The sequence below is a fragment of the Pelophylax lessonae genome (genome assembly GCF_965119305.1).
Source record: "Pelophylax lessonae genome assembly, chromosome: 3".
Classification (NCBI taxonomy): Eukaryota; Metazoa; Chordata; class Amphibia; order Anura; family Ranidae; genus Pelophylax; species Pelophylax lessonae.
This window is the reverse complement of record NC_138770.1, coordinates 576,552,252-576,679,288: the sequence shown is the minus strand read 5'-3', so window position 1 is coordinate 576,679,288 and position 127,037 is coordinate 576,552,252. Positions and strand designations below refer to the sequence as shown.

At 43.3% G+C, this 127,037-nt stretch overlaps 1 protein-coding gene across 1 annotated transcript; it reads right to left on the bottom strand.

The window, feature by feature from the left end:
• Positions 1 to 10,081: 10,081 nt before the first annotated feature.
• Positions 10,082 to 74,307, bottom strand: B3GNT2 (UDP-GlcNAc:betaGal beta-1,3-N-acetylglucosaminyltransferase 2). The gene is made up of 2 exons (XM_082252355.1): positions 74,055 to 74,307; positions 10,082 to 11,669 (listed from the first exon to the last, which is right to left on the bottom strand). Exon 2 carries the CDS (start codon positions 11,658 to 11,660, stop codon positions 10,467 to 10,469), a length of 1,194 nt encoding a protein of 397 aa, XP_082108481.1. The 5' UTR covers positions 11,661 to 11,669; positions 74,055 to 74,307; the 3' UTR covers positions 10,082 to 10,466.
• Positions 74,308 to 127,037: the final 52,730 nt, after the last annotated feature.

Here is a 127,037-nt window from a genome sequence, read left to right as displayed (position 1 = left end):
AAAGCCTTGTATTCCAGAGAAGCAATGTAAACTTTGCATAGGTTTTATTTTGCAATATAGGGTGGTGCAGTGAAGGGAGAGAGCAAGAAAGGAAGGAAGATGAGGGGAAAGGAGGAAGATGAGGGGGGGGGAAAGGAAAAAATGAAAAAATAAATAAATAAATTAGAAATGAACTATTGAGCACTGTAGTCAGAATATACATTTTGACATTGCTGGGAAAACTAATAATAATTTGTTTTTATTGACTATGTTCAAACTTAAAATTACAGCCAATTAAAAAAAATAAAATCATGCTTCGTTAAATATTCGACAGAAAAGCATTGTGTACAAATAATGTGCTACATAGACAATTTATAAAACAGTTTGTTTTTTACATTTCAATAAATAGAAATATGGGCACTTGGAAATTGATAAATCATGTCAACTTTATTACAACATTAAATATAAATTTTAAAACAACTCAAAATTTAAACTAGAAAGAAAAAAAAAAAAAACACCTGGCACCCTCCCCACCCCAGCAACTACTGTACTACCTTATGTGGGTGATGACTTATCAGTGCCCCCCGCAGTCAATGGGGCAGTACGTAGATTTGAAATACCTCCTTTTCACCACCTTCTGTCTGCAGGGCTTCTGAGACTGATCAGAGTGGTTCTGATTGGTCAGCGCCAGCACAGAGAATCCGCTCTGATCCATCCTGGAAGCCCTGCAGAAAGGGGGAGAAGAGAGGCAATTTAAATCCCCAACTGTAGAATCAGCTGTGTGAGTACTTAAGCCTCGTACACACGATCAGATTATCGGACAAATTTTTGTCCCTTTTTTGTTGCATGCTAGTCTCATAACGAAAGTGAAGAGGTTACTTTCATACGAAAATTCTCATACGACAGACCTCAACGTTCAGAAGTGATTTGCTTGGTATGTATTCTTTCATTTCCAAGCATGCTTAGTCCTGCTTTTACAATCTTTTTTTGGACGTAAACCATACGAAAAAAAAAATCTGACGTTTTGTTCACGATAATTTTATAGCCTGCACATCCATTTTTTGTCGTACAAAAATTCTTAAATTGAATCTCGAAAGCACTATACCAACGATCCGAAAATGGGCAGATCATTTGTATAAAATTTTACTTCCGATTTTCTTATTGTGTGTACGGACCTTTACAGTTCACCACACACAGAAGTACAGCCAAGATCGGGGGGGGGGGGGGGGGGGGCCTTATAGGATGTTTGTTCACCTTTTCAATTCTTATGAAGAGGTGTACTAACCCTTTAAATAACAGATGTACCTGTACTTTCCCCCCTGCTGTCCATGCCACTGAACCTGCTTTGGTTAAAAAGGAAACATCTGTTGAAGTTTCTACAGAGGTCAACCCTTCTTGGAGTGTTGATCTACGTATCCAAAGCTGTGCTCAATGGTTTATTCGCTGATCCATACATCCCTATTGTAGTGGTGTTTGGTTGGCAAAAGGCACAATTAAGGAAAACAGGGGAAACCAACTCTCCAGTAAGTGCAGGCTTCTGAAGAAATTTCAGCAGATGCTTCTTCATCAAAGTGTTGGTCCACGGCATAAATAGGGAGAATTTACTTCACAGGTGCAGGTTATTTAAAATTAATTTTCTGTGACCGTCGACTTCATATGACATTCCAGACCTGTTAGTACCACTGCCTGGTCCACAATACAGTGTAAATTTCCTGTGATGAGTGCATGAGACAATACTTCACTTCCCAGCCTCGGCAGACTTCCAAAATATGTAAAACACAGACAGCATGAGGGAGCCAAAAGCTGGGGGATAGAAAGCTTGTTGGCATCACACATCACATGACCAGCATACCAGGAATTTTTTTATTTATTTTTTGGCAATGCCAGGATGGATCACAGCATGCAGCAGGCAGGGCTGTCCCCGCACACTAGAAACATGACACGAGTAGTGTTTATACACATTTCAGTTACACAGTGTGCATTAAACCAGCTTTAATGTATGTTGTAAACATTTCAAACAGGTCCCGCTATAATAATTATGGGGAGTGGGCGGCATCAGCAATAATCCTAAATCCTTCAAGTTTCAGAATTGGTTCATTACAAAAACATCCAGCAAACAAAACAAGGAAAAAAAAAAAATGATATATATAAATTTTCTCTATAAATCACCCAACTTGTAGCCAACCTAATGTCATAAAAATTGACCAGTTTAAACATTGCTTTTAATGACCAAATCTGGTAGTTAAATGATCTCAGCAGTAGCGTCTGGGGCTCCATGAGCCAGCGGACAGACCACACCATACAACCCCCCCCCCTCCCCGGACCACACCAGGCCTCAGAGCACCAGGACAGGACAGGACAGGACCACTCACCCTGCCTGGACATCGGCAGCGGCTTCTGCATCTCCTCCCTGCCCAATGGCATGGCTTCTCCTTTCAGCCAATTGGGAAACGGGACTCAGAATCCACTTCCATATTGGCCAGGAGGAGGATCCATGTGACAATAGCGAATTTTCATTTGCTATTGTCACACAACTGGGTGTGCGCCCCAAGCCCACCCTTTTTTTTTTTTAGCCTGTGAAAGCCTAAAAAAAAAAAAAAAAAAAAAATCCCCATTGAACTCCATGCGTACAGCGCCCCGCATGTAGATTAGGGGGCAGACGCATGGATGGGGGGAGCGACGCCCCTGCGCCCGATATACACCAGCCGCCACTGGATCTTAGTAGTTGTAATAAAACATTACACAAAAATACTCCCAAGAAATGAAAACTGCTACACAAAAAACAGATATTGTTTGGAAGATGTGAAATTCAGGGTATAAATTGACTGACTTGTCTCAACGGATGAAGAAACCGTAACTACCCCCCCCCCCCCCCATACTGTAGTATTTTTTTTATAGCTTATATTCCTATAAAAAACTTAAAGGGCAGAAAAAAAAAAAAGAAGAATGGTGGACAATTAAAAAAGGTCCTTTCTGACAACATGGATGCAATTTGTCTGGCTAGGAAAAAAAAAAAAAAAAAAAAAAACGCAACCGAAGAGGGGATACAAAGCAAAATTAAGGTTGGACTTTAAAATCAAAAATAGATTCTCTATTCGCTCTAATCTCTGCCCAACTCTGCTTTTGGGACTCTAGTTTGTTTTCCATATGACGCCATAGTGATAGCAAAGGACCAATGAAAAATTAGAGCTGCTCTGTAGAGCAACCAATCGGGCTTGATCCTTCAAGTAAAGGAATCCTATTCAGTTTTTTTCTAAAAATTGCATAGCAATGTCTGCAGCTCCTCACAAACAAAATGGTTTACATTTTCATGAACATTAAACGTTTTTAAATGGTTGACTCCTCTAAATGTAGGACACTGGCACATTTTAAAAACCTGTCCTTAAAAGGTATTATCACTTTTCTTTTTTTAAAAGAGGATTCATATACCAATAGAGCCAAATACACCTGTCCTTGTACCAAAACTGACATTTGGACACAGTCTGCACATTTGAGGCCAGCCTTTTGATCTTTAAAAGTGTGCCAATGGAGTAGTTTACTTAGCATAGCATTGTATGAAAAAGGAAATAAAAGCAGTTCATAATAAAGCAACCTTGGAATGCCGCTTTTGACTAGAGCACACAGGAAAGTATTCATTCACTTGAGACTCGTAAGGCTCCTTTTACACGGTCCGCTCCGTCGGCGGACTCTGTGCTGCTCAGCAGGGGATCGATAATCAGTGTGACAGCTCCCTCTCCACTCTGTGTGTAGAGAGGGAGGTGTCAGAGCCTCGCTGCTCTCTATGGGGGAATCAGATGAGAGCGGACCGCCTGTCCGCTCTCATCCGATCCCCTGGACGGATGGAAAATAGGGTTTCCATCCGTCTGGATTTCACGGACAGGATCGGATGCGGATGGCAACGGATGTCAGCAAACATGTCTCCGCTGACATCCGCTGCCCCATAGGGATGCATGGAGGATCCGATCAGATCCGCCTAAAAAAAAAAAAAAAAAAACTGACAGGCAGATCTGATCGGATTGTTCGTGTGAAAGAGGCCTAAGGTTCAACTCACTGAACTGTAACACATGCTTTATTTGCAATGATCAGTTCTTATGCCCAGAAATGAGAGCTGAAAATACAAATTATGACAAATTCTAGTTATATATTTGACAATTGAGCTTATAGTCTGTGCAACCTTATAAATGGAATATTAGCATAATGCAGCTAGCATTGTCCGGTTAAGTGACATTAACACTTACAATATAGGGCCAAATTAATAGCAGCATTATGACCTTACTGCGGCCCAAAAATATAGAAGTAGATTGGTTCCCATTACTGCAATGTGGAAAGCTGGTGCAGTATCCCATGATCAGGTTTTGAGCGCCTACAGCAGCTGGGAGGGACCATTGTTGGGAAGTATTAACTCCTTGTGTCTAGTATTGACAAAACAGCTTCTCTTTAAAGGCTACCATGCATGTAGGATATATATTATTCTCCAAGTCAGGGATTTCAAAACCTTAAAAAGGGCAAGGATGGAAAATCTGTCTAGCCCAAAGACAAGATGAAATTGTCTAAATGTAAGGTCAGTATGGCATGAGACTACATGGGGTTTTGTATGAAAGTAGAACTGCTCTTTAATACAGCTACAATGTGCTATGATCTGTTCACTAGTAGACCTACCTAAATTCTAAACTTCTTGATACAGTATAGACCTGCAATTAAGCACTATAAGTGGTAGAATGCCTTCAAAACCAAACCTGCTGCTGTAATCCACTATCAGCCAGCCGGTCATGTGGTCTATGCCAAAAGAGGATTATTGCAGAACAGTAAAAGTTGGTTTGGCTAGCCCTGTCTGAACGTCAGAACTTCCCTGAGCCCCTTTCAGCAGAGATCACACGTCTAGCTATCGGGGCCTGCTCAGTTATAGGTTCTTGAAAACAATACATTTTCACGACTTTCAGCCACATTCTTACAATATTAAGAAGCAGTTTTTACAGTACAACTCAGATTTGATGAAAGAACTTTAGGCTAGAGACAGATAGGTAGAGAAGACCGACTACCCAACCTTAGAAAAAAGGGAAAGCTACCATTGCAGACTGTATCCTTCAGGGCACTCAAACTTTTTTTGCTTCACTGCTTGGCAAGTAGAGGACATGACAAAAACATATCATATCCTGATGATACCAGACATCCATATACTTGCTCAGTCATTAACTTGCCAAGTAGTAAAGAAAGGAACTGGAAAGTGCACCTCCAAAAACCAGTCAGCAATGGGGACTGCTCAATTTTTGCAAACAGGTTTATTTACAAGTGGTAACACACAACCTAAAAGATCGTGAATGCAAACCATGGATAGAAAGAAAAAACAAAAAATGGTGGTCCATGCAAAACTTGCCCATATACAGGACTAGATGAATTCATGCTCAGTTCAGGAGCCTGTATACTAATGCTTCTGCAGACATGAACAGTAACGGTTCCAAATGCAAGCACAGTCTATACCAGGCTTTAGGGATCTTTCCAGCTCTGGTCACATAAGACTAACCAAGTCTCCTTCATGTTGCAGAAATTACATGGTCTGACATTTTAGGACTTGGATACTGCGGTCTTTATTTAAATTAATGCATGCAGACATTATATAACAGTCTCTCAAATCAGCCATTTATAGCTTTTGACTATGGAGTAGACAGACATTGCTGGCTGAGAGTCGTCAGAAGAAAAGCTAACTGGACTGGTTAGAAAACGGTGTCCAATTACTATGGTTTGCCCCCTAATATGCAATGGCTGTATGCTAATGTAGCAGTACAAAAGGTGCGGTTATCTCAGCCCTGGTAGTCTGTACCTTGGTTCCTGAAGGAAATTTGTGGCGGTCAAGTTAGTAAAATAGGGATTGACAGACTATTTTGTTTTTCAAAAGGTAAATTACAAGGCTGCCATATTAACTGCTGACCTGTTGCCAAAAACTCCAATGATGTGTCACTTAGCGCAGTGGTCCTCAACCCTGGCTTACAGGGCCCACTAACGGGCCAGATTTGCAAGATAACTGAAATACATCCCAGGTGATATAATTTGCTGCTCAGTGATTGCAGTACTCTAGTCTGCATCTCCCCAAGGTAATACTTAAATCTGGCCTGTTAGTGGGCCCTGAGGACCGGATTTGAGGACCACTGACTTAGCGCACCAAGAAGTTCTAATGCTAGAGTCATGTGCATCATAAGTCCCAGTTCATTTAAAGCTGAACTTTGGGGTGAAACTGGAAAGCACTCCAACTACTGTACAACAATTATGTAAATAGAGAATGGGACAGACACATAATGCCAATACTTTGGACAGAATAGACCTCATAACACTCCAAATGGAATCTCTGAATATTCAAAAGTGTATAGTTATTATATGGAGACCTCACCCTTTCAGACTTGGCTCTTCTGAAAACTGTAATCCCATAAACTGGAAGCATAAATAGCTTTTGTGAAGTGTAAATCCCAGTAAAACTTCAGATTTTGGTGTAGAACAGAACAATTTTAATAGTTATTAAAACAGGTGATTAGGTTACACTGCTCACAACGTGGAAACAAAGTTTTATTACAGAGCTAAAATACTGAAAAAAGTCACTATTTTAACTCTTGGTAAACACAAGGGATATTGAACAATGGATGGCTTATATTGAACACATTAACATTAGTCTTCTGGGTACTGAGGCAAAGCGCTATTGCCCTCTACCTTCCTTCAAAAGCAGGTATACACATCACTAGGTTATATACTGATATGATTTGAAATCTCTCATTTTGACAGGTACAATTAAAAACAAGGCCACTGTTGAAGAAACTGGGTCACGTGATCATGCCACAAGTGTGAATTTTTTTACCCTTTTCCTACACTCCTTATGGAGCATGCACTTTGCAAACCAAGGTTCAAAGAAACCCTTCAATTTCACCCCCCCCCCCCCAAATATCTTCAAAAAAATATTCCTTAATGTATATGGTGCTGCATTTCAGATAATATATAGCAGTCTTCAACTCTGTACAAAGATGCTAGTTATGTTTTTAAAGCAGCATGTCGCACCCCATACAAAGAAAAGACACAAATGAACAACTCCTCTGATATAATCCAGCGTCATAAAGTGACTAGAACATGTCTAAACAAGAAAAAAAGGAACACATTGCAGATTTTCTTTACCAAGATACACATTTTTACACCAAAGAGTCTCTGCTCCAAACTCCATCTATTTCCAACTAACGAGTCTCAAACAAGTCCTTCCAGGTAACCTTCATGCTCACCTATGATAGAGTTAAAGTGATTGGAAAGAATAAAAGGTTATGCAATAAAAAAAAAAAAAAAAATGACAAACATGTTCTACTTTCCTGCTCTGTGTATTGGTTTTGCACAGAGCAACTCAGATTTCTCCTCTTCTTGGGTCCCCGTCGGTGCTCAGGTCCCCTCCCTCCTGCTCAATGCCCCCCATAGCAAGCTGCTTGCTGTGGGAGCACTTGTGTTTTTTCTCGCTCCTGAGCTGGCTCTCTGTGGCCATAAGATACAGAGCGTGGCTCCTGCCTCACTGGTTGTGATTGATCGCATTGAAAGAAGAATGTCAACGTGTCCAAAAGAATGGGGGGGGGGGGGGGGTCAGCGAGGAAAGAAATTAAGTTCTACTAAGAGGGAGCTGTTGGTATATTCATATGAAAAAAACAAAACAAAAGCCTAACCAAGCTCAACCTCAGGTATACACTCTGCATGTTGTATCCCTAGATCTGACACATGTATAGAAATATAGAAATCTGGTTTATTAAGCAAATCTATCTAGACAATACAAAGCCCACTATTTATCTCAAAAAGGCATAATTGGCAAATCCATAAATGGTTGTGTGTATTTTTAATAAATTGGCCAATTATACTTTTAGGTCGATAGTGAGATTTGTATTGTCTAGCTAGTTTTGCTTAATAAAGCAGATTTCTATATTTCTATACATACGTGTCAGATCACTGGGTCCTGTTACACTCATCTATGGATACAACATACAAAGTGTATAATTGAGGTTGAGCTCAGTTAGGCTTCTTTTTTCTGTGATTGACAGCATGGCTGCTGCATCTCAGCCAATCACTAGTGAGACACCTGGGAAATATTGTTCGGGTCTCAGGAACATTGCTGGAACAAGATCGGGCTTGGTTAAGTATTCGATGGGCTGATTGGGGAGCTGCACACTGAAGGTTTTTTTTAACCTTTATGTAAAGAATGCATGGAGGTAAAAAAAAACCTTCAGCCTTTACAACCACTTTAAGATAGAAAATCAAATCAGTGGGGAGAAGGAGTTGTGGTAACAGCACATGGGAAATGTTTGTCAAGAAGCAACATGCAGTTGCCGCATGGTATAAATTAGCTGGTAGATCGGAATATGAACAGAAAGGCACAAACCTTTTTCATTGATCGCCCCCCATGGGTGAAAAAAGGACCTGTGGTTTGAAGCCTTGGTCCATGGATTGTCATAACTCCATAGTTAACGGTCTGTTGCCATGGCAAGGCAAGAATGGTGTTGCCATTAGTGTTTTCTACACAGTTTATTTGAACAAAAAACACTAGCCAAATGTAGCTCAGGCATCAATGATACCTTGACACAGGGAGACACAACATTGTAAAGATGTTTGGGTAGATGGCTCCTCTAAACAGACTGCCATTCTCTGGCCATTTCAAAATGCTGGTTGCCTGCCTGTCATAACAGTGAAATATAAATATTCCACTGGTTGCTTTAATTTACTGCCTTCTTGAACAGCTGTTGACCTATTGATGTAAAGGTTGGTCACAAGAGATGCTTAAAACAAACCGTTCACACTCACAATGATAACCAGCAACCATAACAAGACTGTTAGAAAAAAAAATTGCTAGACTGTGACCAGTACCTACCAGCAAGCAAAAAGGACCCTTTTACTAACGAATGCATGCATATTTCTAAGAGTCCCTCTGATTATTTCATGGCAAGATAAACATGGCTGAGGAGAATATTACACCGAACATTACCTATCACACTCCTATTATTTTGGATACCATGGTACAACTGTCTGGATTTCATTTAGTAATTGATCTTTGAGAAAACCACTGATCATAATCAACTCCTTTCATATTAGAACTTTATTAGAACTTTTACCCCCCTAAGGGTAAGATCTACTGTCTGCAATCAAACATACAGGGTAGACAGAACAGTCAGCAATAAGGAGACTAAACACATATCAATTAAAGAGGTGTCTAAAATTTGACAAGATGGGATTTTCAAGTATACTTTTAGAACAAGAAACGAGATAAAGCTAGGAAAGTTGAGCATATACCAAAGAGAACACCTTATGTCTGCCAGTATCATACATTTTTTAAGTAAATATATGTAATACATTCCAATGAAATGCCTGTATCTAGGAGAATGCCAATTGCAAACAGACATTGGGCAGTTCAGTTGGGGCAAACTTTGTCCCAGTCAACACAACACACTACATTTCTTGGCACTTGAAAGAAGGGTTCCTATCTTTGCCTGACTATTCTGAATGCCCAGGTAAGGATAAGGAACCTGTTCTTCACAATGATGGTGGCTCCATACAGTGCTCTCTCACTTTTTGATATGCCAGTCTGCATATGTGGTATATTTGATAGAAAGCCCACATAGCTTAAAATATGTTGGTGTAAGAACAAAAGGGCGAGAGCTAGAACCTTGCAGCATTCAAGCCAAGATGGGCCTCCTTTGAAGCTGTCCACGTGATTCTGTTAAAAGGACAATTGATTATATTCTCAAACCCCATAGGAGGTGGGGAGTGCAAACAGCTCCTAAAGAAAGGAATAGGTTTCTAGAGACTCTTTGTACACCAAGAAGATAATTTGTATCTTTGTATGAATTGAATGGTCACTAACAATTTTATATTTTTTTTCATGGGCTTTGAGGATTGTTTGTTGGGCTATGCATCATTTATCTTTGTAAGGGTCATTTGTGGTCTAGATGTTATGATGCTTGTGTCCTCATTTCCCACCTGATCCCTATATGTACAGTATACTGCTTCCTTTTATAATTGGCTTGATAAAGATCACGGACTGCTCAAAACGGTCACCTAGCGACCTTGTATGCTGGGAAACAAAAAAAACACAAACTTTGTAATTCTACATATATCTATGGCTTGCACACTTCTCTTGCATGGAAAATTAGGCAACTTGACAAACTAGTGTTCCCATTTAAATTGAAGTACTATCCAAATAAATACAAATGTGTGCGTATTTAAAAGCTTCTGGAAATCCTGTCTATACATGTATTTTTTAAACTATACCTTAAGACTAATTGCGTCAGAAAAAAAAAAAAACCCTAACGAAAAACCATAAACATTAACATACTTCAGGCTAAGCAAAGACTCTGGTTACATAAAGCAGACAAAGTCTTTGGAAACAATTCTGTGTGACAAAGACATGTACTCCTAGCACAAGCTCCCACAACATTAACAGTGCAAAAATGAGAAATCCTTCGGCAAGGCCTAACGCCTGCACTCCTCTAACAGTTTAAACTAGAGTCTTGTAACTGTGTCCAAATCTTAATCATTTCTTGAGGCTTCCTGGGATGGACTAAAATTAAGTTAGAATAGGAGCAAATGTTATTCCTATGTTTCTCCTCTATATCAAACGTCTTGAACCCTTTGTGTTTCTCTGGAGCTAGCCCAAGTTTTTCAAGGCACATTCCAGTATATACATCATCTATAGGATAAAGGAGGACCCTAGACGTGGCATTGTATAGTCTTAACGCCAGATTGCCAGAGTAGAGGAAGCCTCCACCACCAGCATAGGGTGGGTAGGAGCCTTCATAAAGGCTCTCAGGAATGTAGTACTTCAGCTTCTTGTCCCTATGGGGTCCAGCATCTTTGATCACATCCCCGATAAATAAATCTTTGGCTTTTTCTGCCGATAAAGTCTTCAAGTAATCCAGGATCTGATGGGTATTTACAAAAACATCATCATCTCCTTTAAAAATGAACTGGACATCTGCGCAGGAATGGCTTACCCACTTCAGGAAGAGAACTTCTTTAAGAGTCAAGTTAAAGAAAGTATCCCTATAGTTCCAAAGGAGGATATCATTGTACATATCACTTTCATATTTAATCAGACCTGAAAGATCTGGATGATTGTCCTCCGTTGGAGTCTGTCCAAGAAGGAACACCCGTACAACAGTCATGTTGTTTAATTTTATCTCTTTCCCCCAAGATTCCCGTATGGCTTGTCTTCTATCAAACTGTGGCGTCAGGGACTTTATGGCCAGTAGCAAAAAGGGCTTATCTTTACACTTATCCGGCTGGTCCAAAACGAGGGAAGAATTCTTACATCTTAAATAAAAAAGGAAATCCTTAAATCGGTCTGGTAGGCTGTCAAAGTCTTTTATTTCAGATGGTATATTTGTGTCCATTTCACAGGAGTTCAGCAGACTTGCATTGAAAGCCACCATCTCTTCCACTGTAACATTGTTAAGCATGTTGAGTATTGGATTGTACAATCTGTCCAGCTTTTGCTGCTCCCTATTCCAATAAGCATTGCTTGCTGTATATTTCTTCCAGAACTGGCCACGTGGCAAGAGAACCTGTCCTTTTCCACTTTTGTCTTGGCTGTCGCTTTTTGAAACTTCGACAATGACATAGATAAAGAAGTTTACCATCATTAAGATCCCCACCAATTTTAATCTTCTCCTTCCAACACTCATTTCTCATACCTGCCAATAAAAAAGATAAATAGGTTAAAAATATATATACTTTTTTTTTTTTTTTTTTTTAAAAAAAAAGGACATTTTGTGGTGTCCATTTACAGATAGATGAAAATCTACAATGGTTGGGTTGTGACCGCTTCCATGAAAGGAAGAGGGAAATCTAAATATAGATCTAAAGGAGGAGCTCTAGTCCCCTATGTGAAAAATGTGAGCAACTAGAAAAACAAAATATAAAATTATATATATTTTTTTTTTTAACTTTAAAACAGCCACCACTCACCTGTCCCATGATCCAGCGACAGACTTTTTTTCCCCCTGTATTCTCTCCCCCCCCCCTCCAGCATCTTTACTATGGGCACCTGGCTGTGATAGCTTGTGGCTTCACAACCGGGTGTCCACTGCACATACGTGAGCAGCTCTGCACACTGTGAATGCTCTTTCAGTCCTGTCACGTGTCCCAGAAGCCTGCAGAAGGGAAAAAAAAGCAAAGGGGGGGGTTGAGGAGGAGAGCTTACGCTTCCGATTGCCTGGCGGTCGGTGCGGTAGTGAGAGCAGGTACCTGTCAAGTATCGGGTAACCCCCCCCCCTCCACCAACCCAAAGCTCCATTTTGCAAACAGGAGCAGAAGCCTTAAAGCAGAACTTTCCCTTTTGGGTGGAGTTCACATCAAAGTCTATAAAGCAAAAAACATTTCATGTTATCAGTAAGATAGACTACAAGGCTGTATCAGTAAAAGCCATTAAGAATCCATTTGAGTGCCAAGGGCTAAAAGGGCAAAAGAACACAGTCCTTTCAGATATAAATGCAGCTATGTATTACTAAAAAAAAAAAAAAAAAAAGAAGAGAAATACCACTGAATAAAGGGGAAATTCTGTTATGCAACAACCAACGACTGCATTTGACTAGACTAGTCACTATGAGTCAATGCTTACTGTAAGATACTGAATATTTTAATTTGTAATTAGCTATTAAAAGCTATAACTGACACAAGAATGACCGAAAGCACAATTGTGCAACTCCTAAAACAGGTGGAGAAAAAAAAAAAGAAGAAAAAGAAAAAGAAGAAGGAAGAGAGATTTTGTTCAATAATGATCTATAAACTCCTATATACTGACCATGGTCACTGAAGTTGAGAGGATATAGGGGGATACTTTTGGGACCCCCTGACTTTCACATCTCTACCTCAAAGTGATCCAGGATTTTATGGCTCTTAGTACAGATGTATAGAGGTTTCTAAAACACAATCTTTCGTCTGTCCGTATGGTTACTCGCATAAATCACTTGGTAGCCAAACATCGCTGAGCATCCCTTGTGGTTATGGGTCCCATAGTAAGTTGCATGGTCTGCTATGGCTTTACAGTAGTTTCACCACTGGAGAGCAATAAAACATTCTAATGTTAAAAAGGACAGCTTTACTACAAGTTGCCATTTAATAAACTTTTCCACCTCCCACACAATTGCAGCCCACCTAGAATAGTACGAAGGTTGGCTCCTCTTCATAATTCACATGTGAATTGTAGTCCCATTCATTTTTTAGGGGAAGCTGTGCTCATGGCTGTCCAGCAGTACCTGTACAACTTTCTCAGATGCACCCCCATCACTACCTTTCCAGCACTTTACCCATCTTTGTACAGAACAAGTCACTGCCCCCATTGGAGGCCTTCTGCACACTGGGAATCAAAAAACACTGCTTTTCGGGGCATTTCACCATTTGCGCATTCAGGAGAGGAACATTTTTAGCAGAAAGCATACCTAATTAGCCTGCATGCTAGGCAGGTTTAGCGCTTGACCATTAATTTCAATTGGCAAATTAAACTAATATTCTGACCAATGGGATGAACTATTCCCAAACAATTGACACGTCTTAACGTGTTTGCAAAATGCGGCTGTAGGCGTGTTTTTTTTTTTTTTTTAAAAACACGCTGCTCTTCTCCTGCCAGGAGAAAAGACATTTCGGAAGAGCTGGGTAAAAACTCAGTGAGCATGAGGCCGTAGTACACCTTTCTCATCCAAAATGGCCCTGGTGCCCACAGAGGACACATCGTTAAAGGAGAAGTTCACCTTCTGCAACATGTTATGTTATATGTTCCACCTGTATTTTGGGTGCAACATGTAACATGTTCCAGCAGCTGCAGTCTCTCCCCTCCCCAGTGACAAGGAGCAGGCACCTTCTGTCATGGTTTGAAAAGAACGTGGCCGTGCGGGTCATTCATTCATAGTGCTCCGTGAAATGGAAACTACAAGCACCATCAGCCTTTGCAGCTGTCGGCTTGTAGTTTCAATTAACTACCATGGTGCTATTGAGCTATGATCATTCAATCTCTATTCCTGTCAGTGTGTACCTGTCTTCCCATACCAGGTACGAGCAAACCTACACAGACAAATCTGCGTGTTTCCAGCAGATCACAGATAAAATGATATACAGGCTCCAAGTAAAAATAAATGCACGTAAAAATAAATGCACATTTTTATCTGCAAAACAATGTGCATTTTTTTTTTTTTTTTTAAAAAGGTAAATCCTTTAAAATCTACATACATCTTCTAGTGCCTCTCACTAATGAGAGCACGTGTTCAATGCTGAGGTTTTTAACCCGTTCCCACCCAGCCCTGGCTTCTTTTTACTAGGGTATGTATGCCCGGAGGGCGGGAAGGACTGGCAATCAGGTGACCACTGATGGGTGTCACAGTGGTCACATGATTGAGAGCAGGTCCCACTGGCTACTGATTAGTTTGGACCAAAAGTCATCTTGCTCAGACTCTAAAGGCCCGTACACACGATCCAAAAAAAATCGGAAGGAAAATTGTCTGACGAACGATCTGCTGATTTTCGGATTGTTAGTATAGTGCTTTCTACAGCCAATTACAAATTTTCGGACGACAAAAACTGGATGTGCAGGCTATAAAATTTTTATTGTACGTCGACACAACGTCCGATTTTCGTTTAATTAGTACAGTTTCCATCTGAAAAAAAATCATAAGAGCAAGACTAGAAATGTTCAGAAACGAAAGAACACATACAAAACAATTCAACACATGACATCACTTCTGAAGTTGAATTCGGTCGTACGGGAATTTTGGTATGAAAGTAACCTCTTCACTTTCGACATGAGACTAGCATGCAACAAAAAACGGACGACAGATCGTTCGATAATCTGATCGTGTGGCTTGATACGAGGCTTTAGATTGAAGAGCACAGGGAGCCCACTCTTCGCACAAGCATCGCCCGCCTAGTGATGTGGGCAATAAAGCCCGGGCCAATCTGATGCCCCTAGAAAGGGCCACCATTGCAGCAGCAGCTCCACTTTATTTACAGAGTGACCCGGTTGGCCGAGACCTGTTCCACTTCTGGCCTGGTTGCTAGGATTGCCTGGCGACTAGCAACCAGTGATGTCATGGTCTTGAGGAGGAAAGCGAGGCCGAGGCCCCAGCATTCAGAGCAGAGGAGAATCTTCCCTCCTCCTCCTCCACGCCTAGGGAGCTTCAGCCACTTCTCCTGCCTCACTGACAGGAGGGACTCATTCTCCCTCTGCACAACGTCTGGATTCCCCAACTCGGCCTTATCTCTTTTCTGACTGCAGTTTAACCACTTCCCGCCCGTCCTATAGCAGAATGATGGCCAGTAAGTGGTTAAGTTATCCTGACTGAGCGTCATATGACGTCCAGCAGGATAAGCCGTGGGGCGCACAGAGCAGCGATCGGTGGTGCGGTGTGTCACTGACACACCGCATCTCCGATCTTGGTAAAGAGCCTATGACGTAGGCTCTTTACCATGTGACCAGCTGTGTCCAATCCCAGCTGGTCACATAGTAAATAGGAAGTGCCGTTGATGGGCTGTCCTCAGTTCATGCCTGACAGGCGCGAGTAGAGGAGAGCCGATCAGCAGCTCTCCTGACGGGGGGGGGGTCTGTGCTGGGAATCAGAGGATTGATTACCAGTGCAGACCCTTGGGGGATGCCACTAGAGCCACCAGGGATGCCAATCCAGTTCCCTCCTCATCAGTGCTGCCCATCATTGCCATCCATCAGTGCCGCCCACCAGTGCCCATCATTGCTCATCAGTGCCGCCCCATCAGTGCAGGAAAAAACGTATTTACAAAAATGTTCTTTAAACTTTTCGGTCTTTTGTTTAGCAAAAAAGAAAAAAAATCTTGCAGTGATCAAATACCACCAAAAGAAAGCTCTATTTGTGGGAAATAAAAAAAAGGACATCAATTTGGTTTAGGTACAGTGTTGCATGATCACGCAATTGTCATTCAAAATGCAGCAGCGCTAAAAGCTGAAAATTGGCCTGGGCAGGAAGGGGGTAAAAGTGCCCTGTATTGGAGTGGTTAATATCCCCTCTCTTTATTCTTTATCAACTCCATCTCATTCCCGGATCCCTCCGTCTTCCTTCCTGTAAGTTGCATTCACTTACAGTCCTGCTACCCTTTGCTTCACTCCCCCTCCCTCTACACATCTCTTCTCCTTCCCAAGTACGGATACAGTCCTGCAGTAAATCAGCTGCGCGGTCATGCAACACTGTACCCAAATTACATTTTTTTTCAAACAAATAGAGCTTTCTTTTGGTGGTTTTCAATCACCACTGGGGTTTTTTATTTTTTGCTGAACAAAAAAAAAAAAAAAAAAAAAAAAAAAAAAAAAAAAAAAAAGTTTAGTTTGTTATAAAATTTTGGAAACCGGTAATTTTTCTCCTTCAGTGCCGGGTCACACTTGTGCGTTGCGGGAAGGCTGTGAATTTGCAGCCTGTTCCCGCATCGCAAACGCACATCTGGCAGTTCACACTGCCATATGCGATACGCTGGGGGTGTCAATGAAATGTTGACACCCCCAGTTTGATCGCATATCGCAGTGCGATCTGACAGTTCGCACAGGATCGGATCGCACAAGTGTGAACCACTGTGCGATCCGATCCTGATGCGGCTGAAAAAATGCCTCATGTGAGACTTTTGTGCGGGTGCAGTGCGAATTTAGCCATACAAAGTGTATGTAATGAAGGATGCATGTAATGAAGGAGCAGTGCGCTCCGATATTACATGCGATCGCCGCACATGCGGAAGTGTGAACCGGCACTCATTGATGTGTGCTGATGAGGTGGCACTGGTGGGCACTGATAAAGGCAGCACTCATGGGCAATGATGGGGCACTGGTAGGCACAGATGCCCCTCCCCTCTGCGGGACCGATGTCCCTCTGACAGCAGCCAGCGGCCAGCGATCGTTTATTTTTTTTTCTCCTCACACTGATAGTGTGAGAAAAAAAAAAAACAAAAACAGCACAGCTGATCGCCAGCTGCTGTTTACTTCACATGATCAGCGGTCATTGGCTGACAGCTGATCACGTGGTAAGGGGGCAGGACCGCCCCCTTACTCCAATCAGGCGAATCTAGAGGACTCCCTGATCACAGAGCGAGCTGGGCCGCTCTGCAGAGAGCGCGCAGGCCGCTTGTACACGGGAGGACATCAATGTACGCCCTTCCGGCAATTTAGGTCCGCGCTGTAGCCGTCATTCAGCTACAGCGTGGGCACAAGGTAGTTAAATTCTAATGTGCTAGTGTGCACTGCATACTAGCATTATAAAAAAGAAAGCCAGCAAACGGAGCTCCCTAGCGCTTCTATTTGTGCCCAGTCTTCAAACGCTTAGCTGATTAAATGGCCAGGCCATGGTGACATCACTCCCATGCATGCACACGGGAGTCACATCACAGCAGCCCACAGAGTGGACTGTAAATATGGAGCTGCGCATGCACAAGCTCAGATCACATTACCACTGACAGGCAAAGGGGGTGGATGAAGGAATCCCCCGCCAGGACATTGAATTCTAACAGCAGAACCCTGCGCTGTCAGAATACACTGATCAGGGGCTGCACTGAAACAAGTTGCATTCAGCAGGCTATACTGCCCACTGAATGTGGCAGGTTGGGGCAGTAAAGCCATGGCTTAACCGCCCGCTTCTCTCCCCCCCCCCCCCAAACACACACACATTACCCAATCACAAGTGTAAGCAAGGCCTTAGGACTATCTCACACAGGCAGGTAGGGAGAGGTAAATGCAAGTGGTTGAGCCATGGTTTTACCACCCTCAAACACCCAGCTGAATAGGCAATCTCTCAGGGCTGTACACATGGCAAAACTAATGGCAAGAGACCATGAATGGGCCTGGACCACAACTGCACTGCAGCCACAAGTAATGTACAGGGCTGCAGCACAGAGGGTCAGCATTTTTAGGATTAAAACACAGTGAGGAGGTGATTATGCCTCCTCACTGCCTCTCAAACACAAGCAATGATAGCTGAACATCTGAAAAAACTGTTAGAATTATTTGAGCCCCCCTTTCTCCCTCAGAACGCTCTAGAGCCCTTTAGTTCCATGTACACCTCAGAACGCTGCTCCCCTCCTTCATTCCACGGACATAGATGCCAATCACACTGACCCCACTGACACAGGGACATTTTTTCCTTTTGGTGACACCACCGACATTTTTTCCTTTTGGTGACACCACTGACACACGGACATTTTTATTTGCCACGGATCACCCCATACTGTGTTTGTGCACTGATTTTAAACTCCTTTCACTGTGGTGTACCATAGCGATTGCTATTTCAGCACGTCATATACATTACACCACAACTAGCCCCATCCCCTCTTTCACCCAGTGGGGAAGGGTTTGGGGGCAGTTTGCCATCTTTGCCAGGGCACTGAATGACCTTGTCCCAGCAATGGTCAGGAGCAGTGAATGAATTAGAGCATGTGTCTTGTGGGGCATGAGCTGGCAGCATAGGAGGAGGTCACACCCTTAGATCTCAGCCAGGGTTCATTCTGTTACCTTTAGTCCTGCACTAGTTTGGTGGGGGGGGGGGGGGGGGTGACATCCTGAGCTTTGGAGGGGTTCAGACCCTTCGATCTCAGGGGTTCATGTTAGGACTTGTAGGCCTTCACTTTTGGGACTGTGGCTCCCCCAAAAGTGAAGAACTACAGGTCCTAGTATGAACCCCTCAGCTCAGCATGCGTCACCCCTGCCCCCTCCCCCCCCCCCAACTAGTGAAGGACTACAGATTAAGACATTAACCCAGGAGATCCAAGGGGTCACATCCTTGGATCTCAGCGGTTCATACTGGGACTTGTAGTCCTTAGGGATGTGACCCCACATAAGGAGAAGGACTACAGGTCCCAACATGATCCTCGCAGAGCTCAGGATGTGTCACACACATGCCCGCTACGCCCAACTAGTGGACTACAGGTCCCACAGTCCCAGCTTAAAACCCCTCAGCTGAGGATGTGTCCACCTGGCCCTTCAATTCAATGGTTCAATGGGCCACTTGACTGGACTTGCCCCCCAGGCCTAAGGCTGCCAGCCCTCCCCTGCCCCGTCTCCACACACCTGTCAAAATAGGATCTGCACCTCCTGCTGCTGAAGGCCGTGGGAGAGGAGGGGCTCTCCCTATATACGACTCTCCCTGCAGCAGCTGAAAGCTGGCGGGAGGGAGGAGGAGGAAGAGGAGAAGACTGCTTTAAGCTGCTGCAAGGAGAGCCAAATAAGATCAGTTCCTCTAACTGCCCCTCTGCCACACAAATAACCCCCTCCTGTCCAGGACCCCTTGCTGAACTGATGGAGCCCAGTCCAATACAGCAGGCCCAGTGGTACCCCCTAATCGACAGCCCTGAAATCAGGTATAGTAAAAAATAAACATAAAACAAAAAGGATTGAATGTACAATTCACCAAACACCAATAATAGGACTTTATCAGCTTCAAATCAGTGAGAGGACCAAGCTAGGCCAGGGCAGGGCACAATGTGAAACATGCAAGGAATTCATGACATCAGTACAAGATCAGTTTGTTTTAAGTCAGAACACAGCAAGAAAGAGCTAGCACAATGTCATGAAAACAATGCAAGGAGCAAACTAACCAATGCAGCACATAATCACGATCCAAGACCCCTTTCTCACACACATACATATGCATACTAATTAAGAAAGGAGCCAATTAACCTACAAGCATGGTCTTTGAAGTGTGGGAGGAAACCCATGCAGATAATGTCCTGGTTGGGACTCGCACTGAGGACCCTAGCTGGTGCTAACCAATGCTGAACAACTTTGCAGTGTTTATAGTACAACCAATTCAAATCCTGCCTCAACCAGAATCTAAAGAAAACAAGTACTAAGAGAAATATGAAGGCTACCACAGAGAACCCTTCTAAAAATGAAAAATTGCATGGCTCTTATGCAGACATATTACCAATCAAGATCAAGTATATAGAGGTCCAAGGAGGTTGTCACCTTGCCACTGCAGCAGATAACTGAACACCCATCTAAACACCAAAGCATGAAAATGAATGGTATTTCAGCCTATCGGTCCATAGATTTGGCTGCATTCGTTTTTCCACACCTCATCCACCCCCCCCCCTTTTTTTTAGTCCTGCTATTACCACACTTTGCATTGCTAGACTCACAACCACGTTGGAGCAGCATGGTCACCCTAGGAAAGGTGTTGGCATTACATAACCCCCAGTCTTCTTCACCACCTGATCAGGGAATGCTTTTCATTTCAGAAAATGCAAAGCATTCAGATTTGTGATCGTGCCGATCAACTGACCTCCTGCGCTCCTAATGCAGCAGGGCAGCTGTGCCCGGCACGGGACTCGGAAAAAAGTGGCAGTCATTGGAGTAGCAAAGTCTGCTTGGAGTGATTTCCAGCTTCCAAGCTGGACCAATGTAGCTGCATAAAATATCCATACCTGGAAGTACTCTAAATATTCCTCAGAAAAAGGAAAATTAAATTTTTTTTTTTTTTTTTAAAAATACAGAAAAATACTGTCACTGCTGCTCATATGCCTACATCATTTTTATCTTGTGCAGCAAATTCAAAAAAAAAAAAAAAAAAAAAAAAAAAAAAAAAAAAAAAAAAAAAAAAGGGAAGAAGAGAGTTACTAAACATTTACAAAAATGATAAAATGATCTGCCATTGTGTAAGAGGGAAGGAAGAGAAAAAAAAAATAGATTAATGGGTGATGGCCCGTTTCAATGTAACCCTAATACTTGCCTGTGCTTAGCAAAGCAACAGCTTCACTCCCTCCCTTCCCAGCAGTTGATGTTCTTTCCCCTCCACACCCCCAACTGCTCCATGGGATAGTAGGCAGTAAGTTTCTTAAATAACACATAATAAAAACCCAAGACTCAATAATATGGATTAAATTGGCCGCGGCCGATTATTATTGGTTTAAATAAATAGTAATAATTTAAATAACTTCTTAAAAAACATTTAAAACAGCCTAGCCATTACAGCTCAGGCTATATCAATAAAAATAAGCAGATTAATTTCATTAAAACCCCTCTCAGAAAACTTCAAACACCACTTGTCCCCCTTTGCATAGTTACAAAGGTGACTTACCACATAACAGCCGCGACATAAGGGGAGGGGGGGTTGGGGGAACGCACAGCTTGCTGTCCTCTGAGGCGAATGAGCCCCTTGAGGACCGTACACACCTTATATAGGCTCTACCTAAACTTCTAGAATTCTCTAGCAGAGAGGATGTGTCTACTACAGGTGAACCTATCACCTGTCAGTACACACTGGTCCCACCTCTTTCAGGCTATCCCTAGGCAGAATCCTGCTTCAAAAACTGAGGGAAAAAACTGAGGGAAAAAACTGAGGGAAAAAACTGAGGGAAAAAACTGAGGGAAAAAACTGAGGGAAAAAACTGAGGGAAAAAACTGAGGGAAAAAACTGAGGGAAAAAACTGAGGGAAAAAACTGAGGGAAAAAACTGAGGGAAAAAACTGAGGGAAAAAACTGAGGGAAAAAACTGAGGGAAAAAACTGAGGGAAAAAACTGAGGGAAAAAACTGACTAGGAAATGTACCCCTATTGTCCCGCCACTTATCCCATGAGGAAAAAGGGGCATATAAAATGCCCTTTCCTTTCATTCCTATCCAAAATGGCCTGTTCAGCTATTCTCTATGTTCATTTTCAGCATGCATAACAGATAGAGATCTCAGCTATTGTATTGGAGGATTTATAATTATAACATGCATATCTCAAGGAAATTGGCGTTCTAGGATTTGTGATACCTTTCGCTATACTTCTAACCGTAGCAGTCTCTTCCTGAAGAAGCAGGCATTGTCGCGTGAAACGAGTAAAAAGACATCAACCTGCTGGAGCCCCCAAGCAATTATCATATTCAGGGCAATTCTATTCATAAAGTGTTCTATTGTATGCTGTAACATGATTGTGTGCATTTTGTAGCATGCCAAAATGTATTTTATCCCCATTTTCTCCCGGTGTTTTATTAAAGATCAACCATTTTATGTGAAATGGTTTAATAAAATGTTCAACTTTTAAATTCATTTTTTGGAGTGGTACCTGTAAAATCCTACTTGGCTCTTTACATTAGGGGTTTTTCGTTGTAAATGTTACACAAAGGTTTACGTAAAAAACAAATAGTCTGGTGACCGGGTATTTTGGCCTACAAATCCTCACCACTACTGATATTACAGTACTGGGGTATTCCATCCAGGCCAATTCTTGTACTACCAGCGGAAGGTTGAGGCAACACATTATGACCGTAAAGTTTTCCGTATTCTGTAATTTCAGTACCTCAGCACACTAAGTAGGCTTTTCATTATAACTAATGAGTAAACCAGAGAAATCAGAGGTCGGTTACAACAATGCCACCTGGATGAAGGCCTTACATTGGAGGAACTGTGGAGAAGACAGAGGAAGACTATCCATACCAAAAAAAAGGACCTACACTTAGCTTTGCATGAATGTCCAAGATGCTAAAATAACTCACTCGAAAGAGCCGACAATGTAGCGGACTTATACAGGGACCTTGAAGTCACCCACTTCCACTACTCTAGCCATTAGGGGCAGAGGAGAGCGTTCCCTCCAGCCAGTTGCTAACTTACAAGGGGACTGAGATTAATGGTCATCTGACCACTCAAAATAATAATAATAGAAGGCATTTACAATGAGATGTCTTACAAACTAAGCAGAATAAATCATTGGGAGGCAAAGCTTAACCACTTGCCGACCGCCGCCCGACTATATACGGCGGCGGTCAGCCCCTTCCAGGCAAAGTGACGTACCGGTACGTCACTAGCCTGGGAGCCAATAGGGGGCGAGCGCGCCGCCGGAGGTGCGCTGCCACCCCTTCTCTAGGAAGCCCGTGCGTGTGACCGGCGGACCCGATGTCCGCCGGTCACTCGCGATCGTCGGCTGTGAAGGGAGAAAGGCAGGCGGCTAATGTAAACAAAGCCGCCTGTCATTCTCCCCTGTGTAAAAGCACAGATCACTCGGTCCTGCTATGTAGGATCGTTGATCTGTGCTGTTACACACACAGCCACATCCAATGACAGTTAGAAACACGCCCCTAGGGACACACTTAACCCCTCCCTCTCCAATAAAGTTAACCCCTTCCTTCCCAGTGTCATTTTTACAGTAACAGTGCATATGTATAGCACTGATTACTGTAGTAATGACACTGGTACCCCCAAAAGTGTCAAAAATGTCAGTCAAGGGTCCGATCTGTCCGCCGCAATATCGTAGTCCCACAAAAAAAAAAAAAAAAAAAAAAAAAAAAAATCGCAGATCGCCATTACTCGTTAAAAAAAAAAAAAAAAAAAAAAAGACAAAAATCTTTCCCTTAGTTAGTAAACGCAAAAACTTTTGTGCAAACCAATCAAAATACGCTTATTGCAATTTTTTTTACCAAACATGGGTAGCAGAAAACAAATTGGCCAAAAATTTTAAAAAAAATTTTGATTTTTACATTTTTTTTGGGGGGAACTTCATAAGAAAATGTGAAAAATATTGTTATTTTTGCAAAATTGTCGCTCTTTTTTTGATTATAGTACATGATTAAAAAAAAAAAAAAAACGCACAGGTGATCAAATACCACCAAAAGAAAACTGTTTGTGGGAAAAAAAGGACGTCAAATTCGTTTAGATACAGTGTCGCATGACCGCGCAATTGTCCGTTAAAGTCACACAGTGCCAAATCGCAAAATACCCCCTGGTCAGGAAGGGGGTAAAATCTTTCGGGGCTTAAGTGGTTAAAAATTGGGTTATTTTAGCTTTTGCTTCTACTTTATTGCTGGTTTATCTGCTGGTAAAACAAAGATTAAGGAATATAACTGTGCTGGGTTGAAGTTTCCTTCAACAGTTACCAAGACTGTAAAGCAGGTTTTGTACTTGGCCATGGCTGCAATTTTCTGGCCTAAACAGATACCGCTTATACAACTTCATGAGCAAAAACAGGCACTTGACACAGACAGGCACAGATATGCTGACTGGCTAGAACAGCCTTTTTTTAACTGCGGTTCCCCCAGAGATTGCTAGGGGGCTCCCTGAGCTATGGCCAATTGACTGAACAAATGACGGTCTGGTTACTGCGTAGTTTCAGGTTTAGTGCCAGCAGCAGCAGGGCCAGTGGTATGACAATGATCTTTTTGGTTTTCAGTAAGAGTGCCATTGTCACCACCACTGTACACATTGCACATTCTCCTCACCAATCACCAGTATAAGGGACATTCTTCCCATTGTCTTCCAATAAATTGATTTTAGCAAGGGCTCCACAAGATCCATTTTTTTCCCTCTAGGGCAGGTTGTCAAACTCATATTTCTTTGCGGGCTGCATCAGCGTTATGGTTGCCCTCAAAGGACCAGTTGCATTTGTAAACTTAGGGTGGATGAAAATCAACGATTATATATTTTTTTAAGATAATAAAAAGCTTTTGGAGTACAAATCTATCTTAAAAGATAGTTTTCCATTTAGGATACATTAATACATTTTGTTTATTCAGCATGAAATTGAGCTTAGTTATGTAGCATGAGGCTGTATACTCTGATATTTAAATTTTTTGGGTAAACTCCTTGAAAGACTCCAAGCTCTGCAAGCTAACGAAGATAACATGCACTGCATTGATGCATTCACACAATTTCACAGTAACCATGAGATAAAACAAAGTTCAGAAATATTCCTTTAGAGCCCATTCAGACTAGCGCGACTTGTCAGGCGACCAAGTCGCCCCTCGAAGTCGGATTGCGCTAGTCTGAATGGGCTGTTATCCCATTGTTTTGCAAATCTATGTACACTACAAACTGTATGATTCAATCCACTCTGACATCGCTCTTTTACTAACCTCACAGCTTTTTAATATAAATAGGAAACCTTCATTTTGTTTGCAAATATTAAAGATTCTAACTTGCAGCAAGAGTGAGTCCTTACATTTAAAGAGCACCAGTCGTCATTTCAGATCCATTATGGCAGTGCCCGTTAGCAGGCATCCACTCACCTGCTGCCTCCACGTCCCTCACCTTGTGTCACTGCCGCATCACCAGCCATCCAAATGAAGTGAATGGGACCATTGGTGAGTAAACAGCAGGTCAGAGGAGGAGCCACTGCGGGACAGATGACCGTTGCCATTTAAAAATTATGACTGAAATCGAGTGGATTTAAATCAAGCCTTTTTACTAGTGATTTAAATCAGGTTTTAAATCGTGATTTAAATTGATTTGATTTAAATCAAATCCACCCTGGTAGGACTATATAGAATGTATCTACTATTGAGCATATAAATAATTGCCTCTGCATTTGATTATTGCGGTTTTAGTAAAAACTTAATGGAGAAATACAGCCAAAGCTCATTGTAGGTCACGAGTGCAGTTTGTTCTGCACTTTTGTAACCTATTTTCAGCAGTTGGCTGACGTTGGATTCCAGTCCAGGCTGGGGTAGGAATACGATGATATGGTTGAGATACGCCCACAACCCTGAACTGGTCAAAGGCTCTCAACGAGCCGCTGAGAGCCTGAGCCAGCCGCTCCCACCCCCTCCACAAGCTGCGGAGAGACTGAAACAGCCGCTCCCACCCCATCCACATCCCAGCACTCCAGTGAGCGTGCGACTAAAAGTCACCAGCTTTCTGCTCATGGAGCTCAAAGAACCAAGCGAATAGCGGTGTTCGATTCTCAGTCTCCGAGCCGGCGGGGGACTGATACAGCATTGAAACAATGCTGCATTCACCTAGGCAAATAGGATTCTTGGAAAAAATAAAAAATCCTGAACTTCTCTCAAGATTCAACCACTGGACCTCCAGAAGATTTACCCCCCTTCATGACCAGGCCATTTTTGCGATACGGCACAGAGTTAGTTTAACGGGAAGAAGAAGAAAGAAGAAGAAGGAAGAAGGGTATGGATCGGTGCCCCTGTTTAGTTTAAACAAAGGACCCATGCCTTATGTACTGACAGAATGGAAATCTGCTTTGGTACACAGGAAGAACAGTAGTCTGCCTATGTAAACAAGGCATCGGCGGGTGCTGGCGAACAGAGTCCGCAGTACCCACCAATCAGCTCCCACTGTGTCCAATTAAAGCTGCAGTGCCCCAGAACTGGAAGTGCAGGTTCACATACTAGGTACATTATTCTGCGCAGTAGAGCCACCATATATGCAAGTTATATGGTCGGCAAGCGGGTAAGGGCAGGGGCAGACCAGCAGAGTTCACTCAGACTTCTGTACCAGATGAAGAAAGTCTGAAAAGGAGTGTTCCACACAGCTGGTATCATCCGCAAGTAACTTTATTGGAGACTGTGCAGACAGAATATGGTTCTGCCATGGTATTTGGTCTGAGCAGTCTCAGATAGTCTTTGTGGAAGAAATCAGCAGTGTGCAACCCTCCTTTTCAACTTACATAGAATTGTATTCAAATAATTTTAAGCCAGTACAGAAGTGGTTAAGGTGGTGGTAGGGGGGAGCAGTACAACTATGGGTCCTATCACAAAGGCTTTCCGGCCGGCAGACTCCGTTTTGCTCAGCGGGGATCGATCCGCTGATCCCAGCTGAGCAGGCAGATGACAGCTTCGTCTCCACTTACTTTGTAGAGCCAGACCTGTCAGATCCTCTATGGGAGATCGGATTAGAACGGACCGCCTGTCCGTTTTCATCCGATCCTCTAGACGGATGGAAAATAGAGTTTCCACCCGTCTGGATTTCACGAACAAGATCGAATCGGGTAGCAGCGGGTGTCAGCTTAGAGGTCACCACTGATATCCGCTGCTCCATAGGGGTGCATGGAGCATCCGATGAGGTCTGCCTGAAAAAAAAAAAAAAACTGACAGGCGGACCTGATCGGAAAGCCCGTGTGAAAGGACACTTTGACCCAACCCATTTTTGCCATCCTCTGACGGGAAATGTAACTAGATCTTCTACATCTTCTTTGGCTATAGCAGCCAGTAAAACTTCCAGCTTTTTAGCAGAAGTGATTTGGACAGCTATAAAGCATGCTGTAACATGCTGACCCCCCACCTATGTCCCAGGCTTAGCAATCCCTCCAGGGTGGCCAGAACCATCATGGCAGGTGCCAGGAAGGAGACGGGGAAGATCAATGAATATCCTTTCACTGATCTCCTCTGAAGTATGAACCAGGAAGAGCTCAAATCTGAGCATTTTGGAGGTTCCACAGGTGTCAAACCCCAGGTGCTCTAGGGTTTGGAAGAAGCTGATCAAGTACAGCCTGTTCTCCATTAGCGTCAACAGTGTGCAGAGGTGAAAGACCTAAAAGGCTCCTTATGCCTCTTTAAAGGCAGCCTGTTACAAGGGGTATGTCCAGAGCAGGTAACAGCAGTAAAATTCAAATAAAATAAGTGTTTTTTTTTTTGTTTTGTTAGGTACTAATTGACCTAATTAGGTATGAATTAATTGAAGGTTAGCATATGGGTGCATCAAGAGAATAAAGGCCAACACCTGTACCCAATATTCCAGTTTAACGCTGCAGACATATTGGCTTTAAATGCCTCTGAGTAACTCCAATGGTGCAATATTTCAACTAGAATTTTCCAGAGTTTCCAAATGCAGTGCTCACTACATAGCTAATGACACCATCACAGTCCTTATAAGGTTTGTTTCCCTTAAGAAAAAAAAAAAAAAAAAAAAAAAAAAAAACACTTGAATTTCTATAAGAGAGTTTTACAGTAGTTTTGTGGGAGGGAGTGGGGAGAAAAAAAAATTCTGCAGGTTCGGCTGCATGAACAGAGTGGAATAGACATTAAATCTGGAGGAAGGCCAGAGTAAAAACTTTCCATGATAAATGAGATCAGGTAATGGAAGCGTGTACAGGTCATGCAGTGAGAGTCAGAGTTTTGACAGGGCTATTTACAAGCAGGTGGTATCCAAATCACTGATTCTAATCAGTTATGGTAACTCCCTTTAACCACAATTTAGCAGCTTGCAAAGTCTAGTTTTATTTTGCCTTAGCATGCCACCATTAGGTTATATGAACACGTTTATTAGGTTTCCAAAATGGAACTTACATAAAAACAAAATGGCCCATAAAAAGGATGTCCTCAATAGCTCAATACAACATTAAAATACACCTATAGGAGCAGTTTTTCCTGCCAAATGTTTTGTATTTGGGTCTATCAAACCTGAGATTTAGCCATCCCTGCCACGCAACACACCAGCCTGGTGACCCAACATTTCTCTACTGTACTTCTACAACGTAGCTAGGTCACCTTCTTGCCCAAAACCTGTGATTGGACAACAAAGAAGCAATACAGCTAGGCCACCTCCCTGTCCCAAACTGGTGAATGACTAATAAAGAAACACCACTGTGTCACATCCCTGCCCCAACATGTGTGGGTAATAGAGAAGCAACATAGAAGGTCCCCTTGCTGCGCAAGCTTGTGACTGGACAATGACGGAGCAGCAACAAAACGGCTTTCTGTACCAGTTAGTATTTTCCTTGTTGGCATATATAAATGGAGGACACCTGAATCAGCCATAGCACTGCCTCTTCTCTCTGGATATTTCTATCATTTGCATTTTAAAAGGATTTTTAAATAAATACAAAAACTAAGCGGTGATTGAGTACCACCAAAAGAAAGCCTATAAAAAAAAAAAAAAAATTAAGTAAGAATTTGAGTACAGCGTTGCATGATTGAGCAATTGCCAAAGTGCAACAGCGCTTAAGGCTGAAAATTGGCCTGGGTAGGAAGGGGTGAAAGTGCCCAGTATTGAAGTGGTTAATAGAACTTCAACCTAAATGAAAACACAACCAGCAATAAAAAAGGAGCTTCTATGTTTGCTATAAAGTTAATTACAAAAACGAATTCTGTATTTAATCTTTATGGTTCCTGGATCTGGGAAAGCTGATAACATTCAAATCAGCGGTCCTATTACTTCCCTAACCCGATAGCGTAACGTACCTATTTATTACGGAAGTGCACAGAATAATTTTAACACGAGCTTTAGCTACAAAGGAGACTCCTATCTCAGATGTTTGCACATGCTACATATGGCTGCTATTTACATGGCTTTACCGGAGGAGCCAAGGTTTGTGTCTCCCTCTAAAAAGGCAAAGTTCACTTTTGTAAAAAAAAAAAAAAAAAAAAAAAAAAAAAAAAATTCACATCTTTTTGCATGTAAAAAGCCTGTAAAAGCATTACACCTGCAATCTTTGGTGTCTCCTGCAGTCAGTGTAGCCATCTGCCCATACCTCATATGGACAGGCAGATGCAGTTACTGAATAGCAGGAAAAATAACTACTAGAGCTCTTCCCACACCCTGGTTGTTAATTGAGAACTACAAGCCATAGGCTGCAACAGTTGATGGTAGTTGTAGTTTTCTTACTCACAGAATGACGCAGCTGGGAGGGAGAAGCTCCACACGGCCATGCTTTTTAAAAACTGACAGCAAGTGCTGGGAGAAGATCCCCTGCCAACTGTAAAATGGGGGCTAAATTCTTGATGCTCTACAATTGCCCATGTTTGCTAGGGAAGCAGTGACAATGGCATTATTTCAGATATCAATAGAAAAACATTCAGAGCAGATACACAAAATAAAAATAGAAATGCCAGCTACACACTAAAAGGACAAAAACACAACCCTTCAATAACATAAAACAGAATTCAGTGCAGCGCAAAAAAAATCCAATCAATAAAATAACTTTATATAATATAGTATGTTGTGGAGCTGAAGATGTCAGCCACAGTGGGAAAAGCGCTCTCCCACATCATGGGGATAGATCTTCCATCGATCAAGCCACAATAGTAATACCAATAGCTCCGGATTGCAGGTATATGCAAATTAAAAAAAAAAAAAAAAAAAAAAAGATCTAGTGCTCTCTGCATGAAACACTATTTAGGAAGATAAAAACTCACTTACAATTACAAAATTGAGTACTTAAGTAAGCCAAGTGTGTTTTTACACATGTAGTGGTAAACAGACAGTCAAGCTATAAAGATGGCTGTGGGTGATGTCCTACATAGCTCCTCCACCCCCATACAAGTTACGCCCATAGGCAGGACTTCATCAGCGGGATTGGAGCCATGTAGGAGTGGTTTTGGAGTGATTGATCCTCCAAAACAAAACCTGACAATAGAGGTCCAGCACGTCTGACGTCACATCCGGTTTGCGGTAATTACAGTGTGGAACGTGGAAGGAAGGAACAGCCTCCTAGCGATCAGCTTAGCGGCTCCCTTGCCCGTCATTTACATTGCCTGTGTGACACCAGAAAATGTGAGTTGTTTTCTTCGGTTTATTTTTATTCAATAAATACATACTGCACCATGAGTTTTTCCTCCCTGTTATTTTCTGAGCCACTTGGAATCTGAGCCACTCACACAGGAGTTTTGAGCAATCCATTTAGAGGAAAAATTACCCCTGAATCTTCACCTAGAAGGGGGGGTGTTGCTGAAAGACCTTTAAAAAGTTCTACCTGCACCATAGGTCTTTTGAGGCCTGGGTGCATCTGGCAAGTGACCTCAGCTCACTGGGTGAAGGATCAGACACCCATTGCGTAACTTTGGCACCCCAGTAACAGAAGAAGCACGTTAAGAAAAAAACGCACAAGAAATTATCATGTGTTTTTTTGGGGAATATTCACAATATATTTTTTATGGACTTTTGGCAATTTTACATTTGTGTAATTTTTATATGGTGTGTCACTTTTTGATCTGTTATATCTATATTGCATGAAGCATATTTATCCATTGTAGCACACTTATTCACTACACGTGGATTGTGTAGGATATAGAGCACCAGCACTTTACTTCTACATTATATCTTTACATTTGTTTATAATTTGCACCAGCACCGATTTTTTTTATAGGTAATTCATTTGTGCACAGATATCAAGCACTTTTTTGGTGGTTTTTTATTTTATACTATTTATTGAGGTTATGTTTTAGAGCTATTGCTTATTAGGTGTTAGCGCCTCATGTTTCCTTGAAAACCTGACAATAGACTTTTTCCTCTTTGTTGGGATTTTATGCGTGTGGCAGGTCTGCAGGTTGTATTAGCTCTAAAACGAAAAACAAAAAGAAGTTTAGCTCTTTGACTGCACAGAAACCGTATCAAAATGAGAGATCTGATCACCTGTATGACTCAAGGTGATTACATGCTCAAACATGGGCTTCAATATATTGGCAGGATGTCTATGGCCTTGCATGTGCAACTAGAGCAGTGATGGCGAACCTTGGCACCCCATATGTTTTGGAACTGCATTTCCCATGATGCTCTACTACACTGAAAAGTGCATGAGAATCATGGGAAATGTAGTTCCAAAACATCTGGGGTGCCAAGGTTCGCCATCACTGAACTAGAGCATATAAACATCAAGAAGGGCCTCAGTGTGTCTAGGCATTTCAGGGTTTGTCACCATACGGACCTTTAGTTTTGGGGTATAGAGAAGGTCAACAGGCAGTAGAGGGGTGGCAACTTTATATGCTATTTAAGCCGTAGAGAGTAATTTTGGATTTATGAAACTAAAGTCTTAACCCCTGCTGGCTTGAATGTGGACTTTGATCTTAATTGTTTTATTTCTGATAGTTTCTCATTTTTTAATACTTGTGATTTATATTTTGTGAAATGATGGCCGCTGTGTGAATGTATTTTATTTTATATTATCTTATGTATTTTTTCCCTCCAATGATACCAGTATGTTGGAGGAGTTATTGCCCCTTAATATATTAGTGCATTGCCCCCTTATATCATTATGGGCCATTGCTGCATTTTTATCATAGAGGGCTCCATACGTGATTGCTAAAATATATATAAACAGGAATTTGATCAATCTTATTGCACTCTTGTAAACATGAGGGTTTATTTGGTTTGTATATAATATGGCTTGGTTTTAAATGTCTTAATATAGGATGGAGTGCTCCTTTAATGTGGTCAGCAATGTAGCCGCCTATCTTGGGATTGTTCCCTTAATGTGGCACGTTGCTGAGCCGGCCTCGCTTTTTTTTTTTTTTTTTTTTAAAAAAAGGTAAAAAGCTGGCCTCTCTGAGAGACAGATCCGATAGCGTCTGGTTGCTATGGCAAGTGCCATTTAGGAGTGGGTTGTCCGTGTGGCTCCCATCCCACCGAAGTCCCGTCTACAGACGTAACGCGTACGGGAGAGGAGCTATGACGTGGTCATCTTAATGGTTTGACGGTCTCTTTACCACTACATTTTTACACATACCCTTCAATTAGGTTGTTTTTATCTTAATAATGTTTCATGCAGAGAGCACTAGATCTTTCCTTTTTTTTATTTACATATTCCTGCTATCCAGAGCTATTGGTATTTCTATTGTGGCTTGATCGATGGATGATCTATCCCCATGATGTGGGAGAGCGCTTGCTAAACATACAGGTGGAGTCAAGGTGGTAAGAGGCTGCAGTTGTCTGTGGTGGACAGGCTGAACTCACCCTTCATGCGTGTCTATATGGGACACCCCTTTTCCCACTGTGACTGACATCCTTATCTCCACGACATACTAAATTATATGGACTTATTTTAATTAATTCACTTTTTTTTACGCTGCACTGAACTCGGTTCTATATTATTTCAGATATGTAGGGTTATTCTACATCACAGAAAGCTAACATGCATAAGGATTGGCTGCAATGCATGACCGGGGGGTTAGTTGGACAAACAAAACAGAGTCACACAACAACCAAATTACCTGAAGCAAGCTGAGCAAGAAATACTGGAACGTCACAACATGTTGCACAATACAAAAAAATGTTTTACTATACAACAAATTTTGGTCCTTCTAGTTTAAAACATCTAATAGAAATTCCTTCTAGGTAAAATACTTAAGATATAAGGGTGGTAAACATCAACATTTTTTAAAAAGAATGTTTTTCCATATAGTAGTTTTGGTCTTTCTAGTTTCAAAAGAGCAGCATTTAATGACCTATTTCTTTTCCTTTAGAAAAATGAGCATGGTATAGCATACAACAGTTTTAAGAGATCTGGCTTTTTTTCTCTCGGTACAGCTGTGGAAATTTTTAGTTAAGCAAAAACCTAAGTTGACAGCAAAACTCCTACATTTAATACAAAGATATGTAGATTTGAGATTTCCATACACTTTAACCACTTCTGGACCGGAAGATTTTCCCCCTTAATGACCGGGCCATTTTTTGCGATTTGGCACTGTATTATTTTAATGGACAATTGCACAGTCATGCAACGCCGTATCCAAATAAAATTGATCTCCTTTTTTTACCCACAAATAGAGCTTTCTTTTGGTGCTATTTGATCACCTGTGTGATTTTTATTTTTTGCGCTATAAAGATAAAAAAAAGGACAATTCTGAATTAAAAAGAAAAAAAAAAAAATTTATATATATATATATATACCCCCACTTTCTGCTATATAAAACATTACAAAAAGAAAATGTAAAAGCCTAAAATTTGTTTTTACATTTTAGGCCAATTAGTTTTCTACTACAAATTTTTGGTAAGAAAAAAAAAAATTGCAATAAGATTAACAATAAAAGATTTGTCATTTTTATTGTTTTTTTTTCACAAGTAATGGCACCTCTCCCACCACCTATAAAAGTGATCAGTGAGAAGAAAGACAGAAAGACAGAAAGACAGAAAGACAGAAAGACAGAAAGACAGAAAGACAGAAAGACAGAAAGACAGAAAGACAGAAAGACAGAAAGACAGAAAGACAGAAAGACAGAAAGACAGAAAGACAGAAAGACAGAAAGACAGAAAGACAGAAAGACAGAAAGACAGAAAGACAGAAAGACAGAAAGACAGAAAGAAGTTATACCGGGGTTATGGCTAACTTCAAAAACATGATGCATATTTACAATTATGTGGTCGGCAAGTGGTTAACAGGGAAGGCAGCAGCATGGATTCCTTGACTATGCTTTATCAGATGTTCGGCCTCCTGCAGATGATTCTGAGGTATGAGCAATTGGCTGAGCAAAGAAAGAGGAGAAGGGCATCCAAGCACTATTGGGTACATCCAATTTTATCTCAGATATTCTAAAGGGCACTTTCCTGCCCTCTATCTTGATTTACGTTCCTACCCTCAGAAGTGGCAAGCCATCTTCAAGCAACAAACAGGAAGTGCATAGAAGGAAGTGACTGCAGGACACTCTATACTCTCCTCTATCATTACATGGCACTGTGGGACATCCTATACTCGCCTCTATCATTACAGGGCATTGTGGGACATCCTATAAACTCCTCTATCATTACAGGGCATTGTGGGACATCCTATACTCTCCTCTATCATTACATGGCATTGTGGGACATCCTATACTCTCCCCTATCATTACATGGCATTGTGGGATATGCTATACTCTCCCCTATCATTACAGGGCATTGTGGGATATCCTATACTCTCCTCTATCATTACAGGGCATTGTGGGATATGCTATACTCTCCCCTATCATTACAGGGCATTGTGGGATATCCTATACTCTCCTCTATCATTACAGGGAATTGTGGGACATCCTATACTCTCCTCTATCATTACAGGGCATTGTGGGATATCCTATACTCTCCTCTATCATTACATGGCATTGTGGGACATCCTATACTCTCCCCTATCATTACATGGCATTGTGGGATATGCTATACTCTCCCCTATCATTACAGGGCATTGTGGGATATCCTATACTCTCCTCTGTCATTACAGGGCATTGTGGGACATCCTATACTCTCCTCTATCATTACATGGCATTGTGGGATATGCTATACTCTCCCCTATCATTACAGGGCATTGTGGGATATCCTATACTCTCCTCTATCATTACAGGGCATTGTGGGACATCCTATACTCTCCTCTATCATTACAGGGCATTGTGGGATATCCTATACTCTCCTCTATCATTACATGGCATTGTGGGACATCCTATACTCTCCTCTATCATTACAGGGCATTGTGGGATATCCTATACTCTCCTCTATCATTACAGGGCATTGTGGGACATCCTATACTCTCCTCTATCATTACAGGGCATTGTGGGATATCCTATACTCTCCTCTATCATTACAGGGCATTGTGGGACATCCTATACTCTCCTCTATCATTACAGGGCATTGTGGGACATCCTATACTCTCCTCTATCATTACAGGGCATTGTGGGACATCCTATACTCTCCTCTATCATTACATGGCATTGTGGGACATCCTATACTCTCCTCTATCATTACAGGGCATTGTGGGATATGCTATACTCTCCCCTATCATTACAGGGCATTGTGGGATATGCTATACTCTCCCCTATCATTACAGGGCATTGTGCGACATCCTTTTTCTCCGGCAGGATTTTAAAATGTATTTTAATGCGCCGCAAACGTCTGCCAGTGCATTTTCAGAGTGTTACTATAGACTTATATGGGAAACATTGAAAGGCTTCAAACTCCTCCAGAATTGACATGAGGTTTCAATTCAAGCGAAGCCAATGCGTCATGTTGCGATAATATGAACAGCACTGTGTGCGGTCCACTGTCATTTGAAAAAAAAAAAAAAAAAAAAATCCCTCAAATGCCTTCTCTCAATGCCAGTGTGAACTTGGCCTTATTGTCAGAACATCTTAAAGATTGGGATGTCACAGGAAGGTTTGGGAGGGGACTATACTTCGTCTGCAACAGTTTACAACCTCTCTTTCTCCAATGAGAGATGGGCTGGTTTGCCTGAGGTGAAAATTGCTATCCCAATTGTGTAGGTTTCTACGAAGCTGTTCGGAAGGGAAAAAAAAAAAACAAAAAAAAAAACAAACAAAAAGGCTTTTAGCCCCGGTTCACATTTGTGTGATTGCTGAGATCGCATGCAATTCGGAGCGCACTGCTCCTAAATTACATGTGATCTCATGTGCGGTGCGAATTTCAGCCACACACTTTGTATGGCTGAATTCGCACCGCATCCACACTAAACTCGCACATGAGGCTTTTTTTTTTTTTTTATTCGCAGCAGAAACACTGCTCACTGGTTCACACTAGTGCGATTCGATTCTGTGCAAACTTGCAGATAGCGTATTGCATATGGCAGTGTGAACTGCCAGAGGTGCGAATGCGATGTGGGATTACGCTGCATATTCGCAGCGTTCCCACATCGTACAAATGTGAACCGGCAGACATTTTTGGTCTTTTGGCAGGAAATGAAGGCTGTCTTAAGCCCCATTGGGAGAGCATTTTGTAGTTCGAATTGCCAAAAAACGCTTAACATCCAAAATGTCATGGTTTGCTTAACGAGTTCTGGACCGCCTACGCAAATATACTGCGGCAAGGGAGCCAATCACGTACATGTACATGATTTTGTGCACGTGATCTAGGGGCGCACATGCTGTAACTGGACACAGCGGGAGCCAATCAGCGGGTCCGGTAGCTGCAATGGCCACCGATTGGAGTTAGACCCCGTTCACACAGGGGCGACGCTACTTGCTGGGGGCGACATGCACGGACTTCATATCATTGAAGTCAATGCAGGTCCCCCCAAAGTAGTACAGGACCCTTTTTCTAAGTCGGAGCGACTTGTGTTGCTCCTATTAGAACGGGTCCTCTGCTAATCAATGGCAGGCGACCCACCGCGACTTGTCAGGCGACCAAGTCGCCTGACAAGTCGCGCTAGTGTGAATGGGGACTAAAGGAAGAAAGACAGTCTGCCTATGTAAACAAGGCAGACCGCTGTTCTGTCCAGGAGTAAAAGATTTTGTGCTTCTGCCCAGCTGAAATAAAGATCTCTTTTCCTCTAGTGCATCCTCTCTCCCCACCCAAACCACCATTAGAAAACCCCCCTTGATCACCCCTGGTGTTAACCCCTTCCCTGCCAGTGTCATTTATACAGTAACAGTGCTTTTTTTTTTTTTAAAAAGCACTGAGCACTGTATTGGTGTCACTGGTCGACAAAAGGAGCGTCACATTTGTCAGCCGCAAATTCGCAGTCCTGCTAAAAATCACTGATCGCAGCCATTACTAGTAAAAACAATAAAAAGTCAATAAAGCTATCAGATTGTAGGCGCTATAACTTTTCCACAAACCAATCAATATATACACTTATTAGGAATACATAGTGGCCTAAATTGAAGAAATTAAATAAAAAAAAAGGAAGATTTGACTTACCATTTCTCTGATGTTCATTGACTGACACAGCTCCTGATCTTAACCATTGGGTTATACTGCCCCTTACAGGAGGAGGACACTAGGCAGAAAAAAAGTCTGGCTAAGCCTATGGGCAGTCCCAGGGGGTATACTCCCTCTCTCTGCTATAGGTACTCAAGTTTTGTTACAAGCAGTGTCAGAAGAATTACAACTCCACAGAGGGGTGGGAGCTGTGTTAATAAAATGAACATCCGAGAAATGGTTTTTTACGGCAAGTCAAAAATCCCATTTTCCCTTTCGTTCATTGACGGACACAGCTCCTAATTTTCTTAAACATTGGGACATCCCAAAGCAGTGTTAAACAGGGGTGGAAACAGCGAAAAAGAAATTCAAGGCCAAAACTATATTATATATATATATATATATATATATATATATATATATATATATATATATATATATATATATATATCAACCAGGTAAACAGGAGCTCAACCAAAACAACTGGAGCTCACCTAAAAAACAAAAAACACAATACACCCTCAAAGAGGACCAGGTGCTCTAAACAAACAGCATGCAAAACCTTGCAGGCAAAGGAAGCATCCGCAGATACCAACACATCCACTTATAAAAACTTTGTGAAAGTGTGCACCGACGACCAGGTGGGCGCCTTGCAAACCTGCGTCACTGACGCCTGATGACGGAAAGCCCAGGAAGCACTGAGCGCCCGAGTAGAATGCACCTTGACACGGAAAGACGGAACCTGACCCTTGATGGAATAGGCCTAAATCACCATCTGTCTGATCCATCTGGATATGGTCAGAGGAAGCGAACAACCCTCTCTGAGGCCCATCCATAAGCACAAATAGGGAGTCTTACTTCCCAAGAGACTCAGTAGCTGCCAGGTACACCCGAATTGCCCGGACCACATCCAAGACATGCAAAGCAATTTCCTTTGGATGTTTTGGCCTGGGGCACAGGGAAGGCAACATAATGTGAACCACCCAAAAAAAAAAAAAAAGGTGGACAGGATAACGCCACCAATTCCGACACCCTGCGTGCAGAAGCGATAGCCACCAAGAAAGCCACCTTCCGGGACATAGTAAGCAGGAGAATGTCCTGAAGATTCTCAAAAGGAGGCTTCTGAAGGACAGTGCATCAAATTGAGGTCCCAAGGCGGCAACGGAGACTGCACTGGAAGGGCCTAATGCCTAACTCACTGAAGAAAAGTACGCACCAGGGAGTGCGTGGCCAAGGGCCATGGAAAGAAGACCACTAGTACGATACCCGACTCTTGATGGCACTCAAGGCCAGTTTCTGCTCAACCCCCCGTTGAAGAAAGGCCAAGATCCGAGCCACAGAGAAAGAGCAAGGGTGAACCCAAAGAGATTCACACCACCCAATGTAGGTCTTCCACGCCCAATGGTAGATCTTCCTAGAAGTAGATTTCCTAGCTTTTAACAATGTTGGAATCACTGACACAGACAAACCTCTATCCAAGCCGTCAAAGCCAGCAACTGTAAAGCAGGGTGGAAGATCGGTCCTTGGGACAGCAGATCCTCCCTGAAAGGAAGCCTCCAAGGAACATCGGCATACCAAGCCCGGCGAGGCCAGTCCAGAGCCACTAAGATGACCGGAATTCCTTCTGCCTGTGTAGAAGTTTGGCAGAAGCTTGAGAGGAGGCAAGGCACAAAAATCAGATGATACTGTCCCCACAGGGCCACCAGCGCATCTGTTGCATCTGCCAGAGGAACCCGTGACTATGCCACAAACCTCTGCACCTTTCTGCTGAGCCAAGACGCCAACAGATCAACTTCGGGGATGCCCCACTGGAGACACATCTGATGAAACCTCTCTGGATGAAGGAACCACTGCCCTTGGACCAACGCCTGCCGACTGAGATAATCTGCCTGCCAGTTTTCCACCCCAGGAATATACACGGCGGAGAGGGGTGGAACAAACCTTTCTGCTCACCTTAGAATGCTGGCTACCTGCAGAGCCGCCACAACACTTCTTGTGCCTCCCTGGTGATTGACATAAGCCACAGCATTATCCTACTGAATGCGCATTGAGCATCCCTGAAGAAGAAGATCAGTCCAATGTTCCAAGCACATTTGATTGCTCGGAATTCCAAGACATTGAGCGGCAGTATGGACTCCTTCAGTGTCCAGAGCCCTTGAGCAGAAGTTTTGCAGAGGACGCCTCCCCAGCCAGACAGGCTGGCATCAGTGGTGACCACTGTCCAATACAAGGGTAGGAAAGATTTGCCCAGCCAAAGCAACCATATCAGGGACTCCTTCCATCCCCGGCTCAACCGGATCAGACTGCGGTGTCTTGTCCCATTTGGCCAGAATCTCCCTTTGCAGGGACCTCGTATGGAACTGTGCAAACAGAACCGACGCGAAAGTAGACACCATCAGGCCCATCACCCGCATGCAAGTCTGGAGGGATGATCATCTGCTGGACAGCAGGAAATTAATTGTGGTCTGCAATTTCTGGAGCTTGTACAGAGGAAGGAGCACACTGGCTAAAGTCAAGTCCTGAGTCAAGACTCAGATAGTCCAGCTTGGGGGACGAAAACAGAGCAGACTTCTGAAGAGCAGGAGGAGACTCCACTCATAGAAGGAAGTCGTCCAAGTAGCCCAGTACCGCGATCCCTTATTGGCGTAACAAAGCTAGCACCAGGGCTTACACTTTCGTGAAGACCCGAGGATCAGAGGCAAGACCAAAAGGGTAACACCACAAACCGATAACGCTCCTCTCCCACGGCAAAGCAGAAGAAGTGCTGGTGGCCGGCGCATATTGGAATGTGAAGGTAAGCATCCCTGATGTCGATAGAGGCAAGAAAATCCCCCTGATGCAGGGATGCCACCACCGTGTGAATGAACTCCCTTCTGCACCTCCCGCACAAAACAGTTCAGCGCCTTGAGGTCCAGGATTGGCTTCCTTGCTGGGAACTGTAAACAGGTTTAAGTAAAAACCCTGAAAACGTTCCAAAGTCGGAACCAGGACGATCCCCCCCTTGAAGTAACAGGTCTTGTACCACCCCCAACAGATCCTGTAGCGGTCCAAGGACAGGCGCAAGTTGGAAGGAAAGAATCTTGCCGGAGGGACAGGAGCGAAAACCGGATTTTTTAGCTGGACCAGATAACTTTGTATGCGACCTCCCTTGTATGCGACCTCCCGAGGAGTTTATCTCGCAAACCAGCCCCCACTCAGTGGGGCTAGATCACAGGCGATCTAGCGCAGAGCTCAGGTCTGCGCACGCTCGCTGGCCAGACTGGGGTGACGACTGAATCTAGATTATCCAGCCCATTGCCCTGTCCGGCAGTTGATTATAGATCCCACAGGAAAAAGCCAGGAGAAAAATTCTATTTAAAAAGAAACAATTGCCAGGACTAGAAAAGCCAGCAAGGAACTAGGTCAAGAATTTTGGCCCAAATAGATTTCAATGGGTGTGGGCATTTTTCCCTAGCAACTAGCTTTCCAATGGCCAAAAATAACTTATAATAAAAATGCTCAAGCCTGAGACACCCAAAAAAAAAAAAAAAAAAAAAAAGTCTGTAAAATGACCAATGACGCTCAGTTTAAATGTGAACGTAGCCTTACGCAACACCGGCATAAGTGGATCACAAGCCAGTAGAAAATCACATGCCAGGCAATTTCACCCAATAAAAATATACCCATATCAAACATTGGAATACCTACTCTAAGCAAAGGTCAGTCCTGTTATAACCTGCAACTATTTAATAGTTTACGTATATTAATACGTAAACTATTAAATAAAAAAAAATAAAAAAATTCCAGATTGTAAGAAAAAAATGGTCACACCTTCAATAAGGTTTTCAACTTCACAGAAAGTATGCAGCTCAAGGTGCCTACACACATAGGATTTCCATTTCAATGTTGCCTGTGCACACCCCCAGGGGAATATTAAATGTGAATCTTCAGCATCCGGTAAAAATTCAGATCTTCGAAAACCTCTCCACATCCCTTAGTTCAAAGCATTCACCGCTCATCAAAAGTTAGGCAAAGGGAATATACTTTGAGATTTCTGTGCCCAAACCTATACACACACACACACACACACACACACACACACTATCTCACAAAAGTTAGTACACCACCTCACATTTTTTGTAAATATTTTATTATATATCTTTTCATTCCACAACACTGAAGAAATTACACTTTGTTACAATGTTAAGTAGGGAGTGTACAGCTTGTATAACCGTGTAGATTTGCTGTCCCCTGAAAATAACTCAACACAGCCATTAATGTCTAAACTGCTGGCAACAGAAGTGAATACACCCCTAAGTGAAAACGTTCAAATTGGGCCCAATTAGCCATTTACCCACCCCGTGTCATGTGACTTGTTAGTGTTACAAGGTCTCAGGTGTGTTAATCGCTCTCACTCTCTCATACTGGTCACTGGAAGTTCAACATGGCACCTCATGGCAAAAAACTGAGGATCTGGAAAAAAAAAAAACAGTTGTTGCTCTACATAAAGATAGCCGCCCTAGACCAATGTTTCTCAACTCCGGTCCTCAGGGCACACTAACAGGCCAGGTTTGCAAGAAAACTGAAATACATCGCAGGTGATCTCATTTGCTGCAGTATTCTAGTCGGCATCGCCCCAAGGTAATACTAAAATCTGGCCTGTTCGTGTGCCCCGAGGATCGGAGTTGAGAACACTGGCCTAGACAATAAGAAGAGTGCCAAGACCCTGAAACTAAGCTGCAGCACAGTGGCCAAGGCCATACAGTAGTTTACCAGGACAAGTTCCACTCAGACAGGCAGAATTCTCCATGGTCACCCAAAGAAGTTGAGTGCACATGCTCAGCGTCCTATCCAGAGGTTGTCTTTGGGAAATAGACGTATGAGTGATGCCAGCATTGCTGCACAGGTTGAAGAGGTGGGGGGGGGGGGGGGTGAGCCTTTCAGTGCCCAGACCATACTGCATCAAATTGGTCTGCATGGCTGTTGTCCCAGAAGGAAGACAGATATTAGGCCAGGCTGCTGTACATTGGCCAAATGTCGGCCAGTTCAGAAGAAATATTCAGCCAGTGTGTAGCAGCCTTTAAATGAGGACATCACATTTTATGGAAAATTACTGCAGAAAACGAGTTAATTCTAAGTGGATTCACATACTTTTACTTGCCACTGTAAATGTAAAGAAAAGTTTAAATGGAAGGCCTGTAAAATACAAAAAATTAAATTCATGCTATAATATTATTGGTTGAACTAGATGGACTTGTGTCTTTTCAACCTCACTATGCAATTATCCAACTATGTACACATACTAAGCATATACAGTTATTAAAATAGATTACATTTTTTTTTTTTAACGAGATTGTTGAACAGAGCCTCAGGCCGTAACACTTTGCTGGCATGATAGTAAAACTTTCCTAGTTGGCCATCAAGGCTGGCTAGTGGTTCAAGTACAATACAACTGCCACACTATGCCTTCAGGCCAGCTTCTACCCACAACAGGAATGATCAAGATAAACAAGCAATCCTGTTTAGGCTGTAAGATATACCTGCAGTGACATTCTGGCAATTTCCCAATTGCTTATAGCAGCTGTGACTACCTAATAGTCTTCTGATTTTTTTATCATCTTTATACCTGGAAAAAAAAAAAAAAAATGTATAGCTTTTTATATACATACTAAAGATGTAAAAAAGTTCCTTCTCTACTGTAGGATCGCAAGTCTGAAAAATAGTTTTCCAAGAAAAGTTACTTCACTTTTTTCCTGTGCTCATGTGATTCCTGTTAAACATTAGGCTAATCATTGACCAAGATATCAGTGGAACTTGGAGGTTAAGTAGAACAACTTACTGAATAATATTCCAACTCCAGCTTTCTTTATTCTACTACGATACAAGGATCTTTACGCCATAAAAAAAAAAAAAAAAAAAAAAAAAAAAAAAAAAAAAAAGATTGAGAAGTTTAACTTTTTTGAAAAGCCCCTGCAAAATACTTTCTAGCAGCGAGTTCCAATCTTCATCTCATCAGGATCTACATGGTTGACAAGTGCTCAGTATCTAACAACACTGCAATTTGTTTACAGTTGTTCCTCCCACCAGCAACTACTACAATACAACATACAATATACAATATACTGACATAGGGGTCAATGGGGGAGTAACTGTGCACAGCAGGGGACTTGGAATGTGGCGCAACCCCCCCCCCCCCCCCCCCCCATCTTTAGCTGCATGTGTCTAGCTAGCCATACTTGGATCGCAAATTGGCCGGTTAAGCAGGGTCTGGCCATGTTTCGGGCCCATGTATGGGCAGGTTGATTATATATGTCACTCTATTGATCAAATTGTGTACAAGTAGCCTGTTGGAAAATAAGCCTATGGGGGGGGGGGGGGTTACGACGTCAGCACTTCCATTATTGGAGCACTTGCTCACCTCCCTTGCACTGGACACTGGCTTACACATGGGAGATCACTTAACCAGATATCAAAGCAGCCTAAAAATAGGGAAGTATATACACAGTATCTCACAAAAGTGAGTACACCCCTCACATTTTTGTAAATATTATTACATCTTTTCATGTGACAACACTGAAGAAATTTAACTTTGCTACAATTTAAAGTAGTGAGTGTACAGCTTGTATAACCGTGCAAATTTGCTGTCCCCTCAAAATAACACAGCCATTAAGGTCTAAACCGCTGGCAACAAAAGGGAGTTCCTCCCTAAGTGAAAAATGTCAAAATTGGGCCCAGAGCAAAAATATTTTCTGTGGCCACCAATATTTTCCAGCACTGCCTTAACCTTCTTGGGAATGGAGTTCACCAGAGCTTCAGGAGGTTGCCACTGGAGTTCTCCTCCACGACGACATCATGGAGCTGGTGGATGTTTGAGACCTTGCACTCCTTCTCCTTTCCGTTTGAAGAAGCCCCACAGATGCTCAATAGGGTTTAGGTCTGGAGACATGCTTGGTCAGTCCATCACCTTTACCCTCAGCTTCTTTAGCAAGGCAGTGGTCTTCTTGGAGAGGTGTTAGGGGTCATTATGTTGAAATACTGCCCCGCAGCCCAGTCTCCAAAGGGAGGTAGATCATGCTCTGATTTAGTATGTCACAGTACATGTTGGCATTTATGGTTCCCTCAATGAACTGTAGCTCCCCAGTGCCAGCAGCACTCATGCAGCTCCAGACCATGACACTCCCACCACCATGCTTGACTGTAGCACGACTTGTACTCCTCACCTGGTTGCCGTCACACGCTTGACACCATCTTATTTAAATAAGTTTATCTTGGTCTCATCAGACCACAGGACATTGTTCCAGTAATCCATGATCTTAGTCTGCTTATGTTAGCAAAACTGTTTGTGGGCTTTCTTGTGCATCATCTTCAGAAGAGGCTTCCTTCTTGGATGACAGCCATGCCGACCAATTTGATGCAGTGTGCGGCGTATGGTCTGAGCACTGACAGGCTGATCCCCCACACCTTCGACCTTTGCAGCAATGCTGGCAGCACTCATCCGTCTATTTCCCAAAGACAACATGTGGATATGACGCTGAACACAGTGCACTCAACTTCTTTGGTCGACCATGGCGAGGCCTGTTCTGAGTGGGACCTGTCCCGTTAAAACGCTGTATGCTCTTGGCCACTGTGCTGCAGCTCAGTTTCAGGGTCTTGGCAATCTTATTGCCTAGGCCATTTTTATGTAGAGCAACAATTTTTTTTTTTTCAGATCCTCAGAGTTCCTTGCCATGATGTGCCATGTTGAACTCCAGTGACCAGTATTAGAGCATGAGAGCGATAACACCAAATTTAACACACCTGCTCTCATTCACACCTGAGACCTTGTCACATGACACCTGGGGGAGGGATAATGGATAATTGGGCCCAATTTGGACATTTTCACCTAGGGGTGTACTCACTTTTGTTACCAGCAGGTTTAGATATTAATGGCTGTGTGTTGGGTTATTTTGAGGGGACAGCAAACTTACACTGTTATACAAGCTGTACACTCACTACTTTAAAATTGTAGCAAAGTGTAATTTCTTCAGTGTTGTCACATGAAAAGATAAAAATTTACAAAAATGTGAGGGGTGTACTCACTTTTGTGAGATACTGTACATTTTTTTTTTTTAACACAGGTTAGTAAGCACAGGTGTTAAACGGGGGGGGGGGGGGGGGGACAGTTTTAGAGTAGTTTGGATCATCCCAGAATTCCACTTTAAGGCCTCATGCACACTGGCCATTTTTTTCTGCAGGCAGTAAACTAATAATAGTTTGTTATTGAATAATAGCCTATGTGTCCATATACATATAGGCGGCTGTTAACAGCAGTTTATGGCAGGGGTGTTGTCTGGCTGGAGAAAAAAAACAAAAAAACACAGATCTAGGGGATTTTGAGGAGTTTTTCAGCTGTAAAAAGTAGGGATAGACCGATATGGTTTTTTCAGGGCCAATACCGATACTTTGGTCACAACGTATCTGTGGCGGACAATTTGGGCCAATATTTTGTACATTAAAAGTTCTGAAAAATAAAGACAATTTTTGACACAAATCTGGTACTGAACATGTTAATTTTTGTTTAATGCTTAATGGCTGGCTGACACCCTGTGGTGGGTGGCTGGCTGGCACCCTGTGGTGGGTGGCTGGCACCGGGCCTGTGGGTGGGTGTATGGCTGTGATACAATCCCGCGAGACTAGTCCCGACTCCAGACGAGGCTGTCCAAGGCGAGGGAGGCGGCCTAAGGCGGCAAAATAACGTCACAAAAATATCGGCAATATCGACCAGTTCCAGGGCCGATATTGATATCGGGGAAAGTGCATATCGGCCACCGATATATCAGCCTATCCCTAGTAAAAAAGGCTATAACTCTGATAAAAGCTTAAAAAAAGGATATTCTGCATTTCAGCGTTTTTGAGCCAGAAGCCAAAAATGCTGCAAAACTTCTACAGCTGGCCCTAATGGCTTTTAAGAACATCAAGTGTGCAGAGTGCCTAAGCATTAACACCTCCTGTAGGCTCTGTTTAAATGAAGATCTGAAGACCCCCTGTTCAAATTGTTGAAAAGAATTTATACTTTTTTCATGGGGTGTACTTTTCACAAGACTGCATTCAATTTCAGTTTTTGGGTTTAGATATGCTTTAACCCGTTTCCACCATCTGTACGCATACCTGCAAGGGCAGGAGAGGTGGGCCCAAATATTACATATGCCTCCATAGGGAACCACCATTCTGTGCTGCCAGCACACCCACTGCATGCCCCAGCAAAGTGATCAAGCTCTTACAGACAGCTCACCAGTCAGGAAGCTCACCCGCTTCCCAGAATTGAGACCGGCATGGTGAGGAGCAGCAGTATGGAGAAATATTTAGCAATGCTAAATAAGAAGCAAACTGAAATATTAAAAAAGGGCAATAACTTTTTTTTTTTTAAATAGGCATGCTATACTCACCTGCTCTATGCACCGGTATTGCACAGAGTGGTACCAAACCACCTCTACTGGGGTCCCCCTGCTGGCCCTCTTGGCTCCTCTTCTGTGTCTGCCCCCACAGCAAGCACTTGCAATGGGCCAGATGTGAATGCTTGCTCCTGAGCAGCCCCACCCCCCCCTCCCTCTTTACATGATTTGATTGACAGGAGGAGACAATGGATTTCATTCTGCTCCCAGGCACAACACTGGATCGAAATAGGAGCCAGGTAAGTAATGGGGGGGGGGGGGTGAGGGGACTGATTAGAACACTGGTTAGAGTGGAATGAAATGCATTAAGTAAATAAAAAAAAAAAAAAAAAAAACCCACACACACTTAAGGAGTTGTAAAGTCATGAAGGTTTTTTTTTTTTTAATCTTAATGCATTCTATGCAGAAGGATAGAAGCCTTCTATGTATAGCAGCCCCCCCTAATACTTACCTGAGCCCCATCTCTGTCCATCAGTCCCTCAGCCGTCCAGGATTCTGATTGGCTGAGACACAACCACAGCGCCATTGGCTCTTGTGGCTGTCAATGCCAGTTAGCCAATCAGGAGAGAGAGGGGGCGGTGTCTGAATGGACAAGGAGCTGCAGCTTGGCTCAGGTGCCCCCATAGCAAGCTGGTTGCTGTGGGGGCACTTGACAGGAGGGGGGAACCTAGAAGAGGAGGATCCGGGCTGCTCTGTGCAAAACCAACTGCACAGAGGAGGCAAGTATGACATGTTTGTAAAAGTCTCGGTTATAAAAAAAAAAAAAAAAAACACACCACACTTTAAGCCTTTACAAGCAGCGAGTAAGTGACAAGAAAATATGACTGCCCCTATGCCCAGATGACAGTGCAATGCTTTGCAAAACATGAAATGCACGCTAATAAGATTTACATCATGTTGTCTTTTACATGCATTTCTAAAATATTGCATTGTATTATATACAGCGACCACTATACAATCCTTCAAGAGTCCTTCTGTCCCATGACTTGCACAGATAAAATACAGGCGTGTAAAAACTGTTACAGCAGGTGAATTCTACATAAACACGTTTCCAGGGAGGGGCCCCACAACTATTAGTCACCTCCCCAGGGTCTGCCAAGGCTAGTCTGGGACGTCACTGCAATGAGCCATAAACAAGGAAAAACAGGAAAGATTTGCTGGAGGCCCTACAGGATTTTTTTTGCACTGAAGGCTCTTGAAAAACTGGATTAGGGAAAGAATAGTCTGCAATTATTCTACATTACAAAATTAGCGCAGGTAAATATTGGTGTGTGAGCTCAGCAGATGATCCCTTGTTGTGTGAGCACCCGACTATAAACATCAATTCCAAGCCCTAGATGAGAGACTCGCGCAATCCCCAGAGAAGACCTTGTTCATTATTACCAAACACACTGCTAATGAAACCTTCTAGTCATAGCCACAGTCCTTTCCAAAGGGAAGATTCTGGACATTTCTGGGGAAAAAACAAGCCTACATACATTATATATATATATATACACACACATATATACACACATCTATCTATAATTAACAGATTGTCAAAAGGACGGGGAACCTAGAACCAACTTGTATCAAGTCCAATTTAGTAAAGCAAATTAACAAGGAGAGTAATAAAGCATTATACCATGTTTGAACTATGGGTCCACATGCATATCCTTTGAACCGATCAAAAGGGTTATAAATGGATGTTCAGCGCACGCAGCCCTAGTTTAGCAAGCGCACGGAACATCCAAACAATGCTGCACCTATGCCTTGTACCCAACCTTAAAGTGGTAGTAAACCCTGGAATGTTATTTACTTACAGGTATGCTTATAATAAAAGCTCACCCCTAGGTAAAATTAATATCTTCTAAAATGTGCACCGTTCAGGAGATATAATTGCAAGTAGCAGCTGGTGACGTTACCGGCACATGCGCTCTGAAGGAACAGCATGTCTGTGCCGCGGCCAAGACTCCTGTGCACACGCATGGGAGCGAGGCCATCGCAGAACAACCATTTAGAGGCCGGAAGTCCCCAAAACCAAAAGACCGACCAGGTGAAGATGGAGCCTCTGCAGCTGAGGGCTTCATTTTAAAGGCAAGTCTTTCATAATGTGCTAGTATTAAGTGTATACTAGCACATTAGGATATTGCCTTGCAGGTTGAATTGAACCCAGGCATTTAACCACTTAAGCCCCCCGGAGGATTTGGCTGCTTAAAGACCAGGGGGTATTTTGCGATTCGGCACTGCGTGACTTTAACGGACAATTGCGCGGACGCTGTACCTAAACGAATTTGACGTCCTTTTTTTCCCACAGAGCTTTCTTTTGGTGGTATTTGATCACCTGTGCGACTTTTACTTTTTGCGCTATAAACAAAAAAAGAGCGTCAATTTTGCAAAAACAACAATATTTTTCACATTTTTTTTATATGAAATTCCCCCCCAAAAAAAAAAAAAAATGTAAAAAATCAAAATGTTTTAACATTTTCAGCCAATTTGTTTTATGCTACATATGTTTGGGGGGGGGGGGGACGCAAAAAGCGTATTTTGATTGGTTTGCGCAAAAGTTATCGCGTTTACTAACAAAAGGGAAAGATTGTCTTTTTTTTTTTTTTTACGCGTAATGGCGGCGATCTGCAATTTTTTTTGCGGTACTGCGACATTGCGGCGGACAGATCGGACCCTTGACTGACATTTTTGACACTTTTGGGGCTACCAGTGACATTTCTACAGTAATCAGTGCTATACATATGCACTGTTACTGTAAAATTACAGGCAGTGAAGGGGTTAACTTTATTTGAGAGGGAGGGGCTGTGTGTGTCCCTAGGGGCGTGATCCTAACTGTGATTGGCTGTGCCTTGAGCTGTAGAAACAGTGATCAACGGTCCTACATAGTAGAACCGTGTGATTACAGTTTCTACACAGGGGAGAATGACAGGCAGCTTGTTTACACAAGCCGCCTGCCTTTCTCCCTCTCCCCCAACGATCGCCGAGTGACCGGCGGACATCGGGTCCGCCGGTCACACGCGCAGGGGGGGGGGGGGGTCCGTGGCGGCGCTCGCTCCCCAGAGCCTCACAGGCTAGCGACGTACCCCTACGTCACTCTGCCTGTGAGGGGCTGACCGCCGCAGTATATCTACTTGCGGCGGCGGTCGGCAAGTGGTTAAGGAACCAACAACTGGTCTTACGAGTCATCACGCCACCTGAGCTTACTGTGGGACTTTCTGAATAGAATTTTCTCACATATCACAACTTTAGGATGCGAGAGCCATGTTTAAATCCACTTTACATCCCAATGCTAAATAAAAGTAAGGCCAGCAGGTCATCAATTGACTGGAGCTATATATATATATATATATATATATATATAAAAATAATGGAGCTATATATATATATATATATATATATATATATATATATATATATATATATATATATATATATATATATATATATATATATAAATAATGGAGCTATAATGGCATATTTATGGTACTTTTACAGCAAATGATCGTACCATTTATTACCAAAGTATTGGGACGCCGGCCTTTACACCCACATTAACTTTAATGCCATCCCAGTCTTAGTCTGTAGGGGTCAATACGGAGTTAGCCAATCCTTTGCACCTATAACAGCTTCAACTCTTCTGGGAAGGCTGTCCACAATGTTTAGGAGTGTGTCAAAGGGAATGTTTGCCCATTCTTCCAGAAGCGCATTTGTAAGGTTAGGCACTGATGTTGGCGAGAAGGCCTAGCTCAAAGAATAATACCCTGAGAATAAAATGGCAAAAGTAAACCAAGTCTAAAGCCCCGTACACACACGCAGATCGTCGTCATACAAACGTCGGCGGACGAAAGATCTGCCGATTGTATGCGTGTTAGTATGGTGCCTCCGACAGATGTCTGCACACAATCCGCGGACAAGAGTCTTTCTTGCAAACATGAAAATTTTTGTCTGCAGACACCAGAACGGACGATTGTTCGCCTGTCAGTACAGAAATCAGCCGACAGACCGCAGATTTGCAAGACTGGGCATGCTCAGAAAATAAAAAACACAGGGAAAGTTAACCATTACATGACATCACTTCTGCAGTCAGCTGAAGTCTGCGGACAAAATTCTTGTGCTGTCTTTGCACTTTTCAACAGACACCGACATCCCGGGGAGAAAAGACGAACATTTGTATGACGACGATCTGCGTGTGTGTACGGGGCTTTACAGGTGGACCCTGTGGACGAGGTGGATGGGGATTTTAGTGTGCCCAGGAGTATTAGATAAAATACAGATTCTAAAAATATAAAATTTTATTGAAGGCAAGATAGTAAGATCATACGAGAATACAGTATCTAGAAGGTGTATTGCAGCACATCCTGGAATGCAATGAATCGACGCATTTCACCCACACTTTGGGCTTCCTCTGGATCCAGATGTGTCGCAGGCTCTCAAAAAAATAAAAAAAATTGTGTGTTTTATATTTATAAATATTATTTATAAATATAAAACACACACACATAGAAACAGCAAACTAAAATTCAAAAACGGACATACCATAGAGCCTATATTGATATTGTCAAAAATGTACACAGCGTATGCACAAAGATAAGGAGCTCACAGGCCCCCCAAATGAAAATAAATACCAATAGACCATAAGTGCAAGACACACAAGGTTCAAAAAACACATAGCTACCAAGAATCCTCTCTGGTTAGAGCTACATGTCAAATAGAAGGAATATGTTCATATAAAGAAAAACACACTGTTCAGCAACCATGTTGACAAGCAAGCTTGCCTGCGACACATCTGGATACTGAGGAAACCCAAAGTGTGGGTAAAACATGTCGATCCATCACATTACAGAATGTGCTGCAATACACCTTCTAGATACTGTATTCTCGTATGATGTTTTTACTATCTTGCCTTCAATAAAAAATGTATATATTTTTTATAATCTCCATTTTATCTAATTGATACTCGGGCACACTAAAATCCCCATGCATCTTGTCCACCTGTAAGATTTACTTTTGCCTAGTTATTTGTAAGCTTGAGCTACAGAACTCTGTGAGCAGGCTTTTTTTGCAGCAGCTAATAGAGCAGTAGATAAGCACCAATAAATACAATTGTACTTTTATTTTATTTTTTTTAATATACAAAAACTCTAGATTCCTTTAGGGTGTCTCGAGAGCCATTATCAGTTTGTGTCTGTCTACAGAAAATTAAGAAACAAAAAAATAAACCCCAATCACGAATATTACTTTGCTTACATTTTATACCAGTAAAAACTGATAGAATACTCCTTATACATAAAACCTCCATTTAATATTCTATATTTTTATTTTCAAATCTTGGATGTCAATAAGTATAGAAAATATGTACAAAGCACCTCACACTCCCCTATGAAATATGACAAAATGGTGGTTACCATGTTGATAGAAAAATACGAGGGCAGAGATCCTTCCATTAATTGATGGGCGTTCTACCGTCCAGTTAATTTACTCTTCTCACCGCTAGCACCGGCTAGACATGACAGGTATCCACTCTGCTTATAAAGTCGGCACAGTGAATTAGCAAATGTCTATCAACACATGCGTCTGTGGTTAGCAAAATTATTATTTTTTTTTGAAGGATTGCCAGAAAAGTCACACTGGCAGGCTGCACTTGTCAATTACTTTGTAGTCATCTAGATTAATGGAGAAACTAGAAGCCAGCACCACAACCTGCTAGACCAGTTTCCCTCTGCCAAGGAATCCCATCTACAGTTTCACCCAGATTTCCTAGACACACCAGCTGTTCACACCTCCCACAACGGTGGGCTTAAAATGCATGGATGTCAATAGGAAACCACGGTGGCATACAACGCAAATGCCTAAGGAGACGTGAAGATTGAGATGAGGCCAGACACAAACGTGGAACATAATGTAAATGCATTAAGGGAAGGATAGCCAACTTTGCAACAATGAGAAATTAGACACTTGACCAAGATCAGAAAATTGTGGGATTCAGATTTCATATTAAAAAGGGAAACTATATACGGTTGGTAAATTTTTAAACATAGGATTTTGAATTTTTTTTTTTTTTTTTTTTTTAAGGCCCTGTTCTCACTAGTGCAACTTGCTTCACAGTCGCATGACAAGTCAAAACTAATTTTATTTCATTGGCACCTGTTCCAATCTATGCAACTTAAGTGCAGAAGAAGGTTCCTGCATTACTGTCACTGATGTGACTTTCTAGCAACTGGAATGCCATAGAGTAATAACGGACTGGAAATCCCGCAACTTTACAGTAGTCCTAGTGTGAACTGAGCCTAACTTCTGCATGTCGGTTCTACAAATTTTATTTTTGGAAAACAAAAACAGTTTTATTACAGGGTCTACCCATCCCACAAAGCATTACGGTTTTCTAAAGAAATGTCTCCAATTGAAAATATATACAGTCTCCTCTAAATACAGCCAGCAGGCATGGGGAAAACTCCTTCCTAAGCTTGAGCTACAGAACCCTGTAAGCTGGCTTTTTACAGCAGAGCACCCAAGGATAAGTAAACACTTGAAAGAACCTGGAGCACCAATAAAGTATTCCAACATCTTTTTTTTATTTTGTTTTAGTTTTTGACATATGGAAACAAAATATACAATACAACAGAAATACTCTAGATTCCTTTAAAGTACAAGACAAAATATGCTCTAAAATCAGGGGTCTCCTAACTTTCTAAACAAGGGGGCCAGTTTACTGTCCTTCAAATTTTAGGGGGGGGGGGCGGACTGTGGCCATGGGGAGTAAACAATGCCCCATAATTAGTGCCATTGGGAGGAATTGTGCCCCATCATTGGTGCCATTGGGAGGAATTGTGCCCCATCATTTGCTTAATTGGGAGGAATATTGCCCAATCGTTGGAGTCATTGGGAGGAACTGTGTCCCATTGTTGGAGTCAATGAAATAGTGCCCCAAAGGCCAGATAAAGGAGGTAAAGGGCCACATCTGGCCCCTGGGCCGCAGTTTGAAGATCACTGCTCTAAATAGTTCATGTACCCATCCTCAAGTGCAATAACAAGTTATTTTTTGTGGACCGCCATATAGATAAAGCCACATTCAAAAAAAAAAAAAAAAAAAAAAGTTATATATCTAGGTCTATCTCAAAAAAAAAAAAAAAAAAAACTGTCTACATTTTATACTGGCACTGGTCTCGAAGTAGTGGCAATCTTCTGAATGCAAAATTCAGGACTTTAGATTCTTCTTTTCCAAGTTGCCTGATCTCATCTCCTAAGGGTCTTGAAACATACTTCTTGACCCAGATTGGAAGGGAGCAGACCCCCCCTTTCCTGTGAAACTTCTTACACCCATTTGTTGGCATTATCCCCCCCCCCCCCTTCTTTCTCCTCATTTTGTTTAGGCTTTTACGTCTGCATTCCCAAATTGCGTTTTAGAAGGATACCCAACTACAGCCACAATTTCACCGGAATGATCAGTATCTTTATGTAGATTGTTGCCATTATACTGAGAACCCAATTCATTCTCAATTGATAATGGTAATTGAATCCATTCTGGAAATATCTAGCCAATTCTTTACATGTATTATTGTGACAATTAAATCCATGTGTTTTTGATAACAACTGTTTTGTATACCTTTTGCAGTGATAAAATGAACTGGGAAAAAAAAATAAATAAAAAAAATCACTACATAAATACAGGTAATAACCCAATAAAAATGCCAACATATGCAACCAGTAAATGTATATGGCACCCATAAAATTAGAAAGCAAACATTAAAAAGGTTAGTAAATGCCAAGACTACTATATCACTGTCCTGGGTTATTTTAAATGGCTTAATAAAAGTAGATTTGACAATGTTGTCACTTCTTACTTTGCAATTTCAACAGATAATTAAGCTGTAATTCAGAGTAGCACTCCTTTCTCTCCACTATTTCACAGTCTAGTGCACGCTCCTCTTAACCCCCTCCCACCGACTATCATATATATGCGTACCTGTGTTTGTGCCTCTAATGGAGAGCCCTGTACTAATAAATAGGAAATGGAAGGGCCCGATTCCCAATCACCTGATTGGCTATCACAGTGATCACGGACTATTCAGCCCACTCTTTTTTTCTACTTCTAAAATGGAGAAAAGGATACTCTTCTCCTTACTAGGAGAAAAATGTAAACAAAGCAATTTGAAGAAAAAAAAAAAAACACATTAGCTAGATCAGGTTATGATTTAGGTCAAAGCCAGGGTTAGGGTCAAAGGTCATATATAAAATGTACCAGGTCACACCAAGTAGTTGAGTTGATATGTACAGTTTTGTCAACATTATAAAACGGATCAGGCATTAGGATTGGTTTTACCCTCCACCAAAAAGGGGTTAAACGCACTGCCTTGCACAACATATTGGCGAGCCGATTGATCATGCAACACACTCCCTTTCCATCCACTTTTATAGTACTGTATATCATTACGTCTTCAGCATATCCTCAGAAGGGGTTACTGGCATCTAACCACCAATTAGCATGTTCTAAAGCCGTCTCTTTACAAATTCATACTCTGCCTATTAGGTTGTTCAAGATGGCTTCCTATACTTTGCCAACATCAACATTTTTAAATGTAGCTTTAAAAAAGCTTCACCTTTGTAAAACACTATGCAGTCAAGGGGCCCCAGGACTTTTTAAAAACATGACGAAAATGAAGGGTTTAATTTAGGGATCCTACCTGCAGGCCTGTCACGGTTTACACACAGCCTGACTGAATAGCCCCAAATGGGGGTATCCGTACTGCCCTGTCTGCAATCCGGGATGCCCCCCATATGTTGGGCATACACCCAGTATCACTGGAATTAGCATTCTCCCTCTTAAAACCTGCGCAGGTGCAGTATTCTGCAGAAGCTGAACAAGAACTAAATGGCTATGATTACCCAAGTGACACTTTAAAAAGTTTAAGAACCATACTTTCCTAGGTAGATGCATTAGTCCCCCACCGACTCGAACACTTAGAACCGAGCGATCAAGCACCCCTGATCGCTCAGTTCTCACAGCTCTGTCTGCTGAAAACAGGTCACAGGAGTGCAGAATGAAAGCACTACTGTGATCCACAGGAGAAGAAAAGGCCTTAAAAGAGCGTTGGCTGTACTTCTCCTTTAAGATGAATATATGAAGTAATGCTGAAAATCCTGTCCCCATGGAATTTTATTAGGATGGTCACACTGTAGCATGCACTGCGCTTTTACTGTGCCCTCGATGCCTCAGAAGAGAAGCCCTTCTCCCCCTGAATGCACTTGCAGGACAGGACACTGCTTCAAGAAAATACACAGCCATAACAGATCAGCACATTCCTCCATTTACACAGCCTGTCAGGGAGATCGTGTGAGTTTATAAACTGCAGCCTCATTTATAGGAAAGGAACAAGCGAGGTTTGCAAGTCAGACAGCATTCAGTGCCGGTTCACACATATGCAATGTCAGACACTGCATGCAATTCGCACTGCACTGCAAATCACACGCAATGTCTGTGCCTTGTGAATTCAGCCAAAAAAAAGATTGTATAGCTGAATATGTATGGCTGAATATTGCATCGCATTCGGACCAAAGTTGCACAGGACCCTTTTTTTGGTCCGCACCAGAATCGGATTGCATGGGTGTTCACACCTATGTGGTCCAATTCATGTCCGAACTGACAGATAGCACTGCGATATGCAAACTGATCTGGGGGCGCCGTTAAGTTTGTATTGACACCCCTAGTGATTTGCAATCGGACAGGGTAAACTGCCTGTAAGTTGAGTGTGATGCTCACAATTCTACAAACAATATCCCATAATGACAATGTGAAAGAAGTTTGTTTGAAAGCTTTGCAAATGTAGAAAAAAAAAATAAATGGATTTTTGTAAAATCTTACCGTAAAATCCTTTTCTCTTAGCTCATTGACAGACGTAGTCCTCGGTGATACACCACCTTCGGGTTATGTTGCCTCCACAGGAGCAGGACTAGACAGGAAATTAAAAAGCTCTGGCCACACCCTAGGGGCAGTCCCAGAGGGTATATCCTCTCTCTCTCTGCCTCAGCAAATCAGTTATGTGAAAAAGCAGTCTTTAGAGATTTTAACCCAACCCAACTCAAAAAAACAGAGGGGCGGGGACTACGTCTGTCAATGAGCTAAGAGAAAAGGATTTTACGGTAAGATTTTACAAAAATCCATTTTTCTCTAGCGCTCATTGACAGACGTAGTCCTCGGTGATACACCACCTTCGGGACGTCCCAGAGCAGTATCACAACTGAGGGGTGGGAAAATGAAATCAAATCCCAATCTAGAAGGCCCAACCGGTGCCAACTAGAAGTTTATAATGCTCATCCTTAATGATGAGACTCAACAAAAGAGAGAAAAATTTTTTTTTTTTTTTTTTTTTTTCAAACAGAAAAAAAAAAACCCTCGAGGTAGACCACCGGTCTCCTCAAATTGCGGCCTGCAAAACCTTGCGGCCAAATGAGGCATCCGCCGATGCCGTCACATCAATTTTATAGAATTTTGTAAAGGTATGTACCGACGACCACGTGGCCGCCTTACATACCTGGACCACTGACGCCTGATGGCGAAAGGCCCAGGAAGTACTGAGCGCTCGAGTGGAATGCGCCCTAACAGGGAACGGAGGACTCTGACCCTTAATAGAATAAGCCTGTACCACCGTTTGTCTAATCCATTTGGCAATGGTCGCGGCAGATGCAGGCAAACCCTTTCTGGGGCCATCCGTGATCACAAAAAGTGAATCCGTCTTACGGAATGATTCCGTAGCTTTCAGGTATACCCTGATTGCCCGAACCACATCTAAGGAATGCAACGCATGTTCCCGATGATGCTTGGGCTGAGGACACAAGGAAGGTAGTACAATATCTTCATTCAGATGAAAATCTGAAACCACCTTAGGAAGAAAAGATGGCTTAGGATGAAGTACTACCTTATCCCTATGAATCACTAGGTATGGGGACTGGCATGATAATGCAGCCAGTTCTGACACCCTGCGAGCAGAAGTAATAGCCACCAAGAAGACCACCTTCTGGGATAAAGTAAGCAAGGGAATCTCCCTGATGTTTTCAAAGGGAGGTTTCTGTAGAACCGACAAAACCAAATTAAGATCCCAGGGCGGTAAGGGCGCGCGGACTGGAGGAGCCAGGTGCCGCACCCCCTGGATGAAATTCCGCACCAAGGATTTGGTAGCTAAAGGTTTCTGAAAGAAGATTGCTAATGCTGAAACTTGACCCTTGATGGTGCTCAAGGCTAGCTTCTGCTCAACCCCTTGTTGCAAAAAGGCCAATATTCGAGACACCGAATAGGTACGTGGAGGAAATCCTAAAGATTCGCACCACGCAATATAAGTCTTCCATGTGTGATAATAGACTTTGCTGGAAGTCGCTTTCCTTGCTTTAATAAGGGTAGGAATGACTGAAGTAGACAAACCTCTGTCCTTCAGTACTTGGGTCTCAATGGCCAGGCCATTAAAACCAGCGACTGTAAAGCACGAAGGTAAATTGGTCCTTGAGACCACAGACACTCCCTGAGACGAAGTTCCCACGGAACGTCTGCGACTAACATGTCCAAGTCGGCCAGGCCGGCTTGAGGAGGCCAGCCTAGAATTTCTAGGACCACTGGCGCTGATTGGATCTGAACCAGGCGTCCCTAGAGCTATCTGGCCCCGACCATCCGAGAAAGTCTGGTCGTTTTCTGTTTCCACACATTTATCAGATACCTGATAGTAATCAGGAAAGGTGACCTTTTCTGGTTGAACCTCAGGGACCGAAGTCACCCGACTAGAAGCTGCTTGGCCTAACTGGTCAATCAGATCCGATTCCTGTGAGGTATCGGGACTAATCTTAGGAAAAGGTAAAGGAAAAGATCTATTCAGGGAACGGTAACTACCGCTTCCTGTGGTACTTAAATGTTGGAAGGGAAGAATCGCACCGGTAGTAGTGGTTGATGCTCGATCTAATGTCCTGAATACCGGTGAAAACGTCCCCCCACCCTGAAACCGGGTGGGGGCGCACCTTCAGGCTGTGTACTCCTTTACTTCGGGTTTGGCTGGGTTGGTCCTCTGCTTGTCCGACCAGCCCTTCTTGAACCCTCCTGGAGGAGTCTTGCCTTTCCCGGGAGTACCAGCCGGGCGCCCTTTATGGGCGGTAAAGAAAGGTCCTCGCTTGTTGCGAGGTCCCTTAGCTTTTGCAGCCTGTGGCAAAAAAGTGCTCTTGCCCCCAGTGGCATCCTTAATGATTTCATCTAGGTTGGCCCCAAATAGACGATTCCCCTGAAAAGGGAGATTGGTCAAGGTCTTTTTGGAACCTAGGTCAGCTGACCAGCATTTTAACCACAGCACACGTCTGAGGATCACTGCTAACTTAGATGCATGCCCTAACAAGGGAGTGGTGTCCAAGGCTGCGTCACAGATAAACCGTAGCCCTTGTATGATCTGTTCCATCAAATCAGATGTCTCCTGGGGAATATCTTTTCCCCTAAGATCTTGGCGTACCATTTTCACCCATTCCGTAAGTGTCTGGGAAACTAGACCAATAACAATTACTGGTCTAAATGCTGACCCTATCAGAGAAAAGATAGTGCGGGACTCTGCTTCTATCTTTCGATCCACCGGATCCTTAAAGGACGAAGTGTCCTCCACTGGAATAACCGTGGCTTTATTCAGCCTGGAAATAGGCGGATCCACGACTGGTGGTACCGTCCATTTCTTAATGATGGATTCCTCAAACGGATAGCGTCTAGCAATACGCTTGGAAATAGTAAAGGTACGTTTAGAATGCTCCCATTCTCCTTTAATCTGATTACCAAAACATTTAGGTACAGGAAAAGCCTTCGCCGTCTTGATGGGCTTATTAGTCCCAAAAGGCCTCTCTGTTTCAGTTGCCTCTGCCGGTAAAGCCTCAAGTTTTAAGGTTTCTTGCACTGCCACAACTAGTGCGTCCACCAATGCTTCTTCCTGAATTATAGCAAGAGAAGAAGCGTCCTCCTCACTGTCTGAGGGGGCTTTACCTGGGATAACAGCCCTTGCAGAGGAACCTGCAACTGCCGTGACCATCTCTGAATCTGAGTCAGAGGTGTCAGATGGTATAGGGGTAGGCGGGGGTCGCTTCCTTGACCCCCGTCCCTGACAGGCCGCCTCCACCCGAGCCACCATAGACTCCAAAATTGCTGTAAATGACTCTATACTCTGTGCACCGGCGGGTCCCGAGGCCCCCTCGAGGGAAACAGGTGGGGGAATATGTGTGGCAGGGTCCATAATACCTCCAGTTACTTCCTGGATAATATAATTCAAAAGTAAAGAAAAAAACTTTTTTTTTTTTTTTTCTGACCCCCAGCGCCACAAAAAGCCCCTTAGTGTTACCTGCTAGGGATCCCTATCGATCGAGAGAGAGAGAGATAGACCCCCAGGCTCACCACTTGATGCTCAGAGTTAAACTGCAACAGCTTACAGCGCTGTCTTGACAAACAGGAAGTCTTTTGGCTGGCTGCCCAGGAAGAAAGGAGGCGGCTCCGCCCCTCTGCACGCCTTCCGGCGCCTCCCCCAAGCTCCACGAGGTGTAGGATCACCTCAAACATGGCCGCCCCCATGCTGGAGACACGAGGCTACGCCAAAATGGCGGCTCGTGCGATCCAGCAAAAAAAATAGCGGCGGCCTATACTGAATAGCGGTGTGCTGCAGGCACACAACACTCTCTCTGCATGGGGATATGGCGTGGTTGGCGGTACCGACCCTGGCGGACCGCGTGGCCGTTCGGGAGGCCTGCTAATAGCTGGAGATCTGATTTGGAAGGCAGTCTACATGTCCGTGGCTTTTGACTGGTAGGTAGCTTATACTTAACCCATAAGATTCCCAGAATGCCACAGATTACATCTTTTAAACATGTATACAATAGATTGTTAGCTCCCAAACCAAGCCTCCTGGCTTTTGCACACATAAAATCACACTCAAAGTAGGAGGATTTGTGACATGTTATAGGATAGAAAGGACTCTTTCTTACCATACAGAGAGGGGCCCGCGTTCACCACAAAACCCGTCAGGGAAAAAGGGGGAACATACTACTCACCATACCGGAACCAGGCGGGCACCAACTCCTGACAGTACCCCTCTCCACCGGGGCGGGAGGGCTGTCGACCGATACGGACGCCGTGACTCATGGTCTTTGGCGTTTCAGCGAGACGTTTAACTCGCGGGTTCAGTCCTTTTAATGGGACTTTGTCGCGGCCGACCCAGCGCGGAGCTATGGCCTGCACGCGCTCGTAGGCTGAACTGGGGTGACCACCGGATCTCAACATCCAGCCCGTCGCCCAGTTCAGCTTTCTTGCTTGAAGATCTCACAGGAACACTGGAGAAAAAAGCTGTCTAAAAATCCTTTAAGAAAAAAATTCTTGCCAGGACCTTAAGATCCCAGCAAGGTATCTAGGTCCTTACTCCTAACTAGACAGAAAATAACTGATTTGCTGAGGCAGAGAGAGAGAGAGGATATACCCTCTGGGACTGCCCCTAGGGTGTGGCCAGAGCTTTTTAATTTCCTGTCTAGTCCTGCTCCTGTGGAGGCAACATAACCCGAAGGTGGTGTATCACCGAGGACTACGTCTGTCAATGAGCGCTAGAGAAAAATAAATCTAGTGTGCATAAATATTTACAGCCTTTGCTCAATACTTTGTTGAAGCACTTTTGGCACAAATTACAGCCTCAAGTCTGAGCTTGATGCTACAAGCTTGACAAACTTATTTTTGGGTAGTTTCTCCCATTGCAGGACCACTCAAGCTCCATCAGATTGGATGGGGAGCGTTGGTGCACAGATATATTCAGATCTCGCCAGAGACGATCAATCAGGTTCAAGTCTGGGCTCTGGCTGGGCCACTCAAGGATATCCACAGAGTTGTCCTGTAGCCACTCCTTTGTTATCTTGGCTGTGTGCTTAGGGACGTTGCCCTGTTGGAAGATAAACTTTCGCCCCAGTCTGAGGTTCAGAGCAGGTTTTCATCAAGGTCTCTGTACATTGCTGCATTCTTCTTTTCCTCAATCCTGACTAGTCTCCAGGTTCTGCCGCTGAAAAACATCCCCACAGCATGTTGCTGCCACCACCATGCTTCACTGTAGGGATGGTACTGGCTAGGTGAGGAGCGGTGCCTGGTTTCCTCCAGACAGGAGTCCTTCAGGTGCCTTTTGGCAAACTGCAGGTGGGTGGTCATGTGCCTTTTACTAAGGAGTGGCTTCCGTCTGGCCACTCTACCATACAGGCCTGATTGGTGTAATGCTGCAGAGACGGTTGTTCTTCTGGAGGGTTTTCCTCTCTCCACAGAGAAACGCTAGAGCTCGGTCAGAGTGACCATTTGGTTCTTGGTCACCTCCCTGACTAAGGCCCTTCTCCCCTGATTGCCAAGTTTGGCCGGGCGGCCCACTCTAGAAGAGTCCTGGTGATTCCAAACTTCTATTTACAGATGATGGAGGCTACTATGCTCATTGGGACCTTCAATGTGACAGAAATTTCTCAGTGCCCTTCCCTTAGATCTGTGCCTCAATACAATCCTGTCTCAGAGGTCTACAGACAATTCTTTAGACTTAATGGCTTAGTGTGTGCTCTGACATGCACTCCTAAGGCCCGTACACACGATAACAAAAATCAAGTAAAATTTCGTCCGACCTGCCGGTTTTCGGATGGTTAGGATAGTCCTTTCGACAGCAGATTACGAATTTTCGGACGACAAAAACGGGATGTGCAGGCTATAAAATTTTTATCGTACGTGAACACAACATCCTTTTTTCATTTAATTAGTACAGTTTTCGTCCGAAAAAAAGAATAAAAAAATAAGAGCAAGACTAGGCATGCTCAGAAACGAAAGAAAAACATACAAAACAATTCAACACGACATCACTTCTGAAGTTTAATTCTGTCATACGAGAATTTTCGTATGAAAGTAACCTTCACTTTCCATACGAGACTAGCATGCAACAAAAAACTAAAGAAAATTTGCCCTATAATCTGTGTGTACGAGGCTTTAACTGTGGGACCTTATATAGACAGGTGTGTCAGTGGAAACAGGATGCACCTGAGCGCAATTTTGAGTGTCATGGCAAAGGCTGTGAATACTTGTGTACATGTAATTTTTTACGTTTTTTTATTTTTTTAATAAATTTGCAAACATGTCAAGCAAACTTCTTTGGCGTTGTCATTATGGGGTATTGTTTGTAGAATTAGGGAGGAAAATAATAAATTTAATCAATTTTGGAATAAGGCTGCAACATAAAAAGTGAAAAAAGGATGCACTGTATCACTATTAAATTCCATATTTCCTTCTTTTGTTAACCCCTCGATATGTAATCAGCTCATCTCTTTTTTTGTTGGCCCATTTTATTTTCTCTCAGAAGGGGCCTCTGGGAGGGACTGCAAGACGCACAAAACAACATCACAGCAAACAAGTGCATGTGGTTCCATAAATAGGGTGGAAAAACAAAATCTTTGCCAGCTACAGTGAAGTCAAGGAATAAATTGATATATCTTCAACACATCTGATAGTCGCTGAGCTATTACAGATAACAGGCGGTGAAATGGTGTCAGACAGAGAACCTCGCCTATGACACATAGCAAGATCTCAATCAGCAGACAAATTTTCTATACAGGAAGCTGCTAGACTATTTTCCTCTGTTAGCTTACAGGACACACGTGTTTTGTATACATGCGTGTTTTTCACCACGGGGTGAACTCTGCTTAGACAAACGCTACTTGACCAATCTGTTGGAATATGGTAGATTCAAAGCAGACCTTCACACTCTTGACTCACTTCCAGTCACCTGACCCCTACCCCCCTCCAAAAAAAAAAAATGTTTTGTGATAACTAGACATATGCCGGTTTTCGGTAATTCGATATATCGCGGTATTGCATAGCCACGGTATTGTTATTGTGGCATTTTTAAAATACCGAGTTTCTCTGTCAAGTCTGCCTGACTTGTGAATTGATACATTTCAGTGAGCTGGATGACTCATTCACTCACACAGCTAACCCCTTTCAGCATTAAGTCTCCTAACTATAAACAAAAATGATTACATTGTATCTTTTCCTTCCCTCTGCCAGGGAGAAAGGAAGTTTAACCTCTTAAAGACTGGATCTTTTTCTGACACTTGCTTGCAAGTTAAAATCAGTTTTTTTTTTTTGCTAGAAAAGTACTTAGAACCCCCAAACATTTTATATATTTTTTTAGCAGAGACCCTACAGAATAAAATGGCGATTGTTGTAATATTTTATGTCACACTGTATTTGCGCAGCAGTCTTTCAAACGCAATGATTAGACTTTAATGAATAAAAAAAAAAAAAAAAAACGTAACAGTAAAGTTATCCCAATTTTTTTTTTTTTTGTTACACAGAGAATCGTGAGAGAATCGTGATCTTTATTCCAAGCTAAAAAATCGTGATTCTCATTTTGGCCAGAATCGTGCAGGTCTAATATACACACACACGCATAGCAGCCCACATTACATTATTATATAGCCATCAAGCAGTGTCTGGCCTACCTGGTGATGACTGGTCCTGGCGCTCTGATCCGATGGCCTGGTCTTTAAAGGGGCAAATCCTTGCGATCCAGAAGTGGTTAAACCTGCAGGAGGACCTGTGTTTTTATCTATTAATGACTTTACTATTGCTTTAGGCCTGGTTCACATGTATGCGGGTTGGTGGTTCACATGTATGCGGGTTGGTGGTTCACATGTATGCGGGTTGGCGGCCCACATTTGCACAGGCATAGCAGCCCATTGATTTGAACGGGCTGCTATGCCCTCATTTTCCGCAGAAAAAAGGTGCATGCAGCATTTTTTTAAAATTCAGTGGCCTTGAAATCCATCCTGCTTTTGCACCATGCGACTAACCTGCAGTTCCTGCTCTGGCAAGCTTTCTGCATTTTTTGTATACGTGGGCACGGCATTTAAAAATAAACAGTTTGCGTGTGCAGCAACGGCAGGTAAGTCGCATGGTGCAAAAGAAGGATGGATTTCATGGCCACTGCATTTTTTTAAATTCTGCATGCACCTTTTTTCAGCTGAAAACGCAGGCATAGCAGCTCAAGCCCATTCACATCAATGGGCTGCTATTCCTGTGCAAATGTGGGCCCCCAACCCGCATACATGTGAACCAGGCCTAAAGCAATAGTAAAGTCATTTATAAACAACACCTCCTTCAGGTTTAACCACTTCTTGACCACAAGGATTTGCCCTCTTAATGACCAGGCCATCAGATCGGAGCCGAGCGCCAGGACCAGTTATCACCAGTTAGGCCAGACACTGCTTGATGACCTATTTTAGGCCTGGTTCACAGAGTCTGTACTGACTGACTATATAATAATGTGCATAAGTGAACCAAAGCCCCTAAATTCAGCAATGAAATTGAAGTAAGGTGGAAATTTAATAATTTAAATTTAATAATAGAATACCGTGATAATACCGTATACCGTGGCAAAACCTTAATCAATTAATCGCAGCATGAAAATCTGATACCGTCACAAGCCTAGTGATAACACCCCTTTTTTTTCCAGGGAACCCCTCCTTTAATTCCGAATGACCAGGCAAGAATGGCATTCAAGTGGAATTTCACTCTCTCAATCAACATTGACTATTTTTAAACCTTATGCCGCTTAGCTAATAAGATGATAGGCAAATACAACATACCTTCCGTTTTTTTTTTTTTTTTTTTTTTTATTTCTTTAGTTACTTCGTGCTTTCCATGCCTAGGCAAATGAGGTCCTACAGCCTAGAAGTCTTTAGAAAAGGAGGGGTTTTCTCAGCTAAGCACACCCTCCTGCCTGCATGCTTGAGCTAAGGGTAGAGGGATCCAAGAAAGTAAATCCTACATGAATTATCTGCCCAAACTCAAGATGGCCCTGGCCAGAAATGCTAGTGGGTATTTTTTTCAAAGTGATTTCTCAACAAAAGAAAAGCATAGACAGGTTTGCGGTGCTCAGATGCAGTGTAGTTCCAGTCTATAGAAACAAAATTACTCTAGCTTCTGACTTTTAATATAAGGACACTTACCTGTCCAGAGATCCTTGATGTTGGCACCCCTAGTCAATTGGTCCATGGGCTTCGGGTGCAGGCATCGGCAACTGTACTAAAGGGAAACAGCCTGTTTCGTACTGTGATGTTGCGCTTCACTTTCTGAATGGTCTCGTTGTCTTCTTGGACCCGAGTAAGTCCCAGAAGGCAGTGAGGGGGCAGAAATTAATAGATTTCCAATCTTACCTGGCAGTGGGAGCAGGTACCTGTCAAAATCAGGTACCCACTCCCCCCCCCCCCTCCAAAAAGTGCCAAATGTGGCAGTGGAGGGTGCAAACTAGGAATGCACCGATCCGATATTCGGATCGGATATCGGCGCCGATATGGCCAGAATAGCTGGATCGGGGGAATCGGTAAAATTAACAGATCCACGGGACGATCCAGTTTTGCTCTTTACATAGCTGTGAGGGAGCAGAGAACAGCTGTCAAAGAAAAAAAAAAAAAAAAGAGCCTCCTGCAAATGCCTGTCAGTCTCCCAGTTAAGTAAACACAATGAATACAATGTATCTTTTCGTTCAGTCTGCCAGAGGAGGGAAATTTAACCTCTTAAATGCACAATGTTATAAGGTATCTGCCGATACCTATATGGAAGTATTATTTTGTTATAAGCTCACAAAACAGTACTTCCGGATTGGACTCGGGATCGGCGATTTCACAAAGCAAAAGATCGGCATCAGGACCAAAAAAGTCGGATCGGTGCATCCCTAGTGCAAACAAGCGGAGCATCCCCTTTTGGGTGGAGCTCCATTTAAATATTTTCCACAGCCTCATGTCATGCATAACAGGAATCCTCAGATACAACACATTCATCACTGCCTGTCATCAGGGTGCTGGTTGTCTTTTTGGTTCCTGCTACTAAAACAAGACGTAAGATGATGGTGCAATGGGACTGTCTGGACAGAGATCTAATGGGACAGTCAGAGAAGACTCCTCCTACAAGCTTTAAACCTGATACACACGCTGAAATTATCGATCGAATGATCGTCTATATTTGCATGCTAGTCTCCATATAGAAAATGAAGGGAATACTAAAGTTACGTAAATTCTCATACAACAGTATAAAAATTTGGAAGCAATGTGTTGTATTTTCGGATGAAAACTGTACTGAATTAAATCAAAATAGAAAAAAAAATTGTGTTTGTCCCTTCATAAATTTGGATAAAAGCTCATGATCAGCTCTGGAAAGCTGTGTACCAAAGATCAAATTAGCGTACAATTGCTTCAAAAGCCGTAATTTTCATACAGATTTTTTGATCACGTGTACAGGCCTGTAACCAGTGCTGAGCCAGACACTAATAGAAGTCACAAGACCGCTATATACTGCTGATGAGAAAGGGTACTTAATAGTTTATATTTACTAAAACGATTGCATTTCCATGTTCTGTGTACTGTGAGAGAGCAGATCTAGTGAATGCAGGCTCCTGGGTTTAGTAACACTCTAAGGCCCCTTTCCCACGGGCTTTCAGATCCGGTCTACCTGTCAGTTTTTCAGGCAGACCTGATCGGATGCTTTATGCAGCCCTATGGAGCAGCGGATGTCAGCGGAGACACCCGCTGCTATCTAATCTGTGAAATCCAGACAGATGGAAACCCCATTTTCCATCCGTCTGGATGATCGGATGAAAACGGACAGGCGGTCCATTCTCATCCGATTCCCCCATAGAGGAGAGCGGGGATCTGACATCTCTGTCTCTGCACACAGAGCGGAGACGGAGTTGTCACCCACCTGCTCACCGGGGATCGGCGGATCAATTCCCAAGCTGAGCAAAAACGGACTGTCGGGCGCACTGCTCAAAGTGTCACAGCGATGAAAGCAGCAGAGCTAGTTTTTTTTTTTTTTTGCTTCATTAACTGACATGTGTAAACCTGAGCCTTTCACCTGTAAAGATACACATCATGGCTTCAAAAGAGAAGGGGTTTTATCACTGAAAATAAATCTTTGTTAGTAAAAAAAAAAAAAATAACTGGCTCCTAGAATGAAAACAAATTTGTCCTGTGATGGAAAAAAAAAAAAAAAAATTAGATTTTTTTTTTCTTAAATTGTAAAAGATTAAGGTTACACCCATGCCCATTAAATCCACCCGCCCTGCCCCCCCCCCCCAAAAAAAAAAAAAAAAATTATGAGCCCCACCACATGTACGCATGTACAAACGCATGCAGTGGGGCACCCATGTCTGAAAAAGTTGATTGCGATACACATCATTGCGCACACCGGAATGAAGGCACTAATTCCAGCACCAAACCTCAACGCTAAACTGATGACCTATAAGGGGCTTTTAAAGCACTGCCTACGGAAAAATAAATATAGGATACTTAAGCCATTTAACGGGCACACACAAAATTAAAGTTGAACATGCTGGGTATCTATTTACTTGGTGCAACCTTGCATTTTTTTTTTTTTTTTTTTTTTTTGTAAAATATAAAAAGGGTAAATTTATAGCGTTTTTAAACTTTTAATGCTTTTTTTTTTTTTTTAAACTTAAATTTTGTGTTTCGTAGACATTTGCAGTAATATTGTGACATATTGGAACTAGAACTATTTTTTTCTCTATGGTGTCTGCTTTCAGAAAATATGTTTGGGGTTTTATGTGATCAAAATTTGTTTTTTAAAATGTGTGCAAAAAAAAAAAAAAAGCCACGTGCAAAAAAGTCACTGTCGGGAACATGTTACACCCATAAGCTTTGTAAAAATAAATTATTCTCCTAAATTTTTTTAGCTGGGTCCTAGTTTCAAAGCAAACTTGTCAAGCCCCGGATTAAGGGTTTGCTCCGTAGCAGGGTTTTACATTGCCAGGCACTGGTTCCCCCCCTCAATTTTAATGATTTGACCTGCAGTAGCATTCAGTGTGCAGCAGAAAAATACAAAATGTCTGGATTTTTACGCACAGCACTGTCATGAGAACAGGGCACATATAAACCAATTGTGACCTTGTGGTGATATGCATTCACCCAGTGCAGAAGAACGCAGTATGTGTGAATGAGCCCCAACAGCAGCACACCCCATTAGCAAACACCAAAAGCTTTTGTAGAAACCACTCATGTGCAGAAAAAACAGTTGGGGAGTAAAATCCAGGGAAAATACAGGGTGCCATGAAGTGGCCCTGCAGCTTACGCATACGTTTTGCAAATGTGTGCAAACTTAACCCATTTTTAACGCGTACTGCTAGACAGGTTCACTCGGTTTGGTGAGTCGAGCTGGGAATTTTTTTCTGGTTTTGTCCTAAAGCCCAGGGAAAACTCGTGTGCAATCACAATTTCACACCTAGAAACAAACGCCTACAAAGAGTCAAACATTTCACTGAGCTGCTGCCACGGCACTTTCTAATTTGCCTCCATGGTAAACACAACCTGTACTGTAAGAGAAGCTTATGGAGTGCTGCTGGCAGACGGAGCCTCATGCAAAACATGTTGAAAGATCACTGTGCAAATCACAAGGCTCGGGGAAAACAAGACGCTTTTATTATAATCTGCAGACAAGACATGAAATAGAGGGGGAAAAAAAAAAAAAAAAAAAAAAGTTTCTCCAATTAAATTATACAAAAAAAATAAAAGGCTCTTTTTTTTTTTTAAATTCTACGCCACATTGTTCTTCCAGCCTCTAATTAGCATGCCCTTACAAATCCTCTGCCCATCCACAGGCCTGCCAAATCGTGCCGGCTGCCAAGATGGTCAGACTAAAAGGGGGCCTGTCACAACTCTCACATATTATCCAATGAGTGATGCCTGGGGAAGGATTTACACATGATCCCTAACAAAACATCCGGCTTTCTCCAGCTTTTCAGAATCCTAGTAAGGAGAGCCGATGGGTTATCTGAACAATCCAGTTTTTCTGTCCTCGGACAATGATTAAGGCTAAACTAGGTTTTGTTAAAGGAGTTAAAGGCGATCTGAAGCTCAGAATGGGGGGGGGGGGGAGCTGAATGCAGACCACCTGTACTCACAAAGTACAGCAGGGGTGAAATGTGCAGCGTCCACCAATCATTAACTCTGCCCCTGACCGGAGTCCAAATCACATGCAGAATGTGTCAGGCACAGCTGATTGCTAACAGGCGCACACTGATTAAGGCCTCGATCACACTAGCAGAGATATAGGCGAGTACATTCGAGAGAGAGACACATATAGGGAGGGCGAGAGCGAGGGCGAGGGCGACACACATATAGGGCGAGCACATTGGACAGAGAGACACAGAGGGCGAGCACATTGGACAGAGAGACACAGAGGGCGAGCACATTGGACAGAGACACACATATAGGACGAGCACATTGGACAGAGAGACCCCATATAGGGCGAGCACATTGGACAGAGACACATATAGGGCGAGCACATTGGACAGAGACACATATAGGGCGAGCACATTGGACAGAGAGACACATAGAGGGTGAGCACATTGGACAGAGACACACATATAGGACGAGCACATTGGACAGAGACACACATATAGGACGAGCACATTGGACAGAGAGACCCCATATAGGGCGAGCACATTGGACAGAGACACATATAGGGCGAGCACATTGGACAGAGAGACACATATAGGGCAAGCACATTGGACAGAGAGACACATATAGGGCGAGCACATTGGACAGAGAGACACATATAGGGCAAGCACATTGGACAGAGAGACACATATAGGACGAGCACATTGGACAGAGAGACACATATAGGACGAGCACATTGGACAGAGAGACACATATAGGACGAGCACATTGGACAGAGAGACACATATAGGGCGAGCACATTGGACAGAGAGACACATATAGGGCGAGCACATTGGACAGAGAGACACATATAGGGCGAGCACATTGGACAGAGAGACACATATAGGGCGAGCACATTGGACAGAGAGACACATAGGGCGAGCATCAGTTCAGCGTCCTGCAACTACAGGAGATGTCACCAGCACATTATAGGTCTCCAAAATTGGGTCCAAAGCTTTATTCAGAGATCATATTGTTACAGCAAACTTTCAGAGCCACGCAGGACCCCTTCATTAGGCATGTGACCACCAGCGAGTACGGGAGGCACTGGGCTCCCTGGAACACAATGATCTATGTGGCAGTCCTCCAGATTGAGCAGCATATGCTTTGAACTCTCAGATCTTTTCTGTGTTGTGATCCTCCAGTCTCCAGGTCTGACAAGCGCAATCCTTTTCTTTACATGAAAGTTAGTCTAATAAACTTGATGTTTAGTTTTATGCTGCACGTAGAGTGGCGCACAGGGTTTTGTTTTGATCCATGCAGAGATTCCTTCACCCTGTCATGTGCCCTGCTGCCCCTGTCCCCTGCCCATCATATTTAGCACTTGGTCAAATCATGTCTCAGGGTCTGATGAGAAAGCCGCAGCTGCTCACTGATGAGGAACGGCGGCAGCTTGCGCATCAGACCCTGAGACAATTACAGTATACCGTGGCAGGGGTGGGACAAATTTAGATGGGGGCACCCAATTTTAGTCTTGCCTAGGGCAGCACAAAACCAAAATACACCACTACATGAAGTGCCTGCTGCTGGCAACAGATGAGCAGACTCCAATCTTTATATGCAGCAGGGAAGCATAGGGGCAACATCCAGCTCTGCTGCTGCTTGTCCAAGTCTATGGAAGGCTAAGATATGCTGCGGCTGGACAGTACTACGAGTTCAGGAATGAATGCCAAGATACCAGAATACCTGCCATCTGGGCATCCGTCCCACTACCACTCAGTACAGCGTTCAGCCCCAGCATATTTCAGCCTGTGACTTTGAGGGGCCACAGGGCTGAACGCTGCACCTGTGCCCCCAACGTTAGGATCACAGGCACAGCATCTGGATCCCCCATGTTCAACCAACCTAAAGCTGGCCATAAATGGTTAGAAAATCGCTTGAGAGAAAAAAAAAAAAAAAAAAAAAAGGGGGGGGGGGGGCGATTTCTAAAGATCTGTCAAACATGCATGCGATAATGGCATCATTGTATTAATACAGGTCTTATCGATCGATAATATAAAAAACTGAACATTTTTTGCCTATTGATTACATTTTAACACGTGCATGTGCAGTAGACTTTAACTGTTTTCAATGGATTCCACCTCTAATGTTTAGAAAATCGATAGCTTACGCTCAAAAATGTACAACAGGACTTTTGCCACAAAATCATTGCAATTTGAACAATTGAGCACCGTTTTTTTTAAAGATTTTCTAACCAGATATGCTCAGCATTTTAATCACAATCCACACAAAATAGCACCTATCTAATCTAAAGCTGGTTATATATATATATATATATATATATATATATATATATATATATATATATATATATATATATATATATATAATATATTACACACACACACATAAAAAAGCACAAGTCAACATACACACCAATGGCTTCCCCCATTCACACATTTATACTTTTCACTGGGCTATTGTATTCTGACAGGGGAACTCCTCTGCTGTCAGAATACACCGATATCAGTGCTGCATGCATGCGTTGATTGAACACAAACTTTCTAGCAGTCCCATTTGAGAAGAGTTGATCACTACATCAACTCCTCTCAAACAGCAATGGCCACAGAGGGATCAAAATTTGGTCAATCCCTGTTGAACCAGCCAAATGTTGTATCCATCTATAGCCAGCTTTTCAAATCACCTTGTTTCCAATCACGCAGGCCCTACTTGGCATAGTTTTTGGTAGAGAGGTAGGAGATTATATAATCAGGTTGTAATGTGTGTGTTGAGCTTTACATCCAAAAGGTCATTAACGTGTAACATAAAAAAAAAAAAAAAAACACCTGTCCAATCATTCCTGCTATTCAGGGAGAGTTCTAGGTTATGAAAACCTGCCCCTGGTTGTCATCCCTTTCCAATATTTAAATAGACGAAGTATAAATAATATTGATGTCACATGTCACTATTTGGTAAACAGTCTACCATGATCTTCTATAACAATACGAGGATATTCTCAGCGAAGCAGCAGTGAATCTCTAGAAATGTGCCTACTTTCTTATATTTAGATGAATTCAGTATTTATTAAAGTGTTATATGAACATGTTACATAATAAATTTATATAGTCTACCATGGTCTTCTATAACAATACTGGGCATGATGATGAACTCAGCAAAAGTAGCAGATATATATATATATATATATATATTTTTATTAAGCTCTAAGGCTCCGTTCACATGTGAGCGTATGGATCGCGGGCAGAACCGCCGCGGTTCCGCCCGCGATCCGGAGATTTATTGCAAATCGCGGGACGACTAGCGTTGCCCGTTGATTTGCAATAGCCCCCCAAACGCCGAGCGATGTTGCCGCGATTTCCGCCTGCCGAATCGCGGCAACATCGCGCAAACAAAATCGCGGGACGCAATACGCTCCAAAGAAGTACAAGAGCTTCTTTGGAGCGTATTGCGTCCCGCGATTTTGTTTGCGCGATGTTGCCGCGATTCGGCAGGCGGAAATTGCGGCAACATCGCTTGGCGTTTGGGGGGCTATTGCAAATCAATGGGCAACGCTAGGCGTCCCGCGATTTGCAATAATCTCCGGATCGCGGGCGGAACCGCGGCGGTTCTGCCTGCGATCCAAACGCTGACATGTGAATGCAGCCTAATGAGCAGAGCCCTCTGATTCCTACTGTATTAAAGTATTGTATTTGCACTGTCTACCCTCAAGTTGTAAAGCGCTGTGTGGACTGTCAGCGCTATATAAATCCTAATTAATTATATATATATATATATATATATATATAAAAATCCTAATTAATTAATTATATATATATATATATATATATATATTTTTTTTTTTTTTTTTCCCAGACTTATCTAAAAGAAACAGCATTATTATATAACCATGCTGCATCATAAATATTTTGTCTACCACAATCTTCTATAGAAATACTGGACAGGGTGACCTCAGGTAGGTAGCAGGGTGTCCTTGCTTTGTAAGATTTATATCAGATTTGTCATTTAAAGAGGGAAAAAAAAAAAAAAAAAAAAAAACTATTCTTGCATAATCATGTCCTCAAATACTATTAACAAAAACAAGTGACAACATAATATTTTGTTTCTTTTTTCATACTGATGTGTGATAAATATTACAGAATGGGGACACCACCACTGCACAATGCAGCTGTAAAAGACCATAGTAGATAATATTATTATTGTCCTCTATAGCAATATTGAGCATGATGACCTCAGTGTTGTCCCCTTTCTGTAATGATTATCTCTGATTACTAGGGGGAAATAAAAAATAAAAAAAGTATTACAATGATGCTGTCACATGTCAATATTATGTATACAGTAGTATTGCCTTCCATACCAATCCTGCTGATGATGACCTCATCTAAGTATCAGGGTGTCCCTGAATATGTCCTTACAGCTAGAATATATATATCAGTGTGATTGGTGAGTGTAGAGCGAACTGTGAATATAAGATATAGGACATGTCCGGTAAGTTGTAGCAGTGAATGCCCCCAGAAGTGGGGGGTGTACCCCCGATAATAGAGGAGATCAGGGGGGTTCTGATCCCCCAGGGTGGAAGCAGAGGACGGTGATGACGGGGCAGGGTGGGGAGGACACCCTGTTGCAGTGATCGGGGCGGAGGGAGTAGACGAAGTAACGATCGGACGATAGAGATGATGTAGGGATCGGGAGGGATTACCTTGTCTGCAGTCTCGGTGGTCAGGACTGCTCGGTGGCGGCGCTGGGTGCTCCCAGGGTCCGATCATCCTCTCCGCTCCCTCATCGCCCCGCAGATGTACCGCATTACCTGGGGGAGCCCCTCTTCTCCGGACACACCGCCCACCCCGGGGAAAACAATCCAGCCGGAGAATCTCTGAGTAAATCCGAGAGGAGAGAAGTCCGGAAAACACAGCCCGAACCCTCCGAACAAATCACCGACACCCGACTAGTGATCCACCTTCCTGCACCGCTGGAGGACGGAGTACAGGGCGGGGCGGAGCTGCACTTTTCTAGCCCCTCCCCGCTAGAGTCCGGGGAAGTGGGCGGGGTGTGTGTGATGGAGCACAGCGCAGCCTTTTCCTGTGTACACAGAGCTGAGGGATGTCAGTGTGATCGCTGTATACTGATCTCTATACCGGGCAGTGGCGGCTGGTGCTCAAAAATTTTCGGGGGGGGCGCGCAAAAAGAAAAATGCAATGCAATAAACACTGTTCCGTGCCCCCATCAATGCATAATAGGTATTGCTTCGCGCCAAAAAAACGCAGTAAAAAATTGCGTGACTTTGAAGTCATGGTACAGGGATGGCACAGGTGATGGTATAGGCATGGCATAGGTGATGGTACAGGAGATGGTATAGGCATGGCACAGATATGGTATAGGCATGTCACAGGTCATGGTACAGGAGATGGTATATGCCCCCTTCAATGCAATGAACACTGTGCTGTGCCCCCACAATGCAGAGTTCAGCGTGCATGCCCCCTTCAATGCAACTGTGCTGTGCCCCCTTTAATGCAACTGTGCTGTGCCCCCTTCAATGCAATAAACACTGTGCTGTGACCCCTTCAATGCAATAAACACTGTGCTGTGCCCCCACAATACAGAGTTCAGCGTGCGTGCCCCCTTCAATGCAACTGTGCTGTGCCCCCTTCAATGCAATGAACACTGTTCCGTGCCCCCATCAATGCAGAGTTCAGCGTGCGAGCCCCTTTCAATGCAGAGCGCCACAGCATTGTACCCCAATGATTACAGAGTGCCACAGCATTGTACCCCAATGATTGCAGAGTGCCACAGCATTGTACCCCAATGATTGCAGAGTGCCCACAGCATTGTACCCCAATGATTGCAGAGTACCACAGCATTGTACCCCAATGATTGCAGAGTGCCACAGCATTGTACCCCAATGATTGCAGAGTGCCACAGCATTGTACCCCCAATGATTGCAGAGTGCCCACAGCATTGTACCCCCAATGATTGCAGAGTGCCCACAGCATTGTACCCCAATGATTGCAGAGTGCCACAGAATTGTACCCCAATGATTGCAGCGTGCCACAGAATTGTACCCCAATGATTGCAGAGTGCCACAGCATTGTACCCCAATGATTGCAGAGTGCCCACAGCATCGTACCCCAATGATTGCAGAGTGCCACAGCATTGTACCCCAATGATTGCAGAGTGCCCACAGCATTGTACCCCAATGATTGCAGAGTGCCACAGAATTGTACCCCAATGATTGCAGAGTGCCACAGCATTGTACCCCAATGATTGCAGAGTGCCCACAGCATCGTACCCCAATGATTGCAGAGTGCCCACAGAATTGTACCCCAATGATTGCAGAGTGCCCACAGCATCGTACCCCAATGATTGCAGAGTGCCCACAGCATCGTACCCCAATGATTGCAGAGTGCCCACAGCATTGTCCCCCAATCAATGCAGAGACCAGCGTGCGTGCTCCCTTCAATTTAATGCACTTACCTGGCGGCAGCTCGGCTCCCGGCGGCGGCTTCTCCCCTCCTCGATCCTTCGTCCTCTTCTGCGGCGGCGGGAAGATGAGCGGCTTCTCCCTCATCCTCCGAGCAGCGGTGACGGTGAGTGACTGACGCACGCATCGGCACCGCCCCCATTGCGACATCAGCGATCGGATGTCCTGGATGATGATTGGTCCAGGCTGGAGACTGGACCAATCACAGCCAGGATATCACAAAGGTGGGGGTGGCCAAGCGCTCTTTCCTGCGCCCAGGTTACGCCCCCAGAAGGCAGCCAATCGGCGCCTTTCTGGGTCGTAAACCCCACCCCCCCTTTAGCCACCACATAGGCCGGCGAACGGATTTTTTTTTTCTATAACTTTAATGTTCTTTTTTTTTATTTTTTTTTTCCTTTTTTTTAAGGGGGGCGGCGCCCTGGCGCCCCCTATGCACGGGCCGCCACTGATACCGGGTGTGATCAGGGGGGCTGGCAGCCTTAGGCCTGGGAGGCAAGTCCAGTCAAGTGGCCCATTGAACCACCGAATCAGCTCACCTGGTTTTAGAAAGGATATTGATGTTATTAAAGAGGAAGTAAACCCTCCTCTGACACTTTTACCTATAGGTAAGCCTATATTAAGGCTTACCTATAGGTACTGTAAATATCTCCTAAACATGTACCGTTTAGGAGATATTTACCTTACATGCAGCCATTGACGTCACTGGCGCATGCGCTCTGAAGGAACGGCCACTGGTGCCGTTTCTTCAGAGACCCGTGCCGTGACTGTCGGCTCCCGCGTGCGTGCGCTGGAGTGACGTCACCGAGGCTCCGGCCAATCAGATGGCCGGATGCCGCGATCCCGGAAGACGGGCGACTGGACATGTCGCCCGTCATAGAGGTGAGCGGACGGCACGGCGAGGGCTCGTTCTAAGGTAAGTATTTCATAATGAGCTAGTATGCGATGCATACTAGCTCATTATGTGTTTCTCTTTCAGGGTATAAAAAATATAAATAAATTTTAGCGGAGTTTACAACCTCTTGAAGCAAGAGAAATATGATACAACGTGGTAACATCATTTAATGTTAATAGCAACAAAGGAGGTTTAACAAAAATAAAGCATCAATGCAGCCTCGCCAGTGCCCATTAGTGCTGCCTCATCAGTGCCCATCAATGCAACCTGATTAGTGCCCATCAATGCAGCCTCACCAGATGCCCATTAATGCAGCCTCACCAGTGCCCATCAATAACTATTAATGCAGCCTGCTCAGTGCTCATCAATGCAGCATCACCAGTGCCCATCAATAACTATTAATGCAGCCTGATCAGTGCTCATCAATGCAGCATCACCAGTGCCCACCAATGCACCCTGATCAGTACCCATCAATGCAGCCCCACCAGTGCCCATCAATGCAGCCCCACCAGTGCCCATCAATGTAGTCTGATCAGTGCCCATCAATTCAGCCTCACCAGTGCCCATTAGTGCAGCCTGATCATGCCCATCAATGCAGCCTGATCAGGACCCATCAATGCAGCCCCACCAGTGCCCATCAATGCAGCCCCACCAGAGCCCATCAATGCAGCCTCACCAGTGCCCATCAATGCAGCTTTACCAGTGCCCATCAATGCAGCCTAAACAGTGACCATCAGCTCAGCCTCACCAGTGCCCATCAATGCAGCCTCAACAGTGCCCATCAGTGCAGCCTGATCAGTGCCCATCAATGCACACTGATCAGTACCCATCAATGCATCCTGATCAGTGCCCATCAATGCATCTCTACCAGTGCCCATCAGCTCAGCCTCATCGGTGCCCATCAGTGCCCATCAATGAAGCCTCACCAGTGCCCATCAATGCAGCCTTACCAGTGCGCATCAATGTAGCCTCACCAGTGCCCATCAATGCAGCCTCACCAGTGCCCATTAGTGCACCCTGATCAGTGCCCATCAATGCAGCCTCACTAGTGCCCACCAGCTCGGCCTTATCAGTTCTTATCAGTGCTCATTAATGCAGCCTCACTAGTGCCCATCAATGCAGCCTCACCAGTGCCCATCAGTGCACCCTGATCAGTGACCATCAATGCAGCCTGACCAGTGTGCATCAATGCAGCCTGATCAGGGCCCATCAATGCAGCCTCACCAGTGCCTATCGATGACCATTAATGCAGCCTGATCAGTGCCCATCTATGCAGCATCGCCAGTGCCCATTAGTGCAGCCTGATCTGTGCCCATCAATGCAGCCTGATTAGGGCCCATCAATGCAGCCCCACCAGTACCCATCAATGCAGCCCTACCAGTGCCCATCAATGCAGCCTCATCAGTGCCCATCAATGCAGCTTTACCAGTGCCCATCAATGCAGCCTCATTAGTGTCCATCAGTGCAGCCTCATCAGTGCAGCCTCACCAGTGTCCATCAGTGCAGCCTCATCATTGCCCATCAATGCAGCCTCACTGGTGCCCATCAATAGAACCTCATTAATGCCTATCAATGCAACCTCACCAGTGCCCATCAATGCAACCTCACCAGTGCCCATCAGTGCAGACTTATTAGTGCACATCAATGCAGCATAACCAGTGTCCATCAATGCAGCCTCATCAGTGCCCATCAATGCAGCTTCACCAGTGCCCCATCAGTGCAGGTTCATCAGTGCCTATCAGCTCAGCCTCATCCGTGTCCATCAGCTCAGCCTCACCAGTGTTCATCAATGCAGCCTTATCAGTGGCTATCAACTAAGCTTCATCTGTGCCCATCAATTCAGCCTCATCTGTGCCCATCAGTTCAGCCTCATCTGTGCCCATCAGTTCAGCCTCATCTGTGGCCATCAGTGCAGCCTCATAAGTGTCCATCAATGCAGCCTCACCAGTGTCCATCAATGCAGCTTGATTAGTGCCCATCAATTCAACCTGATCAGTGCCCATCAATGCAGTCTCACCAGTGTCCATTATTGCAGCCTTACCAGGGCCCATCAATGCAGCTTCACCAGTACCCATCAATGCAGCCTCACCAGTGCCCATCAATTCAGCCTGATGTGGGGGTCAGCTGTGTCAGGGTCTCTCACCACAGCAAAGGCAGCTCAGCAGGTCCTTGCACGGCCTCCTTGGGGGGTGATAATTCTAGTCCTGGGGTCAATTTGGGGCCATCATTTATCCCCGCAGCCCTGGCGCACCCTGACTCTGCCTGCCTCCAAAACTCTGGGAGATGTAGTTTCCTTTGTGCTGCTCTCAGTTCTCCACCCTCCTCACATTCTGCACACTTACTTCCCCCCATTCTGCCCAATCCCTCCTACCCCAAGTCTGCACCAGGGGTGTGATCACTGTTCACTAATCTCTATACTGGGGGTGTGATTCAGGGGAGGGCTGGCAGCCTTAGGCCTGGGGGGCAAGTCCAGTCAAGTGGCCCATTGAACCAACACATCAGCTCACTATCCATTTCTACCTGGTTTTAGAATAGATATTGATGTTATGAAGCAAGAGAAATATGATACAATGTGGTAACATAATTGAATGTTAATAGCAACAAAGGAGGTTTATCAAAAATAATATATCAGTGCAGCCTCACCAGTGCCCATCAGCTCATACTCATCAGTGCCAATCAATGCAGTCTGATCAGTGCCCATCAATGCCCTCCCACTCCGCACAACTCCCCCAGTCTGCACAACCCTCCTCCCATCTGCACAATCCCCCCTCCCCTAGTCTTCAAATCTCCCCCCCTCCTAGTCTGCACAATCCCCCCCTCCTCCCCAGCTTGAACAATTACTCCTCCCCTTAGTTTGTACAATCCCTTCTCCCCCAGTCTGCACAATTTTCCCTTCCCCCTAGTCTGCACAATCCCCCCTCCCCTCAGTCTGCACAATTTCCCCTCAGTTTACACAATCCCCCTCCCTTTAGTCTGCACAATCCCCCCCCCCAGTCTGCACAGTCCCCCCTCAGTCTACACAACCCCCCATAGTATGCACAACCCCCCCCCAGTCTGCACAGTCCCCCCTCAGTTTACACAATCCCCCATAGTCTGCACAACCTCCCCCCCCCCAGTCTGCACAGTCCCCCCTCAGTTTACACAATCCCCCCTCCCCCCCAGTCTGCAGAATTCCCCCTCTCAGGAGACATCTACAAGCAGTGATCATTAGTATTTTTTATGCTGATTAAAATCTAAAAAAGTTGTGGGGGAGAGTTTACTACCACTTTAAGTGTGTGCCTAGCCAGTGTCAGATAAAGAAAATCCATCAATTTCCCTATGTCAGGACAGAGCTCTGCCTTGTTTACAAAGCTCTGTCCAGTCTCACTCTTAGCCGATCAGCAGGCATCCATTAGCCGGCATCCGCTAGTCGGCTTGTGCTATGTCTAATCACAGCACGGCTACATGCGGGCCCCCCTACCTTAAAGTGCCAGATCACGTACTAGGTACGCAATCTACCACATGGGAGCTGACTTATAGCCATACATCAAGTGATGCGGTCAGCAAGCGGATGAAGATTAATTTTGTGTTGTTGTCTGAATGCAGAATGAAAGAGGACTCACAGAAGAGTGGAGGAACTTGGGACATGTAGTCCTGGGAGCAGACACTCCCACTGGAAAAAGATTGTTGTGGACTACAAGTTCCAACTGGCTGGAGAGAGAAGATAGAATGCTGGGAGAAGTGCTGTACAGCCTGTGTTGAGGAGGAGTCTGTCTCTTGGGACCATGGCCTTCATTTGGAAGCAGTGACCCGGACGGTCAGGGAGAGCGAGCTGGTGCAGTGGCCGCAGCAGCAAGGGAGAGCCTCCGGTGGGCGAGTGTGGATGCATCCATCATCCGCAGTGTCTGGTCGGTCTGGTGACAGTCAGGAGATCACCTTCATCACTTGCATCACAGATCTAGTTGAGCTGCGGTGCCTAGCATTGTGTGGCTGAGCTCTGTTCTTTGAGCACACTATTTGCAGGAGCCTGTTGCAGGATCTTCACCTCATCCCTTGAGTCTAATATTGCCCAGACTGGTGAACATTTGAAACCCCACCCTCTTTGCATCTAAGGACATTATATATAAATTTACATTGCCCTTCTCATTAAAGCTCTATGAGGAAACATCTACGACCACAATTGCACTGTTTGGATGCCATTCTCGAAAGGTTACATTGGGCCCCTATATTTAAGCTAGCTGAAGATGCAAGACACCTGATTCAAGAGGACTCCCTATGTCCCCCCCACAAAGAAAGGAATTTTGAACATTTGACCAGCCCCTATCAGCAAGGATCTCATTCTTAGAGACCAAGTCATATACTTTGTGCACAGCTTATCAAACAGTGTTGAGTGTCTGTGTTTAATGGGTTGTTGCGTCAGGAGGCAAAAGTAAGTAGTCTGACATAAAACTGGTCATTCTCCATCCCTTTTCTGACCTGCAGCCAAAGGCCTTGATCAGGTTACTGCTTGCTGCTCTTTATTCTACTAAGACTATAGTCACAATTTTCTCATGAGTTTGTATCAAGAGTTTAGCGAAAGCCTCATAATCGCTTAAAGTGGCTCTTCAGTCATTTTTTCATCTTTCCATCTATTAAATCCTCTGCCCTTGTTGTTTTAACTTAGTAGTAAAACATTTTTTTTCTGCCAGTAAATACCTTATACAGCCCGCTTCTTTCTTGTCTAGTAAAAAGCCTAGGCTAATGATATCATGCACAGCTCTCTCTCTCTCACTCTCTCTCTCTCACTCTCGTGAGAGTTTGCCAGCAAGGGGAGTAGGGATGAGTCATAGGAGAGCTAATGAGAGCTGAAGGGGCTGGATGAGGGGGGAGATAAAAGGAGACTGCAGAGGTCCATGAGTATTAGAGAAATGTGCAGGCAAACAGTGGTGTGAATGGTGTATATATAAACTGCTCAAAAAATTATAAGGAACACTTTTTAATCAGAGTACAGCATCAAGTCAATTAAACTCCTGGGATATTGATCTGGTCAGTTAAGTAGCAGATGAGATTGTTAGTCAGTTTCAGCTGCTTTAGTTTTGATAACATTAATAACAGGTGCACTAGATGGGCAACAATGAGACAACTCCCAAAACAGGAATAGTTTTACAGGTGGAGGCCACTAAAAAAAATTTCCCTACTGATTTTTCTGGCTGTTTTTCACTAGTTTTGCATTTGGCTAAGGTCAGTGTCACTACTGATAGCATGAGACAATACCTGGGCCCTAAAGAGGTTGCATAGGCAGTCCAACTCCTCCAGGATGGCACATCAATACGTGCCATTGCCAGAAGGTTTACTGTGTCACCCAGCACAGTCTCAATAGCATGGATGAGATTCCAGGAGATAGGCAGTTACTCTAGGGGAGCTAGCCAGGCCCATAGAAGGTCCTTAAACCATCAGCAGGACTGGCATCTGTTCCTTTGTGCACAGGGGAACAGGATGAGCACTCCCAGAGCCCTACAAAATGACCACCAGCAGGCCCTTGGTGTGACTGGCTCTGACCAAACAATCAGAAACAGACTTCATGAGGGTTGACTGAGGGCCCGACATCCTCTAGTGGGACCTGTGCTCACTGCCCGGCACCGTGGAGCTTGATTGCCATTGAACACCAAAATTTGCAGGTCTGCCACTGGCGCCCTGTGCTTTTCAAAGATGAGAGCAGGTTCACCCTGAGCACATATGACAGATGTAAAAAGGGTCTGGAGAAGTCGCAGAGAACATTATGCTGCCTGTAACATCATTCAGCACGATCAGTTTGGTGGTGGGTCAGTGAAGGTCTGGGGAAGCATATCTATGGAGGGACGCACAGACCTCTACAAGATAGACAATGGCACCCTGACTGCAATTAGGAATCGGGATGAAATCCTTGGACCCATTGTCGAACCCTACGCTGGTGCAGTGGGTCCTGGGTTCCTCCTGGTGCACGACAATGCCTGGCCCTAAGTGGCAAGAGTATACAGCCAGTTCCTGGAGAATGAAGGAATTGATACCATTGAATGGCCCCACGCTCGCCTGACCTAAATCCAATAGAAAACCTCTGGGACATTATGTTTCGGTCCATCTGACGCCGCCAGGTTGCACCTCCGTCTGTTCAGGAGCTCAGTGATGCCCTGGTCCAGATCTGGAAGGAAATACCCCAGGACACCATTCGTCATCTCATTAGGAGCGGGCTCCGACATTGTTCGGCATGCATACAAGCACGCGAGGGCCATACAAACTACTGAGCACCATTTTGAGTTGCTGCAATAAAAAATTTCAGCAAATGGACTAGCCTGATGCATAATTTTTTTCACTTTGATTTTTGGGGGTGTCTTTGAGTTCAGCCCTCTGTAGGTTGATAATTTTCATTTCAGATGTGGCATCCTTTCTTTCCTAACACATTACCCAGTCCATATCAGTATAGATACCCAGTATGATATTGTTCCCCATTGAGATCTGATGTGTTTTCAAAGTGTTCCTTTAATTTTTTTGAGCAGGTAAGCTTCAGCTGGCCGCAATTAAAATGGCTGCAGCCAGACTTGGTGGAGGGAGATTTCTGCAGCATATTTGGCAAGTACAGAATTACAGTATATATAAAATAATATGCAAAGTGGTTGGAGGGAAGCTTCAGAATGACAAACATGTTTTTATTAAAAATTATGTGAGCAGACTGCAGTTCCTCTTTAAACCACTTTCGGTTGATACTGGTAACTTTAAACTCCTTTGCTGCTCCTGGCCCCTCCCTCCTGTCCAGTGCCCCCATAGCAAGCAGCTTGCTATGGGGGCACCTGAGCTGGGCTGCAGCTCCGTGTGTCCATTCAGACACAAAGCTGCAGTTCGGGCCCCACCCCTTCTCTCTCCTGATTGGCCAACTGACTTTGATTGACAGCCACGAGAGCCAATGGTGCCACAGCCGTGTTTCAGTCAATCAGGAGGGAGAGTCCTGTACGGCTGAGGGACTCGTGGACATCGCTGGACAGAGATAGATAGAGATAAGTATTAGGGGGTGCTGGGGAGGCTGCTACACACAGAAGGCTTTTTATCTTAATGCATATTGAAAACAGTATCACCTCGATTGGGACTTTAAAGGCAGATAGAAAAAATAGTAAGAAGGTATAACAAAGAGTAAAGTAAAAATTACCAAAATGTTATTATTTTACAATCTAAAAACATGACCATAAAGGTCTGATAATAAATTACATCATAAAACCACATAACATGATGACACATATTGTTGTAAGGGAAGAGCACCCTGAAACACTGATCTGTTGGGACACCACAGAGTTGTATAAAGTACTCGAAACCCATACTTGAGTAAAAGTACAAGTGCTCGATCAAAAAGTGAATTGAGTAGAAGTGGAAGTGCTCAATCAAAAAGTGACTTGAGTAGAAGTACTAAAGTATTCAACATTTTTTGTACTTAAGTATTGCAAGTAGTTTTTTTAAAAATTTTGCTACTCAATACTGAAAGTAAAAGTACCAGTAGTTTTTGAAAAAAAAATTGCTACTCAAGTACTGAAAGTAAAAGTACAAGTACTGTGTTATGTAGTTATTAAAGAAAGAAGTCAAAAGTTTGAACATCATATTGTTTTTTATTATGTCAAATGCAGCTTTTATTTATACATACAGTAGCATTTATTTTCGTATGCGCTGATAATACACATGTTTTGAGCTTCATGAAACCTGCCATCTACTGTTCTGGCAGTGGTAATTTTTATAATAGTAACGAGTAACTATGCAGCACAAAAAAAAACTATTGGAGTAGAAGTATTGAAATCATCGAAAGAATGTAGTGAAGAAAAAGTGGAAGTAGGAGAAAAAAATTCTACTCTAGGAAAGTACAGATACCGCCTTTCGGTACTTAAGTACAGTAGTGAAGTAGTTCTGCTTAGTTACTATGCATCTCTGGGACACCAGCAGTCGTGTCAGGAGGGGGGGGGGGGCTGACCCAGCCTATAGCCCCAAGTGGGCCTCACAAAAGCCCCGGGTCTTGTGGTGCTGAATCGGAATTGATAGCTCCGAGTCGAGACATGATTCCAGGCGGCAGACAGGCCTAATCTGATCCGATCCTCCGCTTTGCTCCGCTGGCTGGGCCTCTCCTGCACTGGTTGCTAGTGTCGCCTGCCGTCTAGCGTCTAGCAACCAGTGACATCACTGCCATCACGTGACAGCCAGGAGAGAGCGAGGCCCCAGCATTCATAACGGAGGAGGATTTAAATTCCTCCTCTGCGCCTAGAATTGGCCCCACCCACCTTCCTCCAATGCCTCCAGGCTCCATCTTCTCTGGGCGGCAGCGTGGCTTAGAGCTGAGGGAAGGGACAGGGAGCGCCAGCATTCAGACTGCTGCTCTTTTGTCCATCAGACATCAGGTGAGTGGGCTTGCATTGTGCAGCTGGCAACCAGCCACCCCAGTCTTTAAACTTGCACTTGTATTAAAGAAGGGATGTGTTTTGTTGATCTTTATTGAGTTTCATTAATGCAGGAATTCTTTTTTGCCCAGTTGTGGTTTGTATCTCATTTCCAAAGTATGTTATGCTGAGCTATTGGTGCTAATAATAGAATAATTAAATGAATCAGAAATCCTTCTTTAACAATTGTTTTGGGATAAGGCACTTCGTTATTATACTGAAAATTGCGTGATTGTGCGACGCTGTACCCAAATAAAATAAAATGTCCTTTTTTTTCCCCAGAAATAGAGCTTTATTTTTGTGGTATTTGATCAACGCTGCGCTTTTTATTTTTTGCACTAGAAACAAAAAAAGAGCGACAATTTAAAAAAAAAAAAAAAAACAATATTTTTTACTTTCTGCTTTAAAACATCCAATAAAAAAATGTAAAAAATCGAATTTCTTCATCAATTTATTCCAATCTGTATTCTGTTACATGTTTTTGGAAAAAAAAAAACACAATAAGTGTATATTGATTTAGGTTTGCGCAAAAGCTATAGTGTCTACAAACTATGAGATAGATTTATGGCATTTTTATTTATTTTATTTTTTTTTACTAGTAATGGCGGTGATCAGCGACTTATAGCGGAACTGCTACATTGCAGCGGACAAATCAGACACTTTACCTTCGGGCTGAAGCCCCTGGTCTTTTTCCCACCTAGCAATGAACCTAGACACCAGGCTAGCCAGTACGGTATAGGAGGCCTGTTTCTTAGAGGTGTTCACCAAGAAACCCAATGTGTTTCGGAGACAAGTGTTTATTCCTTCTTATGGGGGAGAGAAGGGCGCAAAGATCTACAATACAATGGTACAGTATTCAAAATAAGGTATGTGATCATTGAAACAAGACAGGTATGTCACAATGAAGCAGACATATAATAAATACTTACAAAGGGTCATCATGAGTAAAAGAAATGTATGTTGACAATAGCATATTCCAACAAGCTACAGTATATTCGCACGTCCAGCAAGCCAATGTAAATGTAGCCTAGCTGCAAACCCCTGTACATACAGGGACCGTAAGCAGCGATAAGGATGGTTTACCCATTAAGCAGAATCTGTAAATACACATGGTACACATTCTATATACTTAGAATGCATTAAGATAAAAAAACTTCTGACTTTACAACCCCTTTAAGTAACAATCAATCTGTTTTACTGTGTCCTCATTCTGGTGTCTGTACATGATATTTACGATTAATGAAATGTCTGTACCCAGAGTTTTAGAGGTGTCGGGAGACTTGCAAGGTCAAAGCGACCATTGGGGTCAAGTATCACCGATCAGCCATACCATTATGATCATAGACAGGTAAAGTGGATAACACTGATTATCTTGTTACAGTACAATGGTATCTGAATGTGGGTAGAACATATTAGGCAGCAAGTGAACATGTTGTCCATAAAGTTGAGGTGTTGAAAGAAGAAAAAAAATGGGCAAGCGTAACAATATGAATAACTTTGTTAAAGCGGAGTTCCACTCAAAAGTGGAACTCCGCTGATCTGCTTCCTCCCCCCCCCCCTCCGGTGTCCCATTTGGCACCTTTCAGGGGGGAGGGGGCAACGGGTACATGTTTTTTACAGGTACCCTTCCCCACTTCCTGGGAGACAGCGCCCCCTCCTCCGCCACTGGGCCAATTACAAAGCGCAGCGCATGCGCAGTAGGGAAAACCAGCAGTGAAGCCAAAAGGCTTTACTGCCGAGTTCCCTTACCCTGGATGGCGGCGGGACCCGAGAGCCGATATGTAATTCGGCTTTGGGTGCCGACATTGCGGGCTCCCTGGACAGGTAAGTTCTACTATTTTAAAGTCAGCAGTTACAGTATTTGTAGCTGCTGACTTTTAATTTTTTTAAGGGGGCGGAACTCCGCTTTAAGGGCCTGAATGCAATGGCTAGATAACTAAGTCAGAGCAACTCCAAAACTGCAGCTCTTGTGGGATGTTCCCGGTCTGCAGTGATCAGGACCGACCAAAAGTGGTCCAAGGAAGGAAAACTGGCAAACTGACAACAGCATCATGGGCGGTGAAGGCGCATTAATGCATGTGGGGAGCGAAGGCTGTCAATGAAGTTGGTTCCGATAGAAAGGTGTCAGAACTCACAGTATATCGCAGTTTGTTGTGTATAGTGCTGTGTAGCCGCAGACCGGTCAGGGAGGGGGAGCCCACCCCTCCGGAGGTAGACCACCCCTCCTTAACTACTTCCTGTCCGCGCTATAGCCGAAGTACGGCTGCAGCGCGGACTCGAATTTCCGGGAGGCCGTCTTTAAACGGCCTCCCAGAGACAGGCTCCCCGCGCGCTCCCGCGAGCGCGCATCGGGGAAAATCTGTGTCGGCCGTGTCCCTTGGACACAGCCGATCACAGATCGTGGTAAATGCCCAATCACAGCGGCCATTTACCATGTGATCGGACCATGCAATGGGAGATGATCTCATATGTAAACATATGAGATCATCTCTCATCGCAGCGCTCCTTCCTCACACGAAGACTGCAGTGTGAGGAAGGAGCAGAGCCGATCAGCCGTCGGGGACACAGTGGAATGTAATCAGGGCACTGATCACCAGTGCCCTGATTACACAAGGTAAAAAACATACACAAAGTGCCCACCATCAGTGCCCACAGTGCCCGCCATCAGTGCCCACAATCAGTGCCCATAGTGCTGCCAGTCAGTGCCCATCAGTGCCTGCTCATCTAGGCACTGATGAGCACTGACTGGCACCACTATGGGCACTGAGTGTGGACACTGATGGTGCTGCCCATCAAAGCTCATCAGTGCCGCCCATCAGTGCTCATCAGTGCCACCCGTCAGTGTCCATCAGTGCCATCCGCCAGTGCCCATCAGTGCCGCCTATCAGTGCCCATCAGTGCCGCCCGTCAGTGCAGCCTCTCAGTGCCCAGCAGTGCCACCTCTCAGTGCAACCTCTCAGTGCCCAGCAGTGCCACCTCTCAGTGCCCAGCAGTGCCGCCTATCAGTGCTCATCAGTGCTGCCTATCAGTGCCGCCTATCAGTGCTCATCAGTGCGGCATATTAGTACCTCCTCATCAGTGCCCATAAGTGCCACCTCATCAGTGCCCATAAGTGCCACCTCATCAGTGCAGCCTATCAGTGCTCATCAGCGCACATCAGTGAAGGAGAAAAATGTATTTATTTTCAAAATTTACTCGCAGAAAATAAGAAAAACTTTTTTTTTTTTCAAAATTTTCTGTCTTTTTTCTTTTTTTTGTAAGAAATAAAAAACCCAGAGATGATTAAATACCACCAAAAGAAAGCTCTATTTGTGTGAAAAAAAATGATAAAAATGTCATATGGGTACAGTGTAGCATGACCGCGCAATTGTCATTCAAAGTGTGAGAGCGCTGAAAGCTAAAAATTGTTCTGGATGGGAAGGGGGTTTAAGTGCACAGTAGGCAAGTGGTTAAAGGCGCAGAGTCACACTGAACACCCAGCCCATTGCACAATGGCAGCAAAGGTGTCAGTGCATTGCCTGACCAATAGGAGGAGTGGGCTCCCTCCAGTCACCTGTCCTCCATCTATCCATCAGAATACATGTGCTTCCACTGTGGAGACTCTTTAAAGGTAGAGTTAGGGACTGCAGATACCAGGGTGCCTTGCCAGGGCCTGCAGCTTACACATGTATTTACAAATGTGTGCAACTAAACCCCTGCTTTTAAAGTATACCGTTAGGCAGGTTCATTCGGTTGGTCGCAGGCTGGTTGGTAAGTTGTGACTGGAAATTCCTTGGCTTTTTTTACATGTGTTTGCTTTTCCAGTGCTCCTTGCTGTTTAGACCAGTTATAGGTGGGGGAAGTGACCACTTTTTGTATAGAACGGTCAGGGTACCCATGATGACCCATGTCCACAGCCAAAAGCACCTACAATGGGCACATGAGCATCAGAACAGGACCACAGAGCAATGGAAGAAGGTGGCCTGGTCTAATGAATATCATTTTATTTTCTTTTACATCATGTGGATGGCCGGGTGCATGTGCATCGCTTACATCGGAAAGTGATGGCACCAGAATGCACTATGGGAAGGAGGCAAGCTGATGGAAGCAGTGTGATGCTTTGGGCAATGTTCTGCTGGTAAACCTTGGCTCATGCCATTTATGTGAATGTTACTTTGACACTCACTACATACCTAAACATCATTGCTAACCAAGTACACACCTTCATGGAAACAGTATTCCCTGATGGCAGTGGCCTGTTTCAGCAGGATAATGTGCCCTGCCATACTGCAAAGTATGGTTTGAGAAACACAACAAGTTTGAGGTATTGACTTGGCCCCAAAATTCTTCAAATCTCAGTCCAGTTGAGTTGTCCATCTCTGGGCAGTCCAGTGGCTATATGGTTAGCACTTCCAGCTAGCAGCACTAGGGTCATCCGTTCGAATCCCAACCATTACACCACTTGCCTGGAGTTTGCATGTTCTCCCTATGTCTGCATGGGTTTCCTTTGGGTACTCCTGTTCCCTCCCACACAAGACATGCTGGTAGGGTAATTGGCTCCTGTCTAAATTCTATTTTATGCTCCTTGAGGGCAGGGACTGATGTGAATGTACAAAATATTTATGTAAAGCGGTATGCAAATTGATGGCGCTATATACTGTAAGTACCTGTAATAAATAAAATAAAAATGTGCTTTCCAGAACAAGTCTGATCTATGGAGGCCACATCTCGCAACTTACAGGATTTAAAGGATCTGTTTCTGATGGCTTGATGCCAGATACCACAGCATACCTTCTGAGGTCTAGTGGAGTCTATGCCTAGCCGAGTTATGGTGGGTTGTCATATTCTTATGGCTAATCGGTATAAAGGCACAGCCATACCCTCCTAATGGTAATCCAAGTCCTTGGCATCCAATCTCACTCTCATCATACTCTCCCTCTTTTCCCCTTATCTGAAAGGGGAGCATGCCATCTAACCAATAAAAATATTTATAGTTAAAGCGGAACTTTACTGCATCTGAGCACCACAAACAAGAAAAAACTTTTAAATTAATTTTTAATATTCAAAACTCCCCACCCATCTGTCCATGTCTCCATGCTTTATCTTGCTGACAAATCTTTTTGAAAAACACCCTCTAGTATTTCTGGCTGTGACCATTTAGAGTAAAGGCATATGATTCATGTAGCATTTACTTCCTGGAATCCATCTATCCTTAGCTCAGGCACACAGACGGGAGGGTGTGCTTAGAAGAGAAAGCTCCTCCTCCTCTCCTGAAGACTCTTGGGATGTATTACATCATTTGCCTAGGTATGGAAACCAATAAGTAAATTAAAAAAAGTAAAAATTATATTCTTTCCTATCTATTTACTAATATTAGCAGCATAAGTATTAAAAAAAGTCAATGTTGATGGAGAGTGTGAAGTTCCACTTTAAAGGTTTTGTTTTTTAAAACTACTGTCAATGCCTTTTTAAACAAAACATTACCTCTCTGCTATACTCCCCTCCTCTCTAGTGCTGTCACCCAAAACCTCCTACTCTGAGATCCAGCGCCAGTCCTCTTCCAGGTTAAATGATGCTGAATGTTACTCCAACCAATCCTTGGGAGCCCAGGCCATCAGGGACCACCCCCAGGGAGTATGTCATCAATCTGCCCTGGACTCGCAGGAGGAGCAATATTTACGACTGTCCACCACTGAGGAGGAAGAGGATCCCTCACTTCACATGACTGGACTTTTTATCAGCCCTATAAATAATTACACTGATATTTTTTAACAATTGTGTAAACAAGTAGCAGTGAAAAGCAAAGCATCATCACAAGTTTATTTTCTTTTTCTATTTGATTGGTTCATTCATGGTCTGTATGACCCGGCGTATGTGGTAATTTTGCATTAATATCCCTGTTCCCATATCATTTTGGAGGTATACTTATGCAGGCATATTAGGTTCCTAAAGCATGCTGCCTTATGGTCATGGTCCTTGGTGGTGGACAAAGTCACCTAAGGGCCCCTGTGAAAGAGCATTATTTTGACTCTCAATTATAACCCAAGTACAAACATCTGTTCATTGTGTATTGGATAGATGGAGGTAAAAAGTTAGATTTGCAAAACCTTGATAGATAAAATCTGTCCAAATGGTGTCATTTAGACATGGCTTTGCCTTTGACCAGTGGCGGCCGGTGCGTTGGGGACACCGGAGGCATGGAGTTCAATGGGGCGCTTTTTTTTTGTCACCTGATTAGAGCCAGAGGCTCTAATAGGCTCCAGCAAAGGGTGAACCCGGAGCGCAGAGCAGTGCGCCCCGAGCCCACCCATTGTGTGACAATAGCAAATGAAAATTCGCTATTGTCACACGGATCCTCCTCCCGGCCAATCAGGAAGCGGGTCCGATACGCGCTTCCTGATTGGCCGAAAGGCAAACCCCATGCCATTGGCCGAGGAGGAGGCGGAAGGACTGAGGACTCGAGGAGACGCCGGGGGACTGAAGAGAAGCCGCCGCTACAGGTAAGTGCACTGATCTCGGGGGGGGGGGGGGGGTTGGCACGCTGTTCACCCTGCATTGAAAGGGGGCACACTGCCATCTCTGCATTGAAAGGGGACATGCTGGCATCTCTGCATTGAAAGGGGGCATGCTGGCATCTCTGCATTGAATGGGGGCACGCTGGCATCTCTGCATTAAATGGGGGCACGCCGGTATCTTTGCATTGAATGGGGGCACGCTGGTATCTCTGCATTGAAAGGGGGAATGCTGGCATCTCTGCATTGAAAGGGGGCACGCTGGCATCTCTGCATTGAAAGGGGGCACGCTGGTATCTCTGCATTGAAAGGGGGCACGATGATCTCTGCATTGAATGGGGGCACGCTGGCATCTCTGCATTGAAAGTGGACACGCTGGTCACTCTGCATTGTAAGGATGCACGATGATCTCTGCATTGAAGAGGGCACGCTGGTATCTATGCATTGAAAGGGGGCATGCTGGCATCTCTGCATTGAAGGGGGGCACGATGGTCTCTGTGCATTGAAAGGGGGCACGCTGGCATCTCTGCATTGAAAGGGGGGCACGTTGGCATCTCTGCATTGAAAGGGGGCACGGTGATCTCTGCATTGAAAGGGGGCATGCTGATCTCTGTGCATTGAAAGAGGGCACGCTGATCTCTGTCCATTGAAAGGGGGCACGTTGGTCTCTGTGCATTGAAAGGGAGCACGAATGGTCTCTGTGCATTGAAAGGGGCACGCTGGCATCTCTGCATTGAAAGGGGCACGCTGGCATCTCTGCATTGAGGGGGGCATGCTGGCATCTCTGCATTGAATGGGGGCACGCTGGCATCTCTGCATTGAATGGGGGCACGCTGGTATCTCTGCATTGAAAGGGGGAATGCTGGCATCTCTGCATTGAAAGGGGGCACGCTGGCATCTCTGCATTGAAAGGGGGCACGCTGGTATCTCTGCATTGAAAGGGGGCACGATGATCTCTGCATTGAATGGGGGCACGCTGGCATCTCTGCATTGAAAGTGGACACGCTGGTCACTCTGCATTGTAAGGGTGCACGATGATCTCTGCATTGAAGAGGACACGCTGGTATCTATGCATTGAAAGGGGGCATGCTGGCATCTCTGCATTGAAAGGGGGCACGATGGTCTCTGTGCATTGAAAGGGGGCACGCTGGCATCTCTGCATTGAAAGGGGGGCACGCTGGCATCTCTGCATTGAAAGGGGGCACGGTGATCTCTGCATTGAAAGGGGGCATGCTGATCTCTGTGCATTGAAAGGGGGCATGCTGGTCACTGCATTGAAAGAGGGCACGCTGATCTCTGTGCATTGAAAGGGGGCACGTTGGTCTCTGTGCATTGAAAGGGAGCACGAATGGTCTCTGTGCATTGAAAGGGGGCGCGCAGGTCCCTGTGCATTGAAAGGGGGCATGCTGGTCCCTGTGCATTAAAAGGGGGCTTGCTGGTCACTCTGCATTGTAAGGGGGCACGATGATCCCTGCATTGAAGGGGGCACGCTGGTATCTCTGCATTGAAAGGGGGCATGCTGGCATCTCTGCATTGAAAGGGGGCACGCTGGCATCTGTGCATTGAAAGGGGGCACGCTGGTCTCTGTGCATTGAAAGGGGGCACGCTGGCATCTCTGCATTGAAAGGGGGCACGGTGATCTCTGCATTGAAAGGGGGCATGCTGATCTCTGTGCATTGAAAGGGGGCATGCTGGTCACTGCAATGAAAGAGGGCACGCTGATCTCTGTACATTAAAAGGGGGCACGCTGGTCTCTGTGCATTGAAAGGGAGCACGAATGGTCTCTGTGCATTGAAAGGGGGCACGCTGGTCCCTGTGCATTAAAAGGGGGCACGCAGGTCCCTGTGCATTGAAAGGGGGCACGCAGGTCCCTGTGCATTGAAAGGGGGCACGCTGGTATCTCTGCATTGAAAGGGGGCATGCTGGCATCTCTGCATTGAAAGGGGGCACGCTGGCATCTGTGCATTGAAAGGGGGCACACTGGTCTCTGTGCATTGAAAGGGGGCACGCTGGCATCTCTGCATTGAAAGGGGGGCACGCTGGCATCTCTGCATTGAAAGGGGGCATGCTGATCTCTGTGCATTGAAAAGGGGCACGCTGGTCTCTGTGCATTGAAAGGGAGCACGAATGGTCTCTGTGCATTGAAAGGGGGCACGCTGGTCCCTGTGCATTAAAAGGGGGCACGCAGGTCCCTGTGCATTGAAAGGGGGCACGCAGGTCCCTGTGCATTGAAAGGGGGCACACTGGTATCTCTGCATTGAAAGGGGGCATGCTGGCATCTCTGCATTGAAAGGGGGCACGCTGGCATCTGTGCATTGAAAGGGGGCAAGCTGGTCTCTGTGCATTGAAAGGGGGCACGCTGGCATCTCTGCATTGAAAGGGGGGCACGCTGGCATCTCTGCATTGAAAGGGGGCACGGTGATCTCTGCATTGAAAGGGGGCACGGTGATCTCTGCATTGAAAGAGGGCACGCCGATCTCTGTGCATTGAAAGGGGGCGCGCAGGTCCCTGTGCATTGAAAGGGGGCACGCTGGTCCCTGTGCATTAAAAGGGGGCACGCAGGTCCCTGTGCATTGAAAGGGGGCACGCTGGTCCCTGTGCATTGAAAGGGGGCACGCTGGTCTCTGTGCATTGAAAGGGGGCACGCCGGTCTCTGTGCATTGAAAGGGGGCAGGCTATGCCTTAATTACTGAAGGCCCCTTTCACACTTTTGTGACCTCAAAGTCACGCAATTTTTTACAGCGTTTTTTGCCGCAAAGCAATGCCTATTACATTTTTCTGTTTGCGCCCCCCCCCCCAAAAAAAAAAATTTTGAGCACCAGCCGCCACTGCCTTTGACAATGGTAGGGGGGCCCAGCATCCAGCCAACCCATGTTTGAATAGGTCCTAAAGAGCATTTGAACAGCCACAAAGTATTCACAAATGGTTTGTCTACCTTTTCATTTCAATAGTCCTTGATTTTTCAATTTGCAGTTTAAAAACATTCTTTCCATTTTATTCTACTTTGCTGGTTGTCAGAAATATCACAATACTGTGCCCCTGGCAAACACACTTCCTCATAACCATATACTGAATGGTGATAAAAAAACAAAAAAAAAAAAAAAGCAAAGAGGAAAACATATAAGAAAATATGAATTGGATTCACTACCTGAGACTTGTTGGAGGTGTGTTGCAGGAGAGGGAGACATGTTAAATGTTTTCTGTTTGTGTCCGGCAATGCAGACATTCTGGAAACAACTTCATTCAATAATTCAGAAATTCTCAGACCAGCCCTTACCATATACACAAGCATTCTTCCTTTTACATCACTCTAATATACTACTGAAGGTATATACAAAATCAGTTCTGTGGCATCTGGTCAATACGGCCCATTCTTGTACTCCCACACTGGAAATTGTCAATGCCACCCTCCCTATCTCTTCGGTTTTATTAGATTGAGGACATAAGAAATATGGAGAGTCTGACCAGTTTATTGAAGGGGACAGAGGAGAAAATCTGGAAGATGTGGTTGCTTTGTACGGTATACTTCTGTACTAATGAGTTTCAGCAAATTTTTGCTGGTTAATAGACCCGGCGTAGCTCACCTGCTACCCTATGTGGCACGGGGGTCACTTGGTAATCGTGCCTATCGTTAACACAGGCTCAAATTTACATGGAAGCTGGGAAATAAGTTGACTCATGGGCACACCTTGTTGGATGGGCAACCTTTTTTCCCTCAATTTTCCCCCTACATCTTATTTTTCCCTCAAACCACCCCCTCCCTACCCCCACCCCCCCCCCCCCCCCCCACACACATACTTTTTTTTCTTCCTCAAGGCACACAACTTTGACATATTCATGTTCAGGGGTCTCTGGTTCACCGTTTTCACATTGTTAATTTAGTCACTTCCTTTGCAAAGCTTTATAAACATATTAATGTAGTGTATTTGAATCTTGCAATGTGTGCTATCAGACATCTCATATTTTCAAGAACCCTGATTGATACCATATAGCCTACCTGGCAGCCTAGACTATTTTCTTTTGATTATTGTTATTTTTGGAAGTTGTGTTATGTACAGTTTGTATTTTTCTATTTTTGGATGTAAACTGTGATAAAAAGAAAAAAATCTCAATAAATATAGCATGCAAAACAAATAAATATGAATTGGCTATATGTATGTTTTTATATGTTTTTAGATTTCTAGAACATTTTCTTTGTATTTATGGCTGTAAAAAAATGAATAGTAAACAGATACACCGTGCTATGTGTGTTATCCTTGTCCTGATAAAGCAGGCTAGACCCGGGAAACACGTAGACATGTAAAACACCCTATAAAATATAGCTTCCAGGTTTTATTGCCAAAGCTTAAAAGAACAAACTGAAGTTAGAAGCAGATTGGCTACCATGCATTGGCTACTCATGATTTTGAGTGCACCCGTTTTAGTAAATCCCCCCCACTGTGTATCTTTGATTGTGATAATTGCTAATAGATGTCTTTATGAAATCAAAAGCTTTAGAGTGTGACCTCTTGGTGAACAATATCTCTTTATGCTATATGAGAGCTAGGTGTATTTTTTGTTTTTATGGAAACAAATCCATAAATTATTTATATTTTTATTTATTTTTATTGCATGTGTTCACATGCTTGACAACCTCGGATTATTTAGAAAAAGTTGATTACTTTAAAATCACATGCCCTGCTTTTGCTAGAAGGCTGCCATGAGATACAAATAACATTTCAAGCCTTTTCTTCCTATTGACAACTTTTGATTGCCTTAAAGTGGTTGTAAACCCCAGACACGAAATATGAACAAAGCATATCCCTCTACAGTGTGTACCTGTCTCAATTTAGATCACTACCCGTGTCATTTCTGTCTGTTGTTTCGCTCCTCTGCTATTAGCATGAATCTTTTCTAATAAGTTTTCCTGACACCAAGAGAAAAATGATGACAGGGAGGGATCTCCAGCTGATTGACAGCCTCAGCTCTGTTTGTGTATGCTGTGTGGAGGGGGGTGTGTCCCTTCCCTCCAATCAGCTCTTAGTTCTCCTCACTAAGATCTGCAGATTGTGACTTCAGTTCTCCATCCCCCTTTTTCGGAACTCTCAGACAGCACTTTGAACGGATATAGAGATTAGAAGACTGCAGATAGATAGGTACAACTTATGTAGAAGGATTTTTCTAAATCTCTGTGTATTACCTGAGGCCAGTCACTTTACTGGGTATACAGGTGCATCTAAAAAATGTTGAATATCATCAAAAGGGTAATTTTTTTAGTAATTCAATTCAAAAAGTGATATATTTCAAGCATTTCTTTCTTTTAATTTTGATGATTATGGCTTACAGCCAGTGAAAATCCAAAATTCAGTATTTCAGAAAATTTGAATATTACCAATAAAAAAAATATTTTTTTTATACAGAAATGTTGGCCTATTGAAAAGTATGTCCATGTACAGTACAGTATGCACTCAATACTTGGTAGAGGCTCCTTTTGCATAAATGACTGCATCAATGCGGCGAGGCATGGAGGCAATCAGCCTGTGGCACTGCTGAGGTGTTATAGAAGCCCAGGTTGCTTCAGCTCATCTGCATTGTTGGGTCTGGTGTCTCTCATCTTCCTCTTGACTATACCCCACAGATTCTCTATGGGGTTTAGGTAGGTGAGTTTGTTGGCCAATCAAGCACAGTGATACCATGATCATTAAACCAAAGTATTGGTACTTTTGGCAGTTTGGGCAGGTGCCAAGTCCTGCTAGAAAATTAAATCAGCACCTCCATAAAGCTGGTCAACAGAGAGAAGCATGAAGCGCTCTAGAATTTCCTGGTAGAAGGCTGTGCTGACTTTTGACTTGATAAAACACAGTGGACCAACACCAGCAGATGACATGGCTCCACAAATCATCAATGACTGTGGAACCTTCACATTGGACCTCATGCAACTTGGATTCTGTGCCTCTCCACCTTTCCTCCAGACTCTGGGACCTTGATTTTCAAATGAAATGCAAAATTTACTTTCATCAGAAAAGAGGACTTTGGACCACTGAGCAACAGTCCAGTCCTTTTTTTCCTTAGCCCAGGTAAGACGTTTTTGACGTTATCTCTGGTCAGGAATGACTTAACACAAGGAATGCAACAGTTGTAGCCCATGTCCTGGATACATCTGACACCATCCGTAGTCCACTCCTTCGGAATCTTCCCCAAACTTTTGAATGACCTTTGCTTCACAATCCTCTCAAAGCTGGGGGCTATCCTTGTTGCTTGTGCACTTTTTTCTATCGCACATTTCCCTTGGGGTATTGAGGGTGACAATGACTGTCTTCTGACTAATTGTCAAGTCAGCAGTCTTCCCTATTGAACCAGACTGAGAGACCATTTAAAGGCTCAGAAAACCTTTACAGGTGTCTTTAAATAATTAGCTGATTAGAGTGTGACACCATGAGTATACAATATTGAACTTTTTCACAATAAAGTATTCTAATTTTCTGAGATACTGAATTCTGGGTTTTCGTTAGCTGTAAGCCATAGTAATCAAAATTAAAAGGAATTAATGCTTGAAATATATCACTCTGTGTGGAATAATTCTATATAATATAAGAGGTTCACTTTTTGATTTGCATTACTGAAATAAATTAACGGTTTGATGATATTCTATTTTTATTTAGATGCACCTGTATGTAAGGGTTTACAGCCCCTTAACCGGTTGCCGACCGCCACAAGTACATATACTGCGGCGGTCAGCCCCGGCCAGGCAAAGTGACGTATGGGTACGTCACTAGCCTGTCACTTGCTTGTGAGCCAATAGCGGGCGAGCGCACGCCCGCGGAGGCGCGCGCCCGCCCCGGCTCGTTCCCTGGGAAGTCCGTGCGCGGTCACTCGCGATCGTCCGCCGTGAAGGGAGAAAGGCAGGCGGCTAATGTAAACAAGCTGCTTGTCCTTCTCCCCTGTGTATGAATAGTGATCATACGGTTCGACTATGTAGGACCGTTAATCACTGTTCCTACACCAGTAGCCATGTCCAATCACAGTTAGAAGCACGCCCCTAGGGACACACTTAACCCCTCCTTCCCCAATAAAGTTAACCCCTTCCCTGCCAGTGTCATTTTGCAGTAACAGTGCATATGTATAGCACTGATTACTGTAGTAATGTCACTGGTGACCCCAAAAGTGTGGAAAATGTCAGTCAAGGGTCCGATCTGTCTGCCGCAATGTCGCAGTACCGCAAAAAAAATCGCAGATTGCCGCCATTACGCGTTAAAAAAAAAAAACACCAAAAATGACAGAAATCTTTCCCTTAGTTAGTAAAGTAAAGTTGCGCAAACCAATCAAAATACGCTTTTTGCTAATTTTTTTTACCAAACTTATGTAGCATAAAACAAATTGGCCTAAAATGTTAAAAAATTTTGATTTTTACATATTTTTTGGGGAATTTCATATAAAAAATGTGAAAAATATTGTTATTTTTGCAAAATTGATGCTCTTTTTTTGCTTATAGCGCAAAAAGTAAAAATCGCACAGGTGATCAAATACCACCAAAAGAAAGCTCTGTTTGTGGGGAAAAAAAGGACATCAAATTCGTTTAGGTACAGCATTGCACGACCGCGCAATTGTTCGTTAAAATCACACAGTGCCGAATCGCAAAAAAAACCCTGGTCAGGAATCTTCCGGGGCTTAAGTGGTTAAAGGAATGCAAGCACTGCAGCTTTTCTCATTACAACACTCAGGTTGCATCAGGTGGACCATTCTATTTAGAAAACTGTTTGAGAAAGGATGCTGCAACAAATAGCCGTTACTTCAAAATAGAGAAGGCAATGAATCTGCCAAAACGTTTCATAAATTTCCTACATTGTGTATAGTTTACTGAAAGGAGACTGATTCATTTTTCTTGAAGTGGTTCTCCACCTCCCAACCACCACTCAAAGGCCTTCTTAGATATTTAAAGAAAAAAGTGTCTTTTCTGTAATTTTTCAAGCTGGTCCGGTGTCCTCAGGGGTCCTTCCTCGTCTTTCTCGGTGGTATAATCTTTATCAGGGCCGGTGCTAGAATATTTTGCGCCCTAGGCAAGACCAGCTACTTGCGCCCCCCCAAAAAAGGGAAGGGGTTAAAAACTCCTCTATGTCATACCTAGTAACCCTGATCTGATGGTTCCTCCATGTTATGCTTTCATACCCAGTGACCCCCATATTCCTCCATGTCACACCCGGGGACCCTAATGTCCCTCCATGTCACACCCAGGGACTTTGATGTTTTTCTATGTCACACCCTGGGACCTCAATATTCCTCCATGTCATGCTGTCATACCCACTGACCCTGATGTTCCTCCATGTCGCACGCAGGGACCCCCGTGTTCCTCCATGTCATGCTGTCATACCCAGTGACCCCAATGTTTCTCTATGTCAGACCCTGATGTTTTTCCATGTCACACTAGGGAACCCTGATGTTCCTCTGTGTCACACTTGGGGACCCCTATCCCCCATGGCACACCCAGGGTGCCCAATTCCTTATGGCACACCTGGTGACCTCGAACCCCTGTCACACCTGGTGACTCCGATTCCCCATGGCACACCTGGTGACCCCGATTCCCTTTCAAACCAGGCATGCTCCATGTAACACCCAGGGGCCCTGATCCCCCATTCTGGGGACACTCACTGGACGGTAGGAAGAGTGGCCCGCACTCTGCCCTCCCTCACTGTGATCCTGCTGATTCCTTCTCCCAGGACGCTCCTCTCCTGGACCAAAGTGCTCACCACAGCTCCAACCCGGCTCCTGGTGGAGAGAAAAGCAGCAGTCAGAGAGCTCCGCATGTCCTTCATCACCAACCTCCTCAGACCATTCCGGTGCCTTGTCGCTTCTGCCCCAGTAAAGGTTCCACCCTACAGTGCCAAGGTCTGGCTAAGGTTCAGCTTTCCTCGGCTCCCTGCTTAATACCAACCCAGGGAAATGAACGGCTGCCTACCAACTTAGTGCAGAGAGTCTCTGCCTGGGGTTAAGGCCACTCAGCTTCAGCCAAAGAGGATCATCATGCAGGCAGCACTCTGGTGGGCTCCCTTCCTGCTCCTTGGGACTTCTCCAACAGTGGTGGAAAGCCAGGACCTGGTAGTTCCGCCACTGCCCAAGACACCTGGCATCTTCCTCTGTCCCTTCTTCCTCCCCCACCACCACCCCTCCCCTCAGCTCACAATAATCATTCATGATGGAGAGAGAGTGCCGACTCATGGCTGCGCCCCTAAGTGGCAATGCGCCCTAGGCGGCTGCCTAGTTTGCCTAGTGGAAGCACCGGCCCTGATCTTTATTATAGGAAAGTGTTTCTGAAAATAATGCACAGGACAAGTTTAGGGACTGCACACAGAGGCGTCAATGCCCAGAAATACATTCTTGACACCTGGTAAACATTCCATGACAAAGTTGACGTATTCAGTGACAATTTCAGTCTTTTGTCTTGGTTTCTTTTAGATAACCTAATGTACAATGTGGACATTTTTTTTACTGGAGCGGAATGCACTTGTTTGACTGGTCTTTATGCATACATTTATTATTAGCAAATATAAATGAAAACTGCAGAACAGGTTAAGAAAAAGGGGGAAAGTGTCACTTCATGGTAAAAATCAACAACAAAAAAAAATAACTATTGTGAATTTTATTCTGCCTTGCGGCTATGTGATATAAATGGCTGAAGATATATAATGGTTACATTTTTAGTGTTCATGGGCTGGGATACACATCTATTTACTGTATGTACAGATGTTTTTAATTTTTCAAAAAAGTCAAGTAAATGTTATAGATATGGACATCTTTAACATTAAAGTAGAACTAAAGGCAATACTTTATATTTTATTTTTGATAGAGCAAGGGAGAGGTATAACCCCTGTCAGGTTTTTTTTTTTTTTTGCCAGCCCTGCCCCATTGGGGATATTTACCTTCACTCCCTGTCCCATAACCAAACAGGAAGTGAGAGGAAATCCCTGCAAATTAAACTCTAAGAATAAACATGTTTTCCCCCTGCAAGGCAATATCAACATTTGGTAGTATGTGCTGCATACTTTATGAAAGACTTACCTTAAACGAAGCCCTCCAGCGGTGCGCAGTCACCCCTAGCAGGGCTTCCATCTTCACCTGGTCTTCCTATCAGGTTCGTGGACTCCAGCTGTCTGACTTGATAAGCAGTGGTTTTACAAAGAGCAGCCCCGATCCTCCTCTTTTTGGGTCGCTCACCTGTGCTCCTGGCTCCTCTGTGTGTCCATTCAGACATGGAGCCATAGCTGCCCCCTCTCTCTCCTCATTGAATAAGTGACTTTAAATGACAGCAGTGGGAGCCAATGGTGCCCGCTGCTGTTTCTCATCCAATCAGCAGGGAAAGTCCCGGACAGCCGAGTCTCTCGTGCAACATCGCTGCATCGAGATGGGGCTCAGGTAATATTGGGGGGTAGTGGTATGGGGGGGGTTACTTTACATAGAAGGTTTTTTTTACCTGAATGCTTATATCTGCATTTAGAACCACTTTAAGGCCTCATGCACACAGGGCGTTTCTCCTGCTGCTTTTTAGGAGCATCAGGCTTTTTATATACAGCTTAAAAATGCCTCTCCATGTTATTCTATGTGTGCATGCACACATGGGCATAGGCGTTTTCAAGCTGTAAAAAAAACCCAGGGCCAGCGTTAAGTCACGTCATGTTTTGATGCCTTAAAAATACACAAAAATATAAAAATGGGATTTTGTGTCTTTTTAAACAATGAAAACCACAACATAAAATGTTTCTCTTCATCTGCAGTGCCAGTTGTCTAGCAACTAATGGTGGTTAGACTTTTACTTTCTTTTCTTTTTTTTTTCTACTTTACTTTGCTTTGGGAGGACAATACTGCAAACAGTAACCCCCCCCCCCAAAAAAAAAAAGCATATTAGTATTGATAGTTCTTTGCGAAGTTATAGGCACATAGTTAAAATGTTAAACTAGTTCCAGTCCATACAGGTGTGAGAGTTCAATTAGTTAATTATGACATACATGCAAAAAAACAGTTAGGCCTCATTGACTTTTTTCCGGTGTTAACATGCAATGCTTTAAGGCAGCCCTTTGAAATGAATGGGCTGCCAATGCGCCCCAACGTGAAGGAAAATTGGACATGCACCATTTGGCAATGTATTGCAATGCACCACCAAGCTTTGCTGTGTGCTGCAGTGCAGGTGCTTTGCCTTAGTGCACTGGGGTGCAGTTCACAATAAATGGTTCAGCAACGCGGAAGTGTAAATGGGCCTATACTCCTTTGCATGTTATAAACTGTTTATTCACATATTTTAACAATTAAGTTGTTGAGCATTTAATTGACGATAAGAAATAAATATAAGATAAAGAGAAGCAAAGATGTACTAAAGAAGGTTATCAGTGCTGTAAACCTAAAAAATCCCTAGACGAATCCACAATTGGACAATGGACGGGAGCGTTTTCATTTTTTTCATTAATATTAATAATTTATTATTTTTCATTTTTACACAGTCTCTTTTAAAACATTTTTGATCAACGTTACTGCTATCACAAGGGATGAACAACTTCTCTTAGCATGGGCAATAACAAGTACTCTTTACTAAGCCATCGGAGGTCTATTAGACCTCAGATCTCTCCTCTACCCTTAAAAAGATCTGATCAAACCGAGATTGGTTGGATCAGATACTTTCACAGGCCGGTAACAGCCTGTTTACATTAGATCATAACCGGAAGGGACCAAATACTTGTCACTTCCAGTTTTTTAGACCATAGAGATGTTTGGGGATGTTCTGGTAAGCTGGTGGAACTCTTGACTTCAGTCCCAGACTCCCTGGTGAGGCAGGAGAGCCCAGGAAGGCAGCAGAAGGCTGGGGGGGGGGGGGTCGACCCTTTCGCCAATCAAGGAGCTTTTTAGCCACTCAGATTGCTTTTACTTTTTCCAGCATCACCAGCTGAAAAAAACGATACCACGTTCATGACTGCAACCATGGGCCCGGATTACCCGCTTCAAGCAGAGGACATATGGGTATGTCCCTTTGGGTCAAGGGGTTAATTAATAATGCAGAGAACTCACGTTTCAGTTATACCCAAACCAGACAAAGACCAGATAAACTTTTTGCTAAAATGTTTGGCACCAAACTCATGAACAGCTTGGCTAGGATCATTTACCTTGACCACACATCAACAAATAAAATGTAGCACCCGCCTCTTCCCCCCTGAAGTTGGTTAGGAACTCCTGAAGTGGCTTAGAACATTTCTAAAAGATGCCTAGCTTGCTCTCAAGCGCAGAGCTCAGGACTACTACATCAGAGGAGAGAAAGCGTATGTGAGGGTGTTTGAGAAAGTGTTTTGCTTGCTCCTGTGATGGTGAAGGTGAACAGTAACAATTCTGAATCTCTTAGCAATGTCTTAGGAGTTTTCCGGTCAGGCTTCATGAGGTATGTAAATAGCCTACACCCATAGCAAGGGCATTATTCAACTTAAGTCAAAGCTGCACAGTTTGTTTTTATCTACAGATGTCTCTTATCTGCACAGGCAGTTTTGTTTGGTAAAGATGAACTATACCTTTAAATGTATATCACTCAGCTAGAGCACCTAGGGATATGTGCTGTTTTCCATGCCCATCAGCAACAGACATTCTTTAAAAGATCTTTGTACCTGATATAATATGCCAGAGATAACATTTTACTATACATCATTTTTGTGTGTATTGTATATTGCTCTGTAAGTAAACCTGAAATGTCTAAATAAACAAAAAAAAAAAAAAAAAAGTTATGATTTGGCACCTTAAGATCCACATCTCTGGATGTATTACTTATTCAAGATTGCACATAAAGATAGGCGATTATTGTTTTATGTTGAATTTTGTTTGATTAGTCCATTTTACACGTTGCTATGTGCACTGCCTATTATTTGTTTTTTGTCACCTTAGCCAAGGAACACGTGAGATCCCTTGATGTGAATACTGTTTGGATGATTACTGTAAAAGGTCAGCATTTTAGTAGTGGACTCCCTGTTCTTTATGACATTACATTATCCTGAAATGCTGAGTATGATCAATGCCCTTCAGAGGTATCAATAAGGTGAAATCCGGCAACTCAGAGAAAAATCTTTATAAGCACATGTATAAAAGTATGATACAAGAGATTCTAACGTGTTTCGGCTTTTGCAGGCTTCCTCATACCATATTTCGGAGGTACTTCCATGGAGACCTACACAGAAAAAAAAATACCCATGGATCCTGCTGATTTTTTGGCTTTCCCTACAGAACCATATGGTGGGTGCCCTATTTCTAAATGTAGTATAACAAAGGAAAGAGTGATCACATACATCAATCTGACATCCCACCAAACAAAAATACAGTAAAACCTTGGTTTGAGAGCGCTTTGCAAGACAAGCAAATTTTTAAAAAAAATTTTGACTTGATATACAAGTGATGTCTTGATTTACAAGTAGCGTCATGTCACAACTGGGTATAAAAGAGAAGAGAGGCGCCTCTAAGTGTAGCAATATGGTTACATTTAATGAAGGTTCAATATTTAGCAGCTCACATGGTTGATGATTAAAACAGGCACATCTAAGTATGCAGGCATCCGGGGTAAAGCTTTCCACATAGACCATCCTCCGCACTGTAATCTTCATCACACCCTTCCACGCTGCGCTCCAAAGTCTCACTTTCAGATCACTCTCCTGCAGGGTAGTCTTCCCAATCACAATTGCAGACTGACACCGGTGGGAGCCAGTGGTTCAGAAGATGGTCTATGTGGACAGCTTTAGACTATAAACTGAAAGACTTATGAATAAATAGTTGTGGAACGGATCATCTGAGTTTCCATTATTTCTTATGGGAAAATTCGCTTTTATATAACAGTGCTTTGGATTACAAGCATGTTTCCGGAACAAATTATGCTCGCAATCCAAGGTTTTACTGTATTAACAAAAACATTTAAAGCAGAACTTTACCCAGTTACTTTTTTTTTTGCTAGCCCTCTGCTCTTACAGAAATGTAAAAAAAATATAATTTTTACTTTGTATCGATCTTTGTGCTGCAAAGCACCACTTCCTGCTTTCCAGCCTAGGCCAGGTCCTACTGCCTTCTGGGATAGGTGTGACATAACAATACCATGAGGCAGTGATTAGCTAAAGATACACAGGTGCAAGATGCAGAGCATGTGCACATACCTCCTAACTTTTTCAGATGGGAACGAGAGACACATATTATCAAAAATATGTAGGCATAGGACACCCCCTGGCATGCTCTTAACCACTTCAGCTCCAGAAGGTTTTACCCCCTTAATGACAGGCCATTTTTTGCGATTCGGCACTGCGTTACTTTAACGGAAAATTGAGCGGTCGTGCGACGATGTACCCTAATACAATTGATGTCCTTTTTTTCCCACAAATAGAGCTTTCTTTTGGTGGTATTTGATCACCTCTGCGGTTTTTAGATTTTGCGCTATAAACAAAAAAAGAGCAACAATTTTGAAAAAAACGCCATATTTTTTTACTTCTGCTATAAAACATTCCCAATAAAAAATTTTTAAAAATTAAATTTTTTTATCAGTTTAGGCCAATTTGTATTCTGCTACATATTTTTGGTAAAAGAAAATACCAAAAAGCGTATTTTAATTGGTTTGCGCAAAAGTTACAGCGTTTACAAACTACGGGATAGATTTTTGGACTTTTTATTTATTTAGTTATTTTTTATTATTAATGGCGGCGATCTGTGATTTTTAGTGGGACTGTGGCATTGCGGCGGACAGATCGGATCCCTAACTGACATTTTTAAAACGTTTTGTGGACCAGTCACACTAATACAGTAATCAGTGCTAAATTATATGCACTGTTTCTTTATAAATGACACTGGCAGGGAAGGGTTAATACTGGGGGGGTTAATGTATGCCTGTATGCTTACTGACTGTGTGGGGGAGGGGTTCTGTGACAGGCACAGACAGATCGCAGTTTCAGCTTAGCTGAAACTGCTGATCTGTCCCTGCCTGTCTGAGAGAAGATCCGCCTGCTTTGTTTACATAAGCATACGGGTCTTCTCTTGGTTTCCCAGATGATCGCGGGAGGGAAGCGGCAATCGCTTCTAGACACAGAGGGAGCGCGGCTCCGGCGACACCACACCGCCGAAACCACATGCACTCCAGTCACGTAGTACTACATGACTGGACGCAGCCAAGCCGCCCTGCTGCAGTAAAAAGGCGGCGGGCGGTCGGCAAGTGGTTAAAGGAGAATTATACAAAAAAAAAAGATTAGCATCCATAAGTGCTTTTTTTTTTTTCCTTCATGCTGGTTTTTAAAATTTACATGAAATTTACGAAATGCAGCAATTTAGAACTTTTAGCACTTTTTAGCACCAGGAAACCCTTTTATAAATGATAAAAAGTGCATTTTATACATAACTATATAGATCACACCAAAATGAGGGACCAATGAGGAGGAAAGAGGGACTGCAGAAAAATTGATTTGCTGGATGTTTTTGTGGACTGCCCAGCCAAAAAGCGTGTGTTCGTGTGTGTGTGTGTGTGTGTGTGGGGGGTGTTCTTCTGCTGCATTAACCCATCTGCTTCAAGGTTCCATGTGTTGTGCATTCAGAGGTGGTATTTAGAGATGGTATTCTGCAAACCTTGGTTGTAACGAGTGGGTATTTGAGTTACTGTTGCCTTTCTATCGTCTCAAACCAGTCTGCCTATTCTCCTCCGACCTCTGACATCAACAAGGCATTTTTTCGCCCACACAACTGCCACTCACTGGATATTTTCTCTTTTTCCGACCATTCTCTGTAAACCCAAGATATGGTTGTACGGGAGAATCCCAGCAGATCAGCAGTTTTTGAAATACTCAGACCAGCCCGTATGGCACCAACAACCATGACACATTCAAAGTCACTGAAATACCCTTTCGTCTCCATTCTGATGCTTGGTTTGAACTTCAGCAAGTAGTCTTCACCAAGTCTAGATGCCTAAATGTATAGAGTTGCTGCTATGTGATTGGCTGATTAGCAATTTGTATTAACAAGCAATTGAACAGGTGTATCTAATAAAGTGGCCGGTGAGTGTATATCTCCGGTTCAACACAAGTAAAATCTGTGCACATGAGCTCCCAGCTCTGCCCTCATGCTGCTGCCAATATTCGAGGGTCTCACATTCCCTGCTGGATTTTTCATTGACCTTATTTAATCGAAAAAACAGCAGGAGAGCTGAGAATCTCTTTCTGCATCAAGAAGACACGGGGACTCCAAAGACGGGTTGCTGAGTCAGGATTTGTATATTAAATGTACACACTAAAAACAAAAGGCATTCATTTAGTGCCGGTTCACACTGAAGCGGCACGACTTCGGGGGGGCGACCTGTGAAGTCGCGTGCACCGCTGTGCACCGCGACTTCGGCGCGACTTGCAAGGACTTCACAACTGAAGTCCATGCAAATCGCTCCGAGGTCGCCCCAAAGTAGTACAGGACCCCTTTTCTAAGTCGGAGCGACGTGTGTCGCTCCTATTAGAACGGGTCCTGTACTACTCAATGGACCGCGACATACCGCGACTTGTCAGGCTGACAAGTCGCCTGACAAGTCGCGGCAGTGTGAATGGGCTCTTAGAGTTTTATGTACAGATGTTCAGAGGCATGCAAAATATGTGCGTGACATTTGTATAGTCACACAAAGTTTACAAATAAAGTATGTTGTTCTGTGTGTGCACAGCGCTTGTTAAATGCATATTAGGCTGCTGGGAATGCAACATTTCTCTTTAGATAATTTATATGGAAAATCTCGCCATTGTACGGATTGCCAGCTATCACAACATAGAGAATGTTGAATATGAATTGATAAAGTATTTCAAATGCTCACTTTTTTCTTTCTATAAACACATTTCTCTTGGTTTGCAATGCATCTCTGAACTTGCTAGAAAATCTAACCTCTTAAGGGCTGGTTCACACCAGATGCGGTGCAAATTCGCTGCAAATTCCCACTGCATAAAAATTGCAGCCTGTTCATGCGGACTGATTGCGGAGTGTATGCTAAGTTAAAACAGCGCATGTGAACACCCATGCGATCCGATACCGGTGCGGACAAAAAAAAGGCCCTGCACGAGCTTGGTCTGAATGCGATGTGAATTCAGCCATACAGTTTGTATGGCTAAATTTGCATTGCACAGACATCGCATGTGATCTGCACAGCAATGTGGTGCGAATCACATGCAATTTCTGGCATCGCACTAGTGTGAACCGGTACTAAAGGAGAATTCCAGGGAAACAAAAGATTCCCATGCAGTGGGGCTGTGCTCACACTGCATGGGTTAACCACTTGTTTTTCTCTGATGGTATGGAGAGTGGAGATATACTCACCTAATTAGTCGATCCTCCAAGAGCAAGATCTATCCCTGCTGTTCCTGCCCTCCCCCCCCCCCCACCCCCACATGCTAGTGGTCTTGTGCATTGACTGTTCCTGACGTCATCGCGCCTATAGACCGACCCTGGACATGAGAACGGCAGGAACAGTCCACCTCTGGACGTGTGGAAGCGCTGTTTTCTGGAGGATCGAAGGTTCCAGTAAGAATAGCTTTTCTGTGCCCCTCTGGACAAAAGGAGCAGTTAACCCATGCAGTGTGGGCACAGCCTTACTGTATGGTATGGAAATCTTTTTTCCCAGGGTTCTGCTTTGAGGAAGAGTCAATGCCCTACCACAGACCCCTACCTCTTTGCATGTCATGGTCCTCTCCTCTTCTTGGAGTGTCTAATTATTCTCTTTGCTGACCAAGCTCCACCGTCTTTCCCCTCACCTCCCTACATAACTTTTGGGCTATGTTTAAACTTGCGGTTGAGGTGTAAATCCAAAGCAGATTGCTCTTCAGAGGGAAAAACTTGTGTAAAAGAGCCTTTAATGTAGCTAGTGGGGAAGGAGTGAAAGAGAGCACATAAGTGCCAGCTCTGAGTCTGCTGGGGATGCTGACATCACATCAAAGATGACAGCACCCAGAAGTCTTCTCTGGGATTTTGGCTATCTACACAAAGAAAGCTTTTACAGATAACAATAACATGCATAAAAAACATTACATGCACATAAAAACTTGTGGTAAGATTATTGTAAATTAATGATCTGAAATGAACCAACCCCTTTTAGGTGAACTACATACTGCACACACTCCACAAACTTGACTTTTCACAAGAAAGGAAGTGGCTCACCATGTAAAAGCCATCAATCCAATGTATTCAAACTCTCTATAGTACAGAAAATTCCAACTGATATGTATGATCCCTACGCGTTTCACTCCAAATGGAGCTTACTTATAGTCCCTATGAGTAGGAACTCAAGTAACCTTCATACAGTACTGACCTCAACCCTTCTGAACACCTTTAGCATGAATTAGAACATCGATTGTGAACCAGTTTTTCTCCAATATCAGTATCTTACCTCACAAATGTACTTTTGGAAATATGAACTCAAATTTCCACAGGCCAAAACCTCCTGTGGGAAAACCCTTTGAGAAGAATAGGGGCTGTTATAGTTGCAAAGTGGGGGGCACTCCATAATAGTTACCATAAATTTGGAATGGGATGTCCAACAAGCTGATTTAGCTGTGATCTTCATGTGTCCAAATTTTTTTGCCATATAATGTAGTATACATTACTAAAAATTTAGCAAGCAAGCATTTTGAAAATTAATAAATGCTTTTATTCTGAGGAAATTGATGTTTACCTTACCATGTCTTTTCACTAAAACAGTTGCTTAAGGGCCCTTTCACACGGGCGATCCGTATGTCCGCAAATCATTCAATTTTTTTGCGGATGATTTACGGACATAATGTAAGTCTATGGCATTGCGGATGTCAGTGGATGACCATCCGCTGACATCCGATTTTCCTCCTTTCAGTTCTGTTCCGTTTTTTGGAACGGAACAGGACCCTATTTTTCCTCCGTTAAAAAAATGGAAAGGAAGCAAAATCAGATGTCAGCGGTGTCATCCGCTGACATCCGCAATGCCCATAGACTTACATTATGTCCGTATATCATCCGCAAACGGATGGGATGATATGCGGACATACGGAGCTGATGACACAAGTGTCATCCGCTCCGTGAAAAAAAAAAAAAAAGGACCGGAGCGGAGCCATAAAACTGAACGGCCGCGTGAAAGAGCCCAAAAGCAGCAGTAAGCCTGTGATGTGTGTTTTTTTTTTTCATTATGTGAAACTTACCTGAAAATTAAGCCCTCCAGCGCCAAGCTGTCACCACTAAGAGGGCTTCCACGTTCACCTGGTCCTCCTTTTCGGGTTTGCGGACTCTGGCTGTGTGAGTGGCCGGAGCCGCGATGATGTCACTCTCGCACATGGGCACAGGAGCCACCACTTATGGCACAGGACTCTGAAGGAATGGCTCAGATGGCAAGTGACGTCACGGGCTGCATGTAAAGTAAATATCTCCTAAACGGTGCACATTTAGGAGATATTTACAGTACATATAGGTAACCCTTATTATAGGCTTACCTACAAGTAAAAGTCAGAGATGGGAGTTTACTCCCACTTTAATTGAGGGATCTGCCTTCAACAAACCGCTTGAACAACCTCAATATTGTAATCAGAAACAAATGTCTGCATCTCTCTAGGTGTGGATGGACTGTAGAATGTATCTCACTGAAATGCAATTTCTGTTGCAGAAAATGCCCGTAATTTGACTTGGAGCTCAGAGCAGTTTTTTACAATAAGCAGTAAAATAATCATACAAGTAGGACATAAGATTTGTGTGTGCCTAAAACTTACAGAATTGCCTCCATGCTGCTGTACTGCAAGGCAAAAACATTTTTTTTTTAGTTTAGATAATCACAAAGGGAGGGTTCCAGATTTTTTCAATTCCTCGTTTGAACAGGACTCCTGTTAAATTTTTCAAAAGCAATTGAAATGACCATTTGTGGTTATTTTCTGTAGGTGTTTTTTTTTTGTTCTTTTTGGTAAGTAAATTGTGTACTCTCAGGCTCTGGCAATGTTTCTTTGATATTTGATGGATTGATTAAATTTACTGTATCAAACAATCTTTCAACTAAAAAGGATCATTTTGAATTTTAAGATATTTCCTTAAGCACTATTTTCTAACATTGATCATTTCCTTTTTACTAAAAATAAATGCTTATTAATTGAACCCCCCAATTTAGCGAACATTGATCATTTCCTTTTTACTAAAAATAAATGCTTATTAATTGAACCCCCCAATTTAGCGATACCTGTTTCTTAAAGATACAAATCTTTTATTGAAGCTTTGGTTCTCTCTAACAATTGTATCATAATATGTACAGCTAGCAATACCCTGTCAAAAAGAAGTAATATGGATATGACTTGTATGACAATTGAACCAGGTATGTTGTGAAAAAATAAGTAATGTTAATTATTGACTTTGATTACTAGCAGTTTTGCTGACCTTATAGCATATCCAAAAAAGATGCAGCCATTTAAATTAACTGGTTTATTGCACCCTGCAATTATTTTATATTTATAAAGTTTATTGTACATCTTCTTTTTTATGCCTTTGCAACATATCTGAAAGATACAGTTTATATACAAAGGCCCTCATTTACAATATACACAGCTCATCTACACAGCTATATTTTTCAATGAAACTAAAAATGTAAACTCCTTTGCCAATTTTTTGCAGTTTGAAATACATTATCAGTGATCTGAATTTGTAAAACTTATGGAGTGATAATGTAGTTACACCCAAAAGGATAACATTGTAATTCACAGTACAATGCACCAGCAATACAGTTGTGGTCAATCAGTTTGTGACCAATCAAAGATTTGTTTTTTCAAAATTCCATCTAAACCTAGCTATACAAAGCACAGTGGACTTTATATAATCAGGAATCAGCTTATGCCAAAAGTATGCAGCAATAAAATGTCTTCGGGATAAATCTATCTCTCATACTCTATATCAATGAAGCACAGGAGTCTGACATGTACAAAGACTTTACAAATAACTACCATTAAATGATTGCTGGCCTATTATTTTAAATCGAACTTTGAATATCTTGATTCACATACTATATCATAGTAATAATAATAATAATAATGTCACTATAATTGCTTTCCAAACATACTAATGACCTTTTAGCTCTGGTGTATAATGGTAAATGCTTTATTGCTTACCAAAATCAAATAATGTATTGGAAAAAGGGAGATGGCAGGTCAGGACAGGGCCTGGAGTGGGAGGCAGTGTAAGTAAAGAAGACGACACGGGATCTGCTGGGCTTGTAATTATATTAACCTCTGCCAAGTAGCCCTTTAAGTGAGTCTTAATTCAAACTGTTAATGGGCAGGCTAAATGTACCAATTTTATCAATCAATCAAGTTGGGTACAACCAGCTTGCCAGGTTCTCTTATGAATATCGCTAGCGGCTGCAATAGCCGCTAGAAGTAATCAGAATTTCTGCAAGAGGGATTCCCCTGTCAGCACTATCCGTTACCATTGGTTGCAGGAAAGAAATTTGCACCATGTATGACCAGCCTTAAAACTCTGTTTGTAAACAAAAGCTAATTTACATTGTCAGAAACATCAATTTAAACTTTGGATACATTTAATCTTTTTTTTTTTTAAATCTATTCTCTGAGCTTCCGGCGACATCATCTCCTATTCCCTTAAACTCCTGAGATATCGGTGTCAGCAATCCCAGGAGTCTTTGGGGATCCTCCCTTTGTAATCTTGTGTTGACAATTTGCTATGGCAACTTTTCAACAACTGTGTGTGGCGCATAGTGTTTTCTACTGTTCAGGCGCGTGAACTGGAAGAGCCAGCTGCGCTTAATCCCGGAAGTGAAAGTTCCCCCGGCTCCGGTGCCCTCACATGGAATGGCCGCAGACACACAAGGCATATGAGCTACAGGTACACCTAATATAACATGTAAGAACACCATTTTATATAAAAAGAATATCCTAATTTATTAAAAGGCTACCTAAGCATGCAGAGGGTGTATTTGGTGAAAATAATGTTAGGAGTCTGTAGCTCCTCGTTGGTCTCTCTCTCTATTTATCTTACTATTTATCTTAGTAATAACTGGCACCTGTGACAGAACCACTTGGCACCCTGATTATGTGCTTCTGCCAAACAGTGCCTCCTGCCTGCTAAACCATTCCAGCAGACCGAGAGCTAATAACAGTCCGTTTACCCCAAGCCTCGTACACAGATGTTGGGATGAGACCCAAAGGAATGACTGTTTATTGAAACTCAGACACATACTTTATACCCCACGGGAGGACTGTGACGGTACTAACTGTCACTATTAGTAAAAGACAGATACTTAAAGGTTTGGATTGCTTCAAGTGGGACAGTTATATTTGTCAGCAATATCTCTCCTGAACTATGAAGATTAAATCCCACTGCTGCCACCAATGTAATGGATCAACCAGCACCCCGACAAGGTACCTCCATTGACGGATGCTCCTAGTGCTTCCTGAGGGTTCCAAGCACTCCACCAGACACCATAACCACCTCAGATACCACAAATTGCCGCAGCTTGGTTGGAGTCTCACCGTCCCCTACCCACCCTGGACCTACGGCAAGGCTCCAGGTTCCAGTGGGTGAACCTCTCTTTCCCCAGAGAGTGAAGCAGGAACAAGCTCTTACAAGAGCTTAGTGAATATCCAAGGGATTGCTATGCTCTTCAAACTCCCTTGGGTAATCACTAAGCTCTTGTAAGAGCTTGTTCCTGCTTCACTCTCCGGGGAAAGAGAGGTTCACCCATTGGAACCTAGAGACTTGTTGTAGGTCCAGGGTGGGTAGGAGATGGAGAGACCCCAACCAAGCTGCGGCGGTTCGTGGGGTCTGAGGTGGTTACGGTGTCTGGTGGAGTGCTTCGAGCCCTCGAGAAACACTAGGAGTATCCATCAACGGAGGTACCCGGTTGGGATGTCGGTTGATCCGTTATAAGGACATTCCCCTCTTGTGGATATTAGCATGACAATGCAAACTTCATACACCAATCCACTTAACAGCTAACAATGACCTTAATTAAATTAATTAATTAATCAATAAGTTGATCATCAAACATATAATGTTCCACAATAATTTGGTAACAACAAGTTAAAGTGGTCACAAGATTAATCTCATCTCCAAGAGATAATCAGACAGAAACCATAAAACAATGGGACCTATTTAACAATAAACACATAACAATCCCCACCCCACCTCAGAATATCCGGCAACAGTCTTCAACAGTCTTTGAGACAAACTCCTACAATATTCCAGCAGTCTAAAAAGTTGGAATTCATTTATCTCCATAGAGTTCTTACGGAATATTATTGATAAATATTTCTGTCCCAACCCAGTCTGCAGGAGGGCCACCATATTCCCTCTACCTCTGATCAATAACCTATACAGGAATAATATTGCACCTTTCCATTCACTCCAGAAGGGAATCTTTATTGTCCTTATTCAGAGAAGTAATCTAAATAATGCTCTCAGCATCCATTAAGGGGTTGTCCATCATTATAGAATGATCTGCTTTTTTCGTGGGCCATAATCATTGGGTAGGATGCTTGCCCCTAGACCCCTCCAAAAGCCCCTGTCATGGTTGGGTCTGTCACAGCACCAGAACCAAATAAAGGAAAGTACAAAATGTTGCGTTGTCGCAAAAATGGAGTGAAAATCCTTAAATGGGGACACTGGCTCCAGAGACAACTGTGACAGAGGACATTTTCCTCTTTTGCCGAGATTTCTTCTCACTTTTCTGTTGTCTCTACAGGCAGGAAGTGAAGTAACATCTCCCCAGTGGGGCACAGATGGCAAAAGAAAACCTGACAGGGCTTAGAATCATTCCTTATTCTATTTAAGGGAAAAAAAAGTTTTGACTATAAACATACTTTAACCCAAAAACAAAAAAGTAACATACTGCAGTTTATCAGTCCTTAGACACGGTGGCTGCATTAGGTTTCTTTTTTTTTTTTTAAGCTTTCTCTTTTATTCCTACTTGTTGATCCAGTCAGTAAAAGTCCTGTGGTAAGACTGATCACTCACTATACTGTGTTTTAAATGAGGGGGGCAACATTTTCACCGTAGGCTTCTCTCCTTGTTAGGTCTACAAATGGTTCTCACATCTTTTACATTGGGGGAGGTGTAGTGTAGTGCATGTATGATAGCTGGAACAGCTATTAACATTGTTTTGGAATTTAATTTTGGATGCAAAGTGATGGTTGTTTCATATATTTAGGGCACGTGCACAATATACTGTAAATTAGTATAGCCTAAAAAATGAAGAAAATATGCAATGTTTAATGATGATTTTAGCAATTTAATAACATGCTTTCTTTTCAATTCTAGATACAGGCATACCCCGCTTTAAGTACACTCACTTTAAGTACACTCGCGAGTAAGGACACAGCTTGTTCAGCTTGGCATGACACTACTCCCGGTTTTTAACATTGGCATCTATAGGAAATCTTGGTCAGCTTGACATGGCACTGCTCCCAAACCATAAGTGACAGGGATACCAAACTTAGGGAGCACCGAGAGGGGACCCAGGACTACAACATAGCCTGTTTGTGGCTGGCCAGCTTGCCTAGGTAATCTACCATGTCATAGTCCTGGATCCCCTTAACATGCTCCCCAAGCTTGGTGTTCTTGTCACATGGTTTGGGAGCAATGCCGTGTCAAGTTGACCAAGATTTTCTATGGAGCTAGTGTATTTACATGCATTGAGAAATGAAAAAAGGTATTGCTTCACTTTAAGTACATTTTCGTTTTACATACATGCTCTGGTCCCATTGTGTACTTAAAAGTGGGGTATGCCTGTACATCATTGCTCTCATGCTTTCCTGAAGAAGGGGACTTTGCTTTATGAGACACATTGAGAAGTAGTCATCCATTTGGTGGACTTCAGTATGCAGATATTAAAAATGTATGTATTGGGTATAGACTAACATATGAATATAATGATAGACACAATATGTGAGGATGTTTAACCACCTCCCACCCATGCTATAGCCAAAATACGGCTACAGCATGGGCTAGCATTGCTGGGAGGGCATCTATGGACATCCTCCTATGATTACGCTTCTCGCGCACCCCCTGCAGCATGCATTGGCACAGATCGGGGTAAAGAGCCAATCATAGTGGCTCTTTACTATGTGACCAGCTGTGTGCAAAGTGTACACAGTATTTGTCGGTTATCGGCAGTCCTCTCCTCATGCTAACAGCACATGAGGAGAGCAGATAACTGGCAAAGCCACAAAGGGTACATCTACACTAATAATTAGGGCACTGATCATTAGTTTCCTGATAATCAGTGCAGCCCCAACAGGGCCCACAAGATCTGCCAATCTGTACCCATCAGTGCTGCCACTCAGTGTCTATCAGTGCTGCCTGTCAGTGCCCATCAGTGATGCATATCAGTGCCCATAAGTGCCACTTATCAGTCCCGCCTGTCAGTGATGCCTATCAGTGCCATCTATTAATGCCCATCACTGCTACCTATCAGTGCCGCCTATCAGTGCCACATATCAGTGCAGCCTCATCAGTGCTTCCTCATCAGTGCCCATGAGCGCTGCCTCATCAGTGCCCATCAGTGCAGCCTATCAGTGCCGCCTCATCATCGCACATCAGTGAAAGAAAAAAATTACTTATTTAGAAAATGTAATAACAGAAAAAAAGAAAACAATTTTTTTTCATTTGCAGTCTTTTTTCGTTTGTTTAGCAAAAAAAAAAAAAACACAGTGGTGAATAAATACCATTAAAAGAAAGCGCTATCTGTCTAAAAAAAAAAATTATAAAAATGGAGTTTGGATACAGCATTGCATGACCGCGCATTTGTCATTCAAAATGTGACAGCACTGAAATCTTGAAATTGGCCTGGGCAGGAAGGGGGTGAAAGTGCCCAGGAGGCAAGTGGTTAATAATGTAATCAGCTTCAAAACATTCAGCCATGCCTTTTCATTATGTGTCTTTATCTCTTTTTGGAAGATTCTAAAAACCAAAGGAATGGCAATTGGTGTTAAGTGTCACATGATATGCCTACTGAACTGTTCATTTCCAATCTATATGAGATCTTTATTATCATGACATGGTTACACGACCATCCTTTCTTAAGAGACTGTTATGTCTTCATTAACACCTGACATTAACACCTGACATACCACCTTTCGTGTTTATATGACCATTCTTGTCAAATTGCATTGTCGATTCCTATAAATAAAGAATTTATATAAAAAAAATAAAAAAAAAATCAGCCATTCCCTGTTTCTTTTTATTTTTATATACATACAGTATATATTGTTAAAATTATGCTTTAATTAAAAAACGTGTTGTCAGCCTATGTGTACCTAAAACATCCCTTTAATTTTTTCTGTATGCTTTGAATATTTCCAATAGGGTACACTCTAATGTGATTTGCACTGTGGTGTATTATTGCCTAATTACTGTAAGGTTTGCTTGAGATAAGAGAGAAATGAGTCATCTTACTACCTTTAAAAGCTGGTGTCTAAAATGGTCCCTTTTCAGCCGAAGCATCTATATCTTGATTTTTGCCAGTTTTGAGAATGTAGGTCACTCTGAAACGGAGTAATACATTGGCTGTACATTTTGCTTCCAGCAACAGAAAAAGTAGTTCACAAACTCCAATATAATCTTAACCATCTTTTATTTTAGTTTCTAGCCATTACTAAATTTCATTAAAAACATTGTCCATTCTCATGAAAGGCCCTTCTAAAGAATATTCTCTGGAAAGGCCACAAGATCAGCTTTCTGCATGGTACAAATTTTCTTGACATATTTTCCTTGGTTATTGACAGTCTGCTATTTTCCAGAATTATTTGTTTAGGTGAACCATTTTCAACAATAAGAAAAATGTAAGGACCATTATAGGAAGAATTGTAGAGTTGCATAGAGCTGGAAAATGATATAAAAACATCTCCAAATGTTCATCAATCCATAGTAAGACCAACTATAGATAGAGGAGGAAAGGGTGGACTTTAATGGCACAACAAGCTCAAGTGTTAATTAAAATGTAGGAATAGGTTTGTAAGTATTATTTACTCACGTGATCGCGCCTAGGTATTATTATGTGTAAATTACTTTTGTATATATAAAGAAAAGAAAGGAGCAGCTAGTCTAAACAACAGTGAGTTGTGCAAATTGTGGTAAATGTGGGACAGCGCTCAATAATGTGAATCAAATTCAAATATTTGAATAAATTAATTAAATAAATATATAAATATGCATAAATCACAAAACACAATATTTTAGGGGTTAAAACCCCCTCCCTCTTTATTTCCATCTATTGTGTTTTGTGATTTACGCATATTTATATATTTTTTAATTCATTTATTCAAATATTTGAATTTGATTCACATTATTGAGCGCTATCCCACATTTAATTAAAATGTAGATATATTTTTTTTAAAATACAAAAGTTAAAAATGATTGCATTAGTTCCAAAACATATTAGCTTAATAAGCAACTATACACATTAGTGGTGACCCCATCATCCCTCAACTTATTAATAGTACCCCCCCCCAAAAAGGACAAGGCAACAGAGAGCATGGAAGACGGACCCCTAGTTCCCCAATACTACTACTTAATGGGGGGGATGATGTCCAGTTCATAGTCCTGCTCCACATGTTTCGTGACAGGCATGCTTCTTCAGGAGCTTAATGGGTTAAAGAGGAATTTGTTTTCTAAACAGGATAAAAATACAATTAATACCACATACAGTAAGAAATACAAGTATTTTAGAGATTTGCCAAAGAAATAGCTGTACTTACAATGTTGGTATATAATATACTAGAAAAACATGTAGAGAGAGTAGGCAGTTAGGTGGCGGGAACAGCCCCAGTGACTCCTAAAGATGGATATGGGGGCACATCTAAAGACAACAGCGAGGGTTGCTACAAGGTAGTACTAAGGGGAGAGTTTAAAGCTTGTAAACACATTGTCCTAATTTATCATTCTACTTACACAGGTCCTAATGATGTCTCAGGAAAGAGGGAAAAGGGTAAGTATCCACTTTTCACGGAGATATAAGTAAAATGTCCTAAAGTATACCATTGAACATGTTGTTATTTAGGATGAGGCACAGTTTGTGAAGCCATGTCCGCAGTGCCACACTGCATTGACATGTACTGTTAACCAACTACGTATAGAGGTACTACAGTCCTGCGACTCTCTTAATAGATAATAAATTATTTAACTTTTAAAACTTTTCATTAAAAAGACAATAAAAGGTAAAATTTGGTACCCCCCAAAAAAACGGAATTCTTGCAGATATGCACCGTACCCTGTCAGAGAAAATAAGAGTTCCAAAACTAAAAATATATCCCAGAAAGCAATCAAAAACATAATTTCAACCAACTGGAGAGATATACCATCACTTGACGTGACACCCAGTTATCAGTACAGGAATTTAAGGTAATATCTCCAAAGCAGTCACATTCAATAACCATAGCCCTTCTCCACCTGTGTCCATCTGTGTTATGTCAAATGCCTCTTTACACATTGACATGCCTCTGTAGTTCTTGATCTGTCTTGACAGTACGGTCACCTGCTGATTCAGCATGATCAACAGACAGCTTAAGCTGTATGTAACATCTAACAATACATTTTTTTGATTTGCTCCCTTTTAGTCTGTTAAATATACCACTGAAAGTGTTTTATTATGGTGCAAAAAAATAAGTTGACCCAGACAGTGCCTCTGTACTATGGTTTGTAAGCATTGTTACAGCAAGGATTTTTATAGAAACGAAACTGTCTTGTACGGAGGTAAAGTCTAAAATCCCCTTTAACCCGTGTGATGAGCAGCTACAGGAAATGTGATAAGGTCTACCAGTTACCAAAGACAAGGATTCTCATTTCTTCGTTTTCTAAGTCTGGGCAGCTAAAGTTTAACCTCTTCGTCTCTTGCATTTAAAGGGGCCTATTGGATCAGCAATAATTTTGCAATAATTTTGCCATTACAGATTATAACACCTATAATTTTATTTGGGGGGGGAAGCAGGGTTTTGGCACTAAATTCTTGAAGAACCTTATTTTATTTTCTACACAACATTAAGGCAAAAAGACATAATAAGACATAATAAGACAAAATAAACAGTGTTACTGCAGATAAAAGATTTATATTTCATTCTTTATTTTTGTCATGCTAACAAAACAAAAGTTATGCTTCTGGTACAAAGCATGACAAAGATCTTTATAAATTAAATAAAGGTGCTTTTTTTTTACAGGATACAAAGCCGCATAACCAACTCCAGCAGTGTACCCCATCCTGCATAAATCCTAGCCACCAGCAAAGCAACCCACTAGGGTGTGAATGAGAAATAATGTCCCTGCTCATACTTGCTGGACCATGCATCTGTGGTCAGATAGACACAGCAACTGACCATGGGGTATAGCAACATGGAAACATCACCTTCCACATAACGATGGAGGGCAGGATGACCTTTTAAGTAGAAACATGGTTGTGGAGAACCACTGTGGTAAAGCATCAGCCACAAATTCCAGGGGGGAACTGCAGCAGTTGTAAGTCAGAAATGATGCCAAGCCGGCATTGAGGCACTGGACATGAGGGTGGCTCAGGATGTACTTTTTCCTGCATTCCACTAGGTGAGGCAGAAAAAGCTGCCTGATTAGTGGTAAAGCTTGAAATGGCAGGTCGGGTTTGCAGAATCAGAGTATAATTGTAGCCTACATTTGCTCTCACTCTGTGTGGCCTTATGCTGACCTGGAAGTGCAATAAGGTAAACCTCTAACATCCCGGTAGCTTGAGACTGTTGATAGGGAATCCTGTAGTAAATTGAGGGTAGAGGTGGAATGGAGCTGGAAGGAGGAAGAAGTGTGGCCCTTTTGCTGTGAACCACTAGCATGCAGCTGCTGCTTCCACCGAGTTGCACAGTAAATTTTCATATGCCTATTCATACATGTGCTATCTAAATGCCCAATCTTTTTACCATGCTTGAGACCCCAATGAAAGATACTGCAAATAATTTGTGCGTGATCTGCAGCACATGTGTTAAAAAAGGTCCACACAGCTGATCCGGACCGGGGGATAATGGGATAACAGTGGCCTGCACTCCTAGAGCTTTGACATCTGGTGGAATGGGGCAGTTGCTCCCTCCACTCCTCTGTGAGCTGCCCCTGGTAACATTCTGTCTCGCTGATTTTGTACCTTTCCCTCACTTATCTCCTCCATTATATCTGGCACCAGGAATGGTCATAGACCTCATCATCATCCCCGCCCATATCGCTGTTGTAGTAAGCTACAGCTGCAGGAACATCGGTGTCAGTTGGTTCTCCCTGACTTTGTCCCTTCCCTATATGCTCCCATTGCTCTCCTCCTCAACCTCAGATACAATAATTGCTGCACATCCTCCTGTCAATTTGTGGGGCAATGGCAGGAATAGATGTGGATGAGTAGGAGTAACAAGGCACTGTTGCAACTGGAGATGGCCCTACAGACTGGGCGTGGGGGGCAGAAGAAGAGAGGCCTCGATAGAAGAGGAAGAGAGGCCGTGATCCTACACCCTGAGAACCATTTTGACCTGTTGATGCTGCTTGCCACCTGAAAACCATTTTGACCTGTTGATGCTGCTTGCCCCGTGAAAGCTGTACAAGAAAAACCTCCACCTCTCCCTTTAGGTCTCTCAGATTTGATGTTAAGTGAGGTTATTCCGTTAGCATGTGGTGCTTTGATGAGGACTAAACTGAGCCACGATTGTATGCAGTGCTCTGATGCAAATAAAGTGCAGCTTTTGCAGTGCCACAAACAACTTCAGGCTGCTGCTGCTGACCCTGTAAAAAATAAAAATTAAAATAATGAAAGGACCCTAACAAAATAAAAGCAAATAGAAGAGAGAAAAAAACTACCATAAAAAATAAAATAACTTTTTTTTATTATTCATTTTGAATTTTTGAGTTATTAAATTTTTTTTTCTTTACAATAAAAAAGAGGGGGGTTGACAGCAGCAACACGGTAACAGAAGTTTTCATTGACACACAAAACTGGTCCTAAAAAGAGCTTATATAATCACAGTAAATACAGGTGGGCTTACACTCCACTCTCCCTAGCCCCTCAAATCACTGCAAAGAATCAGTGGGAATATCCTTGTACAACAGCAATGAATATAGCATTGTATATACCACACCATATACACTGCTCAAAAAAATTAAAGAAACACTTTGAAAACACATCAGATTTCAATTGGAAAAATCTCATGCTGAATATTTATACTGATATAGACTCAGTAATGTGTTAGGAACGAAAGGATGCCACATTGTTTGATGGAAATGAAAATTATCAACCAACAGAGGGCTGAATTCAGACACACCCCAGAATCAAAGTGAAAAAATGATGCAGAAGGCTAATCCATTTTGCTAAAATGTAATTGCAACTCAAAATGGTACTCAGTAGTGTGTATGGCCCCTAACTGCTTGTATGCATGCTTGACAATGTCGAGGCATGCTCCTAATGAGATGATGGGTGGTGTTCTGGAGTATTTCCTCCAGATCTTGACCAAGGCTTCACTGAGCTCCCGGACAGACTGAAGTGCAATCTGGCGGCGTCGGATGGACTGAAGCATAGTGTCCCAGAGGTGTTCTATTGGATTTAGGTCAGGAGAGCGTGGGGGCCATTCAATGGTATCAATTCCTTCATCCTCCAGGAAATGGCAGCATACTCTCGCCACATGAGGCCTGTCATTCTCATGCACCAGTAGGATCCCAGGACCCACTGCACCAGTGTAGGGTCTGAAAATGAGTCCAAGGATTTAATCCCAATACCTAAAGGCAGCCAAGGTGCCATTGACTAGCCTGTAGATGTCTGTGCATCCCTCCATGGATATGTCTAATCAGACCATCACTGACCACAACACCAAACCGGTCATGCTGAACGATGTAACAGGCAGCATAACGTTCTCCACGGCTTCTCCAAACCATTTTATCTTTCACATGTGCTCAGTGTGAACCTGCTCTCATCTGGGAAAAGCACAGGGCGCCAGTGGCTGACCTGCCAATTCTGGTGTTCAATGGCAAATGCCAATCGAGCTCCATGGTGCTGGGCAGTGAGCACAGGGCCCAGTAGAGGACTTCGGGCCCTCAGGCCACCCTCATGAAGTCAATTTCTGATTGTTTGGTCAGACACATTCACACCAGTGGTCTGCTGAAGGTCCTTTTGTCAGGCTTTGGCAGTGCTCATCCTTTCCCTCCTTGCACAAAGGAGCAGATACTGGTCCTGCTGATGGGTTAAGGACCTTCTACGGCCCTGTCTAGCTCTCCTAGAGTAACTGCCTGTCTCCTGGAATTTCTTTTTGCTATTGAGACTGTGCTGGGAGACACAGCAAACCTTCTGGCAATGGCACGTATTGATGTGCCATGCTGGAGGAGTAGACTGCCTGTGCAACCACTATAGGATCTAGGTATCATCTCATGCTACCAGTAGTCACACTGACCCTGACCAAATGCAAAACTAGTGAAAAACAGTTAGAAAAGATGAGTAGGGGAAGAAAATGTCAGTGGCCTCCACCTGTAAAACCATTCCTGTTTTGGAGGTTGTCACATTGTTGCCCATCTAGTGCACCTGTTGTTAATATCATTAACACCAAAGCAGCCGAAACTGATTAACAACCCCCTCTGCTACTTAAGTGACCAGATCAATATCCAAGGAGTTTACTTTACTTGATGCTTTACTTTGAATAAAAAGTGTTCCTTTAGTTTTTTAAGCAATGTAGATCTGTGATAGCATATTGCAATAAATATCCCTGTCTCCCCCTGCAATACTGTCAGCTGTCCTTCTCGCTCACTAAACTCCAACAAACTGAATAAGAGCTGCTAGGGAAGCTGCTTTTTAAACTGTTTTGGGCTGAGATTTGGCCCGAAAACCATCCATTGGCCAAGGCTTGGATCTGACCTCAGACTGGCTGGGCAATTCCAGCTGAACGTCCCAAAAGTTCTGATTCAATATAAACCGTTGGAACACAGAAAGCATACTGTACCTCCCTACTGTCCCTCATTTGGTGGAACTGTCCTTCTTTAGGAAATAAATCCCTTTGTCTCTCTTTCCCACTTAGTTGTCCCTCTTTTTGGGTGTTAGATGTTTAAATGTCTATAAAAAAATTACCATTTCACTACCAAAAGTGTAATTCTGCACTCATCATGGGTTTAGTCAATTTTTGGCATAAAAAGCTTAAATGATAACTCCACTTTTGTGGGGAAAAAATAGCAAATTATTATTTTTTGTTTAATATATGTTTATTGAAGCCAAGAAAGACATGTACAATGTAAACAATCTGTGCATAACCAGCAAACATAGTGCATGACATCTCAGGAAAACAGGAATATGTATACAACAAGCCAATGTCATCGACCCAGGTGGGGAACAGTGAATCAAGACCACCAAATATACAAAAATAACATCTATAAGGTCAGTGAGTGGGTAGACCACAAAAGTCGAAAGAACAAGTCAGACTTGGCACTTTTATTGTGTAGTGTGAGAGATTAAGAGAGAAGTATAGAAAGACACAAAATAGAGAGGAAGAGAGAAAGGAAGGAAATAAAATAGCAAATTATTGTGACACAAGTCATATTGTAATTGAATGTTATTAAAAAAACCTTTCCTTTTTAATCTGCAGCTCTGTAACTTTCTGAAAGTGCAATGCAATATGGCTGCCTGGAGGTGTTCTGTACACAGATCGTGTACTGACCAACCCCCAGAAACATAATTTCCTTCTTGTGTAATTGGCTCACCGATTTTCCCAGAAGTCTGCCTAAGATACAAGTCCAATTTCAGGCATCCCCTGCAACAAAAATCTCATATTTGGTGAGATACTCCCAATAGGAACACGTCTAAAGGGAGGCAGATCCATCAGCTTTCTCATTAAATCCCTGCAACTGCAGCAGCTAGTGGATAATTATGAAACCACCCCCAATAGACTCACTTTCCCACATGGACACAGACAAACACACAGGGATTTCTTCAGAATAACAAAGGCAGGAATATACAACAAAGTTTGTAAAAAACCTTGTAATGTACATAGATCACCCAGATCTATGTACAACAAAAGTGGAGTCTCTCTTTATTGGATTTCATAATTGGAATGAGGAGGAAGCATTTGCTCAGTCTCCTTCCCCCTGTGATCAATGACTGAACTGTGTTTCAAGTCACAAGGTGAGAGGAAGTAATTTGTGCGAATGTGAAACATTTGCACATGACAAAAGAGAACTCTACAGGCTTAGATCAGGAAGTAGATGCTGAGCCTGGATAGTCCCTACACACATGGTGCCATCCTCCTAGAGAGAAAAATAGATGAAGTCATTGTCAGGGGAAGTAGTGTGACCTCTGAGAGAGGTAAAAAAGACCTGTTATTTTTGCATTGCTTAGCATGTATGCCCCTAACAAAAAATATAAATATTATACTAGGAACACTTTAACTACAAGTCTCTGCCATTTTAAATAATTATCTATAGCCTCACAGATAATCCTATACATCATTTTATGCTGTCTCCAGGTTTTTCTACATGCTTTGCATTGATTATATATAACTAACGCCCAAAACGTGGCCAAAAGACAACTGTGGAAAAAAGACAACAATGTTCAATCCAGGTATTCATGGAAGAAATCTAGAAACAGTCAAGTCCAGTGGCGGCTGGTGCTCCATGGGCAGCAGACGGACCACACCATCCCCCCCCCCCCCCAGACCACACCAGCTCCAGCCAGCACACCTGGGCAGGCAGAGGTGGCTTCTCCCTGCGTCTCCTCCGTGGATCGGGCTTCCCCTGCATCTCCTCCCTCCTCCTCCTCCTTGGTCTATAGCATGGCTTCTCCTTTCGGCCAATCGGGAAACGGGTCTCAGGACCCACTTCCTAATTGGCCAGGAGGAGAATCAGTGTGGCAATAGTAAATATTCATTCGCTATTGTTACACAACTGGGTGGGCTCAGGGTGCAGTGCTCTGTGCACCGAGCACACCCTTTTTTGAAGCCTATTATATCTAATCACGTGCGTCAAAAAAAAAAACCATTGGAATCCATGCATGTAGATTAGGGGGGCCGGATGCATGGATGGGGGGCGGCGCCCCTGCGCCCCCCAATGGACAGGTCACCACTGGTCAAGTCAAATAAAAACGAATGGAAAGCTGGCCATAGATGAATAGATATTAGAACAGTTCCTCCAAATTTTCTTGTCACTACAAACATCAATTTGTCCCACTATTGATCAGAAAATCAAATAAAAATTTTTAGAACCTTCTTTTTCTAAAATCTTTCCTTCAAAATTCTACCCATCTATGGCTAGCTTAAAGAAGGTTTTTTATCTTAATGCATTCTATGACCTCTAAAAAACCTTCTGTGTACAGCAGCCTCCCTCAGCCCCCCCCCCCCCCCCCAATACTTACCTGAGCCCAACGATGTTGCACAAAAAAAGAAACAAAGAAACCGCACTCTTACATCAAAAAATACATATCACCATAGTGAATAAACAATAGTGATTAGACAAAAAAATACATCTTCAT

Coding starts and splice junctions, on each gene's coding strand:
- B3GNT2 (XM_082252355.1), bottom strand. CDS start 11,660: ATGAGTGTTGGAAGGAGAAGATTAAAATTGGTGGGGATCTTAATGATG.